At 46.3% G+C, this 121896-nt stretch overlaps 4 protein-coding genes across 4 annotated transcripts; 1 reads left to right on the forward strand and 3 right to left on the reverse strand.

The window, feature by feature from the left end:
• Positions 1-48495: 48495 nt before the first annotated feature.
• Positions 48496-79520, reverse strand: LOC119386857 (arginine and glutamate-rich protein 1). The gene is made up of 5 exons (XM_037654122.2): positions 79204-79520; positions 78668-78793; positions 70349-70577; positions 63284-63367; positions 48496-49639 (listed from the first exon to the last, which is right to left on the reverse strand). The coding sequence occupies exons 1-5, from the start codon at positions 79353-79355 to the stop codon at positions 49475-49477; spliced, it is 756 nt and encodes a 251-aa protein (XP_037510050.1). The 5' UTR covers positions 79356-79520; the 3' UTR covers positions 48496-49474.
• A 9649-nt stretch (positions 79521-89169) lies between these two features.
• On the reverse strand, positions 89170-93912 carry LOC125757631 (potassium/sodium hyperpolarization-activated cyclic nucleotide-gated channel 1-like). Its single transcript, XM_049413268.1, has 2 exons — positions 93662-93912; positions 89170-89420 (listed from the first exon to the last, which is right to left on the reverse strand). The coding sequence occupies exons 1-2, from the start codon at positions 93897-93899 to the stop codon at positions 89212-89214; spliced, it is 447 nt and encodes a 148-aa protein (XP_049269225.1). The 5' UTR covers positions 93900-93912; the 3' UTR covers positions 89170-89211.
• Positions 93913-95450: 1538 nt separating this feature from the next.
• Positions 95451-107860, reverse strand: LOC119386858 (potassium/sodium hyperpolarization-activated cyclic nucleotide-gated channel 1). Its single transcript, XM_037654123.2, has 7 exons — positions 107723-107860; positions 106101-106297; positions 105270-105439; positions 102702-102976; positions 99917-100066; positions 98075-98293; positions 95451-95654 (listed from the first exon to the last, which is right to left on the reverse strand). The coding sequence occupies exons 1-7, from the start codon at positions 107858-107860 to the stop codon at positions 95451-95453; spliced, it is 1353 nt and encodes a 450-aa protein (XP_037510051.2).
• A 7686-nt stretch (positions 107861-115546) lies between these two features.
• On the forward strand, positions 115547-121210 carry LOC119386859 (dynein light chain roadblock-type 2). The gene is made up of 3 exons (XM_049414067.1): positions 115547-115566; positions 118408-118571; positions 120571-121210. The coding sequence occupies exons 1-3, from the start codon at positions 115547-115549 to the stop codon at positions 120891-120893; spliced, it is 507 nt and encodes a 168-aa protein (XP_049270024.1). The 3' UTR covers positions 120894-121210.
• Positions 121211-121896: the final 686 nt, after the last annotated feature.

The raw sequence follows: 121896 nt of genomic DNA on the forward strand, positions 1-121896 counted from the left end.
AGACAGAAGAGTTCTCAGTTTGCTGGCTAGAGAAGCTCCAGAAATTAATCCGATGCCATATTATGCAGACTTCCCTTTAGTTATCACTTTTGATAGAAGTTATGTTGAGGCATAAAGACATTGTGCCACAGGGGTGTAACAGGCTAACAGTGAACAGCTAAAACTTTTGATTGTGAAATGCTGGCATGGTACAACGCTTTGACTAGGGTGTCACTGGAGCCAACATTTCGACAAGACTTGTCTCAAAGTTGCAGCCACGAAGACAAGTACGCTTGTCAAAACAGCTCCAGCATCACCCCGTGTACAGTAATTTTTCATATCAGCAAAATCGGTGTTCTTTTGTCCAAAGAATTAGTTAATGCTGTTTATTCCGACATGGCACTCGCTTAATCCATTGCGCTCCAGACAACATAAGCATTTTCAGTCGACTCATTTTCATTAGTAATGTTGCATGGAATGCGTTATGCTGCGCTTCCAAAAGTAAATGCAAAATTTCAACAAATGTTGTTGATCATAACCTTTATTGTAGCAATTTCAACCATTATCCTGGCCACTTGGCACAGGAAGAGCAATGGAATTGATGACTTTGTCCAAAAACCTGCACGCAAAAGGCACAATAAATACAAGGTGTCTCCATCGAGCAGGCATGTATCACCATTCACCACAACAAAAATCGGAAGGCTGACTTGGCAAACGCACAAGCACAGCAGCAATACTTTGTCGAATTGTCGAACATTTGTAAATGCCAAAAGCAGGGGCGGTTGAACAGCTGATTTTGTCTCACTTAATGAAGTAAATCTAGATATGCTAAAGAATCTAGGGTAGGCAAAATTAACGAGCTCCTCCACAGCACTGTGTGTGACAATCATATTGTGGTTTTGGGAATATCTGGAATTCTAATTTCATCTTGCACACAAAAGGCATATTAAATTAAAAAAATGTTTCAGTCAAGCATGCACATACACCTGCATACCAAAAAAAAAACAACAAGAGGCTATAGTTTGGTCAAAAGACAACAGACGATGCGGCACAGGGTGACAGAGGTTTAGGGAAAAACTCAGCCTAGTTGACAACATACTAAGAATTTTTTGCACATAAGCAACACGAGGAGAAAAATGGAGGGACACAACACATGCACTAACTTTAAACAAAATCGTTTATTGCACACGAGGCAAACATTTATACAGTGTTGGTACCCTCACACTGCACCAAGAAGCCATGCACAGAGATTTGTATTTTTCCGCTTCATTTTTACAAGACGTACGTAACACTAATCAACTAACGAACTATTGCACAATCAAGAAAGCAGATTCTTTATCCGACAGGGACAGAGTGCTAACACGATTGGTACCCAATTTTTGCAATTCCTGCAGCTAATAGTATTATAAATCTCGTTAGTTCAGCTCTGTTGGTTGACAAAACCTTTGTGTTCTGTAAGAAAGGTTCACACATTACAATGCTATCTTAACCTATCATTCATGCAGCTGCTTGTTTGCCCAGCATACTGCTTACTGCAGAAAAGAGGTATCAGATAAGCAGCAGCTTGTCTACATTCCGCAAACCACATCCTATATCGTTTTCTTACAAGCAGTTTTCTTCCGTGCTTGACTGCAAATTCTGCAAATTGAGTTCAGCTTTCATAGAGCTGGAAAACTATTTGCACATTTGTATGTGACACCAACCTTATTATGTAATGCTAAATTTTGTGCAAGTATGGCACATCAGCTATTCTTTTTTGAGCGACATCACTGTTGGAACAGCCAACTAGAGCAATGGAGCGGTACTTCCTAATTTAAGCCTTTTACGACTTACACTTCTGTTTATGCGACGCGTTGTGTGTGAACCTTTCCCATGTGCTGTGTGTCCTGTTGAGTTGTTAAGCTATCCAACTACCGCTATGGAAAGGATGGAGTCACGTGCTAATATACAAGTAGTTTTTCAGCTCCATGCAAGCTGAAATCGATTTGCAGAATTAGTAGTCAAGCACCAAAGAAGACAATTGCTTGCACAAAACGACATAGGACATGCTCAGAAGCTGTCGTTTATCAGATGCCTCTTTCATGTGGTAAGTGGTATGTCAGGAAATGGGCCACTGCATGAATGATAGGTTAAGAGAGCACTGTAATCTTGTGAACAAATGCAACGATGGATGGCTGGCGTCACAGTGTAGGGCATGAGAGTATGAACCTTTCTTTCAGGACACAAAGGTTTCATCAGCTAATAGAGTTGAACTAACGAGACTGATGATAGAAGCTGCAAAAATTGTAAAAGTGGGTACCAATTGTGTTAGCACTCCGCAACTATCCTTCTCGAATAAAGAAGTGACTGTATTGAATGTGTAGTAGTTCGCGAAGCGATTATAGTGTGCCATATATTTTGTCAAAATAAAACAGAAAAAGACATATCTCTCTGCATGGCATCTTGGTGAAGTGCTAGGGCACCACCACTGTGTCTATTAGTGCCTTGTGTGCAATAAACCATTTCGTTGAAAGTTAGTGCAGACGTTGTCCCTCCCTTTTCGTCCTTGTGTCGCTTATGTGCTAAAGATTCTTGCCAAGTGAGTTGAGGTTACTTATGAGTACAGACAGGAAAAAAGGTATGTTAAAGGAGTACTGACATGAATTTTAAAAATTTTCGGATTGATGCTCTAAATAAAGATACTGGTGTCGAGAAACCTAAAACGAGTATTGTGGTGCCTGGGAATGCATCGTATATATTTTATTTATCGTTACCTTAGAAAGACACTTTTGGTTTCGATATCGAGGGGGCGGCTTCTCGGTGACGTTTCATAGCAGTGTGATGTCAGGGGGATACAGAAACTCGCGATGTACTAGCGGCAAATCCATCATCTGCCCGTGGTGCACATAAACAACGATAAGTTAATTGTCGTCCAGTGACCCTGACAGTGATCTCTACGATATAGGCTGCATGCAGGATGCAGAACTTGCAAACTCGGGGGAACTGTCTTGACTCGTCAGGATAATGTCCATTGCACTGTGGCTGGCTTGCAGATGCTCAGCGACGAAAACTTCAAAGTCAAATTAAAATATTTGATACGTGTTCTCAGACTCCGGTGGGTGGACATCGTTGACACTGCATACCAAGGAAACCAAAAATGTCCCTTTTGCAATGTCTCAAAATCGTGTCAGTACTCCTTCAAAATTAAAGCATTTTCAACCACAAAATACACATAAGCGCAGCAGCGAAACATTGGTAAACAGCACTAAACTTGTAACAGCCAAAAGCAGGTGCAACTGAAAAGTTGATATTGTCCCACACAGTGCAATTAAATTTAGGTGTTTTATGGAATCCCGGGTAGGCAAAATCAACGAGTTTCTCCACAACAGTATGTCTCACAATTGTGACCTGGTTATGGAATTACCAGAATGCTAATTTCGTCCTGCATGCAAAACGCACAATGAAGTCAGTCAAACATATGCATGCAGCAGCTTATCCTATGTTTCAGAAATTACGACAAATCGGAACATTTTCCAAGCATGTTTTTGACACTTTCTGCGATGCCACAATGGTTATTTATACCACCTGCACAAATCCTTATAAGTGAAACACACGGTGTCTTTAGAAATGTTCACGCATCTGAGGGCAAGCTTGTGAAGCATTTGCGCGTTTTCAAAACCTTTAGTACCGATGAAAGTGCCATCTGCATTATACGTTTCGTAGCAAGCCCACTTTTGTAGCTGCCGAGCCATTTGTTCTAGAAAGTCTACATCGTTATCAGTGCCACGGTGCAGTTAATAGGTCCCCAACTGCTGCAAGTTCATAGGTAGAAGGGTATGGCACACCAGCAGGCGTTTCTTGTGTGAGGTGGTACCGGACATAATACACCTATGCTATTTAAAACTCTGCATGCCTTAGTTGGTTACTTGTTTTGTACTGAGCGCACTATGACAGTATGTACTTACAAATGCACATTATCATTTTCATAACCACTGCTATGTTTGTTAGAGCAAGCTTACTCTCTCTTTGCACTTTGAAAGCTCGACACCTTGGCAGACATCGCTTGGTGTTTAGTCAATGAACTTTTTTCCAGACATGCAGCGCTGCACTTTCCCCTGATGTTGGACTTTGGCAAGAGGATGCGCCAGCCAGCAAATGTCCACTGGAATGTGAATGCACCGTGCAGAATTTGCACATTTTCTCCAAACTTGTTGACTATCTTCTGTCCTGATCGGTTGGGACATGTTAGTGTGCACACCGTTGAACCTTCGGCAAACATTTCACAAGGATTTAATTGGCTTCAGCCCGTGGCAGGAGCACCAGAAAGATGGTAGACAAGGCTGCTATCTGAAAGGCTATGCCTTACCACCCTGCAACTGCCAAATTAAGCATAGCACACAAACTCAGTGCACCGATTCCAGACAAGGTAATTGAGCAGCCTTTCCCTATACAAATAAACTAGTTAACAACATGAAAAGTAATACCGAAGGATTCCAACATAAATATGCAGATCTTATGCGAATTTGTCTTTTTTTTTTTCGAACGTCGATGAATTTGCATGGAGGTAAAGCATCACCTTCGAGATTGGAGTCCAGGAACTCACTTTCCAGCTTTTCTTCCTTCAGAAACTAGGCAACTAACAATGCCGAATGCTGCTTTGAAAGATGGTGACGATAATACTGAAACTTTCTGCAGTATTTGAACACATATGGATCTCCGGTATGTGCAAAATCTATCTCATACAGAAACGTACCCATCCCTACAACATGCTTTCTATAACAAACAACGGAAGAAACTGTTGATGTACTTGATGTCTTGAGCCTCTAATTCATGATAGAACATAGCATGCAATGGAAGAATTTAGGAAGCTTGTACATTAACTGCTGACCTAAAACAGCCAGAAAATATTCTGGTATGTCGGTGTTTGTCATAAGAGCCATGCTAATACATGGCAATAGCAGATTGTAATGAAACTGCCATGCTTTCATCTGGGCTCTTTGGCTCGCTCTTGCTAGTAATCTTAGCACTGTTAACGATTACAGGAATCTAAAAAGGAAATTTCCTTTTCCTGGAGGGCTATTGAAGACTGAATGACACAGTTATGCCCTGCCTTCTGTATTTTGCGGGCCTCGAAGATTTCGCGTGTCAACTGGTCGTGGTGGCGGAAAAGAATCCTCATTCTAGAAAATTCTGGGGTGTACCCGCAATGTTGGCAGTGCATTGCCAAGTGCGTCGAGCAAACATTACCTCTCGGGGAATTTTGATGCTCCCTCAGTTGCGAGTTTACGCCTCGCCCCGATTGCCCAATGTAAACACTTCCACACGTGAAGGGTATGCTGTACACAATGCCAATGGCACAAAAACATTCGTGTGCTTAATGGAATATGAATCCTTCACCACTGGGCCTTTTTCCGCACTGCTGTGCAGATATCACCAACTTTATTCTTGGCTGCGAACACCACTTCAATGCCATGACGTCGTCATGAGTTTCTTGCCTTGTAAGAGCATGCGCAGTAAGAGTATATTATGATGTTTCTTCAATAAACTTTTCAGTTGAAAGTCAGCACTCCTGTCGTGTCTACTCGTCCTTGGTCTCTGTTATTTCGCACTGTTTTGGCTCTACCAGCTATGAATTATTACCAACTCGCCCAATTTTCAATCGTACTAACCTGTAAACCTTCGGCCTAGATTTCTTTTACTTTGAGCGGTAGTCCTGCCCACGGTTTTTGAACCACGAGAGCCCTATTGTATGTGTTAGCCTCCTGTAAAGCTTCGAACAACGGCTTGAAAATAAAATTTTGAATCACAGTGCAAGTTGCCCTCATTAAAGCCAGACCGATGCAAAAGCTGTGCCCCCTTGAACTTCATGTCTGGCTTCCTGGCAGAGCAGTGGCTGTGCCCATTAAGCTAATGGAAGAAAGCCCATGAGCAGTGAAGTGGGGACACTACGGCTCATTAGTTTTATTAAATGCTTTTTGTTTAACGTTGGCAGATCAATTCTTGTGCACTGATTAGTACACCACTTCTGACATATTTCGCAATGGTCAAACGAAGAATATGCACGCACAAAGTTTACTTACATACAGCTCTGCAGCTCCAACTTTCTCCATGGGCTCGGATCCAACGCCAAAGCGTTACGACTGCACTCGCAACATGGACACCTGCGCAAATAAAAGCTTTTTTGCACACTAATGTACAAGCGAAGACCTAGCTTATTGCATTCGTTCTCATAAGTGTGTCACAAACCTTTTACTAGTTCAACTCTAGGGCAAGAAAGTAACTACAAGCGGTATTCAACCGTTTCCATACAATAGCGTGAGACGGAAGCTGCATAAGTTTCTGTCGCACAAATTGAACGGTGTTCCCAGGCTACAAGAAAATACAAAAACTGTCACGATGAAAATAGTTACAAGTAGAGACGCGTACTGCGTGGAGAAATTTCATCGTCGCGCGTAGAAAACATCGCAGAACAAGGAATGCAAGAACTTACCTTGACGTGAGTTGACACCGGCGCGAAGCGCGTTTAGGGACAAGTGGAGCTAGGGGCGTTCTCCTCCTCAGTACCTAGGCCAGCGGCCGTCTTCAGGGAGAAAAAGTGCCCAGAAGCGCGTTTCAGGCGCTATCGGATGGCGGCGCGGCGGTCGCTCCCTGTAGTGGCCACGAAAAAAAATGTCGCAATTCCCGGAGCCGGCCCCGACAACACGTTGTTCCCCGAACACGGAGGAGGAGGCGCTGGCGCCGCGCGTAGGCGAGCTGTCGACGGCCGGCTGCAGACGGGATAGAAAAGAATGCGGTGGTGCTGAGCAGCTTCCGCTACAAAGGCTCCCCCCCTAGATTGCGGAGCTTTTAAAGAAGGACAGCAGTTACGGGCTGAATAGTGAAAGGTCACAGTCCAATGGTTAGCACTGAAATCGTACGTGAGAGGCTGCTTGAATGGAAACCTCAATATGAGCAGGCTTGGCGCGGTCAACGGCGACGACTTCTCGTTTCCCCCGCACGTCGATTGCGATGGTTTTGTTAGTACGTCCCAAAACTTTGAATGGGCCATCGTACGGCGGAGTAAGGGGCGGCTTCGTTGCGTCGTGTCGCACGAACACATGGGTAGCAGAGTCCATGTCAGGAAAAGTGAAAACTTTCCTGTTGCGGGCGATGCGAGGTGCTGTTGGCCTGAGTTGCGCGAGCCATGAGCGCAGCTTCTCGATGTGATCGGAAGCTGTTGGGGCGGAAGGTGTCTGGTCGGAGAAGAATTCTCCCGGGAGGCGCACTGTTGAGCCGTAGACCATTTCCGCTGCGCTGAAGCCGAGGTCTTCCTTCACCGTTGAGCGTAGGCCAAGAAGAACGAGCGGGAGCTTCTCCACCCAGTGCTGGCGGTCGAGTTTCGCTGCCAGTGCGGCTTTGAGTTGCCGGTGGAAGCGCTCAACCATTCCGTTGCTGGCGGGGTGGTAGGCGGTTGTATGCTGCAGCTTCGTGCCGAGGAGCGTTGAAAGTGCGGAAAAGAGGTTGCTCTGGAATTGCCGTCCCCGGTCAGTTGTTATGCGGGCGGGGCAGCCAAAGCGGGACACCCATGTTTGAATGAAGGCCTGCGCGACGGTCTCAGCTGATATGTCCGCAATTGGTATAGCTTCGGGCCACCGGCTGTACCTGTCGATGCATGTGAGCAGGTACCTAAATCCTTGGCAGGGCGGTAGTGGTCCCACGAGGTCGAGGTGAACGTGGTCAAACCGCGACTCAGGAGTGCGAAATTCCTGTAGTGCAGCCCGATTGTGGCGAGTCACTTTCACTTGCTGACACGTTTCACATGTCCGAGCCCATCGTCGCACGTCCGCGTTGACTCCGGGCCAAACGAAGCGTTGCGTTATCAGCCGCTGGGTGGCGCGGACACCTGGGTGGCTGATGGAGTGGAAAGTGTTGAATACCACTCGGCGAAAGCTCAGTGGGACGAAAGGTCGTGGTGCTGCCTGGGAGGTATCGCAGGTTATCGTGCTCTGTACGTAGGGAAGTGCAACCTCCGAGAGCACGAGTGAAGATCCCCCTCCCTTCAGTCTTGTCAACTCGGGGTCGTCCCGCTGAGCTGCAGCCATAGCTTCGAAGTCCAGGACTTCTGTACCGGAAGCGTTGACGCGCGACAAGGCGTCAGCTGCTTCGTTTTCGACCCCGGGAACGTGGCGGATGTCTGTAGAAAACTCGGAGATGAATGAGAGCTGACGGATCTCTCGTTCTGAGTAGGAGGAACTGTTGTTTTTGAATACGTAGGTGAGGGGCTTGTGGTCTGTCAAGATGTAGAACTCACGGCCTTCGAGGAAGTAGCGGAAATGCTTAATGGAACAATAGATTGCGAGCATCTCCCTTCCAAAAGTGCTGTACCGTGCTTCTGCAGGCTTCAGACGTTTCGAAAAGAAGCCCAGTGGCTTCCACTGGGCGCCCTCCTGTTGCTGCAGCACTGCTCCGACCGATGTGGAGGAAGCGTCCACCATGAGGCGTGTAGGAGCTTCAGGCCGTGGATGAATGAGGAGGGTAGCCGCGGCTAGCTCGTCCTTAGCTTTCTGGAAAGCGTTCTGGTGTTCGTCAGACCAACAAAATTCTGGTGCCTTTTGGTCGTCTCGGCGCAGCAGGTCGGTCAATGGCTGGAGCACTCGAGCACAAGACGGAATGAAGCGCCGGTGGAAGTTTAAGAGCCCGAGGAACTCCCTCAGCTTGCGAAAAGATGTTGGAGCTGGAAACTTCTTGACGGATTCCACCCTCGATTCCAATGGCATAATGCCCTCAGCAGTGATGTGGTGGCCGAGGAAGTTGAGCGCCTCTACTCCAAACACGCACTTTTGAGGTTTCAACACCAGACCGTGCTCATCCAAACGCTGAACGAGCTGGCGGAGGTGCTCTTCGTGCTCCGCAGGCGTTCTGCTGGCCACCAAAATGTCATCCAGGTAGACAAAGATGAAAGGAAGACCCCGGGTGACTTCATCCATGAACCTTTGAAAGGTCTGTGCGGCATTTTTCAAGCCGTAGGGCATGCGGACAAACTCAAACAGGCCGAACGGAGTTGTTATGGCTGTTTTTGGTATGTCCTGCGGTTCGACGGGGATTTGGTGGTATGCCGCTACAAGGTCGATCTTGCTGTATATTTTCGTACCTGCCAGCCGCGCGCTGAAATCGTGAATGTGTGGCAGAGGATACTGGTCCGGCGTTGTCGATGCGTTCAAGGCTCTGTAATCACCACACGGGCGCCAATCGTCGTCCTTAGGCACCATGTGTAGCGGCGATGAATGGTTGCTAGACGAAGGGCGAACAATTCCCAGCTGCAGCATGTGCTCGAACTCCCTGCGTGCAGCTTGAAGCCTTTTGCTGGACAGCCGTCGTGGCCGGGCGGTGACTGGCGGCCCGGTGGTGACGATGTGGTGAGTCACGTTATGTTTCACCGGCTGTTCCGTGTTGCGGGGCTTGGTGAGCGAGGGGAATTCGGCCAGGACGTGGTGGTAGGCTGATACTGGCTTGAAGGCGCAGATGCCAGATGAGCAGATGTTTGACTCCAAACCACGTACTTTGAGGGATGTGTTGTTATCCTTGAGGCAACGGTCACGTACGCTCACATCCAGGTTGAAGTGGCTGAGAAAATCTGCTCCGAGTATGGCGAAATTAACATCCGCCACCACGAAGACCCAGCGAAACAGGCGCCTGAGTCCGACGTCTATTGTCAGCGAGCGGAAGCCGTACGTAGCGATGGCAGTGTTGTTCACTGCCTGCAGCGACGATGTGTTCTTGCTACGTCGGCGATCCTCGGGGGTTGCCGGGACAATAGAGATTTCGGCTCCCGTGTCGACTAGCAGGCGGGAGTTGCTTACGCGGTCGACTACGAAAAACAGGCGGCTGGGTGGAGGGCCGATGTCGTAAGCCGCCGTTAACGACTGGCCGGAGCGTTTCCCGGAAACGAGCAAGGTTGAGTGCAGCGGCTAGCACCCGTGCCGAAACGACGGTGGTACCAGCAAACTCCGTCCTGTGTATCTCGTGCATGGCTTCTCTGGGAAGAGCTTGGGTGTCTTGAAGGGGATCGGTTGCGTCGTTGCTCGTCCTGTTGGGGAGCGCCAGATAGCACAAGTTTCTGCATGGTCTCGGTAAGGTGTTGCAGTTTCTCCTCAAGGCGCGACAGTCGATCTGGTTGCTCATGTGTTCTTGCAGCAGCTATGGGCGCAAAGGTTGGAGTTGAGTATTCCGTGATGCGATCGGCAAGTTGCGCTAGTTGATCAAGGGACGTCTCATTTGAACCCGCGAGAACCACGCGCACCGACTGGGGGAGCCGTTGCAGGAAAAGTTCACGAAGAAGTGGGAGCTGGCCGTCCTGACGCGCGCGCACACCGAGTAGTTGCCGCATACGGTGCAGCAGTTGGGAAGGTCGTTGGTCGCCCAGCTCTTCGTGACACGACACAAGAGCTGCTGCAGTCTGCTTTCTTCAGGCGCCTCGAGGCGGTCCAGCACCGTCTTTTTGAGGGTGTCATATTGTTCTTGCGCAGGGGGTGAAACCAAAATGTCGTCGATAGCGTCGGCGATTTCGGGGGGCAGGGCTGCGACGACGTGAAGATATTTTGTCGACTGCGAGGTGATAGGCCGGAGCTGAAAACGGGCCTCCACTTGGCTGAACCAAACTCTGGGATTTTTCGGCCAAAAATTTGGTAGCTTCAGTTCTGTGGCGATGACCGCAGGCGTGGAGGCAGCAGCGTTGTCGTCGGAGCTCATCGCGGCGTGTTCGTTGAAGCGTTCGGGTCACCAATTTTTGTAGCAGCCGGGAATGTCGGCTGCCGGAGGCAGCGAGAAAGGAGACGTGAAGCTGGTTTGGAGTTGCAGGGCAAGACTGTTTATTTCCACTCCGTGCGAGTGACGAGAGCTCCCCTCGACGAGGGAGAGAAGGAGGCACCCCCGCGTTCTTCTACAAGAAAGAGGAAAAGGGGGCCCCCGAGCGAGCAGACGCAGCATGCCGCCGGTGCTAATTCCCGGAGCCGGCCCCGACAACACGTTGTTCCCCGAACACGGAGGAGGAGGCGCTGGCGCCGCGCGTAGGCGAGCTGTCGACGGCCGGCTGCAGACGGGATAGAAAAGAATGCGGTGGTGCTGAGCAGCTTCCGCTACAAACACATCCTGCGGAGAGCTGACACGGCTATGAACTGCTCAGCCAAATATTGCAGTCGTGCGCGCCGCGTAAAGGCTACAAGCGGAACGCGAAGTTGTCGTTTTCTCAGGAGCCCTCTTTTCAAACAGAGGCCGGTTCTCACTCTCGTCGGTGGGCGGGGCGTCTGCCGATTGACGTCGCGATCTGCATCGCCACGTCGCTAAAGACATAGCATCCTCATTAGCCGATAGCCGACGTAAATCGAGAGCGGCGTTCGGATCAGATGCGCTTCTTGCCACGGGGTGCCGCCACTTGCCGGCGCCGCATTCCTCAGTACACGGTAGCTGCACTCGCGCACCCGCATCACAGCGGGAGAGCGATCGCGTTTCATGATGCGCGCTGACGTAACTTCCTTCCCCCGTGCCATCCCTCCCTTTGTAGCTTCCAGTGCGCTCGTCGGCACGAGAAAAGAGAGAAAACGCTGAGAGCCGGTGCCAAACCACCGTAACTCCGCTCATTCTTGACGGATTCGAAAAATGTTTGCGGCAATCGATTAGGGAGGCAGTAAACTCCGATACTGAGGTCACTAGATCATTACTTGGAAAAGTGGTTCATGGCCCCTTTAAGAGTCTCACTCCTTACAAGCCGTAACCTCTCTTTTTTCTCGATATCCCTCTTTCACTATCCCTCAGGTTCCGTGGCCAGTGCTAGTACTAACGGCAAGTAGACAGACAGACAGACAGACAGACAGACAGACAGACAGACAGACAGACAGACAGACAGACAGACAGACAGACAGACAGACAGACAGACAGACAGACAGACAGACAGACAGACAGACAGACAGACAGACAGACAGACAACGAACTTTATTGGATCCTGAGGAGTTACTGACAGGACCCCCTAACGGGAGGCCGTTGTAACCGCTGGCCGCGCCCACGTAGAGGACAGAACGCCGTGACGCTCCGCCCTTTCCTGGGCCCTCTGGATAGCCTGTGCTTGCTTTAGGAGTTTTTCATTTAACAAATAGCGCTTGCTTATCAAATTCGCGGGAAAAAATGCACCTGTCTACTTGCCGGAGTGCCTGGCACTCCGGCAAGTAGACAGGTGCATTTTTTCCGCGAATTTGATAAGCAAGCGCTATTTATTAAATGAAAAACGTGAGTGCAGCTGGCTAAGCCAGTAAGTGGCACGCGCTAAAAACGTCATTCAGCAAAGCTTGAACTTGGGCTAGTTGGTACGGCATTCCAATGTACAGTCGTCAGCAAGCTTAACTCGAACACTCCGCAGCGTGACCTGGACTCGTTTGACTGGTGCCAGCCGCTAAGCGCTGGGCGTTGTTGCCGAGATAATACCTACGTATGCTTGGATAGTATATCGGCATGCATTGGTAACATCTCGGCGATAGAAACCAAAGCTACGCGATGCTAGCGTCAATCAAACCGTTTCAGCACACGCTGCGGATCGTTCGAGTTAAGCTTGCTGACGACTGTACTTGCGCTGAGCGAAAGGCACGAAGGACTAAGGACAAAGAGAAGAGGACAAGTAATGCGCAGTCCTTGTCCAGTTCTCTTTGTCGTTTGTCCTTCCTGCCTTTCGCTCGGCGCAACTGTGTTTGAAAAACACCATGCATCGCAGCCGGCTCTAGAGGTTATTCCCCCAGGGCAACAACTGAACGTATATTCTTTTGCTGCAATATGCATCACTGAAAGGTATCCGACCTAGACTCTAGGAAGCCCGCACCATTGGCAGCACTACCAGGCGCAATTTGGTTTTTATTAACGCAATTTTCTTGCCCCTCCTGCAGTATGTGGCAGATAAAAACCTACGTGAGGAAAAAAAAAACTGGTGTTGCAAAGTAGTGTGCCTGGCAGCCCCAATGGCCTTCCCTATACACAGGACGAATAACGGGCCATAGGTTGCAGGTCTGAAACTGCTCAAGCCGCAAATGGCTTCGAAGAGCCTCTTGCAGCTGAGGCTTGATTTTGTCTCGCAATTAGGAAAAAAGCGCCCGGCTGTGCTCCCTCGCTTTAGCTTTAGCAGTGACCGCGTCAGCGATTAATTCCTATCGCGCTGTATAAGAACGTCAGCAGAGCGGTTATTGATGATGAGCAGCAAACGTTATATGATCGCTCTCGGCCATTAATTAAGTGCACTGCTTTTCCTTATATTACCCTCAGCAAAAAAAAAAAGCAATAAGAGAGCGAAGCGTGGGAGCAGCCTTGCAGCATGCATAATTAATTTAGAGAAACGTGAACACTTCCGGAGATAAGATAAATGTGAGCAATGAAGCGGTTTTGCAAGCCTTACGATACTGCCTTCTTTTGTTTCTCTTTTAGTTTATTTACGTAACCTCGAACTTCTGCCTGGTGAACTCGCTGCAAAAAAGAGAGAGAGACAGAGGGATAAATTTCACTGCACCAGCTACTCGTAAATTGCCATCTTCCGAGTGAGTGTTAAAGAGCATGAGGAGGATATGGCAGGATTAAAAATATGTTCTTCAGGCTTATGCAGGAAGCATGGTGAACTCGAGGGCACATCTTTTTTTCGTCCTTGTATTTGTGGTTACTGAGAATTAGAAGACAGCATCTGCATGAATTACGTGAACTTAGATAGCATGGTAGTTATCGCTCTCGCGAAATCATTTTCTTCCCTCTACATTACTTATGCAGGCTAAGACGGTACACATTATAAAAACTATTTGAACAAATGAACCTAACGATGGGCACGATAAAAAAAAAATCCAGCCAGCTCCACTTCGCGAACGCTGCCGAAACAGCGAACCTTATGCCCGTCAACAATTAGGCTATATCGTATTTCTGTGTTTTCCTAATCTTCCCTTCCCTAGCGCTTAGCTTCGGCCTCCCTTGGGCGAACATTGCGGTTGGCTCGGCGACGACCACCGCGCTGACGCTCACGTCGGGTGGCTTCTTCATCGGGAGAACGAAAAATGCTCGCCATTCTGAAAGCGCAAACTCCTGAACACTGACACGCTATTTTACACTCCACTGCGCCATACCGTCACCCCATCTTGGCGCGTTTCTCCAAGGTTCACCCCTCTACATCCTCCGCCCTCGCATGTCGCACCACATCCTCGCCTTTCGCAGCTCGGCGCAGCCCTCCCCTTCCTAGCGAGCCTGACTCTCGCCACTCTGCAAGGCCACGTGACCATTTCTACGCCGACCCCGGACATGAAAGCCTTGACTAAGAACAGCTTCGCTGTTAAAATATAGTAAACAAGGGAAGTGGCATGTACAGGAGTGAAAGTATGATCAATAAGCAACGACGCAATACATATTTGGGAAATCTGTGGAGGCTTTACGATTGCATCCCGTAGCTCCGTGTGTGTGTGTGTGTGTGTGTGTGTGTGTGTGTGTGTGTGTGTGTGTGTGTGTGTGTGTGTGTGTGTGTGTGTGTGTGTGTGTGTGTGTGTGTGTGTGTGTGTGTGTGTGTGTGTGTGTGTGTGTGTGTGTGTGTGTGTGTGTGTGTGTGTGTGTGTGTGTGTGTGTGTGTGTGTGTGTGTGTGTGTGTGTGTGTGTGCGCGCGCGTGTGTGGTGTGTGTGTTGTTTGTGTGTGTCACGTTCAACGTGTTTACATCACGTGGGAAGGAAGAAAGAGCAGATCAGAAGAAAGAATGACAACCGCAAACACTCACCGACACAAACACTTCCACAGAGGAAACAGCACAAATCCCGCGCAGGAAAGTAAACATGCGACGTTTGAAGACAGCCTCAAACGTTGAGAGCTTCACAACAGAGGCAGCTAGCGTAGCTTTGTGTAATTAGAATACATATAACTGCAATTCCTCTTCATATGTACTATATCTACAGTCGTGGTTGCGGGGAAATTCGCGGTGTTCTCATATCAACGTCCAAGTACCTAACTGCCCGGCGTGACTGCAGCGTATGTGACATTCGAAACGACATTCAAATTTTAATATGAATTCAAATTTAAGGTATTCATTGACATTGCCGATTCTTCCTACGCTGTTTTCCAGCAGCCATAGTGTTCTCGGCGCGGCATCTACATTAAGGATAACTTCTTCTTGGGCGAGTTGATATTTGCTAAACGTATCGTAGTAGCGCAATGCACGAAAAAGAAGAAGGAAATGAGGAGTGCCTGTCTTATCTTTCCTCTCCTTCCTCTGTTTCCTTTCTTTTTCGAGTTTTGCGCTACTGCAACATGTGTGCCACCTATTCGTTGCGGGCATATGGCTTGTTTGAAGCTTATCACCATCGCCGTCATACGAGCATCCTTGTGCTGAAGATATTCTCTTCACGGCATGAAAACGAAGAATTGCTACGTTTGAGCCTCGTCATCTGATTCACTGGCGTCAGTTACAGGAGAAAGTCATGATGAGGAGAAAGGGGGGAGAGGCGCTCGCCAACCCTGCCCCTGCTAGCTGCCCCGGCCGCAGGCTATAGCATCCTCACTGACAGGATGCGTTCCGCTGTACACATGTGACTATGCTGCAGAAATAAACCTTAAGTGAGCATCCTAATTTTTTTCAATAAGACGCATTTATTATGTGGCCGACAGTTAGTGCGATTTCCAACCCTGATCCCTCCCGCGCACGCACTCCCGCAAACGCGCACGCTCGCGCACACACAAACACAAGCACCTCCATGGGGAAATGGAAAGTTACACCATTGATCACAATCGTCATGTATGCACTTTTTGTCCTGTCCAGGCTGTTTTCACGAGTATGACAACTTATATTTGCACGTAGAACATCATGTCAAGCGCAATTTCTATGCTGTGCCGCGGACGAACACCCCGATCGTGTCCAGTACTATTCCTTCCCTGTGTCACGTGACGTAGTGATCGTTATTGCTGGTTCTGGCCTCGGAAATACACGTAACACGCTAACAATATCTTTTTTGCGAGGAAGGGGGGTTCAACCACCCTTTAAATATGTTCGTGCGTGTGTAAATAAACACGTGTAAAAATGTAAAATTTCGGGGAAAGATAGACGACCTACTGATGATTAAAATGCTCCTTGCAGAAATTATATATATATATATATATATATATATATATATATATATATATATATATATATATATATATATATATATATATATATATATATATATTCCCACATGCGCTCCTATATTTCTATGTTTTATGTTACCGGCCCATTGCACGTGTAGCTACTGCGTTGCGCAAACCGCACCAGAATGTCTGGGATCTGAGAAGTTTAGGATCATCTGTTAGGCTGGAGCGCTTTCAATTTCAAAGTTGCTTCCATTGCTCGTACTTAGACATTCCGTTACCCGGGCACAGGTTCGCCCAAATAAAGGTCTTGAACACGCCGACTGCTTCCTTCGTGAGCGTCACGACCGCGTGAATATATATATATATATATCAAACGCCATCGTCTCACCCTCAGAGAAGCGATGTTTTGCAGAGCATTGGACTTGCATCGCCATCTGTCGGCGAAGAACACGGCGTGGACGACGGGGCTAGAGGCGGCAGTTTCGAAAACTCCATTCGTTTCTCTGCTTCTGCGAATATCACGAAAAGGTTTCATTCGAATATATGGTACAGCTGAGCGTGGAAGTACGTCGGGGACAAGGGCATAAAATATGCGTCTGGCGCCGAAAAAACAAATATCATAGGTGTGCGCACGGTGAAGGAAAGGGGGGGGGGGGGGACGGCGGGAGGCCTAGGAGGGATGCTGCTTCCCTATTATCTTAAAGGGGCGCCAAGTCGGCCCTTTATCTGTTGTCAATCAGACCTGTCCCGTCATTGTTTAAACAGCAGGGTTATGGCCATACATGTTTTTGACGATAATGGCGGCAAAGCACTCCTGTTGTCGCGTTCGAAGAACTGTTAACTTCCCATATTTACCGCCGGAGAGTCGAGGAACAGAGGCAGGCCGTTGTCAGCAGATCGGCATTGCGCAATTTTAATTTTTGCGTCAAATTTTATCTTTTTTTCGGACTAGGCGCATGAAGAAAGGGGGGGAGGGGTTGCGGTGAATATATGCCTCCCCCCTCTAATAGAGGAACCCACGCATGCCTATCATTAACATACTGCAGTCATAAACGTCAGAGCGGTGTTTAGCAGCGAAGCTTCGTGCACATAAATGATCAACGTTTGTACTGTGTCTATAGGCGTGCGCGGAGTTCTCTATTAAGGTGGTGGGGGGGGGGACAAGTTTACTCGTAGCTCCCGCCTCCCCCTCATTGCACAAGTCCAAACGAACACAACAAGCAATGGATGCAAATATTATAAAGAACCAGTGATGTGCAGCTCACAAAGTCCTATCTTTGGTCCAACGGCTTTCCGGGGGTAAAGGTGGGAAGTAAACTGTTCTTGGAATGCAACATCAGGAGCCCTCGACCGCCGTTATTGTCAGAAATTGTGAAGCGATTGGTCTAGTTCTAAATCCTGCGCTAAATGCAGCTCCACCATTATGAAACCTGAGGAAATGAGTAGCACGGGAACCCAGCGATTCCCGTTCGTAGAGTTACCACTGTTCTGTTTACCCAACCGTCGATGACATCAGTGTTTGAGGTAAGCATGTAGGGTTTCCACGGAACGAGTAAAATCTTGTTAGGGAGATTCGCAATCTCGGTATGCGTCATGGGCGCTGCTGTGACTACGTTCGAAAGAATAACTATACCAGAAGCACCCCGGGAATTTTGGCTACTGCGACAATTGTTTAGCCAGAATTGTTCGCCTTTTGTTCTAAACAGAAATGTCCCTAAAACAAATTTTATTTATTCCGCATTGTACGCAACGGTGGTATAGGGATTGCAATGGTCGGCTGCTGACTCGACGGTCGCGAGTTCGATTCCGGCCGCGGCGGTCGCATTTCAATGGAGCGAAATGCCAGAGGCCTGGTGCGGTGTCAGTGCAATTATGTTAAAGAACACGAGATGGTCAAAAATTCCGGAGCTCTCCAATACGACGCCGCTTATTATCATATCGTCGTTTTAAGGCGAAAGCCTCAGATGCCTCATCGAACGCGAAAATTGACCGGCGTCCCGCTTCGGCGTCCCCGTCGGCGGCGTCCACACGATTGATGGAAAAATTCATCGTGTGATGACGCCACAGATCACCAAAATTTCTGACAGCGTCATGATGACGTCATGGTGACGTCGTCACGTGACATCCTTACTCGGCAAAGGTGGGCCGATCCCGGAGACAGCGGAGGACAATGTGAAGTGAAGAAAGCTTACAATGCCTCCGATCCTGGAGGCCTTGCAAAACCACGTTAGCTGCAGAAAGCTTTCGGTGGGGCGCGGTAGGTTCGATACATCGACTCAGAAGAAAAAAACGCCAGGCCTGCGCTGAAACCGCAGCACAGTCACAGCGAAAGCTGGAAGAGCGGCGTTTCTAGAGCCCGTTGTAAGCTCTCTTGGGGCTACAATACAAGTACACTAGAAAGGTACCCACTACGCCATAAATCACAATTTTGGTGAAGTTGGGAAGCACCTACTAAGCCATTATTCTTCATTCTGCGGAGAAGCGAGGCACCAGCTACACATCTGTAAGGCATTATGTGGACTTTGTTGACGCGACGACTGATGACGATGAAGAATTATGGCTCAGCCCTTTGTAATGGGGTGGAAGCTTTAAACGGCCCACCAGTTATGTAATTTGCATTGGGTGACGCCCGGTCGCTATTTCCCTCTCCCGTCATGCTGTATACCATACGTTGACGTGGGAGAGAGACAGGGGGGGGGGGGAGAGAACTTTACTGAGACCATGAGGAATTGGATCATGCGCTTATGGGCTTCCTTGGCAACCAATACAAGTGCACTTGCGAGGAACCCACTACGGTATATATCATTGTAATTTTTGAGAAGTAGGGCAGCAGGCACTGTGCCATTTTTCGTCATTCTACAGAGAGCATTGGTACCTGCTAAACGCATGTAAGGCATTATGCGCACTTTGTTGATGCTGTGCCTGATGACGATGAAGAATTATGGCAGAGCCCTTTGTAATGGGTTGGAAGCATTCAACAACCTACTCGTTGCGCAATTCGCATTGTGTGACGCCTGGTTACAGAATTCGCGTTGTGCGACGCTTGGTGCTTCTTTTACTCTTCTACCACGTTATATTGCATATGCTAATGTGGTTCCTTCCCGACATGAAGCCTGTATAGGACCTTTTTGCAAAGCAGTTTCAAGCACCGGCATGGCTCAGAGGTTGAATACTGGGCTCCCACGCAGAGGGCCCAGGTTCGAACCTCGTTCCATCCTGGAATTTTTTTCTTATTTCGTTTTTTTTCTTATTTCGAGCGATACTGGTTACGGGCGGCAGCGGCGGCGGCGGACAACTACGGCGCCAAAAACGGCCGGTGAAATGATCTCATAACAGCTTTCGCTGTAAAAGATGGCTTTCGCCTTCGACGGTGGCGGATGCATAGGGACCCTGTGAGTTTTGATAAAGGAATATCTAACTACTATTGAGCGGTTGTAATCGTGTGTAAATGCATCGAGATGTACCAACTCGGCCTAGTTTCTCTATTATCCTGCTCCATCTATAGCCAAATATTTGGATGAAGTATGCACGAACAGCGAGATAAAGAGAATGAAGTAGCCTAACGGGATGGAACAGCATGAACATTATTGTTGGGCGGGTCTGCGGTGGCTGTGAACGGACCATAAACTTCCCCATAAGTTTTACACGACACTACTTTTCCTACGAAGAGCTGTGGCTTTACGAAGAAAATATCGAGGTGCCAAAGCGCCGTGTTGCTACGCGAAATGGGCGTAATTACTGCCACGCCTGGTTAGTGGAAACACTGGGTGAAAATAAAAAAAAAGACAGTCCAGGTCAATCATTTTAGCCGGAGAACCGTGAACATTGGCAGGCTAGAGGTAAACGACGCGTGCCCATCAGCAAACAATTTCCATCACCGCCTCTGACGTCTCGCAGCCGCTCGCGACAGGGCTTTAGTACCGTGCGCAAAGGCCCCATGGAAGTCCGGTTGTGTCGAAGAAGAGTCTTACGCAAGCCAATCACGTCTCGTCTTTCTGTAGTTTTGTTCCTTCACTGCTCGCCTGTCAACGAAAATACCCGTCAAGTTCTGAGTGAAAGCTTGCGAGCAGAGTTCGTCGAAAACGACGACGTTTCGTACTCTGTTCGCAGCCAGCTCTCGCTGACAACACCTCGTAAGTTTCAGTTCTGTAAGCAATGAAATTCTTTCCGACAAGGACAAAAAACCGCGTGGCCGAGAGAGCGCCTTTTTTTTTCTTCTGTAGCAATGTGTTTGATTCTCCTTATTGATGATACCTTTCCCACTTCTCCGACCAGAATAACAATGGCACGCTCGATTGGAGCTTGGTGGAAAGTTACGACTTCCCTGCAACCAAAGAAATAGAAAGCGGCAGCTCGCCGGCGTGCCATACGCTGAAAGCATTTGTCAAAGGTCGAATGACAAATGTTATTATGTTGCCGGGGTAACTCGACACTGTTTCAGCAAGAGCCATATACGGTAAGGGTAAGAGTAAGGCGGTGGAATAAAGAACGCTTTGGCTAAAAAAAAAAAACGAAGTCTGAAAGCAGAACGCAGAATTCACAACCAAGGCTTCATTTTTTTTTTCAATGTTTTTGCCATTGATCTTCTTTTCTGCTAATTCCGCTCACCATCTTGTTTATGGATTTCATATATCGATAAACTGTTTGACAGAAGTTTGCACTGCGTGGTTTCATATGTTGATCTTTTCTCGCTTGTCTGTTTCTTTTTTTTTTTATTCTTTAAAGGCTCTTCTGGACGCCCTTAAACTGAAGAAGAAGGATAACTTTTATTGTGGGAAAGGGAAGGGGTTTAAGAGCTAGATGGGTGTGGCCCAATGTCCAAGGCTCCACTGGCTTGTGCTACCAGCGGGACGTGGTCCAGAAGCGCTGGTTGCACCTCCGGGTCCGAGCTAGCGACGAGTGCCTAGCATAGCTCCAAAAAGTTTTTCTATTCTATATTTATGCTGTAAGCAATTGTGGTTATTTGGCCTTTTACTGCAACCCCATGAGAGATGGTAGAGGGTCGGTGGCGAGTTGCGACACCACGGACAATTGCGCCCGTACCAAATTGGAAAACTTTTGTGTAATCGTAATAAATTTGGAGAGACCCCCCGTTCGAATCGTACGGAGGTCGCCCGTGTACTTAGATTTAGGTGCACGTTAAAGAACACCAGATGGTCGAAATTTCCGGAGCCCTCCATTTCGGCGTCTCTCATAATCATAGTGTGGTTTTGGGACGTAAAACCCCAGATATTATTATTATTAATCGTACGGAGGTCCATGGCGTCTTCCCCTTTAAGGAATTTTTAAGACATTTGGGGGCGCCATATTTCTGCCGCGCGCATCGCTGATGAGAATCTGACGTGGAGCCATCCGAGCACGCTCGGTTCGTGAGCGCTCGAGCCAGAGAATCGGCCCCATCGTAACCCTCTAGGCCTGCATGTCCCGGGCACCAGACCAACCTATAAGAGTTTTTCGGTTCGTTTCCCAAGAGGTTACAAATTTTTAATGGGAGGCGGCCGTTCGTAAAGAGTCGTCACGCCTCCTGCGAATCAGAGATGTTGATGATGCACGCCTGCCCGACTTTTCGCTCTGAACTTTTATTCGCCAATGCTATGGCGAAACACTCGGCCTTGACGATCGAGGACGTGTACAAGGATGCGCTGGATACCATGCTTCTCGTGTCGCTGCTGACTATTTGACTGCTGAGCGCTTCCAATTATATCTGGAAGCGTCTGCGTATAGCACGTTCTCATTGCTTCTGACTAAGGTTCATTACCATTTTATGCGCTCCTCTCTCTTTTCTTTATGTCGTTCTTTGTTCATATTTATATGAATAAGGGCGATCAAGATAAGCCATCGGATTGCTTCTGGTATTTCTACCATCACCTCGTCCAAGTTTTGGGGGTGCGGTGGAATGTCCACCCTTATCAGGATCTCCATTCCCGACTTCGTCTAGCTGAGGCGGATTTCTGAGATATTAATGTAGCTGCCTTCAGCTCGGCGTACGTGTTCTGCACATAGTTTTTCAAACAGCGCAGAAACGGGACACCGAGAATAGACCACACAACACATGCGCCCGGCTTCCAAGAAGGGTAGTCCGCCGCGATGTAGTATAGCGGTTATGGTGCTCACCTGCTGACCTGAAGGACGCGGGTTCGATCCTGGCCTCGGTGGTCGCATTTCGATGGAGGCGAAATGCTAGAGGCCCGTGTACTGTGCGATGTCAGTGCACGTTAAAGACCACCTCATGGTCAAAATTTTCGGAGACCTCTACTACGGCGTCTCTCATTATTATATCGTGGTTTTGGGACGTAAAACCTCAAACATTATTATTATTCCAACAAGAGGTTTTATTCCGCGAACGCGAAATATATAATCAGAGAAAGACACAAGGAAAGACGCCTGATAAACATGACAAAAACAATGACTAGGTGTTACGGGTTTTGAAGGCGTTAATCTTGCAAATATGCAATTTTCGTGTCAAGTAAGTGGATGTACGGTGAACTATAAAACATGAAGGGCCCTGCTTGGTAATGGTGAATGCCCCAAGCTAAGCACACGTACCCCTAGTAGTTCGCCTCCGCTGATGTGCGGCCGCCACGACCGGGATTTGATACTGCGATCTTCGGGTGAACAGTCGAGTGCCATAAGCACCGCAGACCACCGCGGTGAGTTTCCTATTATGTCAAATAAAAAGCATTGCTTAATCACAGCTTTTTCAAGAAAACTAATGTTCCTTACGCATTACTATTAGTGTTTTGTAATATCTCATATTAAAAAACAACATTTCTTCGGCCCTGCCCAACGCGCATAAAAACACGCCGTAATTTCTAATTAAAATTAAGTGCATCTACGTGATATTGTAATATGAAGGTTTTGCTGGTTAGGTGTGGCCGTGTTAACTTGCGTGAGGTTCTGCGCGCTCTCGACCATATAACAATATTTACAATGTAGTGCGTGATCTTCTCCGATTCCAACCGCCCTCCTCTTCCACTTAAGGTGTTACGCTTGTTGTCCTACACTCTAAGAAAAAAAAAAACGCCAGGCCTGCGCGGAAAGCGCAGCACAGTCACAGCGAAAGCTGGAAGAGCGGCATTTCTAGAGTCCGTTTTAAACTCTCCTGTGGCTACTAATACAGGTACATTAGCAACGTACCCACTACGCCACAAAGCGTAATTTTTGGGAAGTTGGGAAGCACCCAGCACGACATTATTCGTTGTTCTGCAGAGAGGCGAGGTACCATATGCAAGCGATTATGTGCAGTTTGTTGATGCGGCGGTTGATGACGATGAATAATTATGGTTGCGCCCTTTGTAATGGGTTGGAAGCTTTAAACGACAAACTAGTTACGTAATGCATATTGTGTGACGCCCGGTCGTTATTTAACTGTCCCACCACGCTTTATAACATACGTTAACCGGAGAAACGTAGAGCGAGAGAGAGAGAGAATTGACTTTATTGAGACCCTGAGGAAATGGATCATGGGAGCCTTATGGGCTTCCTTGGCAACCAACAGAAGTGCACATGCGAGGAACCCACTACGCTATAAATCATTGTAATTTTTGAGAAGTAGGGCAGTAGGCACTGTGCCATATTTCGTCATTCTACAGACAGCCGTGGTACCTGCTAAACGCATGTAAGGCATTATGCGCACTTTGTTGATGCTGTGCGTGATGACGATGAAGAATTATGGCAGAGCTCTTTGTAATGGGTTGGAAGCATTCAACAACCTACTTGTTGCGCAATTCGCATTGTGTGACGCCTGGTTACAGAATTCGCGTTGTGCGACGCTTGGTGCTTATTCTACTCTTTTACCACGCTATATTGCATATGCTAATGTGGTTCGTTCCCGACATGAAGCCTGTATAGGACCTTTTTGCAAAGCAGTTTCAAGCACCGGCATGGCTCAGAGGTTGAATACTGGGCTCCCACGCGGAGGGCCCAGGTTCGAACCTCGTTCCATCCTGGCATTTTTTTTTCTTATTTCGAGCGATACTGGTTACGGACACCGGCGGCGGCGGCGGCGGACAACTACGGCACCAAAAACGGCCGGTGAAATGATCTCATAACAGCTTTCGCTGTAGAAAAGAGTATGCGTGACTCTTTTCGGAGAGTTCTGACTTGCCACGTATAGAACTCTCTTTAAATAGTCACGGTGACTCTCGTGGTGGGTCAGGCTCGGCTCGCTCTAGGAGAGTCCTCTGACCCTCTAGGAAGAGTGGAAAGACTCTCATCCGAAGGATCACGTTACCACTTATAGGGAGTCAGACGACTCTTGCCGGTAACACTCCTACGGGGGTAAGTGACCCACACCGAAGCATCAAGCGACTCCACAAGTATTTTAAGCTACTCATTGGACCCTTGCTCTACTTTTGCGCGACTACTGCTGAAAATAGTGGAGTATTCATTTTAATCAAGTCCAATAATACTTGCCGTTCTGCCCAGCGACTGCAAAAAAAAAGAATAGTTCAGTTTTAGAATTATTTTAATAAAACTCGTCAAAACAACACATATTTTCCAGCCAAGTTATATAGAAAGCGCGTAAAGATGGTCTTTGGTTTCCAATTAAGAAGTCTGGGTATTCCTCATTTACATGCTTCTATGAGTATAGCCAACTAAAACGTGTGACCGGTGTGCATAGTGCCATATAGTGCAAAATAAACTGCAGAAATAGGCATCATGTTTCAATCTTTATTCCTTATGATTAAGAATAAATGAAAAAGTGGTGACGACTGGAGGCATCAGACTTGTGGCTTGCTAGGTTGTCGCTCCTGTTCAGCGTGAGCACCATGAAAAACGGTATCTGAAAAGCAGAACGTGATATTATGATGAGAAAATGAAATTGCAGTAAAGGTTTGCGAAACATACAAAATAAGTGGTTCACATAGACACAATGAAGGCTCACAACAAAACAACAAATGCAAACACGTATGGTAAGAAACCAAGTTTTTTGCCGCTTTCGTGTAAAACACAACTTGCAAATAGTACCTTTTGTAACACGTCACTTGGCAACAAACTTGCAGTACAAGATGATGTGAGCCTCTTTTAAACAACAAACGAAATTGGTTTAGGCTCCTTTGCGTGGGTGCCACTCACCTCTTTTCCTACGTCGTCTTGTCCAACCAAAAGAAATGTAGGACCGACTGCCTCGTTGACAGGGCGAACGCCGCTGTTTACATCACGAGTGGTGAGGCGCCAGACCAGAGCGGCACCTTCGTTCCCCGAGTGTGGCTGTCAAATGGAGTGAAGAGGCGGAAGAAGTGATCCGGGATTCTGGGAATAACCAAAACACACACATTATTTGTATTTAAAACCACCCTTTGTTCAACACACCGTTATTGCACACACATCTGCCACGAGTGTTTAGTTCAAATTTCGCAACGAAAACAAATTTTCACGTAAAAGGCAGCGCGAACCTCGTGTCGCCATACGCACTGGCTATACACGAATGAAAGCACTTCTTTTTTGAGAAATCGCTTCAAAATTTGGTTTCAGAATAAACACGGTTTTGCGCCGGCTTACCCTGACACCCAAGCACATCCTCCGGCAGTCAGGGGCACGCCGTGAGCGGTTACTGACGGCATGTTTTACAAACGCAACCCATACTCAGATAAACACATGCGAGTACGAGGGCCCGAACGACACCCAGCGCGTGCGGACGCCGTCTACGTTGAGATCAGACATGTCATATGCTAGAATTAGCACACATAACTCCCACAATCACGTACGCTCACTTGATTCTGTTATAGCGCCATCGCAGATGTTGGCAAACCATGAAAACAGCAAACAGTAACGAAGGAAAAAAGTCGCAGTTTCGCCGCAAGGGCGAAGCAATGAATGCGATAGCAAGAAATTAATGCTATACGAAGTGAGGCTCGCCAATGGATACTCTCAGTTTGAACAGCGTTCCTGTTGCAAAGGCGGCCGAAGCAGCGAAGGAAACTAGCGTGCTTCAACTGTCGAGCTGTGACACTTGATAGTTCGCGCTCATCTTCTGTTTGTTCGTTTAGCGGCGTCCCTTCAGCTCGAGTGACTTTCGTACGCTCGGTAACATGAGCGCGGACATCACGGTGAAAGCGTGAAACATTCCTCTTCCCCTCACCGCGAGAAAACCGCGCGAGCAGACAACGGAAGGGCAATGTTCTCGCTGCGCAAATATAAGAAGCGAGCGAGCTCGACGACGACTTTTAAATGCGCCCGTCGCGCTGCTAGCGCCATCTCGCTGGTAATGAAGAAAGCTTATTATCGCCTGCCGTCTGTGAGTCCGTCCAGCGGTAAAGGGTATGTATATAACGCTCGCCGTTAGCTACGTGGAGGATCTGCGTTTCGTGGCGTAGTGGATAGCGCCACTCGCTGCGGAACAAGAGGTCCCTGGTTCGATTCCGCGCTTCGGAAGCATTTTTCTGAATTATTTTTCTTTGGGGCTTTTATATATATATACATACTTATACATATACGGTGCATGACGGCGACGGCGACGGCAAAATCCAGCCGAGACTGTCCATATAATTGCTATCGCAATAAAAAGTGCACGGCGGCGGCCGCAACAACGGGCGCCGTCGAAAGTCTCTAGCTTTTTTGCCTTACCGGCGAGGCGTGTCCAACTTGAATAACTACCGCGTACGTTCTGGAAGCCATCGTACTATATCTGCACCTCAAACTACCGTCTTTAAGCCAACAACAACCATTATATATAGTGCGCGTGAGCGTTCTGCACACAGGCTTTCTTTTTTTTTTCACGTTCCCACGCGCGGACGCACGCAGCACACTCAAGGTCGATGGAAATGTTATTATGAAGTAGACTAAAGTGCATCTCAAAACGACATCTTGCACCTTCAGCAGCGCAGACACAACGTGCGATCAGCAAGAAATGACCATTGATAATTGTTTGCATCGCTCACTTTATGGGAGCTTGTACAGCAACGCGCATAACGGTGGCAACTCGTTAACTGACAGCTTTAGTTAGGCATCCACAACAGCCCCGCGGACACAGGCTGCTGTTGGAAATGGCTGGCAGATAACTTCCGCAGAGCTGCTGCAGACGCCCAGCTAAAGCTGTTAATCAGTGCCTACGAAAGCAGTACACTCACCGTTAACTGGCGCCCGTTGTTCGTGTCCGCAGCTCCATGAATATTCCGCCCTCCAAGCGTCACTTCGTAAACGGAGCCGGCGTCAACATCACCGAAGACACGCATGGACATGTAACAGATGAAACTTCAAGTGCTTCAAGACACGCAACCCGCACTATCAACGCAACCACGCAACGCATTCCAATAGACGTCAGACTCTGGAGTTTCCAAGACGTGTGGCGCCACCTGTCGGAGAAGTATTGAGTAGTGCATAGACCGACTCTCTCGCACCTAACGAGTGTGAAAGAACGATTGAGCTTAATATCGCGTGTGTTTGCGCATTTAGCACTCAGAACGAGAGCTGTGAATTCTTCTCCGCTAGTCGGACGCGCCACCGAACCGTCGTGAAGTGCTTGCTGGATCACTCGCCTGAACGACGGCGAAAACAGCAGCAGACGAGACCCCTTCGCACGCTACGAAGAAACTCCGCAAAAGACGCACTGTTGCGTTGTGAATTGCCACGGACGTAAAATACTGAATAACAACGTTCAGTTTTACCGATTTCCGTAGTTGTCGTACGAAGAAGAAAGGCGAGAGCGCTGGATACGGGCCGTTGCGAGCGTGTTGGGTAAGCGAAGTACCCGCGTTCTCCACAGCCGGTGGCATGAATGTGTGGCTCTGCTGTTGTTTTGCGTAGCCCTGATGCAAAACCGTGGTAACCTTGACTATGAAGCTCAGCAGAGGCTCTGACCGCTGTGCTTGTCGTGTAACACGAAGTGAGCAGCTAGAGGCAGACTGGAGACGCGTGATACGCACACCGCGACGAGTTGGTCGTCACAACACAGCATCGCGGACGTACGTTTTGAAGGCTCAGAGTTCTGGTTCTAACTAGCTAACAGAGCTAACAGCACCACGTGCGTCATACAAGTCGCAGAATGTTGGTCGTGACCCCCTTCAGGTTTGTTTCGCCCGTGTCTTCCGCGGTTGCCGTAGCTATCTCGGAGGCCACGGTTTTGCCTTTGGTTGTACCCCGCGAAAGTGTACACGCACGTATCCCCATTTCAGTACATACAAACGGAAGACGACCATCAAGAGACCATTTGAGGATGCGTAATAAAACACTCCAATGCACAGGAAGCGAGAGATGAATTAAGGGAGAATGCAACTGAAAAGGCGAAAATCGCCGGAGCCATTCGTCCCTGATGAACCGAGTTTTGTACCACTGATCGTAAGATGCATAGCTAAGTAAATTGATCGTGTATGTAGGTACTTTATCGCTGTGACATACGTATATACCCGACCTTAACGCATTTAGGCTCTAGAGAACGGATGTCGGAGGGCTTGCCTCGAACTCGGTGTCGTGTGATGCTCGCGTGTACTTGCGAGTTGCAGCGCGCGGGAATAACTAAAACTTGTTTTGCGTTGCACTCGCAGTTCGTTTTGATCAGCTTCCTTTGTTTCTGAAGCGTGGATTGGCGGAAGAAGCTTTCCAGGTCTTTGATTTTCAGGAAACCGCGCCTCGACACCAACGAAAGAGGATGGTTATATTGCGGCCTATGCACATTCGCTTGCGGACGGCTCTCTTTGCACTACCCAGTTAGTGCCAGGGCTACGATGAGGGCGCTGGTGGCGGTGTTTTTCGCAGCGCCGCCTGGGCAGAGTCTGACGTCTATAGACGAGGAGACTGAGACTGACTGAGACGACTGAGAGAGAAGCCAGAAGCGGCGCGCCACCCCGGCGCCAACCCCGTCTCCGTCGGCGAGCAACGTGCCACAACGGCGCCAAAGGGCAAGCGCGCGATATGTATGGCGTATACGGCGGCTCTTTCATGACGGAAGCCAATCGAGGCGCGCTTCAGGAGCGTCCAGTGACTCCTTCCAAAATGCTAACTCTTCTTCTCTGCCTGTACCTTCCAAAAGGGGTCACATGGACGCCCGAAGAGAGTCACGGTTCCATGACCCTCTTTTGACTCTTTTTTTTTTTTGTTAGAGTGTATAATGAAGTGATCTTCAGTCAAAACTGAAATCAGGAAGGCTGCATTGAATTCAGTATTCAAATTGACGAAGCGGAACAATTAATTTTCGTTTGCACGTTTTCCCGGATCTTGCGACACGAAGATTTGAGTCTGCTAAGGCATTATCTGTGCGCAAGAAAAGAAAAGCGCGTTCCTTCTGAACCAAAAAAAAATATTGAACTCGAGGGCTCAGCCGAGGGAGGCTGAATATCAGGAAGTGGTTCGAGCTAACGGCAAGCGCAGCCTGACTAGGCCGGGATCATTAGCGAGACTAGCAGTCGCCCTAAACTCACCTAAAACCCGAGGCTCGAAGCACTGGCGCGCTAATCGGTGGTTTCTGCAGGACACAGAGCCATGCTACATGCGCGGGTGTTACGCCAGGCGACCGGTATCGCTTCATCTCGTTAGGGGACAAGGTCTCGTTCTGCAAGAAGCATGGAAGGAAAAGTAACTGCGGTAAAGTTCAATAACCACACACCGAAAGTGGGCTTCTTAAGGCATTATAAAGGAGGAAGCGGAATCGAGAACGAGAGTAATGGGTGGGAGAGTAATGGGAAAAGCAAGAGATACGTTTGGGCCAAAAGGCACCTTTTGTCATCCCTTGTTAGACGCGAAGCAGCTTTTGCTCGGGGCTGTGTCCGGCGGTGGCGTCCGCGCTCCACTGTGCATGTGCCTACTTTCGCGCGCTCGCGCCAAGCAGAAGTCTTCTTCCTCTTGTCCTTCGACCGCCTTGATGTGTGCAGAGCGCGCGCTCGCGCCAAGCAGAAATCTTCTTCCTCTTGTCCTTCGACCGCCTTGATGTGTGCAGAGCTCGCGCCAAGGAGAAGTCTTCTTCCTCTTGTTCTTCGACCGCCTTGACGATGATACGTGCAGAGCACTTTAGGGGCCCGGGTTGCCGTATGCTGTCCTAGCTATAGGCGTAACGCAGACAAAACCATGTGTGCTGGCACGCGCTTGAGCGTTCGGGCCTATGTTCGGGCCTGTGTAAGGGGCTGGGTAAGGCGCTGTGGCCTCTTCCCCTTACACTCTCTCAGCAATCACATGATGGCATCGGGGCACGATTTTCTGCAGACGCGTGGTGAACCCGCGTGGCGTGCTCCAACAAGAGTTCGGGACGAGTAACAGCAACAGCAACTACAGTGAATTCATGGTGTGCTCCACTTGCAAGGACGCATTAACATCGGGTAAGGTGCCCGTGATGAACGGTACTTTAATTCGACCCATGCGCTGCTTCGCATCCCCACATGGTTCCCTTTAGTGGGCGATCGTTCAGTTTTTTTACGTTGTCTCTCCCACAACGTTAAGAAGGCCGCACAACGGTATGGCATTCGCGTCGTCTTCTCTGCGCCTTGCAAACTTCAAAAAGTGTGCCCACTTCTGACAAGAACAAAACAAGAGATGTCATGCAAAAAGAATCATCAGATGAAATACACTAGTTGCGATCCCAACGTTATTTACGAGATACTGTTATGATCGGCCTGCCTGGCTTGGCGCCGCTTTAACGCGTGAGACGTTGCGGCTAAGACTACCCTGATTTCTTCCGGGTCAGCAGTTCCAGAGATGCCCCAAGAGCGGCGACAACACGAAAGTCGTTCGTCTAATTATCTCAGGTTGTCTGCGCCCTCGTAAAACCCTTTGGGCACGCCTGACCGACTGACGGATTAGGAAGAGTTGTTGGCCGTCGAGGCGGCTTGCTTTGTCGTCAAGGTGCCCCGGATAAAGGACCCAGCGTCTGGGAACCGTCTGCGGATGCATTTCCCGCGTTCTCCGTGGCGCCTTGTTGCCGCTGTTTCCACAATTCGTGGTCTGCCTCGTGCATAACCGTCATTGCAACAGACTACGAAATTGACTTCCACGTAAGACTCAACGTCTTTGTGCTGTGCCGTGTGTGCGCGGTGGGCAGTGTATTTCCCTCGCCATGGGACGAACTGGATGTGCCTCTTTCTCCTTTCGTGGGTTGGGAAGGAGGCGGCGTTTCACCTTCCCCTTTTGGGGGCGGAGGTGAAGATGGAAATTTTCATTGGACTGTCCTGGCCTCCATTGTTTTTTTCCTACAGGGAACCCTGGGAAGGCCAGCACATAAAATGCGAGCGCCGATGCGCTCCCGAGAAGCTCTCACAAGTTCTCTCAAGCTCTCACGAGCTCCGAGAGCTTCCATGATGCTAACCCCATCATGTAGCAACACGCTACCTGTAAATAAACGTTACTGTTAACAGCTCTGGGCTCCTCTCCTCGACATCTCCCCGGGACTCTGGCTGGCTCCGGTCCTCTGGGCAGACCCCTGATTACATCAATACCCATTTCGTGCGGTCGGTCTTACATAGGCCAAACCGGCCGATGTTTCAATGAGCGTGCATATAGGAGCACAACCGATCTTTGCGCACCGGCACGGGCAGCAATCTCGCCCTGCATTGCAAGAGATGCGATAGCAAGAGCTGTTTGCCTCATCTTGAAAAGACAAAGTTCTCATCGAAGGCTAAGTCGAGAAGTGAAAGGCAAGTCATTGAGGCGTTTTTCATCGCAAAAATAGGAGATAGCTGTGTCAGCTGTCCTTCGATATCGCTATTAAGGGATGAAATCGAATTCATAGATGGGCATATTAGGTGACTCCCGCGTACGTGACGCACAAGCGCCTTGGTTGTTTTTAACTGTGTCATGGAGATTGTTCTTTGCTCTTGTGTTTGTTACTTTGAAGAGCCTTGAAATCACCTGCTTTCCGCAAATAAAATCTGTTGTAAGTTATGCGCTTGTGTGTTTATATGTGTTCCTGCTGTCGTCCCGTCTTCATCGCGCAGTTTAAAATTTTTTTGAAAACAATGAACCGACTAGCCCAACAACATGCCTTGCTAGAAGACGTGGCACGCTGGAACCCGTTATTATCAACTTAAATAGCAAATGTTTTAAGCTTGTTTTCCGGAATATTTCGATATGGTAATTGGCGACTCGGATGACAAAGGAACAGAACGATGGCGTGTACTACTATCCTTTAGCCTGAGTTGATTAAAAGGCAGACGGCCTTTGTGTGCGCCGTGCGCGACTGAGCTAGTTTGGAATCCATTGTAAAAGAAACGGCCGCCAGCGCCCCGTGAGCGTGGCACGTAAGTCATGCTGTACGTGACATGCGTGTCATGATTTTCATGTTAACTCGTGTTTTTATGTTCGCCACACAGTCACGTCGCGCAATACCAATTTCGTGGTAGAGCAAGCTAGCGAAATGGCCGCCAGCGCTCCATGAGCGTGGCACGTAAGTCATGCTGTACATGACATGCGTGTCATGATTTTCATGTTAACTCGTGTTATTTGTGTTCGTTACACAGTCACGTCACGCAATACCAATTTCGGGGTAGGTCAAGCTAGCGAAACCACCGCCAGCGCCCCATGAGCGTGGCACATAAGTCATGCTGTACATGACATGCGTGTCATGGTTTTCATGTTAACTCGTGTTATTTATGTTCGTTACACAGTCACGTCCCAAGATACCAATTTTGGTGTATATAAATCTAGCGAAACCGCCGCCAGCACCCCATGAGCGTGACACGTAAGTCATGCTGTACATGACATGCGTGTCATGATTGTCATGTTAACTCGTGTTTTTATGTTCGTCACACAGTCACGTCGCGCAATACCAATTTCGTGTTAGATCAAGCTAGCGAAACTGCCGCCAGCGCTCCATGAGCGTGGCACAGAAGTCATGCTGTACATGACATGCGAGTCATGATTTTCATGTTAACTCGAGTTTTTATGTTCGACACACAGTCACGTCGCGCAATACCAATTTCGGGGTAGATCAAGCTAGCGAAACTGCCGCCAGCGCTTCATGAGCGTGGCACGTAAGTCATGTTGTACATGACATGCGTGTCATGATTTTCATGTTAACTCGTGTTATTTATGTTCGTTACACAGTCACGTCCCAAGATACCAATTTTGGTGTATATAAATCTAGCGAAACCGCCGCCAGCGCCCCATGAGCGTGACACGTAAGTCATGCTGTACATGACATGCGTGTCATGATTGTCATGTTAACTCGTGTTTTTATGTTCGTCACACAGTCACGTCGCGCAATACCAATTTCGTGGTAGATCAAGCTAGCGAAACGGCCGCCAGCGCTCCATGAGCGTGGCACGGAAGTCATGCTGTACATGACATGCGAGTCATGATTTTCATGTTAACTCGAGTTTTTATGTTCGACACACAGTTACGTCGCACAATACCAATTTCGGGGTAGATCAAGCTAGCGAAACTGCCGCCAGCGCTCCATGAGCGTGGCACGTAAGTCATGCTGTGCATGACATGCATGTCATGATTTTCATGTTAACTTGTGTTATTTATGTTCGTCACACAGTCACGTCACAAGATACCAATTTTGGTGTATATCAAACTAGCGAAACGGCCGCCAACGCACCATGAGCGTAGCATGTAAATCATGCTGTACATGACATGCGTGTCATGATTTTCATGTTATGACTTGTCATTTATGTTCGTCATACAGTCATGTTACGCCATACCAATTTTGGTGCATATTCGATGAACCAAGCGACCAGGAGAGCACAAAGTCGTAGGCGGCTAGATAGATAGATAGATAGATAGATAGATAGATAGATAGATAGATAGATAGATAGATAGATAGATAGATAGATAGATAGATAGATAGATAGATACGCTCAAAGTCGCAGAAGTTCGCTAAGAAATGCTTCGCATTTAAAAAAACGGCGGAACAGCGGACGACACATACCAAGGGGGAAGGAGACAAGCGCTGCCTTCCATCTGAGAGTAGGAAATCATTTGGAAAAGTATGTATGTATGTATGTATGTATGTATGTATGTATGTATGTATGTATGTATGTATGTATGTATGTATGTATGTATGTATGTATGTATGTATGTATGTATGTATGTAATAAACACGTTTATTGCGCAGCAAGCAGCGCTAGAGACAACCATCAGGGCAGGGCAAGGATTCGGAGCGCGAGCGGCGCCCCCGAGACCAGCGTTGAAGACATTAGTGAGTAATAGCTAAGCGGCTCGCTGGGCCAGCGGGCCCAACGAAGGAGCGGAGAGGGCAGCGGAGCGCGAGACGAAATGAAGAGTAATAGCTAAGCGGCTTAGCGTCGCCCCGCTCGTTGAACGTAGAACGCACCTCGCGTTCCGCTGTGGAGTCAGTTGAGCGTAGCGTGAAGGTGCGTCCACTTGGTTTCGCCTTCGTTTTGCAGCCAAGCTGACCGCGTCTCGACAAGACGCGCTTGAGAAAAACGCGAAATGTATGCAGTTATCTGCACGTCTGTGAACACGCTATCAAATGTAATCTGTACGGAAAAGATGTCAAAGTAGCACGTACTTTCTCAAGTTTCTTGTGTCTTCTTGTCTCCTATTTCGAATCAAAAGATCAACACGAGTTTTCGATGATTTGAATCCACTTTAGGTCATCTCCAAACGGCCTCGCCTTCAGAGGTCTTCTTATGTTGAAAAGCAGCGCCGGGACATTTCGCCTGGAGCAGAGCGAGCGCTGCGTTGGCGGGTCTCGCCGACAACATGCCGCTGCCGCTTGTGTTGGAGGTCGCCTTCTTGTCTCGCGAAACCGCTGGTCCGCTGGCCACGCTCCGCTGAGCAGAGGATACCAGCGGCCGAGCGGTCCGCTCCGTAAAAACGCTGACTGTCCCAGCGTGCCGCACATGCGCAGTTGGCGTCTCCGCTCGTCCGCCGGGCCTGCTGGCCCGCTGAGACGCTTAGCTATTACTCTCTATTGACCCAATAGCTCCTGTTCCGACAATTCGCTTTGCTACAGTATGCACAAGCATATCTGTGGCGTTTTTTTAAGAGCCAAATGCACTTATCTGAAACTGAGAAAAATGCACTTTTTGCTACTGCCAATATGATCGGGCCAGCTCCAACAATTTTCTGCCAGTGTGTTCCTGTCCCCTAAATAGGTCAAGTCTGTCTTGCGGCTAAAATCTATGTAGCCCACTATCGTCGGTATTCAGGAGTAAACTTTCTATTTGGCTTGGAACATTTTATTTGGGCAAGAAGTATAAACAATTCGAATGTACGGTATAGCAATATTTTGCGATAAAATTAACATCATCCTTGTGCTTCTGTGGGTGCCGTCCTCCGTCGCATGCGCGTGATGGCAACGACTAGACTTGAAGAGCGAGTGGTCCTTCCTGGCAAAAGGCGCACTATTCTGGATTGTCGGCAGCGTTTTCTTGTTCTTGGCGTCTATTGAAGGCCTTGAAAACTGCTCCAGCTCTTCTTCTCCTTCTGAGCTCGTTTTACACCGTGCCGTTTCGGATAACTTCTTCTTCTTCAAGGAACGGATCAGTGCCCAATATCTTCATTTCATATCTCTTTTATTTCAAGTATATCGTCTTCGAGCGAAAGAAGGACATGGTACCGTAGCGCTAAGCTCCAAAAGAAGCGCTTAACGACAAAGAGGAGTAGGAAAGTCGGCCTCTTACTTTTTATATTCGAGTTTTGCCCTACAACATCATGCCCATCAGTAAGTGCGAAATCGCCCTAGAAAAACTAATTGTGGAACGTAAACACGATAGCAAAGCAACTAGGACACAAATAAAACAGATTGTATGCGACCATGTTGGTTGCCTTTGTCACTATTGTTGACGCAGCGCTGGTTTAATGAATGTGGCTCAATTTTATTGAAACAGAAGCAGCATTTGGCTCATTTTTTATTAGAAACTACCTTCTTGAGTTCACGTTACAATCAGGAATGGTCCCATTTCGATTCCAACTGTTTTAGAAGTTAAAGATACTTAGGCGCGCTTTACGCTCCCGTGAAATTCAGCATAGTTTCGGCTTCTGCATTTCGCTCTTTTTGAAAACAAAAAAACGCCACATCTGTACTCGAACACGTGAGGCAATAGGCTATGCAACCTGCTTCACGATTTCTTTTATTCCAATAGCAATGATAAGGACAGTTCGCGAGGTTCCTGCAGTCAGCGTATATATATATATATATATATATATATATATATATATATATATATATATATATATATATATATATATATATATATATATATATATATATATATATATATATATATATATATATATATATATATATATATATATATATATATATATATATATATATATATATATACCGGATGTCAAAGCTATCTTTAGCCAATGGTTAAAGAACACAATATTATAGGCAGGCGAGTGAAATCAATTGCATATTGCTGATAGCCACCTTGCGCACTACGGACAATTTTTGTTTTGTAATTAATTAATTTGTTAATTAGGATTTTAAACGAAATTGCTAAATATTGACTTCTCTTCAGAAACCCCCTTGCATTATGTGCGATAAAGAAAGTCTCACGTGTGCCATTTTTTCCAAGCTGCAAAGTAAGCCCGTGAAATAAAAAAAAATAATTAAACAGATCCCACGCCCTGTGGGAATCGGTTTCCTGCAAAGCAATGAGCGAGTAGTTGTCTATGCTGGAATTTTTTTTTTTTTTTTTTGCTTTGAGCCAAGCGTTACGAGCCGGATCGACGTGTTTTTGTAAGCGTAGTGCGCACATCGTGGCTTCACAGTGCCTGGGCGAAGGCTCTTATCGGGCCGTCGAGCGCGCGCTCCGCCTCCGCTCGCCGCAGCCGCATGGAGGCGCTGCGCGAGTAGACTACGTAAAGTCCCTGAAACTTCGTAAAGTAGCGACACTTTCCTCCTCCGCTCGCGTTCCTCCTCGTTCTCCTCTCCTTCGCACTCTCTTTTCGAGCATGGCGCCACCTACCTTGCTCTTGCGTAGCAGACGACGCTTCGCAAAGGGAGCGCGCGCTTGCCAGGCGGCGCGCTTTAAGCATTCGCACTAGCCGTCTAGATCTTTGTATCCTTTTTTTTATTTTATGTCGTTTAGGAGATGTTAGGACACGTTTGTAAAGGACATGTGTGATGTTGAACGTTAATGTCCCGCTCTACATGAAGCCTTCTGAAACCTATACATTGTACACGTCGTCCTCGCGAGGCGAATTCGCTGCGCATACCAATGACGCACTGAGGCTGCCAGTACGCACTAGAGGTAGCCGTTCCGAAGTATCGGTTGGGTAAATATAGTTAACGCCGCTATACGTGCCTGTATCATGTAACACTGCACACTGCAATACAAAAGGGCGTATTTGAGACGTCTCTTTCCTACAAAACAATATCCAGCATCTGGCTCACTTGTTTTTTTCTTTTTCACCAAATCTCTGCGCTCGCTATTTTCTGTTAACTGTTTAGCAACCTCACAAAAAGGGCGTGCTATGGGCGTATTTCTCTCCCGAAACAATAACTATCAATCTCGCGTGCCTTTCCTTGCATAATCGCCGGGCGCGCCGTACTTTCAGGTCACGAATGACGTGCGTGTTAATAAAGAGCATCCTTGATAGGAAAGTGCCGAGCGCCGAGTTTTCAAGAAAGGAAGCGCAAACTAGCCAGAGGACGGTTATTGGTGAGGGGCAAGAAGACTTCACAAAAGGTGCGGACAGTTTTTAGAGTGGAAGAAACACATGGGCAATGGGTGTTGGCTGTATTAAGAGTGCCGACTATTATTTGTTTAGAAAATGACTGTCGTGCAAGCAGCAGCTCGGAGCTTCATTGAAAGAAGAATGCGCCAGAAGGCGTACATCATTTCCAGTCGATACATTTAGACAGCGTTGGTTGATTCGTTAAGAGATTAGACGCACCAACCATAGTGCGCAAGTGTGCCTCGTAGACGTACTTGACATACGAACTATACTCGCTGCTCAATGAACGAGCAAGCGAACGAATAAACTAGCCTGCCACCGTAAACGTTTTCTTCGCGAGAGCTCCACTCGCGGATATTTATATCATTTGGGGTTTTACGTCCCACTACCACGATATGATTATGAGAGACGCCGTAGTGGAGGGCTCTGGAAATTTTGACCATCTGATGTTCTTTAACGAAAACTGAAATCGCACGGCACACTGGCTTCAAGCTATTCACCTCTGTCGAAATGTGACCGCCGAGGTCGACCGCGACCTTCGGGTCAGTAGCCGAGCACCGCAACCTCTGCTCCACCGCGGCGGAAAGCCACTCGCGGATATAAACCTCCACACGAAACGCACGTAAACCTTCGCGCTAAATAACACGTGTACGTGAGGTTCCTAAACGATGAATGCACCCTGCGACTCGGTTGGACACGCACGCTTTGCCTACCTGCCTTTTATCGCAAGTCCACCGGCGGATCTGTCGGCGTCAGAGCCAGAGAAAGCTATTTGCTTTGGGAAAAAAAAAACAGAAAAAAAACGAGTACGCAACAAAAACAGAGAGTACCACACCTAATGTGAGCTTTCACACGGTAACTGTGTTTCTTCAAAAGAACTGCGCCGAATCTCTGAAGTTTCGCAATCACATTTTCGAAAAAAAAAAAACACTTAGTACAGACCCTGCAGAAGCAGCAATAAAACGTGTGAGGAAAAGCGACGTACTGCCCAAATAACTGAGACGTGTCTCTACGGCGTTATAGCACGCAGCGATTTGCGCGAACCTCGACGAGTACTTATAGTGAGAGGATAGCAACTTACATCGCATAGTCGCGTCGAAAACGTCGGCCGAAAGTTCTATCTTCCGATTCGGTGTAACCAAGCCTTCCTTCGCAACTCGTTGCGCTTCCCGGACGGCATCATAAACAGCTTTTTGCCTTCACTTGATTTGTTTCGGCATCCGAAAGCGCAGCAGAAGCCCATGGCAACCAACCGTGACGTCGGTCTTGTGTGCAAGGTATCTCGGAGCACAACGCACGCGGAATGGAAAGCGCGTATCCATAAAACACATGCGCTGAGAACCAGCGAACCCGCGCTTCGAGAGCGAAGATGGCAGTCGCGAGCGACTGTAAACAAACGAACGCTCCGAGCGGTCCCACGTGACTGCAGTTGGCCAATGCCGACGCGGCGTCAGCCTCGGAGAGGGCAGAGGGGGGAGAAAAGAGAGGAGGCGCGCTTTCATGCACGTATATCGCTACTTTACGAAGTTTCAGGGACTTTAAGACTACGGGCACGGGAAGACGACAAATGAGGCTGTAAAGGGTGATATGGGATGGACAGGCTTTGAGGTGCGGGAAGCTCAGAGCAAAATGAGATTCGAAGAGAGGCTGAGGAAAATGAAGGAGAGTAGATGGGCAGAGAAGGTTTTCAGGTATTTGTATAGAAAAAGCGTTGACACGCAGTGGAGAAAAAGAACTAGGAGGCTCACCAGTAAATATACGGCTAGCAGTGCGGGCGATATGGCAACAAGGAGCATTAAGCGGAAGGTCAGAGAGGCGGAGAGGACTTATTGGATGGCAGCGATGGAAAAGAAGCCGGCTCTGAGTAACTACCGAAAGGGAAAAAACGAAATAACGAGGGAAAGGTTTTATGATAATTCAAGGGGAAGCGCTTTACTGTTTGAAGCAAGGTCGGGCTGCCTTAGAACGCGTAGTTATAAAGCGAGATTCAGTAACGAAGAAGAACAATGTACATGCTGCGGAGGAACTAAGGAAACGATGGAACATGTACTGATTGAATGTGGCGATATTCAGCCAGGTATACGTGTGCGCACGAGTCTACATGAAGCCTTGGGTTTTAGGGACAACAATGGAAAGCTGAACACGTCCGCGATAGAAATAAGTAAGAGACGGTTAGAGTATTGGTGGCAGAAAAGTAGAGATAAAGAACAAAAATAAATAATGGGGGGAAAAATAGGGTCATTCTGCCTTAAGAGGCAGAGAGATAGACCGTGAATTTATAGTTTTTTGGTATAATAACATAGATTTAATCAATGTAAATAAGGTATTAGGCCAGCATAAAACAACGAAGCTTTTTTTTTTTTCCTTCGAGCCTGGTGGCAGACATGTCACCGCCCCGTTACAAAGGGGACGCTCATAGCATCCATCCATCCACGGGAAGCTGGAGCTGAACGGCTGCGCTTATTACGAAGCTCACGAATTCGTGTTTGCATCCGCGTTTAATTGCATTCGTGCTTCTCGCAGGCTTTCGCAAGTACAGGAGGGATGGAAACAAACGCGAACATGGCTGCGCGCTGTTTTCATCACGCTCTGAGGCCAATAACCGGCGTTCGCGCGTTACACATGTTGTTTCATGTGGCTCGCCTCAAGCAGTAGCATCACAGGCATGTTTAGCTCGCTCGGGGAGCTTCGTCTGCCCCGGGGAAAATGTAACAGAAATGCGCGAGTGTGCCGAACGCAGAAGGAAAGGAAGAGTAGTGGAGCCGGCGCTTGGGCTGTGTGGATGTGTGGTTGGGCGAACCGGACTGGTCTTGACCCGCAGTTACGCTCATCCTGCTTCTGTATCATTCCATCTCATCTGTAAATAAACCCACTCCTTCGTAACAATACCTTAAGCATATGAATGCATTGCACACGCTGCGTAAAGAAAATGTGAAAGGCGAGCACTTTCTCTGAAGGCTTCGCACAATGTTGTGGTAGTGGAATAAAATTCCTCTTGAGGACAAACAAGATATAAACCCGACATGGCAGACTTTACGCTTCAGAAAAGTCTAGACATAGCGAAAATTTAAGGTGGGGTGAGACTCCGCTTGGTCAAAAAAAATCGACTTTGAGATATTGCAATCATCTGATACAGACTTTCTTTATCTTTCAGAAAATTTGTCACACTTAGGTACTCGCGGTTTGAAAAATAATTTTTGGTCTTGTTTTCTTCGGCATGTTGAAGAAAATGTGCGCTTACGTCTACGTGGTCTGTTTTTTTTTTTTTTTTCTGAAAAAACATTTTTGAAGGTTTGTGTACGTTCTTCTCGGAAATTGTAGGGCACAAGCAAACAAGAATTCTGACATGTGTTAATTAGTGGCATTTACATGACTGGAAATAGAATGCGTAGCCTAGATGCAGTTTTGTTCTTTTTGTATAAAAAACATTCATAAGTGGCAATTTTCCCACATCGATGAACGTAGAAAAACATAACAAATTTAGTTTTTGTTCTAGGCTCACAATTTTAGTTCCACTTCTGTAAAGTGTGCGCTGCTACCTTTGTACAAAATTTCAATGATCTGCAGATAGTAGATCTTGACAAAAAGTACCATATGTACTAAAAATAAAAAACAAGAATAAAAACACTAAATACAATTTAAAACTAATTTTGAGCTCCAATGCAACCTGCGTTTCTGTTTAAAATTTCTTCCAAAATTTATAGCCATAGCTTATATGACCACTGCTGTACAGCCAAATTTTGAAACTCATTTTCAAAGTCTCACCCAACCTTGATGCCAAATTCACGGTGGTCGTGGCATGCGGCTGCTGGGGCAGTTCCAGACGCTGACCAACGCTAGGAAGAAAGTGAAGGACGCCAAGCCGATGCCGCCTGAAAACAACGCTATGTCTTAAACTGCAACCTACAGTAAAGCTCTAAGCTTACGCATCACCCGGACAACCCCAAAAAGGTTAAAAAGAAACCCGCCTTGAACGACTCCCACGGGCGATTCTGCGTGGGTTTTTCATTCATTCATTTATTCATTCGTTCGTTCGTTCATTCATTCATTCATTCATTCAATCATTCATTCATTCTAACATTCATTCATTCATTCATTCATTCATTCATTGTTATGGCTATCAGTGCTTTTTTAGGTAGATCCTGCCCCTTGTTTGGCGATGAATTCGTAACAGACGTTTATTCGGCCCCATTCCAAACATGTTCACCTTGCAGTTGTTTGCATAAAGGATAAAGAGGAAACTTAATTTATTTTTGTAGTGCGTCTATATTGGTCAGGTTACAAGTAAAGCTATCTTGGATAGGGAGCCCAACTTTGAGATATAACCAGACCTTTCACAGAGGCATTTCACAAAGACTGGAGGTAGGTGTTCCGTGTTGCTTTGGCTCCATCGGCAGTGTGTCTTCGGCTTCACGCGTGTTCTGTGCTGCCTCTGCAACGGCACTCTTTGCTAGTCATTGTAATGTAAAGTCATTAGGGGTGTGCGAATAGAGAAATTTTATCCCGAATCGGATAGCGATAAAATGTATCAAGTCGACTACACAAGATTTTATTGCAAATTTAAAGAAAGAACAAAAAAAAAACGAAATATCACCGCGGTAACGCATGGTGACAGCTTCATTACGCGCTTGTTCGGAAGGCTTCTTTTTTTTTTTAGCTTTTATGGATGCGCAGGCATGTTGATAGACGAGCCGCCATTCCAGTCAGCAGCGGCACTCCTGACCTCCTAACGACTAACAGAGGGGAGTACGGTAGCTAGTTTTCAACGGCGGAGCTGGTTAACTCATTCGTGACCGTGGGAAAATTGGCCACATTTTGTATGTTTTAGTAATTATTTTTTTAAGAATAGTATGATAGATACAGTATAATATTATATATGAATGTGAAGCTAAGTGCGTGTACTTTTTAATGGTATTCGAAAATTCATATTAAGGTATAATAAGCAAGACTATTTGTGAAACACCAAATTTATTGCACATTGGACAAAACGTTTTTAATATTACGCCCCCAGCACGGAAGAAATAAAAAGAATGTGAAAATAATCTGAAATGTACAAAATATTTGCTAAACAAGTTTTTTTATGAGAGGAAAGTTTGAATGATCCAGCTCAGAAACCGCAAGAGTTACAAATCTTTTTGTCTGCCCATTCAAAACTGCATTATTCCATCAGGTTACAGGATTATATTTTAACTCTACAAATTATTCAAACACCGCAATACAATACACATAATTGAGAAGAGGGATAAATTTGCTACTGAGCTATAGGTATTTCAGCACATTATGCTAAATATCAACACAGGAAAAAAATCAGATACTGAAAGATAGCACTGAACACGGCACCAAAACATCCTAAAGCATGGCTTCACCACACGAAATAAAAATATTATAAACTTGTAAGCTACGAAAATGTCTTCGCATTTCAATGTCTGACATTACGAAATAGGTGGAATCATGTCTGAAAGCTCTAAGCTGTAAAAAAAAAATTCTTTTTCTAAGGTTGGTGTGCCACTGGGCAAAACAGGCGTTAGAAGAGGCAGTTGTCCAGTCGTCAAGTTTCTTATCCTCTTAGCGCTTTTTGTATTTTCTCCGCTAATCGGTAAGACTTGTTCCGAATGTATTTGTTTTGGGGAGGTGTAGTCGTGGAAGCTCGACGATGCCCATATAGATCAGCAGGTAAATGAAATTCGCCATCTCTGCGGCCGTGACCATTTTCTAAGAACCGTCATCTTTGCCTTAGGCATAAAACTGCTTCTATAAGAATTTCAACAACGCGCGCTCATTTCTGTTAACACAAATCCTGTTTATTACCTCCGCTGTGAAATAGATGCACAAAACGCCGATCTTCCTTGTGACTCATATCGCTTAACTGCCCAACACGTACTATTCTGCGGTCACGGCCTTGTAGCCTTCTTGGGCTGAACATTACTATCTAGTAGTTGAAGTTTATGTGGCCAAATTTTTACCATATACTCTCGAGACACTAAAAATAAAAGATATAATAAAGGGAACATCCTCACGCCATCTCAATCAGAGTAAAAAATCGATGTGTCAGAAAGCGTAACGTACTTATCAGCACCTGACTACGATCCGGGCTCGTTCTATGGTTTTTATCATCCGAACTATAGTTCCACGATTTGGCATCATCCTCGGAGTCGCGTCTGCTGAAAACAACAGAAAAATCGATTGCGGACGCAACAGAATGCTCCAAAGAACAACATTCCTGGGAGGGTTGTACGCCCCGCCCGTCTTTCGTAAGGAGTATGAAGGGACGCCAGTGGAGGGTTGGGAGGGACGGCATCGCTCGAAGGGCGCAGTCGCTGGCGCGCGCTGTCTTGAGGCATCAGGAGACGGCTCGTAAACTTGCTGTGCTCTCAACGCTTACTTCGCGTTTAGAGAACTCACAGCGCGAAAACGGCTTCGGTTCCTAGAGCGGCCATATTCCCTTAAACCAGCTTTTTGTTGAGTTACGCGAGATCGGATCCAAAAGAGTTAGCTGCTAGCCTTACTTCGTATAACAAAAAACTTATTGGTATCGCATTCATTGCTTCGCCCTTAAGCGAAACTGTCTTTTTTTTTTACCGCCCGCTATTGATCCTCGAAAGCGAGGGGGGGGGGGGGGAGGGGGCGTGTAACATGGCGCAGCCGCTTAGTGAGCCGTCAGCGTCGGGCCCGCTACTGACAGCTGCGCATCAGATCCCACACATTGTGGGAATCGGTTTAATGCGAAGCAGTCAGCGAGTACTTCTATGCTGTATTTTATGGCTTTGAGCCTAGCGTTACGAGATGGATCGAGGTGTTTTTGTAAGTGTAGTAGCTGTGTGCACATCGTGAGCTTCCCAGGCACGTCGACAACACTGTCGTTTAATTAAACGGTAACTTATGGTGCGACAGGGGCGTAGCCAAGGGGGGGGGGGTTCAACCCCCCCCCCTCGAAAATTTTCAATTTTGCTTGCGTATATATGCACACACACACACAAACGCACGCGTGAACATACATGAAGTATGGTTGAACCCCCCCCCCCCCCCGAAAAAAATTTCTGGCTACGCCCCTGTGGTGCGACGTAATGTCAGCCCTCACGTTAGAGACATACGACAGTATTATCGCAACTAAGTGCACTTTTTGGTGCAATAATGTGAATATACGTACAGAGGCCCGTTTTATTTTTTTTGCAAAACAAAAATATGAGGCATGGCAGTCGCACAGCGGAACGGCCGTCAACCGATACACCAGTCATAATGCTAAGCCTAAATGCTCGTGTAGCCCACAGCCGGCATGAAGCGACGCCTCTTAAGCGTATCAAAGCGCTCGTTGCACGTTTTGATTACAAAACCGAGCAGTGGCAAATCATCGTGTCCGAAAACTGTGCCACCTGATCGCCGTTAATCTTGTTTGAACTGATTTGAACGCTCACGAGCCTGAATTACCAGCGCTCCGCGCGTTCTGTCACCACGGGTCCGCAAATCACGCATGTTTCATGGTACGCACGACGAATGTTTAGCGCTGCTACCACGTGGGTCGCTCGCTACCCGCAGACACCCGATGTGCGGATGCGGCGTGCGACGGCTTCGTTAAATGCAAAATGCAATGCAAACTTGCTTGTTTAAATAAAGAAATTAGCTGCTAATGGGGGTAAAACGGGAGCAGGTTTCATTCGTTCTGGCCACTCGCGGAACCTTAAGATGTCCTTCACGAAACCCCTGGGTTCCACGGAACCCAGCTTGAGAACCCACGCGCTAGAGCATCGTGGAGACGCGTCGCATGAAGGAAGACAGTTGACGCCGCGTTGAAGCAACAAGATACTCGCCCACGGCAAACGCACGCGTAGGTAATCACACGCAGCAGCGTCCGCACGAAAACCGCAGCGCCCGGAGGAACACGCCACACACAACAAAGAGCCCGAGAGTCAACCCCGCTACGCATGCCACTTGATAGTTTTCGCTAAGCGACAGTAGCGCCAGAACACAGCCTAGCGAGCAGTAGCAGCACGCTTGGGGCACGGCGGCACATTTTGGCGGGTTCACCCATATTTACAACAGTCCAGAGGAGGTTATGGCGGCACCATGGCAGTTTTGATTAGAAAGGTACATAGAATACGCTTGGCCGCGTCTGTGTTCTGCTAACGGCTTATTTTCTTGGTATTCCTGGGGCCGCTCGGAAAATCATGTCAACTAGCCTTTTTCTTCCCCAACTGAAGCTGACGTGGGCAACAAAATTCTTACTTCTGAGGCTTTTTTTGGAGCACTTTGGCGCAATTTTTGCTATTTTTATGCTTTTGGAGCAGCTTTGCGCAGAAAAACGGAATCTTATCAAAAATGCGGAATACGCACAGCTGTCTCAACCCTGCTAACGCAGGCCACACGCTGCCATTTTGCCACTTTCCTCTCCCTATATTTCCGGGGCCGCGGCATACATTACATTTATTTACATTACATTACAATTAGCAAAACATTTATCCGGTATGTAATTTTTCAGTAGGTTGTCAATTTTGCGTGTTACGCACGAGGACAGCTAAACAGCCAGGAGAATTTTGAGGAAACCCCCAACTCGTAGCCAACGGCTAGAGACATCAAAGACAATGAGGTGATGTAGGAGGTGCTTAGCAGCTACCGGGCCTGGAACACTTTTGCTCTTTGAAATCTTCTTTCAATGTGCTCATCTACCAGCACAGACAACTGCGTGCAAAATTTTTTTATTGGTGTCTTCTACACTGCAAATAAAAACAACAGAAGAGTAAGGTGAAGATGACATCCTACTCACTGCTTCCCATCAGCTTTCTATGTCACCACAAACACAAGTGATTTTAACTCTCTCCATCATTAGAAAGTATCGAAGGTCAGACTCATTTAAAAAGACATGCTATTAATGCTGTCTCAATGAAGGCCACTTTTCTACTTGCTGAGCAGTACTCCACAGACCATAAAAGCAAATAAAGCACTTGTGGTGCTTTTTGACAGAGCAATAATACTTACCAAGAGCATCAGCACAGCTTGAGTAACTGTGGCCAGCCACAGTGATCACTCAAAGCCAGGCTATGCTCACAGAAGCAACACAGGTACATACTGCACATGAAATCAAGACACCACTTCACATATTAATTCTTCACATTTGGATCATAGTATAGCAGCCAATACTACACTGCAAAAGTGTACACCCACGGTCAAGCATGTACTAATCAAGGCTATCAAAAAAGAAAACCTAGCAGGTTCATGTAACCATGCTATAGACCGGCATAAGCCATTCACTGCAGCAACCTTCTAAGCATAAAGTTGCTCTAGCACAAGCTTTTGCACTGTAGTCATTCTAAAGACTTCTATAGATAAGCAGAGCCCTTCTTTTAGCAAATGCAAAACATTATGCCAAATAAGACGCCACATGAAAGAAGCCAAGCAAACGATACTCTACATGCGAGACGCAAAGCTACTCGGCTTCACAATGATTCTCTATACTTCCCATTTCTAAACTGAAAATGACTCACCGCCACACCACCACAAGTAGATGGCCAAATTGTGCTTAGATTTTTTTCACCGCGTTCTGCTATGATCACTTACAAGTCGCTGACCCTTGTTTGGACAGTTCCAGTAAATGCGACATATTACAAACATTCATTACCTGATGCACGATTTTATGCCCAGGCCCCACATACAGCCCTGTATTACTGATCCCAGTATCTATACATCACCCCTGTGCAGTTCTTATTTCGTAACCTTTTTCAATATTCCATTGCAATCAGTTAAGCTATCGTACAATTTTGAATCTCAGTGACAGAAATGTCCCAGATGACCATTTTAAAAGCCAACGCCATAGAACCAGTTTCATAGGTGATAGGAGAGACAAAGGCTATTTTTTAATAACATCCTAGTCTGGTTTACCACAGCCACAGTCCAGCTTGGTCCATGGTCTAGATGCCAAATCCATTTATCTAGATCCATAGACATGTTTTACATCAATCGCTAGCTGTAGCCAAAGAAGTAGGGCATAGTTCTAACAGTGGAGCAATGAAGCTGTCCCAGGTGGCAAAGCAGAGTAAAAAAGAACGGCAGAGAAGATACCATTCTGTAGCAATCCCAGTAAGTATAAAGTGCACTGAAGCATATGTGGCATAGTTAAAAGAGTATGCCATGTCCATTGCCAATGTGGTGTTTGATGGCATTGTTGAATGGGTAGCTTAAGTGTTTGTACTAGACGCATTAGCACAACCCCTCTGCTAGTGTATGTGGGTGTGCGTGATCAAGATGACAAGAGGAGTCTTGTTTTTGAATTCCTTCAGCCAAACTTAGCGCTGTCTTTGATGTTTGGCTCTGACATTTCTGGGAGAGACTGTACTTAAACGGCAGTTAAAAAGCCACGTGACGGATAGGTGACGCATTAACTGTATTGTAGACTCCCCATGAACCTCACAGCTCTTAAGAATCTGATTTTAGAAAATTAGTGAGATATCCTAGCAGGAAAAATGGTTCTCAAAGATAGGCTAAGGTGTAGATGTACATAAAAATTACAGAATTTGCTAAATGCAGCCAACGAAAAAAAAAATTATGAAAAGAAAAATAATTAATTCTTACACTAAAGGCACCCAACCAGAAATGTTACAGTGTTGTTCGTACTGTCAAACCAGCTGCGCCAGAAAATTGCTATCCATCATTATACTATAGTTAATAATTTTTATCATAGGTGTAGCAACTTCACTGAAGCAAGACTGACAAGCAGTACGAGCATGCGTTAACACTTTGGTTGATGAACACACAGCACACTGCATCAAGATGCCAAAAATGTCACAGAGAAGTGCACCCTCTTCTGAAGAAAAATCCGGTTACTTTTAAGCGGCAAACTTGCCACATCAGCCAACACCTTGAAAAATGTGCTCTTGAACTATGTCATAGTTGCAGCAATGCATTCGTGTATAAAAGCTTCAAACAAAAAAACAAGAATGGAAATTTGTATTTACAATTGGTGCTATTTACACAATATGCACAGCGTGCACTGCTTCTTGCAAGCGTGGTCACTACAACTGTCGCAGTTCGAGCTAACGCCAACAGCCACTTTAGAAAGAGATTGTTTTTTTGACACACCTATAGCTTAGCAGAGTCTCGCTAAAATTGTCCAATAGCAAAACAGTACAGTGCTAATTTGGTGCAGCCCAATATAATGTGTGCAGGACGATCGCGCAATGAGTCACAATACCAATTGGCAGAGCAAGTGACAAGATTACATGGCAACATTCGCCAAAAATCGCTGGTAATCGCTGCCAATCTGTGACACACTTGAAATCTGGAAGATTTTTTTACAGTGGTCCGAGAAATAAAAATGAGCACAGCACGAGCAATGTCCTCAAATTATATGCACAAAATGTGCCCAGAAGAAGTCTGGATGCAGACTAGGCATGCATGCGTCCTCAGCAGACTAATAGCTTTTCTGTTTTTCGAGAATTTAGCCAACTGTTCCAAATCTGTAAACATCTGCAGCACTTGCACCCATGCAACAGCGAAAACTCTTCAGTTGTCTATCATACAGGATTACCAAGCTCGGCAATGACTTCAGTTCCCTAGGGTCTTGAACCACGCTTATCACCTAGTGTCTGGCAAGAACACCGCTCTCATGCACCACTATCTGCATAGCGAACTGCTACTTCTGCGCAGGGTTGCAGTCAGCCTTTCGCAGCACTCCAGTAACACGCTAGACGGGTGGACAAGTCTGCAAGGCAAGGAGCAGAAAGAGCGCATGGCTTGTCAACAGTTTGAAGGGCCAGCGTCCAAACACAAGGTCCAATCAAAATGGTGCTGAGAATGGCATGGCCGCCTTTCCGAGGACAGCACTGCGGCAAGCCTGATGACATGTTCTGCAAAACCGCAGCAGGGGGCAGGAAGACCACAACATGCGCACACTGGGAAGGCATCCCCTCAGACTGTCGGCTTCAGTGAGAAGGAGAGCTTGGGTCGCACACGGCCCTTGTTTAGGATGACCTGCTGGTCGAGGCGCATTTTCTTTTCCTGCTCCTGCTCCAACTGCCTGCGGGCCTCATCGATCAGCCGACGCTCCTCGACCATTGCCAGACGCTCTTCCGCCTGCACATGCAAGCACACATTAGTCGTTCGCAATCTTCAACAATTCGCGATCGCTTGATGTGATCCTCATTGCCAATATATGTATTATATGCGATGAACAGTACCTTGTCTGAGCGACCACAATGTAGCTGCCATGTGTAAGTCAGCTCTCAACGGCGACAGCCTATCCACGGCAAACACTGTGTTATATTCTATTGGCCATTAGTTATGTGATCTGCAGATTATGCGAACTGCTGAATTCCGTCGATACCTACTAACTGCAAACGCTATGTCAGCTACATTAAAAACTCCACTTGACCCTAATTTAGAAAGTCATTAATCGGTACTTGCTCTCTGGTGCTAGCAAGTGCAAATATTTGATAACATCAAACAATTATTAACTAAGGTGTTGTGGCCGTGCACGGATTAACATGCACAACCCAGAGCACAGGGAGCCTGGAGAGCAGCAAATATGAGACGCTAAAGCATAAAAGTGGCCCTGGCAACCCTAACTACCAGTGAAACAAAGTGGCAAATTCACATCACCTCAGTCACAAGTAACAAACATCCAGGAGTGGCAAGGACATCTCAAACCCATTTTATTCTTGCATTTGGCACTGTGCACAAGATAAGCAATGATCACCCATTTTATTCTTGCATTTGGCACTGTGCACAAGATAAGCATTGATCACAAGCCTTCAGGATTCTGCAGTTGCCACCTGTGGTCAAAATGGTTTTTTAAAAACCATGCATTCAAGATTATAGCATCGTCATCGGCCATCATCACACCACGCATCTCATGCAGATCAAGTCACAAGTTGCGAGCTCCCTTGCCACTCCACCTTCAAGAAAAATTAAGATAACAGCAAGCCTCGATGGCTGCTGTCCAGATAGATGACAGGACACACCCGCATTATTTTCTTTTGCAAGAGTTGTCTCGCTAGTGCCAGGGAGTGATTTAGAGAGGCTAAACGATTTTATTTGGGATTGGCAGTGCTTGTACTTGCATGGTTGCCCGAGTTATCTCGGGATTTGCAGTGAAAGGGCTAAGGACTGCAGGTGATGTGCCCAAGGGGTCGATCAACAGCACAAAAATATTTTTGGGGCCATTGGTACAGCATAGACCGCTTATAACGTAAGTCATCACCAGAGCTACAAATATCCCTGCTATAACCAAAACATTTTTCAAAGGCTGCACGTGTGCAAAGCATGAGCAGGCAGCCACGCTATTCAGACAATCGACGCATGTGACTGGGGTGTGAGTGTGTATCCGTTTAAATTTGCAAATGTTGAATGGTTAACGTCCACGGACATACGGCACCGACATAACGAATGCAGGCACAAGTAAAAGCGCCGCAGTGGAAAGTCACTGAATAACTTTCGGTACCTCCTCGTTTAACCGGACTTTGTCACGGTACCACATTATGCAGAAACTATACGTTGAATGGCAATTAGAATTCCGCACGTTTCTATTTTTCAGCGCGTGCTTGATGTAAAAAACTGGCAACAATGAACTACCACTTAAGTGTTGCACATGCATGCCCTCATTTTTGTTGAAGACATAGGTAACCCCTTCCAAATGCAACAACTGTAAAACGTTTAGCTCACTCAGCACCACAGTGCAACTTCGATGATCATCCGCGGCCACGACTGACGAAGCAGCTAGCACTAGTTAGGCGTACCGCACTGATTGGAACTTGGCATGCCACTCAGGGAAGCTTTCCAAGGACAACACGGTAGGGGTGTGTGAATATTCGAAATTTCGAATATTTTTCGAATAGTGTTTGCTATTCGATTCGATTCGCACTGGAATTTTACTATTCGAACTATTCGAACTTCCCAAAAACAAATACAGTCAACGTCCGATTGAAAGTGACCCCTTCAGATTTTTAATATGCTTCACCTCATTACACTCGTATTGCGGCAAAGCTGCCTTTCAAGCTCCGTTACGGTCGAACTTAGCCAAGAGACAGTCAACGTCCGATTGGAAATGGTCCCTAAATGTACAATATGCTTCACCTCATCACACCGCCGTATTGCGGCAAAGCTACCTTTCAAGCTCCATTACAGTCGAACTTGGCCAAAAGACAGTCAACTTCCGATTAGAAGAGGTCCCTAATTTTCAATATGCTTCACCTCATCACACCCCCGTATTGCGGCAAAGCTGCCTTTCAAGCTCCGTTACGGTCGAACTTTGCCAAGAGACAGTCAACGTCCGATTGGAAATGGTCCCTAAATTTACAATATGCTTCACCTCATCACACCGCCGTATTGCGGCAAAGCTACCTTTCAAGCTCCATTACAGTCGAACTTGGCCAAAAGACAGTCAACTTCCGATTAGAAGAGGTCCCTAATTTTCAATATGCTTCACCTCATCACACCCCCGTATTGCGGCAAAGCTGCCTTTCAAGCTCCGTTACGGTCGAACTTTGCCAAGAGAGAGTCAACGTCCGATTGAAAGTGGTCTCTAGAGTTTCAATATGCTTTACCTCATCACACCCCGGTATTGCGGCAAAGCTGCCTTTCAAGCTCTGCTACGGTCGCAAATAAATTAACTCAAGAAAACGCTGATTCCAACATGGAGATGAAAGATGTGCCTGAGGTGGGGGCTCAATTAATGGTGTTTTGGACCTGAAATGTGGGCAGGAAGTCCAAAAAATCACAAGCCGAAGCTTTTTAGCATCCAAAATTTCAGATGTTCTTATATATCGACGTCTACGAGGCAGATTTGGAACCCCGGCCTTGAAGGGAGCACACCCTTGTCCACCACATCAGTTGGGCTTCCACAGAAGTTGAAAGAGGAGGAGAGGCTGAGAAAATGGCATCTTTGCCCATCATGTGTAAAGTGTTGTCGGCAACACTTTGGTTGCACCAAATCATGTACATAAATACAATTCGGCCTCTACATTGCCTTATTCTTGATAAGACAACTATGAAACACCACCCCGCCACAGTGCTTCATCAACCTAGCAAAAAGAAATGCTTTCATGTTGCTATCTCATGAGAACATACTTAGGGATTCTCTGCAACTTTTTTCTGTAATTTCACTTCGAAGTATTCGAAAAATGTTTGAGAAATATTCGAAAAATGTTTGAGAAATATTAGAAAATTATTCGATTTGATTCGCACTCAATCTTTATTATTCGAATTCGCTTCGCACCCAAAATTTTGCTATTCGCACAGCTCTACAACACGGAGATCGAGCGTAGAAGAGATTGTACTCATGAGCTAAACCAAGGGCGCCACACGTGAAATTAAGTTTCGGTTCGTGGTCAGGATAACAACTGTAGCTATTATCCTGCAAAAGTCTGCCAAGCTTGCAAGTACGCCTGCTGGTGGCAAAGGCGAAAGCTCAATCGAGTCTTAAGGCACTGTCACTTGCAGGGGAATCGAGGTCACATGCGTGGTATCTGCACTCATGAGATTACATCTATGAGCTAAACCAAGGGCACCACACAAGAAATGAAGTTTCAGTTAGTGGTCGGAATAACACTTGCTGTGATTACAGTTGATGCCACTTATAACAATACCGGTTTTATCAATATTTAGGTCATAATGAGAAGCTGCTGTCAACTTTTGTAGGTTTTCTACGGTGAAATAACCCACTTACAACAATGCCCGCACGCCGCAACGTCAGTTATGACAGTGAATTCTGACTTGTGTGTTTGTGCCGAAAGGTAACGAAATGCGAAACCCTGGAAAAGGAAGAAAACAAGAAGTTCGAGCTGCTTCCCACCCGCATGCAATCCCAATGGCGACAATGCGCTTATGCAATAGGACATGTTTTGTAGCCTTCTCAGTATTGCCAGCCATGCCCCTTCGGATTCACAATATGCTTTGCCACGACATTTTGGTATTGAGGCAAGGCTGGCTTTTTGGAATCCGCCACAGCCGCAAACGGATCAACTGACGACAGCACTGGTTTATGCCTATGAGATCATCGACGTGGCTGTGGTGGTGGATTCTGTTACTGCAGTTTCGGACATGCAACTTGAGCAAGAAGACTGGAAAATGAGACTTCGAAAAGTTTTCGTGTCCAAAACTTCAGACATTCTTATGCTAGAGGCCCATCTGCTTAGATTTAGATGCACATTAAAGAACCCCAGGTGGTCAAAAGTTCCGGAACCCTCCACTATGGCATCCCCATCCCTCATAATCATATTGTGGTTTTGAGATGCAAAACCCCAACAATTACAATTATACATTGACTCTATAGGGCTTCTGGCAGTGCCATGAAAGTGTCCGAATTTTCAAGCATGTCTGAAAAATTGGCAGCTGTCATCCTTATTACCGATGTGTCTTGACATATCCCATCCGATATAGTTTTCTCACAACAGCCTGTCATCCCCATATTTCGCTTTATGCAACCCTTTTATAACAATTATCAGCTACTACAATGGAATTTTCATGGTACTTAAGTAATGTTATAGATAGGTTCGACTGCCTACTGTAAAAGTCTGCCAAGCTTGTAACTCCGCCTGCTGGTGGGGAAGGCAAAAGCTTGATTGCAAAGCACTGCCATTTTCGGGGGAATCAACGTCACACGTGCAATATCTGCACTATATGACAACGCAGCTATTTTGCCGACAGAAAATCAAAGAGCCAAACAGCTATAATGTGCACTTGATGCAGACGTGAGCATCCATCCGGGGCAAAGCGCACATGACAAGCGACCACAGCAAAGGGGGCCAAGTGTGGGGCAGAGGCGTCTCTGTGGCCTAGGCAACCAGTGCCCCTTGTCACAACGCGAGTCTATGTCTCAACCCCCCCCCCCTTTTTTTGGCGAAAGAGTGTGTGAAAAGGGTGTGTAGCTAGAGTAGCTGTTCATAAAAGCCATAATCCATGAGTTGTGACTCTCAGGCCCACCTATCATGAGCAAGTGCTTGCTATGAACACACCAAATCGATGGCAAAGAGGCAAGTCGTGTCACTTTATGCAGGTAACAAACAGGGGGCACTCGCATTGGTGTGTCTATGGCCAGACTGTTAGTTTCACATGAAAACAGTGCAAAAAGACAGAGGACCAGTAAAAGAAGGACGCAGACAGCAGCTATCGCCAAAAGCGATCACTTGCTTGGTGTTGGCCGTAACGACACTGTATTAAAAAAGGTAGGGCACAGCAGGTGCTCAAAAAACTTTATACTGATTGGGCATGAGTGAATGCACCAGGCAAAGTTGCGTGGCTTTTTTCAAGCATAAGCATTGAAATAGAATTCTGTGCAGGTTACCACTATACCGAGTTTTTTTCTATTTTTCCTCCTTTTCGGCTCTTACGTTTATTTTTTACAGTCCTGTCAAAAAAGTATCAGCGGGGTTCTACTGTATCGTATAAATCGTGTAAACACCGCACTTGAGAATTATAACGGTAATTTTTAGAGTGCGTCATATACACAATTTCCTTTTTATCGCATTTAAAGGAGTGTAGACACCAAAGCCTTACGATAACCTCATGTGAAACTGACTACAGCACAAGTACAAAGACACAGTTAAACTGCGCGAGGAAAACACATTAGAAACACAGAACATGCACACACACAAAGTGCAGTGTGCCTGTTCTATGTTTCTAACGTGTTGTCTTCTGCGCAGTTTAAACGTGTCTTCTTGTTAAATGAACCAATTAGCCCAACATGCCTTACTACAGCATGCGCTTCGTATGCTTGCAAGGAATGCTGTGTTGAATTTTGACAGAGAACAGATAACTTAAAGCTAATTTATTTGAATTCTGTAGTCTAGAAACGAAGTATGGCTCCTTTTCCAAACATTTCGTGATAATCATTAGCGAAAATGTCAGGAGAGTGCTGCAAAAGGTGAGACAGATATGTGTACGGTGAATATGATGACTGTGGCCACAACTAGTACGAAAACATTGCAGCGTTGGGTGCCAAGGGATCAAAAATGAAACGGTTTCCCATGTCCACTTGCTCGCGTCCGGGCAGACACTCATGGTCGAATTACCCGAACGCCCATAGTGACGACAGCATGGTCTTACTGCCGGGAGACGCAGCCGCACATTTAGAGAAAACTGGTGCTGCTAAGTGGAGGCGTACGTGTGAAATGTAGCAGACGGCACATCGGTTTGCTAACGTCACCGCTTTGATACTCCACGTGCTGTTGCTGTCACATGGTACTAATTCATGTCATCACAGGCAGGCTTTCAACCTCTCTGTGGGAGTTTTTGAAATCTTCATAGAGAATTCTTGCGTCTACACTCCTCTAAAGATGCCGCATGTCATCACGTAATGATCACACTCGCATATGATTGCACCGCTGCACTGTGCCATCGAAATTTTTTTACGCTCTTTCCAAATACTGAGGTCACACAGAACTAGCTGCACAACCCCCAGGACGTTTCTCAGGTTCCCGCGAGCAAAAGCATGGCCTCCAAGATCCATATTTGAAATTAGAAGATGGCAGCTACAACGTATTTTACAAATTGTTAGCAAGAGTAAGGCCTTTGAGATTGGTGTCTCTTGCCTAGAGCTGCAACGCACAGAAGTCTGTTGGGTTGGCGTGGGCTCATCATCATCAGTTGCTTCCCCAGACTTCCCACTGTTTGATCCTGATCACGATGGCTTTAGATTTGTGAGTCATCACTGAAGTGTGCAGTTTATGTTTAGTTCTTTAATACCTCCAACTATTGGTGGCAATGGAATCCCATACAGTGAGTGTGGTTCTGTGAATGACACCATTCTCATCTCTGTGGTTCGCTGTGCTGGTGTGCAGCCCCAGTGGCTAGAGTGCAGCAATGAAGTGTAGGAGAAGGTGAAGCGAGGGGCGCATTTTCTAAGGGTTGGTCTCGCGGTCACTTTTGCGAGGCATGTGGCTCTCTACAGGCTACGGCGGTCCTTTAATGTGCCTACCATGCTAATACAGCGGGGCGGTAAGATTATCACTCAGAGACGCCAACTAGTATGGGGTCCCTAAAAATCTGAAAATATTGCCAAGAGTGATTGCTTGCTAGGCGTGGGAGCCAATGTCCTCTGTGGCTGTAGCACCTCTACATTAAGAAGTTAAAGCACTGCAGGTGCTCAAAAAACAGCTGGAAACCAAGGCTTGCGCTGCAAACACGGTGGCACTGCCATGTTTGGTGAGCGCTTTCAAAAGGCAAGCGCGGCTACAATCAAACCCGTTTATAACAAACTCGAAAGTGCTGTGAAAAGTGGTCATTATACCAGTAGTTCAACTTGTGCAAATTAACGACCAAGCCGTTTTCTTTTTCCTGCACGTTTTATTACAAAGTGCTAGCAACCCCTTCGGTGACAAGTTGAGCCTTTTCGTGTCCAGAAGTGACGCCCACTGCATGCTTACGTATGAAGTAAGGGGGGACACGGGTCTTAAAATAGCAAAAAATCGTAAAAAATGTCAATTTTCGGAAATCACAATTTCGAAGCCTTTATAGTCCAAAGTATGCTCTAGCAAAATATTATTGCTGAATTCCGTAAAGGAGTGCTCAAAAACAATTCAGAAGCGCAGATAAGACAAAAATCGATGCCCGAATTCGGAAATTTGGCCCGACTTCAAGCCACTCCAGAGCACTGGAAAAGGAGTGACTGCACTTGCGGACTTCTATGCCACCCTGAACTCCCACCGCAGCCTTCACCACAAAACCCTCAGGGGACACATGGACACCATAATGGATGCCTGCCAAGCAGCTGCTACAGCCACACAAAAGGCAAGTGTAGAGGTGGTGAAGACCCTATATGTACAAGGACTTCCTCAGCCCAGTTGGAAATGTTGATGTGATTTTTGATGGCACGTGGAAGACCCGCGGACACAAGTGCAACATTGGCGTTGGGCGTATTACTGAACTTTACACCGGCCTAGTTCTAGACCATGTAGTGCTGTCCAGGCACTGCCGTGGCTGCCAGGGGGCAGCTGACCCTAGTGATGATGGCTACGGTGACTGGGCAGTCAACCACAAGTGGCACAAGAATATACACTGCAATGCCAGTCAGATGGATGTTGAGGCAGCCCTGATTGTGTTCAGGCGCTCTCTCGAAAAGAACGGGCTGCGCTATACGACCATCCTTTCAGACGGTGAAAGCCACACGTTCCAAGCTCCGACAGAAGAAAGTATGTATGGATACATTGATATTGAGAAAAAAAGACTGCCTGAACAACGTGCACAAGAGGATGGGGACTGCTCTTTGCACCTTGCAAGAGAAGAAGACACAAGGGGAGTCTCTTGGTGGGAAGGGAAGACTCACCCAAGATAAGATAAATAGAATAGCAACGTATCACGGATACGCTCTGAGAAGCCACACGCATGACATCCCAGCCACGCAGAAGGCAATCAAAGCCATTCTGTTGCACATGACATCTACGGATGATGCCCCAGACCACAGTCACTGTCCAGAAGGTGCCAGCTCATGGTGCTCTTATAACCGTGCACTGGCCAGCAACGAAAAGCCACCACCCCACAAAAATACACTGCCAGCCTCTGTTCACGCTGCTCTGGAGCCAGTGTTTGCAAGGCTGGGTACCTAGACCGTGCCTTCTTACATCGTTGTACCGATGGGATGACTCAAAATGCCATAGAGTGCCTGCACTCTGTGATTTGAAGTCAAAGCTCGAATGACACGCACGAGTCCCTGCTCGCTGTGGAAAGGGCTGTTGCCGAAGCAATCTCGCGCCTCAACCGGGGAATGACAGAAACCAGCAGAGCCGTTGCAGAGCAGCTTGGCTACAGCCGTGGGAGCTGCCTCATCCGAAGGAGCCTCGAAAAGGACAGGAAGAGGCTCTACAAGGCCTACGAGGGGCACACAGATAGAAAAGCTCAAGAGCAGGATGTCTAATAGACACAAGCCGAATGCAAGCCAGGACTACTGCCCAGGACTGTTGTAAATTGGCTGAACACTCTGAAGTGACTCACTCCTTTTTAGGGGCGAAGCTCCTTAAAGCGGCACCCGTTCGTCCCCGTCGTAGTGCGCAACCAGTCTTAATGCTAGTACCAGATCTTGACCTCCAAGGTGGTGCCGGTGGGAGATTTCTCCTGTGTGTTGTTGAACAATAAAAAATTCGCAGCGTGCGCGTTAACTAAAAGCCGAATTCTTCTGTCTCTCATTCCCCATTAGCAGCCATTGGCATGGTCCAGTAGGAAACGTTAGTAGAAGTAGAAGTGTAAGTGTTAGCTAAAAGCCGACTTCTTCTGTCTCTCATTCCCATTAGCAGCCATTGTTTACCTCCAAGGTAGTGCCTGGTGAGATTTCTCCTGTGCGTGATTAAACAATAAAAATATTGTTCAAAACGCCGTTGATTGATGAAACAAACCAACGAACGACGCCAGATGTTTTCTAAAAGCAAAACAAAAAGACGCCAGATGTTTCTGAAGCAAAACGAAAAGACGCCAGCTGCTTAACGAAAGACGCCAGATGTTTTCTAAAGCAATGGTTCTCTAAACAACGAAAATTCACAGCGTACATGTAAAATTAAAGTGAGCTGCAAGTCGTCGTAACTCTCATCGAACATGCACATCCATGGAAATTTTCATCAAGACAGGATAATAAATAAAAAAACTTTTTTTAAGACCGCCATCTCCCTTTAAACCGCCTTTGCAATGAACAGACACCATCTCATTGAAACATGATACTGCCACGTGGAGCTGACCATCCCTGGCTAGTTGCATGCAGCACACCACCTACTCTCCTCACGCTGTCCCTGCCAGGATGCTTGCTGTATACCGTATGTGGGCGCTTGTGGGTTCTTCATGCCTGCTTCATACTTGACCGTGCACAGGTGCACCGAGTAGCATGTTGGGTCGATACTGTGAGTAGCCTGTTGGTTCAATGCTGTGAGACATTCTTTTGCAAGCAACACGCACTCCACTTAAACACTTCGCAGCGCAGGAAAAACAGACACAAAGAAGACGACACCAGACAACATGCAAGCGCTCGTATGTTGTCTGGTGTCGTCTTCTTTGTGTCTGTTTTTCCTGCGCTGCGAAGTGTTTAAGATGATCAACGAACAGGCCCAATTCGCCACAATTCTGACGCACTCTACATCTCCGCGCGCTTGGATTGTTGCCTAATGAAACGTGCAGTATTCGCTCGCTGTCAATGCATAAATGTTACTCTGTGCCCGCACTGCTCAACACCAGCAAGATGCTCTCGCTTCTACAAAGTGGCGTGCACTTGAAGGCGGTTTTGCACGATGTGGTGGTGGCAAAATTGCGAATGGCAGCATGGCGTGCTCGTACAGCTTTCAATTTGAACAATAGTGCTACACCACAATGTGCAGCCGAGCAGATAGGTGCACAAGATTGTGATAACGTGCAGTCGCCGTCTGCTTATTCGGACTCTGCGGGAACTGCCGAAAAATCTGAATTCACCAGAAAAATGAATGAAGAATTCACCAGAAGGAAAATGAAGAGTTCACCAGAAGGATTCACCAGAAAAAGAGAGCCTTTATTGGCCAAGTGGCTGCAAAAACTTTCCAATGCGCATCTGCACACACGCACACTTATGCGCAACCAAGTCGGCCTTTATTTCAGCCAGTGTTTATCGCTGTAGGTTGAATATAGCACTGTTACGGCCTGCGCTAAATCCTCATTTGATAGCTGTGGTGTGGGAGGCGTGACAACGTCCATCACTGTCCACCTGTGCTGGTTCGAGAATTGACAAATGATTGACAAATGATCGCATCATCTCCCCAACCACACGAAAACTACCGAGCAACTTCGAATTCAGGTCGGCCACCTTCCGCCTGGCCGCATTGCCTCATTAGGCCCGACGGCACAAATGAAATGAGTGGGGTCGGAGCCATTTCAACAGATCAGGCCTCGCACGCCAAGCAACGAACAAGAGAGCAGGACACAAAGCGTCAGACAGAGATCAAGCTTAGCCGCAGAAACAACTGACAATGCAAACCCTCAAACGCCAAAAGGAACAACATTGGGCTATTTATTGGGTGTTGCAGTGATCGTGTTGTCTTTCTCTCATTGTGCGTGTCTTATGCGCTTCATTCACCACAGACCTCAAATGCCACACAGTGCTGACTCCAAGCACGGCTTGGCTTGGCCTGCGGTTCAGCCATGGTAGCCATTCAATGGGTACTTGGCTGGCTAAATCCAAAAGGTACCCGTTACATGTAGCCAACAAACTTAGCTTTCGAGATCAGCAATTCTAATTTCTGTGTGGATATTGACATTGTCATGACCACTGATCTCCACACATGACTTCAGGCCATAGCTAGTGCAACCTTTTAGTGAAACTATTGTAAACATTACCGACAGCTTGTGATGGCAATGGACATCGCACGCAATCAGCCAGCCAGAGTCCGAAAAATCAAACGGTGCACTGTGGGACATCCGAATTTTCAGTCACAGTGCGCCATTCGATTTTTTAGTCATGAGTTTGCCTTCAATGAGGCGAGTGACGGTGCCACGAAGGTGTCCCAGTAAACGAGAATGTCCGAATTGTCAGCATCTGAATAAATGATTGGCGACTGTATAAGGTTGTCAGTGACCAGTCATAAAGGTGTGTTCGTCGCCGGCTGCCACATCGCCTTTGCTGTTTTCCGATGCTCATTAATGAAGGCACTGTCGCGATCGGACGGAAGTCGTAATCACTCATCGACCGGTCTCTGCAGTTACCAAAAAGGCAGAAGACCTTTTGTAGCACTGTGTTAATTCGGACCTCAAGGGAGTGAAAAAAATGTCCGAATTATCCGAATGTCGAATTAACGAATGCATAACAAAAATGCACATTTTCAATCCCTTTATCACATACCTTCATTTTGAGAAGTAGTCCGTGATGCTTGTTTGTTTTTTTGTGGACAGCTGGGCGGCAAGGACTAGTTTGCAGGCATGTGACAAACCCTCTAGCGCAAGATTATTGCCTGGGACATCGTAACAAAACTCCTCTAGAACGACGAGAGCGTCCGCAGTTTCTTTTGCGGTACGACGCACCGGGCATAGTTCATCGCATGGGTCTTCGTCGGACGCCTCATCCATCTCACCAATGCCTTGGAGGAATCTATGTTCATTCGTAGAGCGTACCTCTCTGCTTGCGGGCATATAAGTCGGCAGCTTCGACTCGTGTGCAGTAACAATCCACTGCAACAGCGCTTCCTCCAGCTGTGGGTGGGCTGCGGTGCGCAATCGCTTTCGTCTGGTGTGAAATTTCTCGCCCTCAAATTCTTCCATTATTTGAGCCTCGTTTTTCACGTACGTCGATAGCGTGCTTCTTTTTACGTCGAACTGACGCATCACCTCTTCTCTGGAAGCGCCGTCTTTCAGTGCCTTTTAGTATCTTCACTTTAGTTGCCAAGTCCTTCGTCGCGTACTTCGCGCGTTTCGCCGGTTCCGACATCGCGACAGGGCGATATATCACACCACCACTATGGCCCGACCACCACCTCGCGCACCGACACTTCCGATACACCGAACAACGCACCGAAGAGGGGGAAAAAAGCACGACTGACGTCTGCAAGTCCACACGCTATCCATCAAACCTTGTTTCTTTGTTATCCGTTCTCCGCCGATGACATGCGTGCTCCAAAACGCCACCTTGCGTCCCCTTTCATAAGTTTTCGAAAAAAAAAATGCGGTTTTCCTTGGCCTCCACGATCGGCATCGACAGCGCACCATTGCTGCCGGAGCCCATCTCGGAGACCATAAGTTTGCACATGTGTGGCAAAGAAGATGCAACGCTATAAATATTATGGCCTCCGAGACGCTGTTTCAGTTTCAGTGTCTTTGGCTTGCCTCCAGTCCGAATTAACCAGTGCGCGTGCAATTTTGCGTCGAATTAGCGAATGTTTGTTGCCATAGGGCTACGAACATTTTTGATGGGAGGGTGTGGGAATGACGAATTATCCGAATTTCCAAATCAACGGGGGCCGAATTAACGAGATTCTACTGTATTATGCAAAGAAGTTATTGCAGTTATCGCTTCTTACATTTATGGCTTCTTGCTTTCCAAGGCATCGTTTCGTTCATCGTAGGTGGTCGTAGCTGTAGAGAACAGCGTCAGAAAACGTTGCCATGCAAAAGCTAACCACAAGGCTTCATGCTGCCTCATATTTGTGTTTGTTTTTTTTCCTCACTGCCATTTTGCCCATGAAGAAGTGCCTGGAAAGTGAGCGACCTCACTTGCAGCATCCGAAATCTGCGTGCGGTGCTCACCGATCTAGGATATCTTTGTCACAATTAATCTGCAGTGGGGCACGCGCAAGCGCACGCCTTTCTCATGCTTTAGAAGGCCTGTTTGAATTTTTTATTTCCCTTCATATTCACCATAATTTTACCACGACCGTGTATAAAGTGTTCATTGTAAATGCAGGAGGCTTTTAAAAATGTTCACTATATGGGGACGCAGTTTCAATGGGGAGCATAGGAAAATCATTAGTTCACTGAAATATTGTCATTATAACTGGTAGATTGTTATATCTGGAATCTTTTAAGTAGGTTCAAATGTATTACGTGACCAAATGCAAAAACTTCATTTTTGCATTTATCCACCATCAAAATGAAGTCATCATCACCGGAATCAAACTTGAAATCTCAAGCTCAGCAGGACAATGTTTACTACGCATGAAATCCGATTCCCAGAATGTGTGGCATCTGCTGGGATTATTTTGCTACAAGCATGTACATCCTGAGTGCAACTGATTGCAACGAGAAGCATTCACAGCAAAAGATAACGGCAAGTTGCCCAAGCACACATACCAAGCTTCGCTGTGCTTCCTCCAACTGCTTGCTTTTTTCTGCCAGCGTTTGCTCAAGTTCTTGGAGTCGTCTTCTCTCCTCCTCCTACAGAGACCATGAGAAAGTGATGTTAACAACAGCACAGACTCCAAATAATATGCTCAGTAGAGCTGCAGCCACTTATGAAAAATTTGCCGTAGCCTAGCATTCTGAAAGCTTACTTAAAGGAGTTTACCGAAGTTATAATTACACTTGACGCAATTCAATCCGTCAATGCCAGCCCTGTGTAGCAATCACACTACCGGTGTGCACAGAATTGAGCTCTTTACACAGCACTGATGTTATAATGACACCTTCAAGCAAGCAGTGATTATGGGAAGTTCAAATGCAAGCCACAAAAGTGTCTTACAAACATTGCTTTCACATGATAACGGATGAATGCCCCTGAGCTCCTTCAATGAACCCTACGAACGTGTCTTGAAAGCACTTAAACTCAGTTTTGTTCGTAATAGGTCTTCTAAACTGAGAATGTTCTAGGAGATAGACAGGCATGTGTTGCTACACAGTCTGGGAGTGCGCGAATGCTGCACAGTCACACTGCTAAGTAATGCTAAGTAAAACGAGGTTAAGCACAACTAAGAGAAAGGCTCGCCAGTTTTCGAAATTTCAACCCGATTTTATGCTCAGCCAAGTTATGCAATAACGTTACATCACTCCCAGTAGTCCAAAGCTTACAAAAGCATAACCCTGCGACTCACCCAAGGACTACCACCCGAGGGAAAAGCAGCCCAGGTAATTCGCCTCGGCTCTCGGTCTCCGCAAGCACATCGCCGAATGCACCACAAAGGCTTTACGAAGCCTCATGGGGCAGACAAGAGAACTGCACTGTTGACCACAGCTTCCTTCGACCAGTTGCTGCCCCTTCGGGCTTAACACCAACGAATAAAAGAAAGAAAGCCCTTTCCCAGACCTCCCGTTACCTCTACCCAACAAGTCTAACCCGCCCAGCGAGTAGTGAAATAGACGCATTCATTCTCTTGCCTGTGGTTGAGAGTCATCTTCCCTGCATGACAAACTGATTCCAGACACTCACGCTTGGTTTCCGGCGAGACGGCTGTGCCTAGAGAGAGCTTGGAAGAGGGCACTTGGCGTGCGAGGGGGAAACAAGTCTCGGATTAAACAAAACACTCCAGCTTGCTCCTTGTGCACTGGCATCCCCAAATGTTGGACCACGTGCAATCTCCAGACGTTTTTTTTTTTTTCTGTGTCCCTACATCACTCCAAAAGTGCACCGCCTTTTGCACCGTGCACTTTCGAGCAAGCGACAGTTCCATTCCGCACGACTCTCCGTGCTGCAATTTCAAGTGGGGACAGCATGTGATTTTCTGCATATGAAAGGCTTTTTAAAGACAAAAGAAATGTATATATATCTTTCTGTTTCATTAATACCAATAGTAGTAGTACTTCCACGCTTTCGTATATGTGCCCTCCGCTTCATGATTTTTACAGCCTCTGTATTTTGCTAGCAAAGACTGCATGCCTGTGTACCATTTTCCGACAAACTCGAAACCGCTTACTCAAACATCCCCCAAATTGTAGTAAAGGATGACTGCATGCGCACTGCTTTAAATCTAAGAACAACATGATGCACAGCTAGATTGTTGATTTGAGACTTCTGAAAAATGTGCTCACAGTAAGGCATGCACACATATATGTCTCAACTTACTTTAAAAATGTAGCACTTTCACTAAAAAATTTAGGCAGTTGTGTCCAGATTTTCCCACACTCTATTGCCAGTGTTGAAACATATCTTGTTAATAAAGTATCAGAATTCCCTTTTCAATACCTATCCAACTACAGTCGACGACCGATAATTCGGACTCCACGGGGAACGTCAATAAGTCCGAATTCTCAAATGTCCGAAAAAACGAATGCGTCCGAAAATAAATACTTTTATTGACACTTCAGTGTCCCGGTGGCCGAAAAAAGTTGTCAATGTGTTCCTGCACGCACTTCCACTTACGTGCAACCAAGTCCGCCTGTATCTCCGCCAGTGTGAAGTGATCGCTGTACGATGACGAAAGAACAGCGAGGGCTCGAGACGAGGCCCGTCACCACATTACACTACGGTGACGGGCCCCCTCACTATTCCGATTACAGTGAAATCTCGGTATAACGAACTTCAGGGGACCGCGGAAAAATGTTCGTTATTCTGAAAGGTCGTTATAGTGAAAGCCCAAAAATTTACCATAACAATAGAATTTCAGTAACGCAAACGTCCTACCTTTGCAACGGTACGTCCTTGAACTCGTTTCTCACAACAATGCACACGTGAACGTCAGACAAGGCACGTTTATTTGAAATAGTCCGTGATCGTTTTTTTTGACGGGTGCAGCACAAACTCTGCGTCACGAACGATTCTAGACCGTCCGCATTTTTATCCGCCGCTTCGGTCGCTGTTCCGCTTTTTTCTATGAATATGCGGAGTTTCCTCAAGTAGTCCAACGCATCTGTGGCCGACACGGACTCGTCGCGATCTTCGGGTGCTACCGTGACATCGTCGTCCATGTCATCGCTGCAATCCTTTAAGGCCCAACTGCATGCACGCGAGTTTTGAGCGACGGCCGACAGGATTTGCTGTCGCGGAGGGCCATCCATCGCCGTCGCTTGTCGCAGGGGTGCAATCGCGAAACGATGCTATTTCCGATTCCACACGGCTGGCTGATCGCGCTGATAACGCGGACGGACCGTCGTTCTGACCACTGGCCAAGCGCGAAAAGCACGAAAGGCATTGGAATCTGAAATAGAATCGTTCCGCGATAGCATCCCAGGTTTCTGGAAAGCCAGAAAACATCGCTTGTCGCCCGGAAGTGAGCATGACGATATCCAACAACATGGCAGCATCTCTGACCCTTGCTTCGGTTGCAATTTGCTCGTGATGCTTCCAATCGGCGCGTACTTCAAGGAATGCAAGTTATAGACTACCTTATTTACAGCCCCATCTCACGCGTAGAGCGAGGCAGCGGCCGTATTTTGTCGTTATTTATGATCGACGGTTCGTTCTGATGTTTCGATGGTAGCTTGCTGCATTGGTGGTAGCTTGCTGCAATGTCAACATCGTCGTCGTGTGAGGTAGCCCTTCTCCCTGCGAAGCAACGATGTGAGGCGCTGCGGCTTTCCTTAAACGTTCTATGACAGCAAGAGGAAACGTTGTCGAGATGCGCCTCGTGGACTAACCCCAACATAACGCAGTTTGCAAAGTGCGACGTAGCGTAGGCAGCGTACGCTTCCGGGCGCCCCATGTGATCACAGCAGATACTACTGCCGCGGTTAAACATAAGATTGCGAAAAAAGGAAGTCCCGAAACGCTTTTATGGCATCTTTATCTCAAACAAGACAATAATAAATTTGGCATGTTGTCATTCATCTACTCTGTAATTCTTTTTCGTAATTTGCCTGTGTGCGCGCAATAGTTTTCAATCGAGCAGCGCGACGGAGCCCGTTTGTCGCAGTCGCCTTCGCTCGAAAGTCGCGTGCTATGCATGCGGTTGGGCCTTTACAAAACCTGATGCGTTGTCGCCTCCGCAACGAAAGGAAAAAAAAAGAAAGTTCTCCGCCCGCGTCTTTCTCCTCCCGTGCCATCTCAGGTTTTAGCGGGAGGGCGTCCGCTCTTCGCGCTGCGTCGTCTGCTACCTTACAGCTCCGACTGCCATGACCGATACACTGAAATCTAAGAATCCTCGCATTTCGGGATATAAGTTCGTAGTACTGAGGTGTTGTTAAGATTACACGGGAATTAAATAACGATCGTTATTCTGAAATGTTCGTTATTCTGAAGTTCGTAGTAGTGAAATATTTTTACATTGAAACTATAAGCAGTCGGCACGGGATTTCTTAAAAGTTCGTTAATTTGAAATGTTCGTTAATGTGGTGTTCGTTGTAACGAGATTTGACTGTACACTACGCCGACAGGCCCCCTCACTCTTACGATAGTACTGCGCTGTCACTGCCTTAGCAAAACGCTTCACCGCAGAAACGCAGCGCGGGGATACAGGAACCGGAATGTAGGATGTTCGCAATGTCGATAAGATTTCCCACAATGTACAAGTGCTTCCAAGATCGGCATTTTCAATTACAAATCTCTGAGACAAAGTAGTGATCAAAATAAAGCCTCATAGATCACAATTTAGTTTTCGTTTTGACCTCTGAGGCCATACTTTGTATGGTATGGGTGCCGGAGGAGATAATGGCTGGCGATTCGGCATGCGCAACAGTCTCGGACAGGGTCCACATTATCGAATGTAGATCTGGCAGCTGTCCGAAATATCAGTCATCTTTACACATTACTTCTATGGGATCATCGGTGGTGCCGCGCGACTGTCCGAATTACCAAGCATGTCTGAATCATCGGTGTCCAATTTATCGGTCGGCGACTGTATTTACAACCCCTGCTGTGATGCCAGAACTTTCCCACTTTAATCACTTTTCCAGCAGCAATAACAGCAGCAACAGAGGCTGTAAAATCTTGCGATTACAAATTTTCAGAGGATTAAAAAGAATGTGCCTATCCGTAAAAAAAAATGTAATGGCATCACACAGGTTTTTTCAACGCAGTCAAGCCCAGCTAGTGATCCAATTGCTTGACTACAATTGGCTCTCTTCCACTGGATCTTGCACAAATTAAGCCAATTGCAATAAAGAAACTTGATCTCAATTGGGCTCAATCACAAATGAAAGCACACTGTGTGGCACCCACATAATATTTTTGATCGGTTGCATGGACTGTATTCCATGGTGTTAAGAAAAATGGGAGAAAATTGTATGAATAAAAATTAAACCTAGAAATTATATTTGAGTTTGCGGTGACTCTATGGAAATTTTGCCAAGTCCCTATGCACGAAGTTGTTAATCAGAATACTAATGAAACATCCAAACGACAGGATGAATGCTGCATACATCTACTGCTCATATTTAAAAAGCCGAAGCTGCCATTTAAGTGAAGACAGAATTAAATGCACTGTTTTGTTTAGACCAGATCTTACCTATACAGGAACTATTAGCTCATATGTCAGTGCAGCCCAACTTCACTGATGCATTTCCCATTACATGCTTTAACGTTCCAATTGGAGGGTCTCATAGGTTTGATTACCTCCCATGCACTGTATTCCAACTGGTTGTTAGACTGTCGTTTCATGCCATTCCCAATTGTACGCTGTAATTTTGAGAAAGTGGCATCAGATTTGCACTCATTTACATACTACTGCATTAGTAAAGGAAAATGAGGAAGGCATACAAACATCACCTACGACAACAAAGAAAACCTCCAAGAGATGTCACTTCAATGCCATTAATCAAAGGTTTTCGAAACCTCAATGCCAAGCTTGAATAAACGAGTCATTCTGAAGCCAGGACTATGCCGTCTGTCCTGTTTTCCAGGATATCGATTTTCTCGTCTGGTTACTAAGGATCACTCCCTTTCACTTGTGAAACGCATCAGCGGAGTTCTGTTGTACGTGAACATGGCAAACTACAAAAGAAGCAAATTTTATGGCAGTGGAGAATGAACTTCACATTAACATGCCATTTAACGGCAGCCCACCCTTGATACCATGGTTAAACGTCTGCAAAATGTCCTTAAGACGGAGCAGTAAGGTGCATGTTCATCCATATCTAGGAGCTACTATCAAGAACAATGATAATACATAAGTAAGAAACGGTAACAGACAGTGCTTTACATATATTAATATATTCACCACATAATTAAAACACCTCTCTGTCCAGTTACATCACAAGAAGATATAACAGTCTAAAAATCATAATGCATGATTGCCTAAAGAGTTAAGCAGCGATGTGATACTATGTACATGGAAAGCAAATGCAAGCCAGTTGAATGTACGAGAGGCCAAATGTGCATGCTGGTAACAAATGAAAAGCTGTCCTAACAAAAAAAAGCTACCAACATGAATGCATCGCTATTCATGCTTGTTGACTGAAATGCTCTGTACAGGCTCACACCCTAGAAAGCTCCAAATCACAAAAACCCCAACATGCCTCTCACGAGCATCAAGTTGAAACCACTAAAGCTGGAAGAGCACTCAACTAGCACAGGGGACGTGTCTTTAGTTCCTTAAGTTAGCCGATTCCTAACCTAATTGCATTCCGAATAATCCAAGAAGAGAACTTGCCACAAAGACGTCTCAAACCAAGCTTTCAAGGCAACAAAACAACAAAACAAAAGGTGTTATCGAGATAACGTCTTGCAAGTAAGAGCAGAGGTAGCTTGTGTGTTTGCTATCTACAAGGAAGCCTACTTTCCAATCATGCCCGAGAACAATGTACTCAACAGTTCGCCACAGAAAGGCAGTGCTTTATGTAAATAAGCATCTCCGCTGGGACATGTAGCACAAATGAGCTAGCTTCACCTTTTGCAAGGTTGCTGATCTGCCACACTTTCCGAAGCCATAACAGAAAGTGTAGCCAAGCACGTTACGCGCAAGAAAATGTACCAGACTGACTGAAACGGAGTTTAGAATACACTGCCCGAGAGATGCCTCTTCCAGTATATAAACCAGTGAAACTGGCTGAATATATAACAAAGTTAATAAGAATGCGCTCAAAACATGGCAGCTGAGACATGTTTGTGGCACCTGGAATGTGCGTAGCAAGCCTTTGAGATTAGCTTCCATTAGTTTTCGAGGGACCTGGCTATGGCACTGGGATGTGCAACATGGACCTCACCTTTGAGAGTGCAAAGAAGCTAACTATATATAATTCGATATGGAGAAAAAAATGAACGAAAAGAAAGAAGACTGGTGCTGATAACATGGAAAAGCTCAACAGCAAACAGCAGGAATGGCAGAATCGGTAGCACGGCAAAAAAAAGGCACCAAAAAAAGGCCATAGTTCTCAAAAGAACAAACTATCAAAACAACGCAGCTGGAAATTGGCAGTTTGTCTGAATGGCTACCAGCACAGCGCATCACAATCGATAAACTAACTGCCCGTAGATGACAGCAGCAGAGTCACAGGGCAAGGAGCCAGTGCGCGAGAGAGACAGCAAGGGTTGGGGGGCCGCCGGTGGCCTACCTCCCGCTTCTGCTGGTCGGCAATCATCTGAGCTCGCCGCTGTTCCACTTCTTGGAGAAGCTGCTTCTCCATGTTGTGCCGGGCCTCTTCGACGCGCCGTCGCACCTCCGTCTCCATGGCCTCTCGGCGCCGCTCCATCTCTTCGGCCACGCGGACGACCACCGCCTCTTCGACCCGGCGCTGAATCTCTTCCTCGGCCCTCTTGGAAATGTCCGCATCACGCTGCCGCCTGTACAAAGGATCTTACAATGATTGACCACGTACGACATTGAACAGAAAGACACATTCTGCATTACTTCTGCATTGAACGCATCAAAACTTTAGACCACATAAAAACCTAGTTTCAGATGGTGTAGATAGATAGAGATGAGCTCCCGGGTAAAATTTACCGTTTCAAATACGAGCGGAAGCATCCCGAAATACGGCAGTTCTCGATACTGGAACAAAAAATACCGCAATTTGCCGCTTGCAATGAGCGACACATAAGGGCACGACCTGGAACACTGAGCTCCTCGACATGACCTCGGAGATAAGAGAGCAGAGACGCATCTCGGAGGATGCATGTCTGAACCTACGTAGCAGCGACAAACACCACGTCCACGCATCATCTACTTATGTACCATCTGAAATACACTAACTAGAAAACTACACCAGTGCTGGCCCTGCGACCTTGCTGTGTCATCCCTGACCACAAGCTTCACACAAGAATGTTTTGAATATTCATCAACTATCAAGTTGTTTGCAACCTAAAAGAAACTCGCATATTCCAAGAATGCGTTGCAAAGAGACATCACATATACACCACTTTGTCAAAACTCAAGGGATAAATTAACAAAAATTAGAGTGGTCATTGGCCTAGCGACATTTTGATGCTATTGAGGGTGGAACAATTATGGAATGAAAAAAAGAAATACCATACACGTGCACCAAATATGCAAACCTCGGGTATGCAAAGTGAGCGAAGCAGTGAATTAAATTAGGTAGAATGTTATGGCAGCAGCAATACGCCAATGTTTCCCTTATTGCACTCTGCCAGCAAAAAGTCAGCATCTTGCAGAACAGTATTAATAAAACAACGAATGACAGCATCTTTAATGTACAGGGTCACCCCATCTAAAGCGAACGCCTTACAAGTATTCGAGACATCATAGAAGCTGACGCTTAATACACGCATAATTACACGTCATATAACAGACATTTTCCTTGTGAAGTATAATAAACATTCTAGTTTTACCAGCTTGAACATTAATGAGGTGTTCACCTTTTATGTGGTCGACCATGTACAGTACAGTCCACTGTTAAAGGGAACACTCCAATGAGCACCTTCCATTTTGCTGGCCCTCTAACAGCAAGTGGACAGGGAAACGTTGCTCATGCACTGCTCGAGTCTGTCAACGACCAGTAGTTTTATGCAAATCTTAGCCACTATGTTTTTGCAAGAGAGTGAAATCGAAACATGCCCCGCACGCAAGTGTTCCCTTTAACAGCCTGTACATATTGCGTTCTTCACAGGAAATGTACATGTCTTTTTGTCCCCCATTGTAGGTGCATGTAAGCATTCAAAGTATAGCGCATGCCAGCATGGCATCACCATTCTTCTTTCCTCTTTCTTTTTTTTTTTCATATTGAATAGTTGATTGGTTTATTGGGCTTAAGTCCCAAAGTGTGATGGAGATACTCTAGTGGAGGGCTCTGTATAATTTTGACAACCTGAGGATCTTTAACGTGCACTGACATTGCCCAAAACACGGGCCTCTAGCATTTCGCATCCAGTCAAATGAGGTTGCTGCAGCCGGGACCGAACCCGTATCTTTCGGGTCAGCAGCCAAGCAATGTAGTCACTGGGCCACCATGGCAGTGGCATATTGAATGTTAGGGAGCTTTAGAGACTATGCCCCAAGTTTAAAGGCAAATTTTCAACTCTTAATACAAAAAGGAGCTTCGTTTCTGCACATTTGCAGTGCAAGTGACTTAGACTTCCCAACAAAATTTGAAAAGCAGCATTGTTTCGGTCAAAATATGCAAAAAATTGTTTCATTCTTCAATATGTCAACTGCATAGTAAAAAATATTGCAGTGTGCTCTGCAGACAATTAATGGGTGACTCAGTCATGTGCTCGCCATTAATAACATCTTTGCATTTGGCATGAAAACTCTACCATGAGTCAAATGGTTGCCACACATGGAAAGAATTACTGAAATTTTACTTGTTATGCATAGTGTATACAGCAGTTTTCCACGAGAGGGTGGCACCATTACAGACGGATGTGAATAACTTAGTGGACCTTTTGAAAAGCAGGCTCTAAAAAATATACCGCATTTTTCTTGCTTTCTCTTTCAATCATCTCTGCTATAAACCAGTCGCGAAGTAAAAAGCATAAAATTATATTTGTCAATGCTAAAATCTTAAAGAAGCTCTAAAAATTTTACGATAAGATTCTAAATGTCGGCAGGTCTAGAAAACAAAATGCCTGCGCAGGTCCACCATTCTTCAAACTTTTTGTATCTGCAGCAGCAGGCACATTACAACTCGTGCACAAGAAAACCATTTACATTGTTAGCTCACTAAGAAAGTTCCTCTATGGCAACCTAAAAAGTATTATAATGACATCTCAATATTGAGCAATAAACAGATTTAATATACTGACAGATATAACATTCCCAATAGTAAACTTCATTATCTATGCACCACTTATGTAATCTATCGTTCTGTAAATATGTTCTTTATTTTTTCTAATCACCATATTACACATCAACAAGGCTTTAAAGAAAAATGTTACCTTTGTGCCGAACAGGCCAGTACACTATGTGTCCAGCCTATTTGCACATGAATCTACGTAATTGTGTCACACTGCTGTATTAAACTTACCGAGATTACTGAGGCCAGCCACATAGACAAAAATGGCACTCTGTATGTAAGCATGCCGTCAGTAGCTCTGCATGTTAGCAAAATTTCATTTTCAAATCGTTTTATATTATAGATAATGTCATAGATGTGAGAACACGTGGGTGCAGGTGATAGTTTAAATATGCACATGCTTTCTAAGTTAGTTGCTAGTCAGTGCTGTGTAACGTTCCTTCTTGCCTTGTGTTTTTTTTTTTTTTTTTTGAGCTTCCACTTCAAGAGGCTCTTCAGTTCCCCGAGCGAATGAGAATAGCCGTAGGAAAACACTTTCTCCGATAAATGCACTTGACAAGTGCTTCACAGCTCGTTTACGTCCATTCATAGCCCATTGACAGCATGCTATAATGAATGGTATGCAGAGTGCCGCCACATTCACAGATATCTTTTGAGGGAAATTTTTCGGGTTCAATATACTACGTCGCATGAGGTGTTTCACTCCAGGTAAAAAAGTGCGCCTTTTCAATGCTGTGCATAGTGTGCCAATGCTTTCAGAGCCACATGCTACTCCTGTAGAAAGCATGCACAAAGTGGATATTTATGCAGACTACATTTTCTATTTGCTCTCCTATATAACACAAGTATACAGGAGACTTTCACACGAAGGAACATCGTAAGGTTTGCCCCACTTCAGAGAGAATAAGCAAATTGTTGCATAACTCCGGTGTAAATGTGCAAAACTTGCGTTTTAAATGCAATTTGATATATACTGTAATTCGTGTGTATCTGTCCACAAAAATTTATCTTGCAAGTTTTTTCACAATTTTGTGCTGGCACTCCTCTACCTATCCTGGGTTCTTCAATCCACAATCTTCCACCATCTCCATTTTCGTACAGGACACCATACCAACTGTTTTATTCACATTATTGTAAAAAAGAAAAATGCACAAAGTTTGCGAGAACACACGTGCTCATTTTGTTTTTCCATTGGCGAATTAATTCCCCGCATTTAATGCTTTCAAGCAAAAGGCTCTTTTCCCACTCATCGATGCTCCAATAATGGCGCATTCTCTTTAAAGCACTGTTTATCAAGTCATACGGTTTCTACTCTCTAATGCTTTTGAGAGAGACATCTTCTTACATAAGCAATTTATCTTTTGTGAAACTTGCAAGGAAAGTTTATACATAATATGCGCCACTACCATAGGTCGGCAAAAAATGTGGAGCTCACTCAGACTCAGACTCACCAAAGTTTTCCTCAGCCAGACTCACCAAGATTCAGACTCACTAAAATTTTTCTCAACTGGACTCACTCAGACTCAGACTCGCCGCTTGATCTGAGTCTGAGTGAGTTGACTCATGAGTCCCTTAGCTTATAGATAGATAGCTTTTTCCACCAAGATGTCAATGCTCTTTAACACCAATATCTCGCATAATCGGTGCTGTACATGGCACCTTTTGATCTCGTATCTTCAAATACGAGTTATCAGTGGTTGCAATCCAGTAAGCACATTTTTATTGAAAGAGATCACTTACACGAGATAATTCTATGAAGAACTTCCTGTGAAAGAGTTTGCTGCGGGGGAAGTCAAGGTATCGCCCCCGCCTCTGTAACTCCCGCCTCTGATCAATAAAGATTGAGCTGTAGTATGAACGCTAGTGCATGAAGTATGTGCAAGTCGACGCGAGTATAAAAGTGAGCCGACATAAGACTGATAGTAGTGCTGAAGTAGAGTAGATAGGACCATAGGTCGGCAAAAAATGTGGAACTCACTCTGACTCACTCATGAAATATATTTTGCGCGTGGGGGTCACTCAGACTCAGACTCACCAAAATTTTCCACAGCCGGAGTCACTCGGGATTAAAACACTTCAAAATATTATTCACCAGAACTCACTCACTCAGACTCATGGCTCGATCTGAGTCATGAGTGAGTTTGCCGACCTATGGCCCCTACTATACAAAATATTCTTACGCAAGCCTCAACTACTTCTGATGTGCCTAGTGTATTTGGAATTTTCTATTGCTCTAGTTTCAAGTGAGCACTGTGGTTCCACGAACTTGTTCTATAAGTGCCCAGTGCGCACACACGGGTGTATGTTCTGAACGACTACTGTGAAAGCAAATGTTCACCGCCCAAAAAGATTCATCTCATGTCTGGTCTTCCCAGAACACAGGGGAAAAAAAAATTAATGAATAGAAAGTTGATCCACATGGGATGACGAAATTTGCTTTGTAACCTCCTGAATAAAGTTGCCAACCATATCGACATCCTTAGGTGCAGCTGCTCCTTTTTTGATCTAAATTACAAAAGCCTTCCATTGGGCCAACAAAAAAAAAGGATACTGCAGCCATTCCACTCGGTGATGGTAGATGGCCAGCGCAGCTGAGGGACACACTACCATCTCTGGTCTCCTGGACGTTCTCCAAAGCGTGCTGCTTCTAGGGCATTCTCACAATGTGTGGCCGCCCTATTTTGCTAGTGGCGACCATGCCAACACAGCGCCTAGACTCTACTGACATGCTGAAACATGTAAGAAAGGGCACCAGGGGTTTTACATCATGCCCTCCAAAGGTCTCTTCTCCCACTACCGCAAAATTCAACGTAGCCTTCACAGAAAAAATTGTCCTTCTAAATTTGTTTTCGGCTACAAGTATAAGGCACCCATATGCTCCGAGTATAAGCACACTGCGCTTCTACCTCTGCTGACAAGAGAAAGATTTTAGCAGTACTGCTATAAAGGAATTGCCAACAAATAACATTCGTTTTCTTTATCTGTATTTGCTGGACTGCTGACAAATCAGAAATTACGCTACAAAGCCTGTTACTCGGTAAAACTTGTTGCTGGGCTAGTTGGTACATGTTTAGTGAAAGGGACACTAAAGGCAAATATTATGTCGACGTTGACTGTTGAAATAGCGGTCCAGAAGCCTCGTAGTGCTACTTTTGAGCCAAGGAAGTGCTTATTTTGAAATAAAATCACGTTTTAGTGGTCCGCATCGCTTTAGCACACTTCAAATCATCTGCCTGAAAGCGGTCTTTCTCACGTCACTGTTGCCATGCCCAACGTTGCCCGCCTTTACTGCGCAATGGCAGCGTGCACTGGCGGTGTGCACCATTCGGGCATCCGGCAACATCACATGCATGCGGCATTTTGTCGAACTTTCTGTGAGAGCGACTTTCACGAGTGCACAATACACACGCGGCAGTACGCGATACCGAAACTATTACTGAGACGCAACCGCATGAGCGAAGCAGGGCGCCAGGCGAAGCGCAGTTCGGCAAACACGGAACCTTTGAACCACGCGCGACATTCCCCATGGCAACGCCAAAGAGGTTCTTTTTTCCATGAATCAAATAGAAACAAACAAGCAGCATTTTATTACGTCTCTTGATGCACGGAAGGTTCTTCTTTTTTATTGCAGCTAGTCTGATTACAAGTGATTAATTGTAGTCGGACTCTTTCACGTCACTGGGATCATTTCCAAAGTGTCCCGCTCGTGGCGCTCATCATGTGATACATTTAGCTTAATTTCTCAGTAAGTGGGGCACTGCTGTTGATAATATTGCCGCTTTAGACGTTGTCATACATTGAGCTTTCACTCTGACATAAATTGTTATTTGCCTTTAGTGTCCCTTGAAATACAAGAAGGCTCGCAATCACCAAGGAAAGACTCAAGACAAAACAGAAAAGGGTATCACTCATAACTGACGCCCTTTTCTGCTCTATCTCAAGTCTTTCCTTGGTAATTACGTGGCTTTTTTTATTTCAGTAAGCCTCAGTTACTCGACAGAGCAAAACAAAAAAAGATTAAGTGGCCCTTTATTGTGACCACTCAGCTCCGAACACTGATCAAACGCAAAACAACTTTACTTTAGACACGAAAACGAGACAATCCACATCACCAAAATCTGACGTGGCAGTCTTGTAGTACTGACACATATACACGATGACCTTTCCTCACAAAGGGAGTCCATGGCAGGACAACAGTGGGAAAGCAAGTTTTTCAGTGTCTTCAAGTGACGAGCACAACTCGAAGAGCCAATCTGACAGCTTTTGGCAATGCAGTCATTGCATGCCTCTGGACTACCATAACAAGCCAAATGGCAATGGCTCGTTGGTTTCTTTGCAACATCATGCAACCCCAACTCAGCTTTCAGACGCAAGTGGTCTCCTAGTTCAATCCAAATCCACACTGTAATTGGTGCAAGTTTCGAATAAGTTGCATACGGCGCTACAATTATCTGTGCCATCGTAGAGAAATTAAGACTTTGTATTCTAACTATGGCATTCAGAACTACGTAAAAATGCAGGCTAGGAAAAGTTTCTGTGCAAGTTCTTCTTTAAGAGAGTTGCCTTCAGAATAGAAACCTTTTTTTTTTTTTCAGAAAATTTCACTACCTTCTGTTAGGTACGCTGCTCATATTGTTGTGTCGCATTTTTTTAATAACATTTTCTGGCTACTCTTCTGATTTGCCTTTGTTAATCTGTGTACATCCTAAGCCGTTCCGTCACTACTGTATAAGAGTTATCAGTGTAGCCAAGCCATGCAATGAGCTTCAAGTTCATATTTCTTTTTAGGAAAACTGCAATGGCACCGAATCTTTCTTTCCCCTCTACATCAGCATCGAGATCAGCCATCCAGAAACTCAGCTTTGTGGCAAAGCTAGCCTCTGGGGGAAAGGTAATGAGCGATTCTGCAGAGTGAGAACGTTACTCCGAAAGCAAGGAGGAGTGGTTCAGTGGTGAATTGAGTGTTAACTAGTGCGAGAAAACTAATCTGGAAACTTTAAGTACCAGTTCCTATAATTTTCAGAGCCAGTGCATGACACCTATGTTTAACCTTCTCTACACTACGTTCATTGATGGCTGTAGGTGGACATTCGCAATAAATTTCATGTGCCTTCGTAGTGTCGAGTACGGTCAAAGCAATTTCTTTTGCATCAGTCGTGGCTCTGGGACACACTACATAAACCACAAATAATGAACAATTTGTTCAGAGTCCTTTACGTTTTCTCTACCGGCTACACAATTGTGCTGAAGCCTCCACAGGAGACTGCAACACGTACAGAAATAAGAGCCTGTGGTCCTCTGCCAAGCTTTTGATCGTGACCAGCCGGTAATGCTTCAACCACTGGGACTAATTTGTGCACAGTACAGCCCTATAATTAAGGCAATAACTAACTACGATTCAAACCAACACAGCGCGCACGTAAAATCAGCTACGTAGTGCTTGGTGTAACAAGTTAGGTGGACCTCTGGGGTCAAACCATCGTTGTTGTTGAGAGCTTTGGGCTAAAAATGACATGAAATCAGCCTCGAAATAGGTACTTCGTGTTCTTTTGACATCGGATCATTCTGTTCGCGTTTCCTGCCATTTCATTAGGAAAAGGCAACTCGCCTGCGCACGGCGAAGCGAGGAACGCGACGTTTCCTTTCACCGTCTGTTGGTCAAGAGTAGTAAAGGTCACTCACCTCTGCCGCTCAAAGTCTGAAGAGGCCCTTTCGCCTTCCGCCGGCCTTTTCACTTTGCGCCTGGCGGAGTCCAGAAGGCCGTCGATGTCGTCGCTGCTACTGCTGGATACCGAAGACGACCGCTTCCTTCGCCGCATGAACAGAGGGGGAAGACACAGTCAGGGCGGTTTTGCACCGAGCAGCCGCGTTAAGAAGTGAACAATGTCGAGCTCCTACTCACAGAAAACCGTGCTGGCTTCTTACGTCCGTATGGGATACTCTGGGGCGCTAACGTTGCCATTAGCAGTTGCTCGTGTCAAATAGGAGAAAACTCGCACATTTCGACCGCGAAAACAGTAATCGTTACAACAGAAACAGAAAGGGCAAACAAGATTAGAGAAAAGTCAACATGTCCGGCGACCCTTTCCATTTTACTAGGGAAATCTCGCGGGCGAATTGACCCGTCGAGACGGATACAGTTATCAGCATTACGAAACTTCCAACAAACCGCGGCAATAGATGAAGAGTAGTAGCAGAGATGAAAGAAAAGGCTCTACCTCGGTCTGCGGTCGTTGAATTTAGCAGCCAGTGCTCTGCTGACGCTGTCGCGGCTCCGTCCTCTAGAGTGCGACCGCCTTCGCGGCCGCTTGTTTTTGTGCCTCGCAAGCTTCGGAGATCGACTCCTGCTTCTGCTGCGTGATCTTCCCATCGTGTAAGGCACCAAACTCGACACAAATCGCCCGTAAAGCGCGCGATATGCGCGATCAGAAACGAGCGGTAGGACTGCGTGAGTGTCAACCGATACGACGTTATTTCAGTTATTTGACGATCACCGACGAACGGGCGGCGTTAAAAAATCTCACAAAATGGAGTATGCCCATGGTTGCTGGGCTGGCGAGCTAGACGCGTGACAAAGCAAGAGTATCTGCGGTTCAACACGTCATACCTGACTTTTCCTACAGGACAATATTATAATGTGAAGTTGTTTTCAATGAGGCAAGTTTTTGAAAACTTAGACATTTATTTTCTATCGCAGGCAAGTCATGAAGCGTGACACTGAGAAACAAAATGTACATCTGTGGCGCCAAATATGAATAGCCAGTTTTGTTGCGTAGTGTTTTTTATGAGCTTCAAAGACCCCAAAGGTGACATTGAAGCTAAGAACAGTGCATTGTAGTGTCAGAAGTATCAAGTACTTTTTATCTTCTGGCTGAATGAATGCAGCCAGAAGATAAGAAGTCTCGTATGAAATAAATGTCCTGATTAGAAGAGGAAGTCGTGGGCAACGCCTAGTTCTTCTTCTAATCAGGACTTTTATTATACTAGGTGCCATAGAAAATGAGCAGCGTACCTAACAGAAGGTCGTGAAAATTGGTGAGAAAAGGGAAAAAAAGTCGCGGGCAGCGCTGTGGTGCGATCTACATTGATTCCTCCACCACTAATATCATTTATACCGAAACTGTTAGCTTCTAGTTGGTCGCGATTTTTTGGGGCGTTCGGCTCACATCAAAATTACCATCATGAAAGAGCAGCACCTTCAGAAAAGATACACTGGTCACACAGAGCTCAAACGGCCGCTGGCGAAGTGAATGTTTGGATTGACGTCAGTGCATCCCTAATAACAATAATAAATAATGCCTTATGGGCCCCTGACGGCCGATTTCTTGTTTGTGATATTTATGTTGTAATAAGTAGGTCTATGTCTTGTAACCACGGAATGACACCGTAAATGCTCCAACGTGATGTATAATTAATTCTGGCAGCGTTAATTATGGTCATTTTTAGTGTAGGTTCAAAACGCGCGCCGAAAGAGGATAAGAAACTAGCGCCGCGCCGCGGCGGTCGCGCCTCGGGGCACGCGTGATGACGTGAGCTCAGTATTGGGTGACGTCAGCCACGCGCTTGTTGAACTGCCAGTTGGAGAACACACACACGGAGAGCTCACGCTGCCTGCCGACACGTACCGAAGAAGGAGAAGGTGGGAGAGCAAACATGCTTCGCAATATACCACAGTGCATGCACCGCGCATATTTCTGTCTGTGACGTCGACAACGCTTGCTTTACCTCTGCAACGTCACAAGGGGCCTACGTCTACGTCATACTAGTGGTTATGTTGATAGGAGTTCAAAATTCAGATGAGCACTCAGGCTTACTTTAAAACCAAATTAAAATATCTTAAAGGCAACGCTCGTCACTCATAATCGGTCAGAAGTGCCCCCACATGCAGGACTATCAAACAACACAAGCATCTCGAGTTTCCAAATTCGGTGTCAGGGGTCCTTTATGTAGCGGATGGTTTTAATAGGGCTTGATACCAGCCAGTGGAAAAGAATTCCTTGGACGTTTGTTTGTTTGTCGCCTAAAGGAGACTGGCTCATACCCCCGAGGGGGGTTGATCACACTGACAATTATAAAGGGAAATGTAAACCCTACAAAACGTCAAAAAGAAAGAAGAACGAAACGCGATGTAAATAAAAAGTTAAAGAGACAAGAAATTCGAAAAGCCGTAGGATAATGATTGAAAAAATAAAATATAAAAAAGGGGGAAAATTGGTTTCAGTGGTCGGTAGCACTAGCAGCGTACTCTTCCGGTTGCTTGAATGAATTTGTGTAGCGCAGTCACAATAACACGGCGGCTTGCCCCAAGCTGATCGGCTCCAAACGACAACAGGCTAGAAGTAGCAAATGGTAAACCCAGCCTACCAGTCGCCATTTCAAGAAACATTCTACGGAGTGAGGCGAAACGGCGGCATGATAGAAAAGAGTTATCTATCGCTTCCGGCTCATTGCAAACTGCACAGTTGTTGTCCTCCAACTTATCTGCAGTTCTTTTTTTTCTTAGATATTTCTATTTTACTTATAATTTGTCTGTCATAATGTATAACATACCACATTTCACTCTATTTTTATGCATCTTATGCAACACGTTGACATTTTTCCATGTTTCTGCTTATTTGTCCCATATGTTCATTTCCACCATATTCCCCCATCCCGAAGAGTGGGAAGGTGTTGTGCCCCTCTAGGTGGCTAGTTGTCAGCCTGTTCTCTTCCTATTTCTTTCCTTCTTGTGTGTTTGTGTATCCAAATAATAATAATAATAATAATAATAGTAATAATAATAATAATAATAATAATAATAATAATAATAATAATAATAATAATAATAATAATAATAATAATAATAATCAATCAATCAATCAATCATTTATTTAACGTGCCCAGGAACAACCGTAAGGTCTTTGTGCAGGCGCACGCAAAAAAAAACAATAAAAATAAACTATACAATACAGACAGTCTTCAGAAATAAAAAGAGCAAATACACGTAGACAAAGAGAAATGAACACAAAAGGGGAGGAGTAAAATAAGACAACACGAGAAATATTGAAGGGGAATGAAAAATTAGATTGCATATATACAACTATGCGGAAAGACGGAGAAGGGAACTACTTTGTACATTGTGCCATACTATGTCAAAACAGTACAAAGCTCGGATAAAAACAATGATTGTGGACTATGAAAAATGTCAAGATCAAGAAAATTAACATTATAGAGACTTTGTATTCTGTGAACGGTAGAGTGTTGGAAGAAGCAGGCGGGTACATGAAACGGTCTGTTCTCTCTGGTTAACTTACGCGGAATTCGAAAATTAACACAATTGAGAAGTACAGGGCAAGATATGATACCGTGGACTAGCTTGTAAAGAAACAAGAGATCAGAACAATTTCGTCGGTAGTGAAGTGATGGCAATGATAATAATTCAGCAGTATTTGAACGAGATAATAATAATAATAATAATAATAATAGTAATAATAATAATAATAATAATAATAATAATAATAATAATAATAATAATAATAATAATAATAATAATAATAGTCCCTCTACAATGCCTCAACTATAGTGGGCATGCCAAAAAAAAAATCCAAGGGCGCGCCTCTTGCACTATCGCTGTAAGATGACTCGAAGTCGAAAGCCTGAGTGCCGATGCATTAAAAACTGAAACGTCTTGTCAGAATCCGACGAGCTTTTTTTTTTATTCGATTATTATTATGATGATGAATTGTGGTCTTGCCCTTTGTAACGGGTAGGCAGCTCTCAAGTTCTCCAAGCGGCCGACGCCGCTCCGCGGAAGCTTTTCACGTCTGCTGCACCACGGTATCGTCTTCTTTATCGCCTCCGTTTCACGCTTTCGCAAGTACAAAGTGAACGCACTCTCTTCTTTTTAGGGGCGAAGCTCCTAAAGCCGTGGGTCTGTACATGCATGTCTTTCGTGGTACGTGACCACCTAGTTCTATGAAGTGCACTTGCGAGGAACCCACTACGCTGTAAATTATAATTTTAGGGGCGAAGTGCACTTGCGAGGAACCCACTACGCTCTACTTCCTAAAGCCGTGGGTCTGTACATGCATGTCTTTCGTGGTACGTGACCGCCTAGTTCTATGAAGTGCACTTGCGAGTCTTACGAGTTGCGAGTTCTATGAAGTGAACTTGCGAGTCTTACGTCTTTCTTAATGATGTAATGGGTGAACTTACACGGGAGAGTTACGGTTTTACCGATGATCTCCCCTCTCGAGCTTCGCCCCACTCATCATCATTCATTCCGTGAATATGGCGTGATTTTTATTTATTATTTTTTTGTACGATTTCGAGTCGATGCTGGCTTTTCGCTCAAGGCCACCTTCGCATGAGATATATAAGATCTGCGCCTTAATAAAATGATAAACATTTCACTGCGATGTGATGTGGAAGACGAGACAAAAGCGTAAAAAATAAGGAGGTTAATTTCTGGCCATGGTCTTCAGGTCAGGGGGATGCAAAAGGGGCGCTGTCTCCGTCCCCCCCCCCCTCCCCCAAGCCACCCCATCACTTGTCCCACCCCTAGGGTGCCCCAATGAGTGTCCTTTCGTACAGTGTGGTGAAAGCGTTTACTGTTTGACCCAATAAAGCAACGTCACACAACGCGATAGCTCCGCTGTTTGACCCAATATGGCGGCGGCGCGGTCTATGGGTGTCAACACCCTGTGCGAAAGAACGCTGGCATCGAGGCACCCTACCCACCCCCGAACCACAGCACCACCGCCCTCGCCGCGATGCAACACGGGTAGCCACCCTAACACGGGTTCACCCAACGTTTATAGAACTTCTATAGAACTTCTAGAACTTCTAGTTCTAGAGACTTTGGGTTCACCTACCCTCAAGAAACATCCTGCCGATGTCCATGCTTCTGGCATGGCTACACTGCACGGGGCTAGGATAGCTGAGGACAAAAGAAAGAACAAGAGCGTAAGGGGAGAGAAAATGTGCGGTTTTAAGGCCGTTCACTATTCGGCGTTATAGCATAGGCGGCGTTTTTAAAGTCTTTCATGAAAGGCCTTCAAGTGAGAGAGTTGGTAATAAACCCTCGTTTGTCGACTATACATAACTTTGGGGCCTCCTCTGCAGAGTGTCGCAAACTCACCTATAGACCATCGAGATACCTACAAAAAGTTTTAGAATGTACCACAAGTACAATTCACAAACCGCAGCCTTGCCGTTCTCTGTGCGCTCCGAAGTGTCATGCCGTATATTCGAACCGTTTCGCTCGAGCACATTTCTATAGAAAGTGAAAGTGCGAGCGTCGATCGATCTGCTAACCTTGTTTGACAAGCAAGTATATGTCTATAATCTGGCGTCGTAACTCTGTGTTTCTTTTTTTTTTTTTTCATCTCCTGTTCTTTCATAACCATCCACACAAGAGAAGCGGCGCTGGTTTACTTCCACCCGTAAACGCGCCGACTTGCGCAACAATTCAAGCAGCTGTTTTCTCTGTATACGTGCTCTCTTTGCGCCATCCACCATTGTCGTTCCGACGGGCACGAGTTTTTTTCACACGCCGACGGACTTCGTCTGAAAAGCATGGGGCGGCTGAACAATTTTTTTTAGGACTGTCAAGCTTCTGAATGCAGTTCGTGTGACACGCGTACTTACACGACATACGAATCAATATAAATGTACGAAAGGTGAGATATTACTGAAGCGCGGGAAGAGAATGAAGCGTCGCATGGAGGTGTTCACGAGAAACTTAGGGTACAGCATACAAAAGAAAGAAAGAGAACATTTTACTCTCCAAAGAGAGTATAATGGTTTCCAAAAAGAGTTCACGTGTCTCTTTAAAGAGAATCATATACGTGGCAAGTATAGGAACCCACAAAAACGAGACAAAGAACTCTTTACTTTTTTTTTTCTTCTTAGAGGTAGGCCGAAGTACGACCCGTCAGTATCGAGTCAATCGTTCTCGGCCGAAAGCATTGTTTAAACGGAAGAGTGCGCATGGTTGAGACAAGACAATGAAGCCAGGGAAAGCATATTTCGCGCGTAGAGCTAGATGACAAGTAAAAGGGAAGTGAAAGCATGGGAAAAGACAACTTGCAGGTGGGACGCGAACACACGTCGTTCGCTCTGTTATACCTTCTCTGATGCTGTTCAATATGTAAGGGCGTAGCCAGAAATTTTTTCCTGGGGGTGATTACCCTTTATGTATGTTCATGCGTGTGCTTGTACGTTATGCGCGTGTATGTACACGTATACAAAAGGTAAGAAATATCGGGTAGACATTGAAAATAGTGCTTGCCTGAGCTAGTTAATTTGCACATCGTGAAGAGGGTTTCCAGCCAAGCGCACTGACAAGGACACGGGAAGAAAGGCGACACACATCGCTGGTGTCTCCTTTCTCGTGGGTTCGTCTTTCTTCCTGCTGCTCGTCAGTGCGTTTGACTGGAAACCGTTGTCGGCCGCACTGCGGAAAGTCGGCGAATGCTTGTCAAAACGTGGAAGAACACATGAGCAGCATACGATCTTACCGCACGCTTGGCCACCGCAAGGAAGTGCGAGGCGCAGTCAAGCGGACTTACTGGCCGGCGCCCAGGCACGCGGCGAACATTCGACATAATTTTTTCTCGATTAAAACAAGAATTACTGTGATTAAACTTTCATAATTAAACTTTCTTTGTGTACCCTTCCAAATGAATGCAACCTTAGATTTAAACTTGGACCACATCACCAAACTGCAAGCGCATAAACGTTTCACACATTTTTCTACGTTTGGGCCCTTTCCTCTTCTAAAGTACTTGGTCATCGACCTCCGTACTTTTTTGACATGCTTACTGGCCACTGTCCAGCCACGTGATACAGTAGTGTTGTGTTTTAGAGAGTAGAATTTTCGGAAAGATTGTCAGAATGTGCGCAGAATCACCGTATTACTTCATCACAATACATATCGAGCGACAAATTAGTGTACGCCAGTGAGAGGGGGGAAATCCGGCAGATGCTACGTATTGTGTGAATCGATGTAATGAGAAGACTATCGCACGTTTGTTATGCATGCATGCATGTACAATCAGGTGTATACCATGCTAATGAAACGTATATTCCGGTATATACAGGGCATAACCTCTCATTTATGTTTGTCACGCACTCATATGTCATGCCATACCAGTATTAGTATATATCCAGTTAACAAAACGACCGGAAGCGCACCAAGACGGTGTCGTGTAAATCATGCCATAAATTACATGCATGTAATGATTTTTATGTTCGGATCTGTCATAATGTTCACCATACTGTCGTGTCACGCCATACTAATTTCGGTATATATCAACCTAGCGAAACGCCCTCGAGCGCACCATGAGCATGGCATGTAAGTCATGCCGTAGGTGATATGCGTGTCATAATTTGCATGTTAAGACCTGTCATTTATGTTCGTCATGCAGTCATGTCACGCCATATCAATTTCGGTATATATCAATCTAGCGGAACGCCCTCGAGCGCACCATGAGCATGGCATGTAAGTCATGCCGTAGGTGACATGCGTGTCATAATTTGCATGTTAAGACCTGTCATTTATGTTCGTCATACAGTCATGTCACGCCATAGCAATATTGGTGTGTATCCAGTGAATGAAACGGCCGCGAGCGCTCCATGAGCGTGGCATGTGTGTCATGCCGTACATGACATGCATGGCATAGTTTGCATGTTACGACCTGTTATTTCGGTTCGTCATACAGTCATGTCGCACCATATCTATTTTGGTATTATACCCAGTGAATACAACGGCCGCGAACGCACCATGAGCGTGGCATGTAACTCATGCCGTGCACTACATGCATGTCAAAATTTTTATGTCACGACCTGTCATTTATGTCCGTTATACAATCATATCATGCTATACCAATTTCGGTATATACCCATTGAATGAAACGGCCCCGACCGCACCATGAGCGTGGCATGTAAGTCATGCCGTATACGACATGTATATTATGATTTCCATATTATCACCAGTCATTTATGTTCGTCATACAGAAATGCCACTTCATACCAATTTTGGTAAATATCAATTTAATTACACGGCCGTGAGCGCCCCGACACCGTGGCATGTTAATCATGCCTTTCATGACATGCATGTCGGGATTTTCATGTTATGACCAGTCATTAGGTTCGTCATGCGGTCATATCATGTCTTACCAATTTTGGTATACATCCCATTAGATAGATAGATAGATAGATAGATAGATAGATAGATAGATAGATAGATAGATAGATAGATAGATAGATAGATAGATAGATAGATAGATAGATAGATAGATAGATAGATAGATAGATAGATAGATAGATACGCTCAAAATAGCAGAAGTTCGCTAAGAAATGCTTCGCACTTAAAAAAGCACCATGCACCTTCCAGTAACCAGCAGGTATTTATGACGCTTCGTGTAGTATTATGTTTTTGAACAGGATGTCAGCTAACGTTGCCATTCGGAAGAAGGCCTTTCCCGCATCTAATATATGAGCAATTTCTGAAGGGAATTTGACGTCAGGTTTCGAGAAACATGCCGATACTGATCTTTAGAAGGGAAATCTGGGTGCCGATTCGGAATTATAGAGTTTTTGTTCCACGGTTATGTTTTAGCAGATGGTAACCACATGGGGTGCTAATAAGGCGGCAATCACCCTGTAAGTCATGCCGTAGGCATGACTTACAGGGTGATTGCCGCTTTATTACGGGTAATTCATGCCTACGGCATGACTTACCCTGTAAGTCATGCCGTAGGCATGACTTACAGGGTAAGTCATCAATCACCCTGTAAGTCAACAATCACCCTGTAAGTCATGCCGTAGGCATGACTTACAGGGTGATTGTTGTTACAGGGTGTTACAGGGTGTTACAGGATGTGTTGTTTTCCTCGTTTCTTCTTTCTCGTCCGTGTCCACTGGCAGCGCACTACAAGCATGAACGCATGGGGTGCTCACGAAAAAAAAAAATGCCTGAGAACAGTCACGCCTGTGTAGCTCATCGTACTTAAGAAAAATTTTAAAAATATATGAGACTAAGACTGCCATGTGCGAACCGGGCCGAGTATATAAGACCCCCGTGGTCTACATAGATCTGAAGTCAGAGTGTGGCGTCAAGGAGGATTGCTGTAGTTTAGGCCCGGGACGCATACAGTAGTTTATTAGAGAGAGTAGGGGAGTTTATCCCCGTGTGCGTGTGTGCTCGTTTGGTTTTTGTGTAACTCGTATACATGCTATGGATTCAAAAATTTCGGAAGGGAAAGGGGCGCGTAGGGGGGTTGGTTGACTTATAACCCTAATGTCAGACCGAGTGAAAAAATTTTGCTCTACGCTTAACCGGGGTTGGTTGACTTATAACCCTAATGTCAGACCGAGTGAAAAAATTTTGCTCTACGCTTAACCGGGACGTCACACGACGGCTATAAGCGGGCCGTCTACCGTCATTTGATGCCGAGAGTTGATTTTTGATGAAAAGAATGAGAGGTCGAAACGTGGTACAGAGGAATAGCAAAATGATTTATTGTACATAGTTATGGGAAATTTGAGAACATGTACGCAGACAAGTATGTGGAGCACGCGCATTTACATAATCACGGAACTCATTCACCTAACGCAATCACGAGACCCATCCGCAACGCACAAAATGACCTCTTGTCTATATTGTTTCGTGCTAACCGTACTTTCAAGACATATTTCGCGTTGATCTTATCTCGTTCAATAGGACGGCATTACAGAGGCGTTGCCGATTTATCGGCGCCAGTTGCCATAAAACTGCCGTAATTTTTAACGATCCCTATAACACGCTTTCTCACTGTGCATATCTTCGAACGAGAACCGCAATAAACAATCAACATTTTGTACATAATAAAATTATTACATTGTAATATGAGAGGTAAGGGTCAATAAATACATTCCGAATGCTTATTTCGAAGTAATGGTAAAATAAATCATAACTGATTATAATTGCTAATATATGAGGTATCGAAGAAATTGCGTTTTGCGGAGCACATCTATGTGAAGCCCAAGTTAGCGCAGCTGAATAATATTCAATGCTATGCCCAGTAGACACGAAATGGTTGCTCCCACATCTATCACACAGAATGTATTTTTACTTCGGTCGATATAAATAAGGCTAATTTGCAAATCTAACGTGGGCAATACGTAAACTTCGAGGAGTGTAATTCAGATCGTAAATCTTCGGCCGCGCAACAGCACGTCGAGCGACCTCCTATAATTGTATACTAGGAGGTAACCAGTTCGCTTCCTTCGGCCGATGCCTGCGGGGTACAGTGCGCGCTGTGCTCGGCCACGATCTCGTCCACGATTTTCTTCACGTCCGGGTGACGCGCCAGCACCTCGTTGAAGTCGGGGCGGGTGAGCGAGAAGAAGTGGCAGTAGCTATCGGCGATCACCGTGCGCAGCCGCAGAGTGTCGCGCAGGAGGCACACCTCTGCGTACGTTTGAGTTTTAAGGAGAAATCCTTAGATGGCTCATCAAAGGCGAAGAGTGACCGTTGACGTCAACGCGAGTGATGCAAAAATCATGATGTGATGACGTCACCATAGTCACCCTATTACGTTACATCATAAAGTCACAAGTCGCCAGAAGTTGCGACACGGCGTCGTGTAATGTGACGTCACGTGATGACGTCATCACACGACACCATCTGTTCAAAGGTGGGCCGATCCCAGGGGCACTGCAAAACCACGTAGGGTGCAGAAAACTTTTGGGGGTGGTGGAGGGAGGGATCATTACAATCGACTGAGAAAAAAAAAGATGGCTTTCGCCTCCGGGTAAGCGACCGCGCAATTTTAGACACAAGGGACCGCGCGATTTTTTTTAACGTACTAATGTTGGTGGTTACGTATAGAGAGGGTTATACAGAAAGAGGTCCCTTAGTATGAACACTGCAATGAGACCCCTTGTTGCACACACACAAAAAAAGAAGAAAAAACAAAAGCCAAATTGCGAAATATGTGCATACAATACATAGATACATAGGGGCAGCAAGATGGGAAGTAATGACAGGACAACTATTCAATACGGAAACACACATACAAGTAAGTGAATAAACAAAGGCTAACAAAGTGTCACAAGGACTATCAGTAGGATTTTTATTTATTTATTTATTTATTTATTTATTTATTTATTTACGAGTACCTTACAGGCCTCGCAGAGGCATTGTGTAAAGGGGGGCGATACAAAGTAAGAACAAAGTAAGAACAAATTGGGTTAACATCAAAGCCAGTAAGAACAATGCAGAACAACATGAACAACAGCAGCAAAAAAAAATGTCTGCAAAAAAAAAATGTCTAGTCAAATGTATGTCACATGAATAGGTCAAGTTTGAAACACATGAAAGAAATTCAACAGCGTGTTGGACAGATCGAATGAAGCGTAGTGAAACAGACTGCGCAGTTTACCGGTACTAATTGGGATAACAAAGAAAACTTAATGCAACAACATCACTTCGATGATAAGAAAAGAGAAAAAGAAAATAGGATGCATGAATCATGGGAGCAAATGGACCAGCTAAGCATTATCAGTGAAATGGTCGATGAAATGCTCGCGAAATTTATCGTGATTACGCTGAAGGGCGATACTGTTTGGAAGATCATTCCACAGTCGTATGGCACGCGTAGAGTGACGAGTAGTTAAAAGCATTAGTGGTGCCGTAGACACGGGTGTAGCTGAAGTCATTGTGTAATCTGTGCGATAAGTGAGAGGAACGTTGTAATTGTGCTAGCGGTGATCGAGTGGTGTTAATGGATGGAGTGAAAGTTCGAGCTTTAGCTGGGTTACACTGGACAAGTTGTTATAATTCCGCGTGATAAAACGACAAGCCCTGTTCTGAATAGCTTCTAACTTCTGTATTAAATATTTTTGATGAGGTGACCAAATGGGTCATGCGTACTCTAACTGGGGTCAGACAAATGTTCGGTAGGCCTGTTTACGTACGTGAGTAGTAGTGGATTGTAGGTTGCGACGAAGATACCCCAATGATCTAGAAGCATTAGCAGAAACGGTAGTTATATGGTCGACCCAGGAAAGATTTTGTGCGAGGTGAACGCCTAGATATTTATACCATGTGGTTCTAGCCAATGTGTTGTTTATTGATGTTGTAAGGAAAGAGCGAACGAACTGATTTACGGGTAAATGAGATAATTTTACATTTTGAAATGTTAAGAGTCATTAGCCATGTCTTACATCAGTTGTTAATGCGATCCAGGTCACTTTGGAGGGATTGGTGATCATCGGCACTTTTTATGGAACGATAAACAATGCAGTCATCAGCAAATATACGTGTACAAGATTTGTTATTTGGCAGGTCATTAATGTAGATTAAGAATAGTAAAGGACCAAGGACGCTACCTTGCGGCACCCCGGATGTGACATCGGAAGGAGGACAGTAGTAGTCATTGACAACGGTGAACTGCTGGCGTTTAGAAAGAAAGTTACGGACCCATGACAAGGTTAGCGAATCTAATTTAAGCGCAGAAAGTTTTGATATTAGCCGGCAATGTGCTACGCGATCGAATGCTTTAGAAAAGTCTAGGAAGATGCAATCTATTTGTAAGTTATCGTTCATGTTGTAATGAAGGTCAGTAGTGAATTCAAATAACTGTGACTCGCAGGAGAAGCCTTTTCGAAATCCATGCTGATTTGGGAAGAAGAAATGATTTGATTCTAGGTGATCGTAGATATGCGATGCGATAATGTGTTCGAGCATCTTGCAGCAAATGCATGTTAGTGAGATGGGGTGATAATTTTCGTGCGAATGTTTATTACCACTTTTGAAAACGGGCACTACCTTTCCTATTTTCCAATCAGTGGGCAGTTCGCTTGTTGATAATGACTCTTTGTAGATGTGAAGTAAGATGACGCAAATTGAACTTGTATTTTTTAGTATTTTTTATTTTTATTTCATCGACACCGGAGGACGACGACACTTTAAGGTTATTGATCAGGTGTACAATGCCAGTAAGTGTAATGTCGACAGGTGCCATGTAGTGGTAATCAAAATCATGGACGTAAGGAATGCTAGAATGATCTTCATTGGCAAAAACTGATGTAAAAAACCTGTTTAATGCAATGGGAATATCAGAATCCGAATATGGGGTGTTGTAATCGTTCTCCAGAATTTACTAGGATTATTTTTTTTAGTAGTGCGGGAAAGTCTTCTGAAAAATACTTATCGTTGGCTTCACAAAGGGCAGAACAATATGATTTCAGGTAGTTTTTATAATTAACCCATGCATCTGGCGTACGCTCACGCTTCGCGGCATCGTACAGTCGCCTTTTCTTTTTTCTCATATGCTGATGTTTTCTCGTAAACCAAGGGTTAGTTTTATCGTTAGATATTGTGATAAGTGGAACGTGCTTGGATACTAATTCTGTGAGCTTGTCTCTAAAAAGAACCCAGTTTCTTTCAACAGACCTTTTATGAAAATGGGGCATCAGGATGTTATCATAAAAGACTTGCAGTTCGGCATTAATGCAATCGTAATTAGCTCGGTTATAGCCGCGAATCTGTTTTCTCGTTACACCTGTGAAAGGAAGCGGAATGTTAATGGTGATTTGAAGTAATTTATGGTCGCTCAGTCCATCTAAGAAAGTTATGCTACTGACTGAACAATTAATTAAAATGACATAAAATGACTAAGATAACCGAAATAAGGGCTACACGAAATGCACTGTAGAGGAGACAAAAAAATAACAATAGCGGCATACGCATAAATCAAGGACTCAAAAACAGGCGAACCGAACGTTTCAATGTATTTAATGAAGGTGAAATATTAGCTAACAAGGGCTGAGTGTTCTACACCTTGACAGCAGCATCAATGTCGTTGCCACCGGCGAAGTCGAAAAGTTAAGTGTACGTGACAGAGGTTTATTTAAATAATCATGCGCAAAACTGGATAGGAAACAGACGTATGGAGCAGACGCATACAAATGTCGGAAAATATCTAACATCGGCAATACGTTGACTGCTAAGAGGACAGCATCGAGTACGGTAAGCGCCCATGTAATATGATTTGACGGGCCGCTGCCGCAGCTTCATCCTTATCCACTTCTTCCCGACGGCGCTGACGACGATATATGCCATTTCATTACTTTTTCAGTTAACGCCACAAAGATGCAAATGGACGCGCAGCTCACGCGCCCCCGTGATATTTTCTGTATCTCACACTACCTTACACATAGAGATCTAAGGCCTTGACAAGTACCCCTACATTACACGGCCACTGATGCCTCCGACAAAAATAACCGCGAAATTTCTGGATCACCGGAAGTACACGGTCCGCTCTTCTGAAAATATTGTAAGGTGTCGTTACCAGTGACCTTCAAGTGCTGTTTCTTTAATTTTGTATACAAACCATTGGCGTAGTCGGGAGGGTGGCGGTGGGTGGTTCATTCCCCTCCCTCCCCCCCCCCCGCCTCCGTAAAAAATTTCTGACTACGCTGCTTGCACGAACTGATATGTTCTTGACCTAGACAATATCGTGTTCCTCTCGGTACAGAATGACGAACAGATGTTTCCTTTGTCTTTTCTTTTTTCGGGTAGGAATGGGCTACTGGAAGTTTTTGTGCACATGATACAAATATATCTACTGGAAGAAAGCCTCTATAAAAGTAAGGTCACTTAGCCTGACGATGCCTTTCAAAGAAGGCACAGTGTTTAAAACCCACCGCCGAACCGGTCCCCGGGCAAGACCGTGGCCACGGTGATGCCCATCGCGTCGACGACGCGTGCGCTGCCCGATTGGAGCAGGTAGAGGCGGTCGCCCACGGTTCCCGCCGCGGCCACCACGTCGTCCGGGGTGAAGAACTCGACCTTCATGCGCCCCACCAGGTCGCGCAGAAACTCCGGCTCGGCCCGCGCGAAGAACGGCACGTTGCGCAGCACCCGCCGGCAGTTGTGCCACATCACGCGCTGCGTGCGCGTATTGGATATGTGGGCACATTTTCACTGAAGTCCTCGATTAACATGGCTAGACCTGTATCTGTTAGAATTATGCAAGTATTCCGCATTTATTATGCGTGTATTATGCATGCGTTACGTATCGTCCAAAAAAGGCAGTAGTTCAGGGTAAGATGGAAACTTGAAGAGATGAATAATTCGTGAACACGTGAACACGGGGTGTCACTGCAGCCGACGTTTCGGCAAGTGGACTTGTCTTCTTCAAGGCTGTTGCGTTGGAGAAGACAAGACCACTTGCCGAAACGTCAGCTCCAGCACACAACCCCTATTTACAAATTTTTGATCTCATTATGTATCATGTTACACATTATGTGTTCAGATTTTATGTACGATCTATAGTTGTCCGACGGAGCACAACCCGGCGGTTTGAGAATAGGAACTACTAGGGGAGTGCGAATAGTGCGAATCGAATACTAATCGAAGAGCGATGACACCGACTCGAATACGAATACAAATAGAATAGTATTCGAATAGTTTTCGAATGGTAAGGCAGCCATTTTCAAAGCAGCCCTGCAATGTAGCCATTTTCTAAACAGTCCAAGAACTCCACAACATGTTATACGAAACAAATATTCACAAAAATTATCCTTTAACAAAGGAACATCACGATTACTTACGGCAAAAAAAAAAAAACCGCAATTGTGTAAACTGAGGCAAGCTCGTGTATGACAGAAACTAGAGCCTTCTAAGTATTTTGTAACTGTTGGTTTAAACACAGCAGTGACTACGGTATTCAAGGCGGCTCTTTGTCAATGGCCTTTAAATAAATCTGATACATAACTTTTAAACAATATTCATGAGCCAACGTCATCATGAATGTCACGATGAAGGTAGTGGATTGATTTCTCTGTCGCTTCGGTGACACTGCTGTTTTAAGCAAAAAGGCCTCCATTTTTTTTTATAAATATAGCGTCTATAGTACCATAAAGCCTTGGGCTGCATACATCTTGGTAATTCGATGATCAAAACAAGGAACGTTACCCCTCCCTGTTCCAAAGTTTCGTTCCTTTGAGGTTTTTTTCATCGGTGCTTATTATTCGAAAAATGCGCTATTCCATTCGAGTACCGAATGGAACAGAATGCCATTATATTCGTTATTCGAAATTTTCGAATATTTGCACACCCCTAGGAAATACTCATATTTCTACAACCCATAAAGGAGCACGGCTCAGCGTCGTGGAGGGGAGGCTAAAGGGGTGCGAAAGAAGCGAGTGGTAAGGAAAGGGCACCTTCTGGAGAAATGATTACCCACAACGCCGAGCGCCGGGCCGGGGCACCTTCTCTTCCCATTAGAAAAACCCGTCGGTACCAGGCGGCACTGGGAATCAAGCCCAATACCCCCCGCTTTGGAGGCGGACGCTCTAACCTCTCGGCCACTGCTGAGGTGTCCCAGGAGTGCGGACATGCATGTCGAGATCTCTCCTATCCACTACCCACCATCTTTCCCTCCCTTCCACTCCCCTCCTCCAACACCCAGTGACGCTGCGCCGTGTTCCCTTATAGGTTGCAGAAATCGGCATCTTTCCCAACCTGAGACCACCACCTTCCACGAACCTCCCGTAAGGGATCCGAGAGCGACTGGATGATCTGGTGTTCGTCGAAGACGAGCCCCTTGAACCGGTTCTCGGCGTAGTCTCGAATACGGCGACGCAGATTCATCGGCAGCATCTTGTACTGCATGTAGTCATCCAGGTCGCGTATCTTGACAAAAAAAGGAAGAGAAACGAGTTACTTAGTGCACGAGCCAGTTAAGCAGGTGCAGGTGCGCGTAATTCGCTCGCTTCATTCCCAAGCAGGCAAAGAAACGCAGCCGTCTTTTACGGGTGCATTGTATAAACATATTTCTGGATAACGAATACAGCTATTCAAAGGCTATACAGTTGGCGCTGTATAGCACACAGCCTATGCTGACGGGCAGCACGTGAGGATGCAACGCATAATTTGCAAAAAAACAGCAAGTGCTCTTGTGTTTCAAAAAAAAAATAAATAAAGGACGATTTAAAGTACTCTACTAAGGAAGAGCAGCCAAATGTCCCTCAACGAGGGGTTGCTTGAATTGGGTGTGTGTTGTGTTTAGAAAAAAGGTAGACGATTCAGAATGGTTTACTCTGCTATAAGGTGACCACTAGAGTAAATCAGAGTAAATCATTCTGAGTCATCTACCTCAAGGCGCGTGAACACCTTAGTAGAGGAAGCTACGTCACGCGCCTTGAGCGCGTGACGTACCTTCCTTCCCCTTTGGTATCCCTCCTCCCCTGTCTAGCTCCCAGCGCACTCGTCGGGACGGAAGCAGAGAGAAAGCAGGGACAGTTGAGCGAGTTGGTGTATATTCATACTTAAAGGAAGCGCGAAAGCGCTTAAACATTCCGATGAATCCCTTTAACTCCGCTCGTACTTGGCGGATTCGAAAACTTTTTGCAGCGATCGATTCGTGAAGCAATAAACTCCTCTACTGAGGTCAATCGATGATGACTTGAAAAGGCGGTTCAGGTCCCCTTTAATGACCATGTCACCCGAAATAACCGACAGTCGAATTGATCAACTTAACTGAAGACGCTCGCATTCGTACAGCTCCCCCCCCCCCCCCCGCTTTTCTTACGCACACTTCGATCCCATTACGTAATATCGATCATGCGAATAGCGGTGTGTGCTACAACAGGGCTTCAATTTAAGCCCCGCTTTTAAGTCGTACAGCGGCCGGACATAAAGCAGCCTTTTGTGGTGCCGCGAGCAAAATTAATTAGGCAGTGATCTTAACGAATAAGACGACGCCCGTATGTAATTTCGATCTACGTGGTCATTTTCAAATGCTGAAACACAGAACTTGAGTTTCATGGCGATTCCCTCCGTCATTCAGACAATAACCAGCGCGGAAAAGTTCGTGACTACGAAATTCAATAATACAATCAGTTTAATTAGTAAACGATTTGCTCTCTTTTTCATCAAATGAGATCCGAATGGACACATAATTCATCTTAGATAACGTAACTCGAGCAGCTTCGTAGGCTTCTTATTCTTTCTCTTTTTATTGCAAGGAGGGAAATTAAAAAGAAACGTTCTATAGTGAGGCGAGTGATAGAATGGAAATGAATCGAGGTGCGCGTTTCTTTATTTTCTTGTTATTGTTAGGCAACCACGTTTTTTAATGAACTTTAATTGAGTTTCCTTTTTATCTCAGAATTCCTCAACTTCAGTTAAAATGCACAAATAATGCACCCTGTTCTTTCCTGAGCTTCATTATTTGCTTGCTTACGGTTGTATGCTGAACGCTGGTTCTCGACGATCCAATGTTCGTTTCTCAATAGAATTTGGGAAAGAGCGGTTGATTGCCACCTCTTCCCCTATGCGCAATTTCCCGCTCTGTATACAACGTCCTTGGGTGATCGTATAGTGCGTGCCGTTCAGTCATGTCAACAATAACGCGATCGCAGCGCTGTAGAAGCAAGCTTCGCACTTGAACATGCTTCAGTAGCCTTAAAGGGTCCTTCCAACACTATTCCACCTCCCATTCTTTAGTTGCTCGTTGCATAGACTGATGGCTGGTGACTGATGGCTGGGAGATAATCTTAGCATAGGTCTAAGCCCCGATATCAAATAATTTGGTATTTTAATCACGCAATAAAGTCGCGTCGAGAAAACTCACAAAAAGAAAACGCGGGTGGCGACGCCACCTGGAAGTTCCTGCGCCAATCGCCATGACGTCATGCATTTTCATGGCGTCTGCTAGGACCCCCATCGTTCCTAATCAGTAAAAAAGGAAGTACGTTGTCCTCTGGGGGGGGGGGGGGGGGGGGGGACCAGAGACATAGCATACCAAGTTTCAAAAAATTTTGTTGGGCCAATGTCACCAAAATACGAAAAATGCACCTTGAAATCTGTGATGTCATGCGCGGAAATTTTGGCGCAAAATTTAAAAGCGAAAGTTTCACCTTCATTTGCTCCTTTAATATTAAAGCTATGGTGGCGAAAATAACGACGTTAGAGTGTTCAGAATAAAATTGATCAAAGTAAACCGATTCATTCTTCGAATTTATTTTCCTTTTACAAAGTAAATGCCGCCGTGCGTCGTATTTACACTCGGAGATATAGAATAAAAGAGCAACGCCAATCGGCAGCCGCACCCTCTGCCTGTTCCTGAGGTAGGTGTAGTTCATGGAGGTGATCATGTCGATGCAGGCGCCCACCAGCAGCGCTTGCAGGGCGTGACCCGTGGCCATGCAGCCGCAGCGCAGCCACGAGTCGGTCATGCTGTCGGCCTCGGTGGCGCCCATCCCGACGCCCAGCATCATGGAAGTCGAGCCGTACACCGACCACGAGTACTGCACCGGCCACGACGCATTCTGCGAGAATCGCGGAAGAAGTCCGGAAGGCTGTTGGGCGTACGGCGTTCATATATCATATGGGGCACAAAGGTATACGTGTAAGGACAGACGGGTCATTGCGTTGATGTGCGTTCTATAAGCCAACGAAACAATAACCTAAAGGGAAAAGAAACACCAACTTCTCACTCGTCCCGGCATTAAACTCGGGGCTGCTCCGTAACATGAGCTAATTGCGATAGAAATTTGAGGGACGTTCGATAGCCTAAGTCGCTTTGGGAAGTTCAACCCCATGAACCAACTCCCTATATAGGTCCATTTGATGAGCTGGCCGCCAGCCTTTATCTCATGACATCAGGCATATTCCAATAGAGAGCTACCATTGGCCAATAGTTGGCACGAGGCAGGCCGGACTTTTAGATCACTGCGCTCCTTCCTAGTGGTATTGCACTGGTTATTTACTTAGTTAAGTAAACAGACTGTAGTAACTGAAATTCTGCATTTCGAATTTCGATTCACAATTGCACGCTTGCGAGAGAAACCGACCGTCGTCGTCTCACGTGTGGCTGTGCTCCCCGCGCGTGAATGAAACGCACTGAATGTACTATAGGAATGAAATGCAACATCAATCAATCAATCAATCAATCAATCAATCAATCAATCAATCAATCAATCAATCAATCAATCAATCAAGAAACAAATCAATGGCTTTTATCTTCTTTCCACATTGGAAAGAGGAGACAAGGCTAAGAGCTGGGGTATTGCTTGACGAGGGCCCTGCCCCCTTATACAGTTGACAGCCGAGCACTGCCGAGGATCACTAAAATGCAACGCTTGAAAACAAAGTAATGCTTGGAAAGAAATGCTCTTTCAAGCAAAAAGAAAACGCCCGTATACGTGCATACATATACGCATACATATCTATACAGGGTTTTTTTTTTGGAAATTAGATTTTTTATAAAAATTCTATGACAGCCAGGGTCCTTCGTTTTCGCACATGAACTCTATGTCGAGGCGGAAATACTTTTCCGCAGCTAAAATGACATTAACCTGACTAATTAGCGAAAACTCATTAATTAACATTTTAATTACTGACCTGAAGGCATATTTTAATTTATAAAGTTGCATTGCGTGCCAATTCATGGCATACTCATTTAAAAGAATTTTTTTAGAATGACGTGCCCGAAAGTTGCACGTAATTAGAGACATTCGTCATCGAATTTTAGGGCCGATACCGAAACTGACCGACAGAAAAACTGACTGAAACTGACGATACCGGACCTGATAGAATTTTTATTTTAAAAGAAAACGCCCTGTATATACACGCAAAGAAGTATTTTAAAGGTACATCGTAGGCGGGGCTCTAGCCCGCTCTGCAGAACGCAGGGCGTTTGGGCCGATGGGAAAAATGAATATGACGCTCCTAACATGTGCACTCGTAGTTGGGCGTTTAAGATATAGTTCAGTAACGTGTTTTTGGAGGGCACTTTACTCTTCCCATGGTGCTTTTGAAACTTCGAGAAGAGGTGGCTCAGAGCGCCTTTAGAATTATATCATTTATGTGCAAGATTCTGCTACAAGAACGCCACTTTTGCAAAAGCGTCGCAGGTACTTCTTAGGCTTGCCCTCAGGATATGCACTCACCACTAGGCTGAGACGCGCCACCCAGGAGTTGACGGGAAACCCTTCCAGGCGGTCCACGTAGTACTGCAGGCAACCGTGCCAGTGGATGAGGAGGAAGAGCATGCCCAAGTGGAACAGGAGGCGCACGTACACTCCCTTGGAATACACGAACTGCGCGAGCAGTTGGAGAAAGGATGCGATGCGTCGAGAACACCGCATAATTGAACGGGTCCTGAAACCACAACTCTTTGAGGTAGAAAGGTGGGCGAGTTGGAAACGATGCATGCTTGGAAAATCAGCGCGAACACGACGGAGACAGGAGACGAGAAGGACACAGTACGAGCGCTGTTTTTTTTTTTTTTTAATGAGCGCACGAAAAAATTACACATCATCTCCCACTACGGGCAACTATGGTGGGATGCGAAAGCATCGCGGGGGGTGCGCATAGAGTTTCTGTTTCTCCTATGTGACTTATGAGACGGTGGTTGTCGAGGCGTTTGAATTACCGCTTGCCGACGCTGACGTTTACGTTCGGCTTCCGGAGCCTTCCTCTGCTCCGCGGGGTGGCGCTGCCGCTGCAACTAGCGCCGACGTTGACGTTGTTCATTGCGTTTCGCACACCGTTTCACAGAGAGAGAATGACGAAAGCACAGCGAACGCGCGCTTTGGCAGCCTCGCAGCTTCGAGATTCACTTGCCGGCGTTGCCGTTTACGTTCAGCTTCGCGGGCGTCCATATCGCCGTTGCGAAGGAGAGTGCAACGGGAGCGAGCGCGCGCCGCATTATATACGAGCGCACAGCTGTGGCGGAGAGAGAGAAACCGGAGAGGAGAAACGAAGCGGAGGCAGCGCTCATGTCCTCCTGCCACCTCCTTGCGCTCACGCGATGAGAGGAGGAGAGTTGGCGCATGCGCAGTATGGGTGCGGACGCCGCAGAACGGACACTGCCCCGAGCATAAGATGCTTTCGCATCTAAAACCAACACCACGCGTGTGCAGGAATTTTAGGTCACGTGAAAGAAACTGCGCACCTCGCAATCCAGCAAACAAACAGAAGGTTCATATATGCAATCGTCGCCCATCATTTTGATGAAGAACGCTTCCGCGAGTTACCAAGCCCTTTTATCCTTCTGTTTAAACCTAATGACTGTTGTTATGCCAGGGCTCCCAAACCCAAACTTTCTTGCTTCGACAAGGAATTCAAGCTGGTAAAACGTCTGACGCAACCAGCGTCAACACCCGCTGATGCAACGAAGCGGGAGTCTTACGCAATCCCCGGCAACTCCGGCGATGAGGCTGACGCAACCAGCGTCAACACCAGCTGATGCAACGAGGCGGGAGCCTTACGCAATCCCCGGCAACTCCGGCGCTGCGCCTGACGCAACCGACGGAGATCTCTCCCGCTACGTGCGGCAAGCCCTCCTCCCCGCGGATCCGGTTCGAGCCAGCGACCAACGGCGGTTCCTGATTGGAGGCTTCGCACTACTGGCTGATGCAAGGGGTCGGCCAGGGCTATAAAAGAACCAAGCTGCGCGGAGAGAGAGGGAGACAGCGAGACAGCGAACGAAGAAATCGCGGGTCGTCGTCGCACCGCTGTGCGAGCCCAATAAGCTGTCGGCCCCAGCGCCGAATATGTAACGCCTCTGTATATATGTATATAAATTTGCCTTAACTCACCGTCGCCTTGATCGCTCCGTCTATCAGCTCTGCGCAGAAGCAGTCGCAAGCTGAGACACCCGTTTCCCAACACTGTTATTGAAAAGTGGGTTACACCCACATGACCTGCAATGAACTGAAAGCTGTGACGTCAGCGTTACCTTCTATGTATATTTTTGTGCTGGCGAAGCCGTTCATTCATGCATTTACCAGTCTGGCCTATGTACGCCTTTCCGCAGAAGAGGGGAATCCAATAAACAACCCCAACGGCGCAGGTAACGGCTGATTGCGATGCTTCACCGAGCAACCTGCAACCGCTGTTCCTCGAGTCTTCTTCTCAATTGCTGCACAAGCTTTTCCTACTTTTAGGTTTGAGGAAAAAGCTCTCGTACTGTGTCCTTCTCGTCTTGTGTCTCCGTCGTGTTCACGTTGATTTTTCAAGTATACACCTCTTGTTAAAAACACACACACACGCACGCACACACACACACACACACACACACACGCGCGCGCGCACACACACACACACACACACACACACACACACACACACACACACACACACACACACACACACACACACACACACACACTGCGGAAAGAGATGCTGCTGCGAACAGCTCCGCCAAACCTTGCAGTCGTGCGTTGCAAGGATAGTTTGCAAGCGGTGCGCGAAGTTGCCACTTTTGCCAAGTTCCCTGGCAGTCATTGGCGAACTCCTGTTCTGACGTAATCACTGAGGCATAGCATGGACGAAATGAATAAAAGAAAGGACAACAATCGAGGAGCTTAAATCAAGCTAGGTTCCTGCTGATATGACCCCATTGGCAAGGTGCCAATGTTCGAAGTACTGTTATGTGTTCAAGCACATTTTTAAAAAATCAAGTGAGTGAGTGAGTGAGTGAGTGAGTGAGTGAGTGAGTGAGTGAGTGAGTGAGTGAGTGAGTGAGTGAGTGAGTGAGTGAGTGAGTGAGTGAGTGAGTGAGTGAGTGAGTGAGTGAGTGAGTGAGTGAGTGAGTGAGTGAGTGAGTGAGTGAGTGAGTGAGTGAGTGAGTGAGTGAGTGAGTGAGTGAGTGAGTGAGTGAGTGAGTGAGTGAGTGAGTGAGTGAGTGAGTGAGTGAGTGAGTGAGATACAACGAGCCACGACACTTACGAAGTTCTCCTCGACGCCGGCTAGGTTCCTGATTACGGTGGTGAGCCGGCCAATCTTGGGCAGTGCCAGCAGCTTGTTGATGCGCAGGATGCTGGGGTATGCTGACGTGGTGGATGGGTCGTTGGCCACGTTACCCGTGTGCATCACAACCATGGCGGTGTAGTCTAGCGGCAGGCAGCAGAAGGAGTCCACGTAGAACCAGCCCCGTCGGTACTGTACCGCCACGTATTCCGGATCCATGTTGATGCGGCCGTGGGCTTCCTTCATGGCAATGCCTGCGCGTCCGATGCAGCTAAGGGTAAAACACTGGCACGGCAGATGTTTCGCTGTCATCGCTAGCTTAGCCTATAATGGTCAAAGCTGTGGGTGCGGGCGTGTGTGTCAGTAATCTGGAGTATCGAGCGTTGCGGTCATCTCAAGACACGACATATTTAAGGTATAGTGCAGTGCCCATTCTACTGAAGTCACGGAAGGTGTGTAAAATTAGCAAAATTATGTCACATTAACGGGCCGTCGTTAAGTCTAATAAAGTTTTGACGCATTTGTGCTCGGCGGGCGTCAGTTTAAGTTGTAGCAGTAACGAAGGCAAGCATATGCTGTAGTACGGAAAGCCGAGCTAGTTGGTACGAATTCATAGTGCAATAGCGCAAAAACACAGGGACACAGGCAAGAGAGACGATACAGGCGCTTGTATCGATACAGGCGATTAGCGCCTGTATCGTCTCTCTTGCCTGTGTCCCTGTGTTTTTGCGCTATTGCACTATGAAGCATATGCTGCAGCTCCTGCACCCTGAAACCACACCAGTGACATGGCGAGCCCTTAAAGGTCAACCATGCGCAAGGCGTTCCTTTCTATTATATATGAAGAGCCAATCTCGAGAAGACAACCGATTCAACGCTTAAGCTTTGGTATTAACATGAGATAAAAGGCAGCGGAAACTTACAGCATTATATTTCTGCAAAGTAGGCAGGTCAGTCAGAAATACGTGGCCGTTTCGCCTGAAACGGTCAGGCATGGCACTGCAGTGCTAAATTATAGCGTTAGGGAGGCGGCTGCGTCGCTCGAGCAGCAACTGCGAACTTTGATCAAAAGGGCGCCGTCGCGCGCGCTCGACAGAAATCAGTCGACAATGCGTACGTTCTGTACGTGCCCTCACCGCTTACTTCTCGTTAGGACGACAAACAGCATGAAAACCACTTCGACCCCTGGAGCGGCCGTATTCCCTTACACCAGCGTTTTGTATAGTTACGCGAGATCGTGTCCAAAAGAGTTAGATGCTAGCCGCACTTGGTATAACATTCCAATTTTTTGTTGTGAAATAATCGTGAAATAATGTTAAGCATACAGGCACGGGCGCCGGTTACTAAATATAGGCAACACAAACGCCACTCTATTGCCCCGTGCTCGTGCGCCCTTCTGCCCCATGTCCGTGCGCCCTTCTTTCATAATGAATTCCTACCGACTAACTTCACTTTCTCTCTTTCAAAGCAATACGTCTTCCTTGTCCACTGTACTGTATCGGTTCATTAGATTCTTTCTGCACTTAAGCAGCCATAGTTTCCATATCAGCTCACAATTTGTACCCTTCGTTACACGCACAGAAGCAGCTTGGTACGATTTGCACGAGTCCTGCTCTATATTCTCAGACGAGCGCAGGAAAATCTGTGGACTCGTTGTCTTGCGAGAAAACGTAAACTCCACGAAGTGAATGGCGACGTGCAGAGACTGAACTGGTACAACAAACAGAGAAGCAAACCTCTTCCTGTTGACCTCAAGCCATTTCGATCGACACAACTATAGCCCCACAATACCTAGTGACCTCGTGAACTAATTCAAAAAGTGGCAGTTTCGCAGTGAGGGCGAAGTAATGAATGCCGCAGCAACAAAGTGGAATGTCGTACGAAGTAAGGCTTGCAGCTAACGCCTGTATACATCCAACCTGGCGTAACTCAACAAAGCGCCGGCGTAAGAAAACGCGACCGCTGCAGCGAGCGAAGCGATCTTCGTGCTGCCTATCTCTTCCTCGCAAGCCGATCGGTGAGACCAGCGCGTACGAAGGTGTAAGCCGTCTGCTGATCCCTGTAAGAATAAGTGCGCATGACGGCCCCGGCTGAGCAAAGTGCGGAGCCATGCGGTCACCCTCCGCCCCATGGGCCTTTCGCGCGACGAAAGACAGCCGGTGCTGCGCGTTTCCACTACGCTACATAAGAGTTTGTCGCCTGCGCTCGCACGCTTTCACTCGCACATCGAATATACGACGTGCGGGGCGACGTTAACAATTTGGACTATACAGAGAACATCACGGCGTCGCCGACGGCGACGGCAAAAACGCGCTGAGTGTCCATATATTTGCAATCGCCATAAAAGCGAAGCCGAATAGCGCGAGCTACAGTATTGTCTTCCAGCTGAGGCCTCCGAAGTCGGTATACGTGTGCCTAAAACACGCCTCTGCTTTCACAGTGTGCCCATGTGGCGCCGAACCTCCGCATGAACTCTCAAGCGCGAAAGTCGGGCGGCAGATCAGCGGGGTCGTGCTATTTACCCCGCGTTTCTAGTCCTCGTTATACCTGTCCTGAAGTTGAAGATTACGTCAACGAAGAAGAGCACGTCGGATGCGATGTTGAAGAGGCGCCATTCGTATCGCTCCCTCTGGGCGCTCTCGAAGTAGGCGATGTTCAGAGGCACGAGGATGACGCTGGCGAAGCTCATCGCCACCATGCACAAGTCCCACGCGTTCCTGCAGTACCACACGAATTCAGGACATGAGTATTAGTATAACCCAAATAGATTATACATCGTGAGCATGTCTTTTCAGCGCGCCCCGCCACGGTGGTCTAGTGGTTATGGCGCTCGACTGCTGACCCGAAGGTCGCGGGATCGAATCCCGGCCGCGGCGGCTGCATTTTCGATGGAGGCGAGAATGTTTGAGGCCCGTGTACTTAGGTTTAGGTGCACGTTAGAGAACCCCAGGTGGTCGAAATTCCCGGAGCCCTCCACTATGGCGTCCCTCATAATCATATCGTGGCTTTTTTTCAGCGCCAAGCAGAGAAGGACCAAAGACCGTGAAGGAAAAGACACATACGAGCGTCAGACCTCGTGTGTGTCTTATTGTTTCTCGGTCTTTCGTCCTCGCCTGTTTCACGCTGAAAAAACTTGCTCGATATCGTGAGCCAACTAACTCGCACTAGAGTCCTGCTAAGATTATACATGCTTAAGGAAAGCCGCGAGCGCGAATCGAGATGCGGTACATAGGGTGAACGTAGACCTCCCCAGGAGTTGCGAGTCACAGCTTCCCAGCATTCACTGGAAACTGAACATGCAACCGATCGCTGCCATCCACGAACATTAAATATCGCTTGCAGAGCGCAGTGAAGTTTATACTACGATAAAGTGCCGACCTGAAGGTGGTCTTTGGGTGTATCATCCACGGGAAGCTACGCTCCTGTCGAATGGGTCGTATGGGCATACCGTCGAGGATGCGTTTGTCCTCGACGTCTAAAGGAAACAGAAAACCCTGTCTCATCTTCGGTGGAAACAGGAACGCCTTGAGCTGCCGCTTGAACATCGTCACTAGCCGACGCTCCACGTCTTTGTCCTGTAATAACATAAGAAAATACAACAATCTTTTTTACACAGCTTGTTAATATGGCTAACAAAACCCTTAGACTTTTCGACAACGAGCCATTCGATAGAAGGCATTCTGTTTTTCGTCACATGCTGCGGCAGCCGCCTTAGAAAGAACTGTGGCATTTATTTTCCTGACGTAGACATATTGATGCTTTGTAAAATTTATTTTTAAATGAAAAGAAAAAAAATGGTACGGCCAACGGAAGGCTTCTAAAGCTGCGCCCGCCCGATCTCAGAGGTCAGGAAGGAACCAGTGAAGGTCTGCGAAATTGATGTGTTTCCGCGAAATTGCCGGAAACAGAGTTGTGGAAGAACATTTTTTTTTTTATATTTAAGTAGCTTTACCCCTTCAGTCAGACAGGGCAAAGTGATATGCGACATCCTACGCTCGGGGTAGTTAAGGCAAGCCCGTCTCTACCGGGAGCCTCTTCTCGTCCAAGTGGACAGAGGACTACAAAGTTATCACGTGAAGAGAAAAACGAACGTAAATTTTGTCTATCACCAACCACACCGTGACACTGTGCGGTTGATGACAGACAAATTCCCGTCGTCGATGTGGCAACAAGATTTCGCCCAGCTTCGGCCCAGGGTTCTACCAAAAAAGTACTCGTCCACAGGAGCCCCGCAAACACAGGCTGACGTCGTTTTGGCGGACTTCGTCATGCGGACCCCCTTTCACTCTGGCCATGGTTCGCAATCAGCGCAGATCCTTCTGTCGTCCTATGTGTGTTCTCCTCTGTCGCTCTCTTTCTTGAAGGCATAATAAAGAAATCAAGTCTAAGGTTTTGCGTCTCTTGAATACATATTAATAGCGGAACTAAAACAGGGACGCAGAAGGATGCAGACAGGTTTTACGTGCCAAAACCCCCGTATAAATATGAGCCGTGCGAATAGCGGGGGGCTCCTGATTAATGTTGACCAGCTGGGGTTCTTTGACGCGCACCCATGTACAAATACGCGGGTGTTGTTTCTCATCAGGAGTGCTATATCACGCTGATAGCGAGAGCGTTATTCGTGACCCATACGGGGCGCGGCGATAGCGCAGAAAGACTCCTCAAGTACACCCTTTATTTATAAGAGTGCATCACTGACCCCTTTTGATATCGCGGCGAGAGCTAACCGGACTGCATATATACACCGGTTAGCCGGATTACGTACGATCTCTTTAGTGTGCTGCTCCAACTCCGCAATTTCGGCTGCCGTGCCGCCTTTCCGACGGACGAGACGGCGACGTCCCACGGTACGGCGGGGTGCGTGCGTCTTCCACCTCCACATTACCCCAGGACACGCCGTGGGTGGACGACTTGGATGTTTTGGAAGCCCTGGAAATCTTGGACGATTTGCTTCCCCTCCTCGACTGCTCGCTTGTCCCGGGAAACGGAAGAGTGCTGACTGCGGCCTCAGCAGGGCTCGCCGCGCCTTCTGTGCGGACCGCCGTAGTCTTTTTCTCGACGTCGGGAGTCGACGTCACTTGCGTGGGGTCCGCGGAAGACAGCACTCGACTTTGGTCGGATGCCCACTGCACCTGCATCTCGTCTGTGGCGGACGCCTTCTGCGTAGTGTCTGGTGACTGCTGCTGCTCCAGCAACTGCGTCGGCGACGCCGTCGAGTGTTTCGTGCGGCGAGACTTGGACTTCCTTCGGTGCTTGTGATGCTTCTTCTTCGCCCCATGACAGACAAGTTAGGACAACCCAGTGCCTTGGAGATTGCCTGCTGCAGTGAAGTATCGTTTTTTGATAAGACTTGTGTTAGCGCTCACTACGATTGATTGATTGATTGATTGATTGATTGATTGACTGATTGACTGACTGACTGACTGATTGATTGATTGATTGATTGACTGACTGACTTGATAGATTGATTGATTGATTGATTCGCCTAGAAACAACACTGTGCTAAAACGCGCTTGATAGAAGGGTACTGCAATAGCTGAGACATAGCGCTGCTGATCGAAGTACAGTCGGTGTGAAAAGTTTACGGACCAGCTAGGACTGAGAAAACGTTGAGTTTGCCAGCTATTTGTGCCTGTGTTTGATCGAACTGCACAGTACATGTTTTTAGCGCATTTCAGAACGGGCCGCAAATCTAAATTCAAGGCTGCCTGCCGCAACAGCTGGAATATTCAGCTTTTTCTTGTGTCTCGTGGTCCCTAAATATTTTACGTTGACTGTACATATGCATAGATGTAGAACGCCAACACGAATAAAAGAAGAGCTTCTAAAATCTGGTTTATGTCAACAAAACCCAGACAAAAAAAAAACATGCATAAAAACACCCGTGTTTTTAAAGAGTTATGCGCAGGATATGAAAAAAAGAAGGCATAACGAAAAAGGCGTGAGGTGTTGTACTGCGCTATGTGGTTCGTGAACTGTAGTTCACAAGTGTGAACTTATCACACAGCTTATCAAAAGCATTATTTCCACTTTAGGAATCGTCTACGCTACATGTGTTCCGGCTCCAGATTTTGCTGTCCGCCCAGAATGTAGTTTCGAACGGCTAGCAATAAAGGAACGCAACTGAGAACAAGAAATAGAAGAAATTAATTTTCAGTAATCGAAATGCACCAATTCGAGGCGGAAATAAAAACGAAAGAAAATAGAAAAACCACGAAACAGAAACCAAGAAGCAGGAGCGTAGCCAGGGGGAGGGGGTGTTGGTTGGTGAGATCCAAATCCCCCCGCCCCCATCCTGCCAAAAATTTTCAGTATTGCTTGCGTATATATACACGCACACATACAAACGCACGCACGAACATACATAAATTATGCTTGAACCCCCCCCCCCCCCCGAAAAAATTTCTGGCTACGCGAGAAGACTCTGCCACTTATATGTGAATATGCGACATCGCGCGAGCGCGATGATTGGGGTTGAAATGGTGTTGCGAATCCACCACCACGACTGTGAGTGGCTTTAACACGCGGAGCTATAGGCATTAAACTGCCCGCCCCTAATCCATAAATCCGTATTAACGTACTCTTTATCCTTAGTGTCGCTTCCAATAAGCGAAGCTTGTGAAGCCAGAAGACCTATTTTAACGTTCAGTGCGCTCGCTCCCGAGCCTATATACCCCGAGATCTATAACACTGCAGCATCTGTAAAATCTTCCAGACAGACACAGCTACGCTTAAGCATATGCTCTAGGAATGCGAGGCTAAAGTCAAACACATTAATCCCGATGCTCTCTCGGCGAGGTGGGAAGCCGCTCTGCGCAGCTCCAAGCTCGTCGCGACCAACTCTGGTCAGTCAAGCAGGCCCGTGAAGCGACGGAGAGGCAAGGCCTTGACGTCCCGACATGGGAGACCTGAGCCTGGGCCATTAATCTGGCGGACAATCAATAAGGTTTTTTTTTTTTCATCCATCCATCCCAAGCCTGTTATATGATGCTCAATAGTGCCAGCTGTCGGTAGGGCAAACCGATGGTACCACTTCCTAATAAACAGGAGTAGGTATCGGGTTTCCGACATCGTAAGGGAAGATAAGGCATAGGAAAGTACTCACTCGATTGCGCGACCTACGCAACACCCACGAACGGTTGAAGCCTTCAAACTTGGACCAGTCGGGACAGAAATGAGCGAAGACTGACCGCTGGCTAACTCTTCCTATTATTCTTCTTCCTTCTCGCTTGCTTGCTTGCTTGATCCTCTTCTACTGGCTCTTACCCACAAAGGGGGATTGGCCATGAAACCGGCGGTAAACATTACATGGAACTTTAGAATTTAGACAAAAGTAATTGAATTAATCGGACTACAAGCGAGTATTGAAAATAAAATAAGAATCTTTGGGTTATGTGCCAATAGAATGAGAAAAAAAACCTTAATATCGAAAATAATCAATTAGAGAAAAGAATTATAAAATACCAAATTGCAATAGGAAATAACTTAATAAGGAACTCTTCTTGTGTCTCGAAGAAATTCGCAGACAGCTATGCAAACGTTCCTGTTGCTGTGGCCCAGAGAAGACGCCCCAAGGGAAAGAATATTTGCAGAATCTAGAGGAATGTTCAAATTTCTCAATAAATATTCGAAATGTTTTTTCCTGTGACTGGAGAAACGACGGCAATGTATTAAAAAGTGATCAATGTTTTCAGGCTCTTGACATAAAAAGCAAAGAGGGGACGGAACCAGACCAGCCCTGTGTAAATAAAAATTTAGAGGAGGAATACGGCATCGAAGTTTAGTAAGGGCCACCTCCAATTTACGAGAGGGACACCATTTATTGTTCCAAGGAAAAGAAAAGGTGACCATATTCTTGCTGCGGTAATCTTGCTTTCATGGAATCCTGATGTAATGCGTATTTTCGGAATCTAGATGCAGTAATAAAGTCTGTATCTGGTACAATGTACATTGCAGGACCATCTTCTCGCCTTTGGTCTGCAAGGCTCGCGAAGCACTTCGCCGTAGAAGCTTGCCTGCTCCTTATTTCTGGCACATACCCACGATGGGGCTATCCGCCAATACGCCCTCGGTTGATGTATAAATGTGAACTTAAAAATATTGAGGAACAGTAAGGGGAAAGCTTCACATTCTTAGAAAGTGAACAACATAATTTTTTTTGTTATGCGGTAAAAATAGGTAAATAAATAAAATTAATACCGGCAGAATAAATTAAATGATGGAAAAATAATTCCTAGAACACGATTAAAATATAGATGATTTTTGCGAAATATTGAAGAATTGAATATTGTTAATTCACTCACGAGGTGTCCTCTTTTCGTCAATCAGGAATTCGCAGAGGGCCCGCAGAAATTCTTGTTGCTGCAGCTCAATGGAGCAGTCATAACGTAGTTCAGCGCAAAAAACAGGCAACAGACGAGTGAGAGGACAAGGACACAGCGCATATGTGTCCTTGTCCTCTCACTCGTCTGTTGCCTGTTTTTTGCGCTGAACTACGTTATGACTGACTCGTTCCAACTCGCCCAACAAGCAACGTTGCTAAGTTCAATGGAGCAACCCCAAAGCGAAAAATGTTTTGAGTATTTAATGGCAGTAATGAAATTTTTGATAAAATTTCTAAGTACCTGCGAAGGGTACGTAACTGAATGAAGCAAAAGCGACCTTTCGTGCACGCCACTCCATTTTGGGCGGGAAACTGAATTTTATCGTAAAAAAAAGCCGGCAGATCCCACGCATTGTGGGAATCGATGTAATGCGAAGCAGCCAGCAAAGAGCTGCATACATCGTCTTGTATGTAATTGAGGAAAATGACATGGTTTTCATGTTAACTCCTATTATTTATGTTCGCCACACAGTAACGTCGCGCAATACCAACTTCGGGGTCGATCAAGCTAGAGAAACGGCCGCCAGCGCACAATCAGCGTGGTACGTAAGTCATGCTGTACATGACATGCGTGTCATGATTTTCATGATAACTCTGTTATTTAGGTTCGTGACACAGTCACGTCGCAAGATACCAATTTTGGTGTATATCAAGCTAGCGAAACGGCCGCCAGCGTCCCATGAGCGTGGCACGTAAGTCATGCTGTACATGACATGCGTGTCATGATTTTCATGTTAACTCCTGTTATTTATGTTCGAAACACAGTCACGTCGCAAGATACCAATCTTGGTGTACATCAACCTAGCGAAACGGCCGCCAGCGCCCCATTAGCGTGGCGCGTAGGTCATGCTGTACATAACATGCGTGTCATGATTTTCATGTTAACTCGTGTTTTTATCTTCGTCACGCAGTCACGTCGCGCAATACCAATTTCGGGGTAGATCAAGCTAGCAAAACGGCCGCCAGCGTTTCATGAGCGTGGCACGTAAGTCATGCTGTACATGACATGCGTGTCATGATTTTCATGTTAACTCGTGTTATTTATGCCCGTTACACAGTCACGTCACAAGATACCAATTTTGGTGTATATAAATCTAGCGAAACGGCCGCCAGCGCCCCATGAGCGTGGCACGTAAGTCATGCTGTACATGACATGCGTGTCATGATTTTCATGTTAACTCCTGTTATTTATGTTCGAAACACAGTCACGTCGCAAGATACCAATCTTGGTGTACATCAAGCTAGCGAAACGGCCGCCAGCGCTTCATGAGCGTGGCGCGTAGGTCATGCTGTACATAACATGCGTGTCATGATTTTCATGTTAACTCGTGTTTTTATGTTCGTCACACAGTAACGTCGCGCAATATCAACTTCGGGGTCGATCAAGCTAGAGAAACGGCCGCCAGTGCACAATGAGCGTGGTACGTAAGTCATGCTGTACATGACGTGCGTGTCATGATTTTCATGATAACTCGTGTTATTTATGTTCGTCGCACGGTCACGTCGCAAGATACCAATTTTGGTGTATATCAAGCTAGCGAAACGGCCGTCAGCGCCCCATGAGCGGGGCGCGTAAGTCATGCTGTACATGACATGCGTGTCATGATTTTCATGTTAACTCCTGTTATTTATGTTCGAAACACAGTCACGTCGCAAGATACCAATCTTGGTGTACATCAAGCTAGCGAAACGGCCGCCAGCGCTTCATGAGCGTGGCACGTAAGTCATGCTGTACATGACATGCGTGTCATGATTTCCATGTTAACTCGTGTTATTTATGCCCGTTACACAGTCACGTCACAAGATACCAATTTTGGTGTATATAAATCTAGCGAAACGGCCGCCAGCGCCCCATGAGCGTGGCACGTAAGTCATGCTGTCGGTCCACTGTTAAAGGGAACACTCGAATGAGCCCCCTTCATTTTGCTGGCCCCCTCATTCCAAGTGGATGTGGAAACGTTGTTCGTTCAAGGTACTGGTCTGTCAAAGGGAGTTGGAACTCTCAACCACCAGTAGTCTTATGTAAATCTAAGCCACTGTACTGTTGCAAGAGAGCGCTATCCTGACATGCCCTGAACGCAATTGTTCCCTTTAACAGTGGACCGACCTGTACATGACATGCGTGTCATGATTTTCATGTTAACTCGTGTTATTTATGTTCGTTACACAGTCACGTCACAAGATACCAATTTTGGTGTATATAAATCTAGCGAAACGGCCGCCAGCGCCCCATGAGCGTGGCACGTAAGTCATGCTGTACATGGCATGCGTGTCATGATTTTCATGTTAACTCGTGTTATTTTTGTTTGTTACACAGTCACGTCGCAAGATACCAATTTTGGTGTATATCAATCTAGCGAAACGGCCGCCAGCACACCATGAGCGTAGCATGTAAATCATGCTGTACATGACATGCGTGTCATGATTTCATGTTATGACTTGTCATTTATGTTCGTCATACAGTCATGTTACGCCATACCAATTTTGGTGCACATTCGATTAACCAAGCGACCAGGAGAGCACAAAGTCGTAGGCGGCTAGTAGATAGATAGATAGATAGATAGATAGATAGATAGATAGATAGATAGATAGATAGATAGATAGATAGATAGATAGATAGATAGATAGATAGATAGATAGATAGATAGATAGATAGATAGATAGATAGATAGATAGATAGATAGATAGATACGCTCAAAGTCGCAGAAGTTCGCTAAGAAATGCTTCGCATTTAAAAAAATTGGGAACTCTACTCAAGAAAATGCTTTCCTAACCATAAAAAAAATGGTAGTTTTGGGTGAGAATAAATGAGAAATCAGAGAAATGAGGATCAGAAGAAATGCATGGTGTTCAATTGACCACCATGCATACGGTAAGGGTCTGCGGGTCCCTTTTTGTGCAAGTCCGCAAAAAAAAAAAAACAAGAAAGAAAGAAAAGAAATCCTTGTTTCCCTGCCGGCACAAGAGGACATTGCATGTCTCCCACATTAATGTCGTTTTTTAAGGTTGTTCAAAGGAAGCGTGATCTTGGGAGGCACGGCTTTCTGAGCTGGCGCTGGGCAGCCAACTGGTGACCCTATGCACTTCATGGGATAACTCTTCATGCAATAAAGTTTATTACAAGCTTTTTCGACCAACTCCTCCGCTGAAACACCAAGAAAACAATTACATATTACCAGCCCTCTGAGACCTTTCGTGCACGGTGATCACTACAGGTGACCACTACAGGTGACCATTACAGGTGATCACTACAGATGGCCTTTTGGCTACGGGCCCGTAAAGCTGTTATTTTCTGCACCACGTCTTGCAGCGCACATTGTTTACGCGCATGGTTTCCGAAGGGGCAAGAGTCAAGTTGCCTAGACTACCGCAGGTTACACATCACCGCTGCAGGATGGGCCAACTTAGATCATGCAACTAAGAAGTTTATTAAAAAGAATACAAACTTCGCACATACTTGTGTTGCTGCGCTGCTTTTAAGGTGAATCCTAACCGATGCCTAATTGTCTGTTCCGCTAATGCATAACTCATGCAGCCGGAAACCGACGGAGCAGATGAGCAGTATATGGCGTTGAAGGTTTAATGGAAAGCTACGCTTTAATAACATAACTATGACCTTGAAGGCATACATTTCTGGCAGGGATATTATGCTTAGGTACCGTTGGTTCTTTCATTGCCCAATACGGCGGTGAACCGCCAGAGACAGGCACATTTATGTAGGAGTATTACACACGGGGGCACATATCAGTAACAGCAGCAGCTGCTAGTGGTTTGGGTCTGTTGTTTTTGCGTCTTTATTAACTTCGATAACCTATTTTACCAACAGAATACACTTTCTTTTACGTTATATAATATAATACAAGTGGGGCCCAATTAAAGAGGCTTCACTCTGCGATTGGTCGTCTAGCTCCAGTATCGTGATTGGCAGAATGATTCTTTCGCGAACTTTTCTACGTAAATTTTTTTTCCTGAACTTGGGCCCTGAACATTTATTTTTCCTGTAACCTTCCAGCAGATATGAGATTATATTGGCCATATTTTGACGTCACTCAATGCAGTAAACACTCCCCCGCCACGTAGCCTATAGCTACAGTAAATAATGCCATATGTCAAAGCAAGCCGTGCTGCTTTCGAAACCCGCCCGATGCCTGCAAAACAACTCGCACCGATTTGTATATATGTATGTATATGCGTTCGACGCTGCGCCCACGCGTCGTCGCATATAGTATTGCCGGCGGCGGGGAGATCCTCATCCCACGCGATTCCTTGGCGCAAGAAGTCGCGCGCGTGTGCATACTTGCTTGCGTCCACCCCTCCGCATAGTACATGTGCGTTTGTGCTGCGTACACATGCACCGTGTGTGCTTCGCGCGTAGGCGTATTCACCTCTCTCTACGCGTGCCCGCTGATCTTTGGGGCGCGAGCTTCGTGGTGTTCGTGGCATGGCCGGCACCTACAGGACGTAACGTCGCATGCGGTAGTTCCGGTGGACCGAGGGTTCGTGTTTGCCTTCTTCCTCATTAGTTCTCTCACTCTCCGTTGCACTTTCCGTGCGCGTATATACGGCGTTGCGGCACTAGTGAAAGGTTGTCATCATTTTGAGTTGATCTTTCTCTCTTTTTCTTTCGGGTCTCGGCCAAAACACGAAGGGAGGAGAAACGCGTGCCACGCCTGTAAGAGGAAAGACGGTGATGCGCGACTGCCGAAAGCTGCAAGAGGAGTAGGAAGTTGTTCGATCGGAGGGGAAACACCCGGCGCTTGCTTCGCACATGCATGCGACGGGTTGAGTTATTACGACCCGACCTCTCCCGAACATCGGACACGATCGTGGCGCGGCTCTGAGAAAGACGTTTCGGCTTTCGGCGCAGCAGTCTCGGGCCCCGTCGTTTCTCATCATATCGGCGTTGACACTGAAAAGTGACGCGGGCCACGTAGTTTGTGAGTATTACTCCGTTTTCTAAAAACACATTTCTCAAGTGCCGATTCGTAAGTCAGGGGTCACAGTAACACGTGGTTACATTAACCGTCGTCATCAGCATAAATTATGCGTACTGCAGAAAGAAAAAAGAAAAACCGTCACAGTGATCTTCAACTGCCCCTATCTTGTCTAGCCTGACGACATTACATACCTTTAACTTTATGAATTTTATCACATGGCCTACCCGCCATGATCAATCGCATTCCCTTACCGTGACACCATTTTGGAGCTCTGGTAGACCACCAGTTAATTTCTCTGCGCCATTACGTTACCTGTCTTGCACAGTAGCGCGTGGCTAATTAATCATCATATTCAGCTTATATTATGTTTTGTGCAGAAAGAAAGAAACCTGTCATAGTGATAATGAACTAGCGATCATCAATCCCTCTCTTGTCCAGGCTGAGTACACTATATGCCTTTATATTTCCTCATTTCATTAGACGAGCTATCTGCCGTCCTTAGCTGCACATCCCTTGTATCGTGATACACACGCTGGTGCTCTTGCACACGACCTGTTCATTTCACTATCCCGTCTATTATATGGCATGCCCAGCTTTATTTCATTCTTTTAATCTCCCCTAGGATATCTGATATCCGCATTTGTCCTCTAATTCACAGTGGTGATTATCTGCCTCCGAACGTTACGTCCATCATCGCTCGTTGCATTGTCCCCAATCTTTCCAAGTACCTCGTTTTTGGGCGTCCATGTCTTTTTCTACTTGCGCTAGCACCGAATGCGCCTACGCTTTTTAAAATTCAGAATATTTGTCACGTATGAAGCAGCGGGAAGTAATAAATCGCGCGTGCGTTATTTTTTCGCTCATACATTTCGAGAGCCATTTTTCTCGCAGTGACTCCGCGGTTCCATTCCCGGTGACATGCGCGGTGCGGTTCATCTTAGCGACGTTAGCGTATATAGATACCGTCAGACGGAGCTATAGCCTTACGGGCAGACAGCGTGCACGGAGAGTGAATAGGCAGTAATCGACACTGACGGATATGCGACACGACGACCGAGGCTCGCCGTTTCTTATAGCGACAAAACGCGCTATATTACTGCCTTTCGTGTGCTGATACTCGTTCGCGTGCGATACTAGTGCGCGCGGTTCTTCACTGTTCCTCTTCAGGTTGCCTTTGGATGCAATATGAAGAAGAGCTTTAGCGATATATTCGTTATTCAATGTCACCACTTTCTAAGGCATTTCAGAGCGTATAAGACGGCAAGTTTTTTCCTGCTTTTATTGATGGTGTCGTTATACTGCGCATTTCTATAATAGTGGGATGCGTATATCTTTCTTACAGAAGGTCGTCATGGCCGAAATGCGAGATCACATTTTATTCCATTTCTTTGCTCGTGTTGCTTTACACGAAGCGAGTGTTCGTGCCTTTCCTGACTTTATAATCCAACCTCTGACAACACTGAAAGCGCGTTTACGTGATCAGTGGTAAAGGTTACAGGGTTTTCCATGTATTTCTCTTTTTGTTTCCATGTATTTTCTATTTTTGTTTTTATAGCTTTAATTAGTGTGCGCGTGCGAGAGAGAGTGAGTGAGTGAGAAAGATAGAGAGAGGGAGGGAGGGAGGGAGGGTGTGTGTGTGTGTGTGTGCGTGCGTGCGTGCGTGCGTGCATGTGTGTGTGTGTGTGTGTGTGTGTGTGTGTGTGTGTGTGTGTGTGTGTGTGTGTGTGTGTGTGTGTGTGTGTGTGTGTGTGTGTGTGTGTGTGTGTGTGTGTGTGTGTGTGTGTGTGTGTGTGTGTGTGTGTGTGTTCACCGTCTGTCCAATTATACCATTCTATTTTTTTCTTTTTGCGATAGTTTCTTGATTACTACTTAAACAAGATTTAGCACCTTTGTTAATACTACTATTGAATTCTAGGTAATGTATGCCATGATGATAACGAGAAGGATAAACTGTCATTATATTTCAATTCTGCTGCCGCATGATTCATATGGCCGATCCACCGTGGCGGGCTGAGGCATACCTCTAGGACCCAGCGAACCAACCTCAGTCAACCCCTCGTGGGTACTTGCCATAGAAAAGCAGCGACAACAATGACCGGTGAATCTGAGTTAACCGTTCATCTGTACGCCTTCTTTCCGCATTTCCAGAATACTCGTAGTTTCTTCTTTGTGTTGGATAAGGACAGGAAACTTGACGAGGTGAATTGCGTCCATGGTAACAGCGTGACGTCAGTGCGCGTTGTGTCTCCTTCGTATGCCTTCTTTTTCTTTTCTTTTCTTTTCTTTTATTTTAAGAGAGTTACATGAAAGTTCAGCTGGTTAATTCTTGGCCAATCCCGTAGTGGTCGTACGTGCATTGTTGTAGGACTATCATCATCGTCATCTGCATAGTCAATGCCCGTATAAGGCCCCACCTTAACGACTGGGGTGCTCCTCCCCCGCTCTATGTGCCTTCGCAGGATCCACCTGTCCCCGCCGGTGCTCACATCGCCACCGCCGACGTCATGACTTCGCGGGCGACCAGCAACGGTAAGTCGCCACAAAACAAAAGCGCTAGGTACGATGGGGTCAAAGCACGAAAGGCGCGCTATGTATATGCGCATACCCGCAGTCTAGGAGTCCAACATTGAGACATAATTGTCCTTTAGAAGCATTGACTGTTGAGCCACCTGGTGCGTCATCGTGAAATCGCTGAACGAAACAGAACATAGTCTAGGAAGAAACGTTCCGGGGAGGATCTATCCTTGCCACAGCGTTTCTTCCTGTATTGTGATTTGTTTCACTCAACGATTTCACAATAATTGTCCTATTGATTTGACCTAGCGAGGTCAAATCGCCTCCCCAAGTGGAGGATAAGGACGACAAAAAAAAATGGCCGCCATCCCACCCTGCGAAAGTTAATGTCCAGCGAAGCTGCATCAAACACCACACGTGCTAATGGGAGGGGTGGGGATATGTTTTATTATGACTTTAGAGTAACGGTAGTGATAATCGCTTTGTGGTCGCTTTAGTGAACCGTGGCTGGCTCCGCGACCATTTTCAGCCAGGCGAATTTGTTCCTTTGGTCGAGCATAGTATTCACGCTGTTTTTCTGGTGTCTTTAATTTCCATGGTCTACCCACGGCAGTCTTAGAATGAACTCAGTGAGTTGCTAGACGGATCTCCCTTTTATATATGAAAGCGGGGAAACACACGCGGGGAGAAGTAAGGGCCGTATATGACTCTCTTTAAGATACACGTCAACTCTCTGTGGAGATCATTGCACTCTCTTCGGAGAGTCGTGTGACCCACAAGAGAGTTAACGTGCCTCTTTAAAGAGAGTCATATAGGTGTCGAGTCAGCTGGGACTCTCCTGAAAGAGTCACAGATACTCTCTTTTTCTTAGAGTGTACAGTTTCGCTGTAAAAAATACCAGGATAAGTAGCAGACGCTGCTGGCGCCACGCTGTAAACAATTACGGTAATCCCTTTTGATAACAGTTGACCTGGTCGCGTTCTTAACTTGTACGCACGGAGACGTGCCCCTTGCACTGCACTCGCAGTACAGTGCCCAGAATATCCTTGACCATCAAGTTTTCCTTCAAAAAGCGCGTACTGTAAAAGTACATAATTAAAAGACCCTTAATGCATACTTCGAGATACTGTTCGCTCAGTTCCGAGGAAAACAAGGGCTTTGAAGTAACCCGAAGTCGTTTAACAGAGAATCACCCTCGAGCCAACGCTTCGTCAAGTGGACATGTCTCTGCTGTAGTGTTAGTTCATTCAAGCTTCACACAACGCCATGGCGATGCTGAAATGTATAGCTCGAGCATGATGTCCGCTGAAATTGATGTTGGAAAACTGGTGCAATGATATCTCGCTGTGCTAATTTATTTTCACCGTTTGTGTTCCCCTCCATCCGAAAGAGGTGTGGCGCACACGCAGTGAGCAGCACTACCCATAGAATGCGTACAGTGGTCGTTAAGTTTTCTGAACACAGGAAAACCTTACGCTGCTCGCCTTCATGCGGAGTAGTCAGAGCATGCCCTCCTTCATGATCAAAGTTGGCAGGTATACCTACAGGCAGTATTGCCTGAACCTTGAAATTTTGCGACGGGAACGACTTGCAGGAAATACGTCTTACGTCCTTTTATTGCTGCCCTATTTTTCATACGTTGCTCTAGCCGATGTTAAACGTATACTCGTGTTAAATACATCTGACGAATGCTTTGACCCATTATAACGGCGCAGAAGTGCGGGTGAGGTGTCACCATCTGCATAGCTTTATATTCCACTAACGCTTTCACAGCCACACTGCAAGAAAGGTTTCCGTATACGTGCAACTTGACATCACAGTAGAACCTCACAGACCTACTGTCTATCCCCTGCAATGCATATGCCTCGCCATATCTCGACTTACATCTCTTGAACAGCTATCGGGACAACAATCCGGATAAGGTGTACGGGTCTGCATGTATGCTAGTGCCGTGTCGTTCGTGTCCTTTTCTATTACTGGGCCATAAGGTTTTCGTGCGGTTGGCGTTTCGCAGAATCCCCCATGGACGAGGTCGAGGAAGTGTTTCGGGTACTGCGCGGCCAAGAGCGCGTGGTGGGCGTCATAGCCACCACGGCCGACGGGGCGCCGATCAAGTCGACGCTCGAGGACGACGCCGAGACCGGACGGTACGCGCAGCTGGCGGCGGGTCTTTGCGATCAGGCCAGGAGCTCCATGAGCGACGCGGGTCCCGGGGAGGAGCCGACGTTCCTCAAGATGAAGACCCGTCACCACGAGGTCGTCATCTCGCCCAGCAAGAGGTACACGCTCGTCGTGCTCACCGAAATCCCGCAGCCGTCCGCCGAGGCTGGACAGTGAGGAGCCGGCCAAGCTTGTCTCAACAGGCGCCTTCCAACTGTATAGCAGTCACGTGATTTGTGTAGTTACCTCCAATCAAATTGCACAGCCACGCCCTGTTCCTTACTTCGGCAGCGTGCGCGAGTGAAAACGATGCTTTGCAAATTGTGTCACGGAGGCGCAGTCTAGACATGACGCTGCTTTGACATGTATGCGAAGGAAAACAGAATGTAAACAGAAAAGATTCAACGCACAGCGTTTCCGCAGTTCTAACAATTTTTTTCCGTTGCGGTGTCCAGTGGCGTAGGCAGAAATTTTTTTAGGGGGGTGAAAGGGGGCACCCCCTTGCTCTGAAGTGGTGGCCGGGCAGGCATATGGTCGAGTGTCATTTTGTGCTCTGTATGACATGGTAAAAAATTATTTCGGGGGGGGGGGGCAATCGGTTATGCCGGACCTGAACAGACGCAGCACCATGGCCACGACTTCGGCAGCGGGTGGGTCACGGACCCCCGCCTGTCACATGATCAGCTGCTTGCCCTGGACCGCACGCTCGTCCACCACAGGAACAGCAAGCTAGACCCGGTCCGGAAGGACAGATGGAAATAACTTTATTTACGTCCTGTTACGGCTGTTGCCACCTGCATGGCTAATCCCATGTCGGTACCACGAGGTCAAATTCCCTGGCCCTGTCGTGGGCGTACTGGACAGCCAGAACTTGGGGTATATGGTCGTGTGACTTGAGCATATCTGCAAACCGTTCCTGGGAAATGTCAGGGCCAAGCGACCCACACTCCCAGAGCATATGCTTAAGTGTGCGTATTTCTTTCTTGTATGCCTTGCAAATAGTGTCCATGTCTTCTATGTCATACGATTCTCTTATCTGTGCCGGTGAGTAATAAGTCTGTGCTTGTACTGAGTTGTCTAAGTGTGACCGCTTATGCTTTGTTTAGTTTAATGCGAGGGGGTGCAAACTCTCCTTCGCAGGTAATAGGTGATTTCATTGTATGTCGTGGGCGTATCACTT

Source organism: Rhipicephalus sanguineus, chromosome 3, assembly GCF_013339695.2.
Source record: "Rhipicephalus sanguineus isolate Rsan-2018 chromosome 3, BIME_Rsan_1.4, whole genome shotgun sequence".
NCBI classification, from domain to species: domain Eukaryota; kingdom Metazoa; phylum Arthropoda; class Arachnida; order Ixodida; family Ixodidae; genus Rhipicephalus; species Rhipicephalus sanguineus.

Coding starts and splice junctions, on each gene's coding strand:
- LOC119386858 (XM_037654123.2), bottom strand. CDS start 107,860: ATGCAGGTGCAGTGGGCATCCGACCAAAGTCGAGTGCTGTCTTCCGCG. Junction 102,977..105,269: donor AATCTTCAACTTCAGGACAG/GTATAACGAGGA, acceptor TCGGACGCGCAG/GCATTGCCATGAAGGAAGCC. Junction 95,655..98,074: donor ACCTCAGGAACAGGCAGAGG/GTGCGGCTGCCG, acceptor TTTTTTGTCAAG/ATACGCGACCTGGATGACTA.
- LOC119386859 (XM_049414067.1), top strand. CDS start 115,547: ATGGCCGGCACCTACAGGAC. Junction 115,567..118,407: donor ATGGCCGGCACCTACAGGAC/GTAACGTCGCAT, acceptor GCATTGTTGTAG/GACTATCATCATCGTCATCT. Junction 118,572..120,570: donor TTCGCGGGCGACCAGCAACG/GTAAGTCGCCAC, acceptor GGCGTTTCGCAG/AATCCCCCATGGACGAGGTC.
- LOC125757631 (XM_049413268.1), bottom strand. CDS start 93,899: ATGTGGCACAACTGCCGGCGGGTGCTGCGCAACGTGCCGTTCTTCGCG. Junction 89,421..93,661: donor GCCCGGGGACCGGTTCGGCG/GTGGGTTTTAAA, acceptor AAACGTACGCAG/AGGTGTGCCTCCTGCGCGAC.
- LOC119386857 (XM_037654122.2), bottom strand. CDS start 79,355: ATGGGAAGATCACGCAGCAGAAGCAGGAGTCGATCTCCGAAGCTTGCG. Junction 78,794..79,203: donor TTCAACGACCGCAGACCGAG/GTAGAGCCTTTT, acceptor CATGCGGCGAAG/GAAGCGGTCGTCTTCGGTAT. Junction 63,368..70,348: donor CCGACCAGCAGAAGCGGGAG/GTAGGCCACCGG, acceptor TGGTCTCTGTAG/GAGGAGGAGAGAAGACGACT.